Raw genomic sequence first — 144,179 nt, 5'->3', positions numbered from 1 at the left:
TGTCCAGTTTTGGTGAGCCTGTGCCCACTGTAGCCTCAATTCCCTGTTCTTAACTGACAGGAGTGGAATCCAGTGTGGTCTTCTGCTGCTGTCACCCATCCATTTTAAGGTTCGCTGTGCCGGGCATTCGGAAATGTGTGTACACATACCACACATACCACACATGGTTATTTGAGTTACTGTTGCCTTTCAGTCAGCTGGAAGGTTATTTTGCCCCCAGAACCACCAATCACTGAATGTTTTTTGTTTTACGCACCAGTCTTTCTAAACTCTAAAGACTGCTCTGCTTGAAAAGTCCCAGGAGATCAGCAGTTTCTGAGATACTTAAACCACCCGGTTATATATAAAAGTTATGTATTAATACTAACACTGAGTGACGTTGGTGTGCTCACCTACACATGCTGCTTAGGATATAAATATTAATGAACATTGAAACCCCCACCCCATACCCTCCATTATAGAGTTATATTGTGAATGAAGCACCCCCCCCCCCCCTCCGCTTGGAGGCATTTGCTGTCTGTGAAACATCCTCTTCTTGTATGTCACTGTTTTACTTCTGCTTTGTGATACAATGAACAGATGGTTTCCTTCATAAGATTAAGTGAGAGACATAAAGCATGCGAAGTCTGCAAAGATAACATGAAGATTCAGATATAGCCTTTGGTCCATTTCTCGTGTCTGTTGTATAATTCTATCCTACATACACACGCCATACAGAATAGAGGTCTCTGTAAACAGAGAGATACAGCTGTGCTCTAATATTATCAAATAAATCACTAAATATTATCTAGAGCAGAACCATAAGACAGCATTAGGCCCCCACCCCAATAAGCAAGAAGGACTTCTATTTGCCATATGTTATGTAAAACTGTCAGAAAGCCGGTGGCTATAGACTTATGAATAGACAATGAAAATACAGAAGAAAATGTATAAATACACTGAAATAAAGCACAGCTTCAGAGATATTTTTCGTTTTCACTGTTTTGTTCTGTCCAATGTAAACTATTACTTTATTGAGGTTACTTTTTTTGTGTAACTTTTCTTTATTCAAATTTTAACAATATAATTAACAGGGCTAGTGGGTACAAGAAAGAATAAGAGAGTGAATGGATGAGGGTCAGAGGGGGAGGGGGTGGATGGAGTTTTCTGATGATGGAAGTGATTAGGGAGGAATACTACCCGCTGGAGAAGTAGAAGCTGAGATTATCAATGGTCTTATTTTTCCTGCATCCTGGAACATGAACCATAGACACCATGTGGCATAATAATCTGCAAACTTATCAGTTGAAGAAAATATCAACTCATCCATTGATTTGTAGCATTCCATTATCTGGAGGAATTCCTTAGTGGACTGAGGGGTAGGAGACCTCCATTGAGTTGGTACCACTGCTTTGGCGGCTGATATGAGGTATTTCTAAATAGTTGGAAATTGGGGTATTAGTTTTATTTATTAGCCAGAAAGCAGGATTGCTGGGGACTTCATCTTCCATTATAGCAGTAGAGGCCGCTATAACCTGGGTCCAGAAGGGTCGAACACTGAACAGTCCCACCAAATATGAAGGGGAGTACTGGGGGCATCTTGGCATCTCCAGCAAACTTCTGGAACACCCGGGTATGGAATGGAAGAAGCTTTACCGGCCAAATCGGGACATGTAGGTGCGCATCCTTGATGTCTAGGGGCACCAAAAATTTGTCCTTTAACATAGAGTTTATGACGGAACGAATGGACTCCAATCCGAAAACTTGGTACCTTCAAATGTGTATTCAATTAGCTCAGGTTGAGGATCGAACGATATGGCAAATGTGTTTTTTGTACCAGGAAAAGATGTGAATAATATTCCCAGCCCTTTTCCTTTTCCAGAACTGGATAAACACACCTGAAGCCACCAGATCCCTGACAGCTCCTAGGAGAGCTACTCTCTGAGAAGAGGTGTTGACATGAATCTCCTGGGACCCAGACCTTTCAGATCCAAAATGTATCCCCGTGAAATCACCCATTTCAACCAGGTGTCTGTAGTTTAGCAAAGCCACTGATCCCGAAAATTCAACAAGCGGGCTCTCACCACTTGTGAGGGCTTCTCTGCAGGTTTGTTCATGGGACGGCCTCCAAACCAAACCTGTTTGCCTCTTTGGCTACCACCACCTCGAGGAGCGGAAAACTGACCTCGTGGAGGTATCCCCTTGATTCTTCCTATCTGCCTAAAGGACCGAAATTGCCTCCCTTTCAGTTTGGAAGCAGCCACTGGAAGAAAGGAACTCTTCCCTCCTGTGGCCTGAGCAATAAACTTCTCTAGCGGCTGACCAAACAGTGAGAGGCCATCGAAAGGAATGTTTTCCAGAGCTTTTTTGGATTTGGCATCCGCCGCACAATATCTCAGCTAACCTGTACGTCTGGCTGCAATGGCCAAGGAAGACATATGCGACAACGCCTGTCCAGCATCTATAATTGCATCTACCAAAACTTTGCCCGCCTCTTTTACGTGGTCTGCAAAGGGAAACAGGTCATCTCTGGGAAGCCCCACTTAAATACCTTCACTCAGAGTGGAAGTCCATTTTTCAATTGCCTTAATTACCCAGGCAGCTGCCATAATAGGGCACAGTGAGGCTCTGTATGCCAAATAGATGGATTTGAGGAGGCCTTCAGCCATGGTCCCCAGAGCGGCCTGTCACGTCTCCCTGGACAGCGGGTGGGTCCCTAGGCACTATTTGTGGTGCTGGGTGTCCCTTTTCCTGGGGACCACTGCAAGTCATGGCGTACACACCGCTATCAAAAGAAAACTATTCTAATCAAAAATATTAAAATAATAAAAGCTAAACTAAAAACGTGCCCTACTCTGTAGGCACTATTAATAAAAACTGAATATGATAACCAGAGGTGGCATAAAGGGGAGAGGAGAAGACTAGACAGTCCTTTAGTGCCTTACTACACACAGCGCGTTCTATACCTCAAGGTGAGCAGTGTCCTCCAAATGGTAGTGCAAGTGAAATACTCCCAGATGTAATTGCAAGTTTGGGGCAGGGACTAATGTTAATGAGTTCTCTGTACAGCGCTGCGGAATCAGTGGCGCTATATAAATAAATGGTGATAGTGATGATGGTGATGAAGTTTAACTGCTCTCTAATTTATATAAAGTCTATAACTAGAGGCAGAACTAGTGACCTGTGGGGAGGAGGGAACCTGGGCCCACAGCTCACTAGTTCCCGCGTGCAGCGGGCCCCATTATCTTCATGGGTCCCAGTACATTGCACCTGCTGCACAAATGGTAGTTCCGCCACTGTCTGTAACAGCATGTTGTTATCAGCTTGTGGCTCTGCTGTATTTTACAACATCTCATTTTTATTCTCCTATCTCCTCTGAAACATGTACAGTCAAGTTCATAAATATTGGAACATCGACACAATTCTCATACTTTGGGCTATATACACCACCACAATGGATTTGAAATGAAACAAGATGTGCTTTAACTGCAAACTTCCAGCTTTAATTTGAGGGAATTTACATCCAAATCAGGTGAACAGTGTAGGAATTCTGACGGTTTCTATATGTGCCTCACACTTTTTAAGGGACCAAAAGTAATGGGACAAACTAAACAATCGTACATCAAGCTTTCACTTTTTAATACTTTGTTGCAAATCCTTTGCAGTCAATTACAGCCTGAAGCCTGCAACGCATAGACATCACCAGACGCTGGGTTTCATCCCTGGTGATGCTCTGCCGGGCCTCTACTGCAAATGTCTTCAGTTCCTGTTTGTTCTTGGAGCATTTTTTCCTTCAGTTTTGTCTTCATCAAGTGAAATGCATGCTCAATCGGATTCAGGTCAGGTGATTGACTTGGCCATTGCATAACATTCCACTTGTTAGTCTTAAAAAACTCTTTTGCTGCTTTTGCAGTATGCTTCGGGTCATTGTCCATTTGCACTGTGAAGCACCGTCCAATGAGTTCTGAAACATTTAACTGAACATGAGCAGATAATATTGCCCAAAACACTTCAGAATTCATCCTGATGCTTTTGTCAGCAGTCACATCATCAATAATTACAAGGGAACCAGTTCCATTGTAAGCCATACATGCCCACGCCATGACACTACCACCACCATGCTTCACTGATGAGGTGGTATGTTTTGGATCATGAGCAGTTCCTTTCCTTCTCCATACTCTTCTCTTCCCATCACTCTGGTACAAGTTGATCTTTGTCTCATCTGTCCATAGGATGTTGTTCCAGAACTGTAATGGTTTTTTTTAGATGTTGTTTGGCAAAATCTAATCTGGTCTTCCTGTTTTGTGGCTCACAAATGGTTTACATCTTGTGGTGAACCCTCTATATTCACTCTTGTGAAGTCTTCTCTTGATTGTTGACTTTGACACATATACACCTACCTCCTGGAGAGTGTTCTTGATTTGGCCAACTGTTGTGAACGGGTTTTTCTTCACCAGGGAAAAAATTCTTCTGTCATCCACCACAGTTGTTTTCCGTGGTCTTCCGGGTCTTTTGGTGTTGCTGAGCTCTCCGGTGCGTTCTTTCTTTTTAAGAATGTTCCAAACAGTTGATTTGGCCACACCTAATGTTTTTGCTATCTCTGTGATGGGTTTGTTTTGATTTTTCAGGCTAATAATGGCTTGCTTCACTCATAGTGACAGCTCTTTGAATCTCATATTGAGAGTCGACAGCAACAGATTCCAAATGCAAATGTCAGGCCTAGAATCAACTCCAGACCTTTTACCTGCTTAATTGATGATGAAATAACGAGGGAATAGCCCACACATGTCCATGAAAAAGGTTTTGAGTTGATTGTCCCATTACTTTTGGTCCCTTACAAGTGTGAGGCACATATAGAAACCGTTGTAATTCCTACACCGTTCGCCTGATTTGGATGTGAATACCCTCAAATTAAAGCTAAAAGACTGCAGTTAAAGCACATCTTGTTAGTTTAATTTAAAATCCATTGTGGTGGTGTATAGAGCCCAAAATATGAGAATTGTGTCGATGTCCCAATATTTATGGACTTGACTGTATATCTTTAATAATATAAGACACAAGTAGAAATTCTCACATTTTTCTAATGCAATGGCTCAGAGGAGGACAGCATCCACATAATACAATATTTTTGAACCAACAGGTATAAATAGTGTCAACTCAGTGACAACATAAATGCAAAGTTGGTAAAATTTTAAAACCATTTTCGTGGATACATTGCTTGAGGGAAGGTGGCTGTGAGCATGTCACACACCATGTCGTCTAAGCAGACTATCGTGCTTCTCAAATGTACATATTGTAACAATAGATATAATATCAGATTTTTGTATTTTAAATGCTCTTTAGTAAATAACAAATCCTACAAAATCAGAACATCTCGGGCTTCATTTAGTCCAGGACATACATGTAAAAGTTCTGCTACACATACTGTAGTCATTCATTTTCAGTTTCAGTTTCAAAATACATCCAACTCAAAATGCAACAGTATTTGTATGTCCGATGTACAAACGTGTATACTTCCACTCAATGATAGTGCAGAGATGAGGTTTGACAGTGTTAGTTGTAAATGTGAAAGTCACATTACCCTATTCATGCACAATATGACAGAATAAAGAGACATATATGTGTGTCCTAAATCAACTTTGAATTTCAGTTTAAAAATAAAGCTATTAAATATTTGCCTGCTACATGAAACAAAATCCAGTATTTAACTTATGTGCAAAATAATAAACTAATTTCCACCCCTTGCATTGTAACATGGTTTGTCCAAGAGAAAACTTACTAAACTTATATGCTTTACTTTTTTTAATGAATCAGGCCCCTAGTGCTAGGATTGGAACTCAGAACTTCTACTGCTGGGGACTGCTGCTCTGCTGATTGAGCTATTTTAGCTGCTGGAAGTGTTCTTTGCCTTTACTGTGTTCTAGCTCAGTTTCACTGTTCTCCTGATGTTCCACTATGTTCTAGCTCCACCCCCTGACTTCCTATATAAGCCTTGCCTGTTCCTGTCTTCCTTGTCAAATTATTGTGCTCCTACCAGTAATCTTATTCCTATTGCTGCATCCTGCCTCTAATTATCCACTATTCATGTACTGACCACAGACTGGCCTCAAATATGCCTCTGTCTAAACCCCTTTGCCTTATTTGCTTCACTGTGTACCGATCCCGACTGCCATTGACGATTCTTTACTATACCATCCTCTAGAGTCCTTCCTTCCTTCTTCCCACTAGACTCCAATTCAGTTACACCTTGAGAGGCAGAGTTGCACAGAGTGGCTGAGGGACACATTTTACAAGGTACCTGTGCCAGTGAACCTCCAATTGAACTCATTTAATACTTGCTGTTGTGGGCATTTAAAGCTAATCCCTGATAGGGAGAGAGTCTCCTGGTCTGTGTGAATTGCAGGTGAGCGCGAGGAGGTCTGGTTCCTGTTGATTGCTGCTGAATGCTGCCCAGTGTTCTTCATGGTAATAGATACGTGATACATACATACTGCATAGAGACTGAGATAAAAGTATAGTTACCCACTATTCCTGAACCATGTAACTGCATCATTGTCTGTCTGCATCAGCTACAGACACAGATTGTATTCATTTTATGGAAGACTTTTAAGTTAGCCATTATAGACACTGTAGGTTATATACCAGCATTTAGTGACTGAGCTGTGATAGCCATGCAGTCCCTTATGTAGTTCTAGTCAGCTATTACATTCATCCTTAAGGGTTGCGCTGAATGAATCCATTTAATTTAAGTCTATTCTAATATTGACAATTCTATTCTGTTTATTCATTGCTCTTTTGTCTAATTTTATCTTGTAGCAAAGAGTGGTGATTCCTGACAGATAACCAGGTTTAAGTTGGGTGTGACGTGTTGACTGTTGGAATGGTACGACTGTAGGAATATATATTCTGTTTAGTGAGATGTCTAATAGTAGTGAGGTGATTGACAAGTTATATTATATCCATCATTGGGAGTTGTATTGGAGATTAAACTGAATATTGCATTTTGTATGTCAGACCTGTTTAACTGTCCCACCTGCTAGATTCAAATCCAATTTGCAATCACCCTCTCCTTTAATAAACATAGCAAGGATGTTTTTATATATTAGCTGTGTTGTGTTATGCCTGAATGGTCGGTGTGGATTCATGGGGATCACCTAAGTCATCCCCTGGTAAAGCAAGCTACACACATCCTCATAGCGTGCAGAACAGAACACTTGGGTGGAAGCACTGCACCATCAAGAGGTGATGTGAGTAAAGTGAACACAGCATATCTGCAACACTCCACTCAGGATGCATCAAAATCTAATTACATCACATCTATAGTACAGTACATGCCTACATGCACTTATTGAACTCCGCTTTCCATGGATAATAATTTACAAGGACACATCTTTAAAATAAGAGTCTGTTACATAGAAAAATCCCCCAGCACACTGCTGTCAACCAGTAAATGAGCTGCTATTCTACTTGTACATAAAATGCAGAAACCCCAGTTACACACATTTATAAATGTATGATAATCGACCCGTCCCATCAAGGCGCTTCTGCTAGTAGAGTGGTCCTAACTCTAAACAATGAGAGTCCCTATATTGGGTCATACATTCATGTGTTTTTAATTTGAGACCTAACTTACCAAGAGGTACCCCAGGAGCCTCCAAATGGCAATAGAGGACCAGCACTCCCTATCAGCCACTGATAACAAACATACCTCTCAGACAACAATACAGAATGAAAGTTGATCAATCAATTTATAGGTTCACAGTAGGTGCTTGAAAGGGTGGGGTTATCCAGCAAGGAAGAAACACAGATAAAAATCCCCCAGCACACTGCTGTGAACTAGTAAACAAGCTGCTATTCTACATGCACATAAAATGCAGAAATCTCAGTTACACACTTTTGTAAATGTATGATAAGCCCCCCACCACGTCACGGCGCTTCTGCTAATAGGGTGGTCCTAACTCTAAACAGTGACAGTCATTATTTTTTAGTTTTTAAATTGAGAGCTTACTTACCAAGAGGTACCCCAAACTCCTCCAAATGGCAATACAGCAGCAGCACTCCCATGGGACTGTCCCTGGGAATAAAAAATAGTTGGTAACTATGCAGGGCCGTCTCTTCCATTGGGCACGATGGGCAGGTGCCCCGGGGCCCTGCAGGCAAGGGGGGCCCGTCCGAATCCTAAAAAAATAAATAAAAATAAATAAATACTTACCTTGCGGTCACATCAGCGGTGATCCGGCTCCCTCCCTGGTCCCCTCTTCCATGCTGTGCTCACAGTGATTGCTGGGCGTGATGTCACGCATAGCATTCACTGCAACCACAGCACGGAAGAGGGCAGAAGAGACTCAGCGGCGCGGAAAAAAGAAGAGGATCGGACTTAAGGTAAGTTAAGGGGGCCCCTATATATATATATATATATATATATATATATATATATATAGGGGCCCGGTACACTGCATTGCCCAGGGGCCCATATAGTTGTTAAGGTGGCCCTGTAACTATGCATGGATGGCACAAGCAATCCACAAAAAATAATGCCCTCAGACATTGGTGCACTTTACAGATTTTTAGCTTCCTGTCAGTGTGTCCGCTCTTCTTAGTCTGGTCTTGTGAGATAAGGATTACTCAATCCTTCAGGGTTTGTTAACATTTTGCATTTTAACACAATTTTTGCAGATTTTCAAGACCATAATTTTCCAGGAGCCAGCTAGACTGTAACAAAGCTGCAAGAACAAGCAAGAGAGAACAGCAGGTAGTCAAAACCTCAAGAACATGTAATAGGACCACACAATCTATCTAAATATGAATGCTGGCAAATACTTTGGAATATTCCTTTAACTGGAATTGGAATTAATTTAATTCCTTTGGAATATTCCTTTAGCAGTGTAACATGCTAATGAAAAAAATAGTGGGTAGCAAGTTTTTGACCCTCAATTTATATGTATATACTATGTATAGAATTACAAACATACACACTTATGTTTAAATCATTGTCATTGTTTATTTATATGAGGCCATAGATTCTGCAGAGCTGTACAACCAAAAGTACATGAATACAGTAAATAAATTATGAATACAGCTATGGTCATATTAATACAATTGTAATTCCTAAACACAAGATCATGTATAAGCACAATAACGTGTACATAAGTACAAGAATGCGTGTAGCAGTCATAGCAAAAACAGTGATACAATAACATTTTTTGCATATTATTTCTACACAGGAACGTATCAGGTAGACCGACAGACATGAAACAGAGGACGATGCACAGTGGAAAGTACGGCAGGTACTTTACATGTCTTGCATGAAATAGCTTTGTGCATGCCCAGAAAATGGGTGTATGGATATGCGCCTATGCATCATTGCGTGACCCTAGAATTTATGTCCACCTGTGTCTGGAAAGGGGGGACGGAGCAAGGAGGGGGTGTTCTAACGTTCAAGTGTTTACACAAATGCAGCTCATGCAGACCTGCATTCATATACATCTATATAGTTTGCAAATACTTGCTGCTGATGATGAATTGTCATACACCAGACACATATACTGCTAATGCGGAGGTGGATGAATGATGAGATGTGTACAGTTCTGCATATAGGTAGAAGTAATATACCCCCAGTTGTTTTCACACTGATATGTGTGGGCTAAAGAGAACCCCAGCTACAAACAAGCGTTTTATGACTTTCATGATTCGTGAATATTCCTGATGCACAAAAACAAATCTAATTACACAGAAAAGTTTAGAGAGTACATAGCACTGAGAATCACTAAACACATCCAGAGCAAGCCTGCAGTACTAAGAACTGATTAAGATGGAGAGAATACGAGTAGAGAATCTCAAGTATAAGCTTTAGTAGCAAGGTATGGAACATGCAGAGAAAATCAAAGTTGCAGAATGATAGCAACATTTATTTATATAGCGCCATCAAACTCCGTATCACTTTACAATTGGGAACAATTACAGTAATAAAACAATACTGGGTAATACAGGCAGGCAGAAAGGTAAGAGGGCCCGGCTCACAAGCTTACAATGTTAATGGATGCTAAACTTCTAAATAAATTCTGAGAATAAGCCCAAACCACTAGCTTACAAAACTGCCTCCCATAAATAATCATAACAAGTTACACATTATGAGCTGTGGACTGGTAAGACAACCATTGTGAGCAATGTAAAAATAGTGAGATACAAGGCTTATGTGCATATTTCTTGTGAAAAACACTTCTATAATCAGCACAGACGTGAATCACCACATTTGTTTCGTCCCCACAGGCTGTTCGGTCTTCATGATTTTCCCAAGCAGCCAGGAAGGTATTTTTAATAAAGGTCACGTGATAGTTCAGCAGCTGCATCTCAGAAGTAGTGAGCTCATGTGGTGGGGACCATGTGATAACCTGGGAACGTGTGTGATTGACTGCCTGCACCTATTTGCAGATAGTTGCTTCTTGCATTGCACTTTATAGGTGCAATGTTCTGTGAGCCTTTGAGTTTCTGTGACCATCTTTTTTTTGTACCTTTCTTGTGCTCTGGCTGCCATTACCTCTGCTTGGATTAGATCCTGACTGTACCTGCCCTGACCTTTGCCTGAACCTTGGCCACCTAAACTTGAACCATTGTTGACGTTCTTCTTCATCTATGATGAGTAGTCTTCAGCTCTTCAGTCCTTAGTGTGTTGTTTTTCCTGAGTTTTTTCCTGCTAGAACGTTGTGATGAAACAAGGGGTTGATTTCACCTTAACCAGCCTGTACCTCATTTCTCATGGGGTAGAAGGAACTACAAGTAATATAGAGAGATACACCCCAGTCCTCCTCTTGGTGACTTGTGCCTAATCCTGGAGTTTCAATATATCCGGTACCTACCTAAGATGTATCCCAACATTGTGAGAATTTAGGTCTCTTTAAAATAAGGAAATGGTTGCATCTCCTGGAGACTGATGAAAGTGTTTCGGGTACTACCAGCTCTATTGGAAGTAACATGAGGAATACCTTATTATTGCAAGATGTGCATAAATCTATGATCCTGTGGTGCTATCTTCATCGGAAACCCATAGTTCTGATGTCCTGGTGTGCCTACAGGAGTAGGGTGACTGGATGTCAGTTAGTTAACAGGTTGGTAGAGGGCAACGTGGATGATCTTCAAACAGAAGGTGTTTTGATAGTACCAAGTAAAGGTTATGTAATTCTTATTCCTAAAACCTGCAAAGTGACAATAAGCCATGGTGCATATTTTAATCAGTCTTCCTCACCAAAATTTATGACACTACAACCAAGCCTTTGAAGAGACGATGCCATGGCAGGTGGAGCAGAACTAATCAATGAAACAGATCAAAGTGTCAAGTATGTGACTGTAAATCCACAAAACATTCCTCAATAACCAGAAATCATAGAGCAAACTGAACCGTGAAGGTCAAACCAGATCACAAAAAGGATTCTAATTCAGAGACTGTGTAATGCTTGATCACAAGAAATATTATAATCTAACCCTTGGGAAAAGGTCAATCAGCTACCAATGGAGGTAACTAAGAATTGGACAAAGGGAAATAAATTACTTGCATAAAATAAAACATGGACATTGCTTCAATTACCCCATGTGTGCAAAACATTACTTTGTAAATGAATATTTAAAATTAAATACAACATAAATAGATAAGTTGGCCATTACAATGCTAGTTTGTAAAGGAAATATGCACAAATGTGGTCAAGATTATGATGAATCATTTGCTCTAGTGGTAAAGCATACAACCATGAGAACATTACAATGTATCACATCTGAACAAAGGAATGGATTTTACATGGTGAGATTTATAGATGGATATGTCTCCATGATTTATACATTCAGAAAATAAATTCAGCATCAAATACAGTAGTTGTGGAAACTATTGGTAAATGACACAAGAGCACAGATATATATCAAGGGTTTGAACAAGGTACATGAGGGAAACATTCTTCAGAGGAAGAGAAGTACTAGAACACGAGGACAGGCACTGACACTGGAGGGAAGTAGGTTCAGAGGAAATTTGAGAAAAAAGTACTTCACTGAAAGGGTAGAGGATAAGTGGAATAGCCTCCCGTCAGAGGTGGTAGAGGCTCATAGAGTAGAGCAGTTTAAACATGCTTGGGGTAGACATAAGGATATCCTTATAAAGAATAAGGGATTAAATAAGGTTTAAGGTTACCATAGGTTAATAAAACAATGGGCAGACTAGATGGGCCAAGCGGTTCTTATCTGCCGTCAAATTCTATGTTTCTATGTTTCTATTATTGTCAGCACACTAAGAACAAGGCTGTTTAGGATCTACTAAACTACCATAATTGTTCACTTGCTGGACTCACTGAGCTCGACTGTAATTTCTGTTGTCATATTTGTTGGCTTCTGGTCCCACTAATTTCATCTGTAATTGCTGTTGCTATCTCCACTTGGCTGCTGGTTCCACTTAGTTCAACTGTCATTGATGGTTCCATATCTGTTCAACTGCCACTGATCTCAATTGTGATTACTGCTGTTATCACTTTTTGGCTGCTGGGTCCACTGAGCCCCATTATTAGCATTCTCAGCCAAGTGTCAAAGCCGCAGAAACTGCTTACTCTGTAAAACACAGCAAGGGGGAAGCACTTTAGCCTCCACCTCCTCAATTGCCTTGCACAACTTGGATCAATTGTTCCTCCCACTCTCTCACTACTAACCCTCGCTAATTCACATTCTCCACATCTCTCATATTACTACACTATGTGCCCACTCTATTTACCTTCTCTCTTTCTACTACTCACTTTCACCACAGTTCTCTCCAAACCCGTCTTCTCACTCCAGCATCCTATTTCTCCCTCCCTTATTATTATTTCCTTTTCATTACCTCTCTCCTCGATCGTCTGCACCCAATAACTATCTCATTTTCTGCACCACCACACTATCCGACCTACATAAGCAGAAACAAACCTTATACCCACAAATCATCCTTGCATGCCCTTTTTCTCACTCTGCTACTTGTCATGGCTGCTGGCGATATCTCACCCAAGAGATAGGTAATAAAAATTAAAAGTATTATATTGTATTTTAATCACTTTTCATGCTAAAAATTTATTTTATTGAATAGTCTCACAAAAAAATATTTTAAAGCATACCATTAAATGTTAAAATATTTTATATACAGAAGACCCTAGTGCATCACAACAGAATAACTGCTACTTTTTTCCTTTTCCTTGTATAATAACTGCTAATTGAATGGTTATGAATGGTAGTACCCCAAAATAAAATGAAGAAAATGTCTAACTAAATAAAAAAATAAGTGGTAAGGGTTTAAATGATTTATATGACATAAAAGCCAGTGCGAAAATTTACCACCCCACTATTGGCCCAACCTTAGTGATGTGGAATAAGCTCCACTCATGAAGGAGTGTGTGGGCTTTTCCATCTCCTTTGTCCCCATTATGTTTAACCTAGACTTCCCTCCTGGTCACTACGGAACATTGTGTATGGATGGTCTCAAGCAGGAATCATTAACCTTGGCCAGCTGGTGGTTAATGGAAAACTTTTCTCCTTTTCAGGACTCTAATCTGTTTACTCTCTACCCTCCAAGGAGTACTGGAGATACAATCAGGTGATGCATTATGTCAGTTCAATAGGGGGTATTGGGTCACTAGGCCGAAACCCAACTCCTTTTGAGGCCATGGGCTAGATTTACTAAGCTGCGGGTTTAAAAAAAGTGGGGACGTTGCCTATAGCAACCAATCAGATTCTAGCTGTTGTTTTGTAGAAAGTACTAAATAAATGAAAGCTAGAATCTGATTGGTTGCTATAGGGAACATCCCCACTTTTTCAAACCTGCAGCTTAGTAAATCTGGCCCCATATGTTTATTTAAAACCACCCCCACCCATACTACTTCAGGAATTTATAGAATTTTAATAGAAGACCTGTTCCAGTTAGCACCCTCTGACACAGGCCCCTGGGAGCGTGACTTAGCACCATATATCTCACAATCTTCTTTGCCCAAAATCTATCAGAATACTCACAGCTGTTCCTTGAGTGTTTCAGTTATTGAAACACATTCCAAACTGTTGACCAGATGGTATATTTGCCCCTCTATATTACATACAGTTTTTCCACAGAGTTCCTCAACTTGTTGGAGATGTAACAGCGCTACAGGCTCATTGATGCACCTATGGTGGGAATGTTCGCGAATTTCATCGTTCTGGAACAAAGTGATCAGAGTCTTGGTTATAGGTCCCTAGAGACCCGGGCTTTTGGTTGTTATCACTCTCTAGCATTCTTACTTCTAAATACAATAAATCCCTATTGAAGCATTTAAATAATGTGTCCAGAGCGGTTATACCAACACGTTGGAGGTCCCGATCCCCTCCCATGATTAAGGAATGGCTCAATAGAGTGGAGTATTATATGTCTATGGACGATATTATCTTTTCTGCAAATGAGAAATATTCAGATTTCACGGCAACTTAGTCTAGTTGGATGGAGTTCAAGGAGTCAGAAGAATGTAAGCTGCTCTCCTCCCCTCCTTCAAACTGACAAAAGAGATACATGAAAAAAAATAAAAAATCAACATAATTAAAAAAAAAAATCTAACTAGTAACGGGATAACTCTTCTGGATGCCCATTATCTTGTTCGATATTGGGGTTGCCTAGATTCCCCTTCAATGCTGTTGAAGAATCCTAGAGAGCTTCTCCTTCACCCCTTCCCCTCCTCTTCTTCTTCCCCTTTGTCTTTTCCCATTTTCTCTTCTTTCCTTCTACCTTTTATTGTTTCTTCCATATTTGTTGTGATTTTCTTCCTTTATTCATTTACATATCTCTCTCTCTCTCTGTATATATATATATATATATATATATATATATATATATATATATATATATATATATATACGGGAAGTGTTTTATCATTACCATAGTATATTTACCTATAGATAGAATATTGATATATCATCCTCGATTCTCACTTGAAATGTTGTTGATATGATTGTTGTAATTTAATGTACGAATATTCTATTCATGTTTTATTTCTGAATGTTTCCTCTTCTCAAAATACAGAATTTATCACAAATGCCAGTGCGATTGGTATTTGTTTTTGAACTGTATAGAAATGTCGCACAACCCTGGACCCTATGCAATCCCTAATATCGGCTCATGCTCCTCATTCCACCCGGAACCAAATACAAAGTCTCTGCACTTGTCACATCATCTCACTGTACAACCTGTGCCCTTAACCCTATTCCCTTCCATTTTCTCTGCTCCCTCTCCCCCACTGCATGCCCATTTCTAGCTCACCTCTTCAAATTGTCTCTCTCAACTGGCACATTTCCATTCTTCTTTAAACATGTTACCAATCCTAAAGAAACCATCTCTCATTCCACCTCTTTCTCCAAGTACAGCCCTATTTCTCTCCTCCCTTTTGCCTCTTAACAACTTGAGCTACTCGAGTACAACCACCTACCTGAGAATACTCACATTGATGGCGATGTGAGGCGATCTGAAGAAGCCTCACACCACAAGTAGTTTAGGAGAAACGCCATGAATGACAAGATAGCTCAAACTCCATGCTGTTTGAGCTATCTGGTCATTCAGAACATAAGAGAATGCGCAATACACATTAATTATGAGAGCAATCATTCTTTATTGATTAAGGGGGCAAAATTAATTAATAATGATCTTATAGGGGCAACATTATTTTATGAATATATATATGGGGGGGCAACATAGTGTATGATTATATTATGAGGGTAATATTATATTAAGATTATATTAAAGGGACAGTATTATTTTATAATTACATTATGGTTGCAATACTATTTGATTTCTAATGGGGTAATAATAATTTATTTATGACAGGGGCACCATTTATTATTTCATGATGTGGGCACCATTTACTCCCCCAATAGTACCCATACTAATGCACCCTCATAACTGTCCCAATCTCCATTCTAAGCCACTCTCACTTCTTTTTTTGCCCTCTTCCAATTAGAATGCAAACTCTCTAATGAGCAGGGACCTACCTAGCATTTGTTTTCATGGCTGCATTTATTTTGTCTACCTTGTATAGCCCTGCGTTATGTATGTCCTATTTTCACCATTGTGCTATGATGTGGAACACTGAGGCCAGGGGCGGTTGGCATCTGCCCCTGGGCTGGTCATATAGTGGGCTACCTCGCACTGGGTCATTGGGCCACCTGCATTTTATTCCCTTTAAAATGTTCCTAATAGGCTGCTGAGTCGAGTCTTGCCCCCCCGGGCTAAAATTTGCCAGCCCTCCCCTGACTGAGGAGCCTTACAAGTATAATATGATAATAATAATAATAACAATAATAATAATAAAATACAGATCTAGGACCTGATTAGAGCAAGATATAAAAGATGCGGGCAGCACGGTGGCTAAGTGGTTAGCAGTTCTGCCTCACAGAGCTGGGGTCATGAGTTCAATTCCCGACCATGGCCTTATCTGGAGTTTGTATGTTCTCCCCGTGTTTGCGTGGGTTTCCTCCGGGTGCTCCGGTTTCCTCCCACACTCCAAAAACATACTAGTAGGTTAATTGGCTGCTTTCAAAATTGACCATAGTCTCTGTCTGTCTGTCTGTGTGTATGTTAGGAAATTTAGACTGTAAGCTCCAATGGGGCAGGGACTGATGTGCATGAGTTCTCTGTACAGCGCTGCGGAATCAGTGGCGCTATATAAATAAATGATGATGATGATGGCTTGTTTGCCTATGAGAAAAAATACATATGCACCCTTGCATTCCCCATCTTCATTTTGAATTGCATAGATCTTAAGATACATGCAACTTTAAATCTAGCATATACATGCATCTGGATTAAAAAAAGCAACAATTATCATCATCAATTCTAAAAACGAGACTCTACATCAGGACCCTAGCTTCAAGCTTCAAAAGTAGGTTTATGACTGTATAAGCAAGCAGCCAGAGCCTGGAATGAGAATGTGAACTGCTTAGAGAATTTGCCAGGGCCAAAGAGAATCTTTGTAGAAAACAAGAAAACAATGGATGGGCACAAATCTTGACATACTTTGATTATGTGTTAATATGTACCCTCCCTTAGGATGTAAGCTCGTATGAGCAGGGACCTCTTCCCTCCTGTCTCCATACCTGTTCTTCCGCTCCGTCTCTACTGTATTTGCCTGCCGGAGTTTCTGAAGTTCTGGTACTTTGTGTTTATTGCTCTGTACTGTTTTACCCTGTATAGTCTACTGTAAAGTCTACTATTTGTACCGTGTACGGCGCTGCGGAAACCTTGTGGCGCCTAACAAATAAATGATAATAATAATATGTAACAAAAAAAGATGTGTAACTGCAGCATTGTTCAAAACAGAGGTAAAATGTCAAGATCAAGGATTTGGAAATGAGACTTATTAACACAGAATACAAATTGATAGAGATGAATATGGAAGTTTTCTACTTCTGAAAACTAAAATTCAGGAAATATTAATCTGCTCCTTAATGGAAAACCTAAAACTATGGAATTTGAATAATAGAAGGGAAAAAAGAAGAAATATTGTTACCTGATAACCATCAATATGAAAATATTGTAGTCAATCTATCTACATATCTACAAGAAATAGATCGGACATTGCTGCCACTTAGCTCCATCTCAATTCAACTGGAACACTGTAAAGTGTATTGTAACAAATCTGAAAGACACCATCACTGGGCTGTACACTCATAAGACCTGGGGAGGGCTGGCAAACTTTAGCCCAGGGGGCAAGCCTCCACTCAGTAGCCTATTTTAATGCAAAGAAAATGCAGGTGGCCCAGTGATCCAGCCCAAGGTAGCCCACTAAGGGATCGGCCCGGTGGGCAGATGTGCCCCTGCTCCCCAGCCCAGCCTGCCCCTGCATAACACTGTAAGTATATAACCGGGGCTGTGTTGAAATTTGGAAATGGTAATGTACTCTGAACCAGTATAAAGAAAACACAGTAAAGCTGGGTACATACTACAGGTTTTTCATCTAATTGTCATGCCGATCACAAGATAAATGACCACTTGGTTAGATATCAAATTAGTGTGTGTATGCTCCCATGCTCATGTTTTATTTTAGCAAAGCACATCGTATCATTTGATATGATCAACAATGGATCGATGTCGGGTAAATGTGGAAGTTTATATGTACTCACAACCGGCAGCATAGGCAGAACTCTACAGAGTGTGCAGAGTCACAATCTTTTCAGCAGATGGTTATGAGAGATAAAGAGCCCAGATCTAAAGGTAAATCATGTAGGCATGAATTGGCATGCTCACTGGGACTTTCACTCCTTGATAAAATCGTTACAGAAATTGCATCTGCAGTAATTTTCTATAGCGTGTACCCAGCTTAACACTTTCATCTACTGAAGCTGAAAAAATCACTGCAGCTCAAGCTTGCCAAGAAGCAATCTAGTTACATCAACTCTTGATGGACTTGGGGATGAACCTGCATGAACCAACTGATCCTTATCCTGGAAGATAATCAAGGATGTAATATTAGTGTTGAAAACAGATAGAAATAATTCACATACTAAGCACACTGATAGGAATATGCCACCTCTTGTGGTACTTATTGAACTGATATAGTGTCCATTTGAGATTATGGGCTAGATTTACTAAGCTGCGGGTTTGAAAAAGTGGGGATGTTGCCTATAGCAACCAATCAAATTCTAGCTGTCATTTTGTAGAAGGTACTAAATAAATGAAAGCTAGAATCTGATTGGTTGCTATAGGCAACATCCCCACTTTTTCAAACCTGCAGCTTAGTAAATCAAGCCCTATGACTGCAGATGCATTGACCAAGCGTTATTCAAAAAGCATCATTAAGAACTGATAAAGAGCTACATCTTTTCCTCATACTAGTGCAAGGGGGTTACAACATATGGAACTTACACCATGGCAGTTGAAGTGTTAATAGGTACATATTTCTGTCTAATAAAGGAAGGGAAAATGCTTTCTTAACAATGTGAGTTCTTGTGTCTCCTGTCACCCTGTGTTTCTCTGTTTGGATATGTTATATGCAAGTCATATTTGACAATCAAGTGAAACAACTAAATTGATATGTGTATGACCAGCATTAGAGCTGTAATAGACAATTTGGTGCCTGAGAAGATCGAGTTGCAAAGGGCCCCATGCAATCTGATTGGCAGATAACTACGCACAAATATTGATGCTGTCATTGGTCAATCAGATATTTGGACCTTCTTGATCAAGCCATATATTACTGTGTGTGGCCAGTGTCATTGTTTGATTATATAAGTAATCTCACTGTGGTAGAAGTACAGGTCAGCACTGTTAATATGGGAGAAGCATGTATGTGACCTACAGTGCAGCTCTGTATCTGCCTGAAGCCTTGGAGATAATAATGGGTTTTTGCCTTTTTTCTGCCCTTGTGCAGGGAAGAAATTGTACTTTGCTTGGCCTACCTTATATAGCTCACAATCTAACTGCTCAGCAACTGGATACATATTTTATAACCTTCTTCCCTAGTTTTTCTACTGATCTTGAGAGGAGAGCGTAGGGCACTACAGTATGGGAGTCTGCAATGGATCATTACCAACAATCCCACAGCACATCAAGCATTGCCTAGCAACATCTCTGCTGCTCCACTTCTCCGGCTGTCACATAGCCAGGCAGGAGGCCGGGGACACTAACGCTTCATAAGGGCTCCAGTATTCAGATACCAATGCCCCCCCCCCATTTAGAAAACAAATAATAATAATTCATTACATAAAAAAGCATGGATATCTAGTCTACATATTGGTTTCTGCTTTGTGACAGTCTTTAAGAAGATATTTAATTCACCAATAAAACATTTCCCTGTTTTAAGATGTTTGGCAGGATTATTTTTAAAAAAACAATTCTTTTCTCAAACCAGATCTTATATTTTCAAGGCCTCTCAATCTAGTGTTTTATGTTTTGTCTTTTATTTTTTATTTTCCTGATGCTCCACAGCTGGACATTGCCTTTCAAATGATGGTGCCATAAAACTCTCTGCTCATGGTAAATGCCACCCTCATTTAAAAAAACAAAAAAACAAACTGGTTTTCACTCCTATTTTCAAGCTAACCATTATGAGTTTATGTGCTTATTGTTTATTACCTCTTGTGTTTTGCCACTTGCATCTATCACTCTTTTACATACTTCTTTCGTCTTCTCTCCCATACTGGATCCATGTGCTTTGTATTTATGTCTTTTTCTAGCTGAGTGTGTAGTGTACATTGAATTTATGGTGTTCATGGTGATTGAATGTACACGTAATATATGAGAACATAAAAGCATGACATACATGTGCATTGTAAGTTTATTTATAGTTTATACATTTCAGGCACAGAGAGGAGGCTTGTCTCGTTTTTCATTTTCTGCACATAAAGATATGGGCAAATCAATCCAAATTTATGTTTGTGTTGCATATAACAGTATAAACTGGTGGTTTTTGTATGATCATATAATCTAAAAAAAAAGGTACAATGTAGGCCTCTTACCAAAGTGGCATTTTTCAATGTGTTTTACATGTAATTTTAACATTTATAAGATGCATGTAAACCCAATTTGATACTAGATACAGACACTAAGGGGCATATTCAGTTGTCGGCGGGATCGCCGAAAATCCCGCCGCAGAAAAACTAAAATCTTGCGCTCCGCGCACTATTACAGTTATTACGGTAATAGTGCGTGTAAAAACCGTTATTAAGGTAGTTTTCTCGCTGGATTTCAGCTCGCAGCTCCCTGACGCGGCGAGATATTCAAACAATTGAATATGCCCCTAAGATTCTGATCTAGAGCTGAACGCAACTTGGGGTTTATTTCTGGCCTAAAAATGCACGGGCAAAAATTGCATATTTTAGCCTGTATGCTGAGCCGCACGCAATGAATCTGTGTAAACATTTGTTTTCATAGCATAGCATGCATTCGCTATTAGGCTTCATATGGTACAACAGATATAACCTTCCTTCTGGCATGAAAGGCATAAAAATATAATTTTTTTCAATATGCACAAAAAAATCCTATAATATATGCACAAGCACCCAGCAGCTTCACAGGTGAGTTCGCAGTCAGCCAATCGAAAGCGCTTAGCTAGGGCTGGTGTTCTTCCTCATAATAGATGTGTATTTGCACCAGCCCCTAGACTGGTGCAAATAATGTGCGTTCATATCTGCATCGACTTGCAATTCCGCAAACACTTCTGTGCTCGGCATACATTTGTACGCCCCTGTTTCTTTTGTTACTATACCCATTGGTTTTTTTTTATGTTGCATTGCATGGCAGTATTGTTTTTTGGAAGCTATTTGTTTCACTTTATGCTGCATCTAAATGCATTGGAAAGCATATAATAAATGCATATCAAACTCTCTTACATAGTAAGGTCATTCTCAGACTGTACATTTATTTGGGCAGGGTCATATTTTACCATCTGTTTCATGTCATTCTATGCTATTCATTTGTATGATTATCCCCTAAATGTAGAGTGTTGTGTAATATATTGGTGCTTTATATCTAAAACATAATAATAATAAAAATACATAGACACATTTACATTTAGTTTAAGCAATCAATCGATTCAATCTATTCTGTATTCTGTGAACTCATTGAAAGTCAGAGTTTCATGTATCCATAGCTAAACCATTGCTGTTTTTGACAGTAAGAATAGGTTTTTACAAAACTTGGGGGCATATTCAATTGTCCGTAATCGTTATTACGGTAATCCTGAGCGGAAAAAACGTTAATACGGTAATTTAATCGCTGGATTCTAGCGAGAGATTACCGTATTAACGGTATTAGAACCCGCGGACAATTGAATACCCCCCAAAGAATAGGGTTTATAATTAGAGATGTTCACTGAGCCCTGCATTCTGGTTTTGGTTTGGAATCTGGATTAACTTCATGTTTTGGTTTTGTTTTTGGCAAAACCACCTTTGCGTGTTTTGGTTTTGGTTTTGGAGCCCTAGTTTTTTCTAAAATCCCCATTTTTTTTGCTAAAATCACATAATTTTGCTTTTTTTCCCCCCTACATCATTATTAACCTCAATAACACTAATTTCAAGTCATTTGCAGTCAATTTGGACCATCACAGAGGTCACAATATTATTTTCATACACTTTCAAAACAAAGACTGCAGCGACCTGGCTGGATGTTAAGTGACAGAGCAATGACTCAAACACACAGCAGTTCATAGCACATCTAGGAAATATTGCCACACAGCAGTGTCAGTAAAGAAAAGTGATGCAAGATGGAATTGTCCTTGGATCATGAAATCAGTTATGATTCATTTGATCGCTCCACCCATTCCTTGGATAACTGTGGTAATTCTACAGCTAATACATGGTGACGAGCGCTGACAACCCCAATGGGTGCGTGCTTTTATCAGATCCAGACGAATCCAGGGTGCCAGACAATGCACTAAAAAGAGCCATTGTAATTCACGCAGCAAAAAGCAAGTTCATCACTGAGCTTCGAATCAGCCCCAATTTCCCAAAAAATATAATATAGTTAGGTACCTTTGACGTAAAGTGCAGATTACAAACTTTGTGCAATACTGATGAAACAGCACCAAAGTGGAGGGTAATACATATACACGTCTATTTAGACATCCATGCTTACATTACTTCTGCAAGCAATGTTGTTCTTTGTTAATCAAACTGCTGTCTTTATACCGTTCAAAAAAATTAAAAATAATCCTCCATCATTCTTTGGATGTTGATAGTTGATAGCAGAATCAGTTGGGATTACAGCGCAGGGGCAGGCTGGTCTGGTCTGGGGGGCAGGGGGTTATCTGCCAGTCCCATAGTGGTCTACCTTGGGTCACTGGGCCACCAGCATTTTTTTTTTCATTTAAAATAGGCTGCTGAGTCGAGTCTTGCCCTTCGGGTTAAAGCTTGCCAGCCTTCCCCTGAGTAGAGGTATCACTTATTCTGGTCAATTCTTTTACAGTAGACAAGACCAGGGGGTAAATGTATGAAGCTCCGGGTTCTTCAACACCCGCGAGTTCGGCGTCTTCAGCGCTTAAATTTAAAGCGGCGCTGCCTTGTAAAGTTGAAACTCGCAGATGTATGAAGCTGAGATTTCATGCAAAATCGCCAGAGTTCTGCTTCTGTCAAAATCGCTATTTGCAAAATCGCCAGAGATCAAACTCCCAACTGTTTGCCACTGCAGCTATACAAGTCTCCAATGTATGAAGCTGCGAGTTAGCAAACTCAGGAGAGTTTGCTTCAAAACACAGTCAGGAGTTTGATCTCTGGCGATTTTGCAAATAGCGATTTTGACAGAAGCAGAACTCTGGCGATTTTGCATGAAATCTCAGCTTCATACATCTGCGAGTTTCAACTCTCCCGAGAAAATAGCTGGATTTGCAAAATCGCACTTTGATACATTTACCCCCAGATGTCAAAATGTTGTGCTGAGTCATCTCTATCATCAATGGGTGTCCAAGATTATTGCAACGCGCAGAACAGTATACAACACATGTAGGTAACATTGGCACACAGCGGTAGCTGAAAGGAAATGTGGTGCAAGATTGGATTGTCCTTGGGCCCTCCCACCCACCTTTATGTTGGATCTTAAAATGGACATGCCCACTTTAACAAACCAAGCACTTCAGCAACAAGGAGTGCCACATTTGGGGCTGATGTGCTTGGTCTGTTTGGGCCTCCACAAAACAAGCTAACAATGGGCTTAAGGCACATAAGGTAACAGTGCTGTTAATGAACTCTACTGTGGCAAGATGTTGTCATCATCCTCACCCTCAACAGTTTGTACATCTTCCTCACACATTATTAATTCATCCCCGCTGGAATCCACCATTACAGAAGTCTCAGTATTTTGATGTAATCGGCGGGAAAAGCCTTCCTCGTGGAAATTGAAGTTCCTTTTTATAAACATCACTTTTTCCACATTTTGAGGAAGTAGCCTACTACGCCAATCGCTGACAAGGTTCCCAGTTGTGCTGAAAACTCTTTCCGAGTATACACCGGATGTTGGGCAGCTTAGGGAGTCACTTTTTTTCCTCCCAGTGTGTAAAGGGACTGCCTGAAGTGTCTATTTCTATGCTGTCGTGTAAATAATCCTCCACCATCCTTTGAATGTTGATAGTAGGATCAGGTGGAGTTACGGCAGAGGTGTCACGTTTTTTGGTCAATTTTTTTAGACCAGACCAAATGTCAAAATGTTGTGCTGAGTCATCTGCATCATCCCTGGGTCTCTTGAGAAAGCTAAACTTTTTCCTAGCAGCAGTTGAGTGAGAAATTGAAGGAGGAGACGCCATTCTGTCACGAAACACTTGAGCTGTCATCTTCCTCACCAGGATCTACTTGCATCTCTTCAGATCTGGGTCAGTTGGAAACAAAGAGAAGACATAGCTATTAAACCAACGATCAAGCACAGTCGCCAAAATGTAGTGATCCGATTTCAAGATTTTGATATCTCTTGGATCCTGGCGAAGCGAATAAAGTACTTGATCTACAAGTCCTATTTACTTAGCGTAATTGCTTTGCTTAATCTCCTCCTTCAGCTTCTCAAGCTACTTTTCCAAAAGTTTAATTAAGGGTATCACTTCACTCAAGCTAGCAATGTCTGAACTCACTTCACAGGTGACTACTTCGAATGGTTTCAGCACCTTGCACAACAAGGAAGGTATTCTCCACTGTGCTTGAGTAAAATACATCCCCCCTCCTTTCCCACTGTCATGGCTTGTGGAGTAAGCGTGGATGGCTTTTCGCTGTTCTTCCATCCTTAGAAGCATATACAGGGTGGAATTCCATCTTGTCACAAACTCTTGCTTCAGTTGGTGGCAGAGCAAATTAAATTGCTCTTGTAGCTTTTGCAATCTCATACATGCTGTTGCCGAATGCCATATACCATATAAATATAACATACAGTACATACATTGCACATTTCCACAGCACGTTCTCTTTCTGTCATTAAAAATCTTATATAGGACCTCTCACCAGAGTGACCAGTTTTTTAGTTATTTATTAAAATGTATTTATTGGTCATTTGAATATTTTTCCCAAAATATTTTTACATTATGTGCTAAACTGGCAAAAAACAAAATTTTGTTTTGTGCAACAAAATATTCAAATGATCTGTAAGGAGTGACGATGCTTAGAGGTGTAAGATATCCTTAAAATGTCCTGCAAATTAAACTAACATGTGTGGGAAATATGTATTTTTCATGCTGAGAGGAATCCACTGCGTCCTCTGCTCTCTTTCTTGTATGTTCTTTTCTGGAAAACATTTACAGTACATATTGCTGATATGTCACCGACCAGCTGTGAAGGAAGCACACACCACAACTGCACGCTAAAAATAGAACAAGATGAATTCACAGAATACCTATATCTGAGAAAATACCTACTGCCACTAACATGAAAGAGCATACAGAAAAGAATCTTATCTGGACATATATTGATGTCTATATTTTTTCTTATATATATATGTATACTGTGTGTATATATTGTGACAGAATAATAACTGGGGAACTGATAAACGGTAGATATATATGCCCCAGGCTTTCTGCCTTATCTGCTTCAAAACTCCAGGGAGATTGCTGGTGTTTTTCCCAGAGATTGTCTTCAGCTTTAGGAAAAGCTAGTAAGGGTCCTGGGTATGAATGGAGAGAAAAGGGTGGGCTCAATTCATAAGGCCCATCCTGGGCCTTCCAATTTACCACAGTTTGTTGTAGTTCACTCTGCTAGTAATCAGGAGTTGCACCTGTGTGGGTCTGGTAAAAGACTGTAAGGCAACTCAATCAGTCTCTCAGACCTGGGGAGGAGGTTGGATGCCTCCTGAGACACTGTAAATGGTGACCATGAAGTTCTATATTTTGTATGTGTGTGGGACACAAAGTCCTTCACAGTAGAGAGAGTGTTCCTGTGTGTTAAGTTAGAAGCCGGACAGGGTAGGACTTGTGTTTCTATTTGTTTATTTTTTTGCCTGGAGAATAAATCTAGCTGAAGCTAGTTAAACCAAGACACTGGACTGGTGTGATTTTCTGGCTGAAGTGTGTGAGGTGCAGCCCTCTTACCCCAGGAGACGGTATCCCTAACCCTAAATTATTATATATAATTTTCATGTCCAGTGCTCCACTGGACTCTATTGTGCATAAGACCCACTCACCTGACTCAAAGACCATTGACAACAGCTATGCTTGTTTGAATCAGTTGAGCAGATTTGGCAACTAGCACTTCATAGGTAAGTAAGATTTTGGATTTAATCTTGATTTTAATTTCCACCTCATATAGATTTTAAGTTTTAGGTGGAGATTTCCTTAAAGATCAAATGAGAGTGTGATATAAATAATCTAAGGTTAAAAGGAACCTGATAGAATTTTGTTACAACACTTATGTCACTATCCAAGGAAAACTGAAATAGCAGAAAAAGTGTGCTCATGTGCGGCAAGCGATCACTTCTAAAATGTTTCTAACCTATTTACATGTTTCCTGGATATTTTAGATTACATTAATCTGAGTTTGAAGCACTTGAATGACATATACTGAAATCAGGTGTGGTCTCCAATTTAAGCAAATAACCTTCTATCATGCTTAGATTCATGTATATTAATATTATCGTAGATTTCTAAGGCGCCTTAGTGCTCTTCAGTGACGTAAAGTAGAGAAAGCAAGACATTCATAAAACAGGTATATACAAGGTAGACAAAATAAATACAGACAAACTCAAAAGGTAGGAAGGATCGTGCTCATGAGAGAGCTTATATTTTAATTGGGAGGTAGTGTGCAAGGTCGAAATAGGGCAATGTTGATCTAGGAGAGAGAGAGGGAGAGTATTTTGAAATGATATCTGAGATGTATGAAGGGGTGATGTTGTTGAGGGCTTTGTAGGCGTTACAAGCTGCGGAATTGCCCCCAAGCCAATGCAGCTGTTTATATGTGGGCCGCATCCAGGCTGAGGCCATGACTATCAGGATGTCACTTCCTCTTTGTCCTAGTCATCTCCAAGGCAACGGCCTGGATGCTCTGTCAGCGAAACGCCGAGTCCCAGTGTGGTGGTCGATACGGATGGGATTTCCTTACCTTACCTTGTCCTCCAGACACAAGTCAAGTTCTTTTCTGTTCGGATATCCGGTGGTCAGGAGATAAATACTTCAATGAAAGGGACAAGGATTGGTCAAACAACTTGGGTTTATTAAGAATGCGGTAAGGATAATTTTGGTAAGCCACCGCGCCACTGACCCCTTCAGCTTAATGGTAATGACAAAATAATCGTTTGATCAGCATAGAGCACAATAGCATTTAACATATACTATACACCTGGTCAGTATAAGGCACTATAGCGATAACATCTTCCATATCAATAAATCAATTTTTAGGTAAATCACTTAACATTAACATTCATCTAAAACACTTGGTGCACCAATATTATCCCTGGTAACGTTACCATATTTTACACTCAGTCCTGGGTTGAACTGTGCACAGGAATTTTGTAGTGTTTAAATATCCTGAAGAAGTTTCCAGAAGGGTTAATAATCCCGATTAAGTCTCTGTACTTTCTCTCTAAAAGGTAGATGTTAAACTGTAGGCAGTGTTAAAGATTATAACAAAACACAGGACTGTTACTCAATTCAGTCACAAGATGGCGCTGTTCTCTCATCACTCTTCCCTCTGACGCTGGGGTGTGTGCAGTACACTGCAGGCTAGGATTTTACCTTGAAAAGGTTCTGCAGCCGTTCTCCAGCCGTGTGTGCTGCCAATGTCACCAATTCCAGTAGCAGATTAGTCTCTCATGTCACCTTCCCCTTTCTTGTTGCTATATCACACTCCTCCTTCCTGCACATCCTCCTGGGTACGTCCTTTCAGTTCAACTGTCAACTATCATTCCCACTGTGTCTTCCTCAGCCTCTAGTAACCCCTTGTAGCCCTGCATTTTGAAAGCATTTATGCACTTCCTCTGTACTGTTCAACAGGGTTTTGGGGCACCACACGAACATGAGGGGCATGTGCAATCAGTTTCAATTAATCAGCAACACTCTGAGGCTGATAATTTTAGCTGTGCCCCCTGCTTTTTGATTGACCCTCCTATGTATATAAGGGAAGGAGGGCTCAGCCTCTCTGCCAGTTACAGCTTCTGTTCATACACTTGCTAACCTGCTCCATATTCCTGTGGATACTCTGTCTATAATCGAACTGAAACCTGTTGTGTCCTCCGCTTGTTCTGGACCCTGCTGTTTGCTGGTTGCCCCTGGCTTCTAATACAAGGAAAAGAAAGACCGCACTAGGTAGTCCATTTAACTTCCTCTTAGATAAATACGCCAATTCGGCTTGGATAATAGTAACCATCCATATCTGGGAAGGGTGCACCCGATCATTAGTATTTGGAATATGCCCCTGGCCTCTTTATTGAGTTCTCCTTACCTGCCCTGACCTTTGGCCTGTCCCTGGTTATTGTGATTGCTTCTGACCCATGACCCTTCCTGGTTAGTCTCTTGCATTCCAGTTACTCCTCCCATCTCCTGCGCTACGGTTTCAGTACATAAGCTCCCACTAAGCTGAGTTTAAGACCTGGGGCCATCCGAGTACCTGTGAGGGTAACAAGCTCTACAGGAAGGGCGGCTGCTAAAGGAGAAGACCTCAGCCATGTATTCTGGGAGTTCATGTCAGTACCCTCAGCCATAACAGTAGATAAGGGTAAAAAATTTGTGTTGTATTCTGGAGAACACAGGGAGTCAGTGTATGGATTTGCAAAGTGTTGTGGCAGCGGTGAGATAGGATAATCAGCCTTGCTGTGGCATTTAAGATGGATTGAAGTGGACATAGATGGGTGTGGAGAATGCCAGATAACAGGAGGTTACAGTAGTCAAGGTAGGAGATGATCAGACAATGGAATAGACTTTTGGTAGCATCTTGGGTAAGAAAAGGGCATATTTTGGCAATATCTCTAAGGTGGAAGGGACAGGACAGGAAGGCAGACTATGAGGAATATGACAAAATTGTGGTGTTATTGATGGTGCAGGAGATTTGAGGGGAGGTAGTGGCTCTCGGAGGAGGGAATATGATAAGTTCTCTTGTTGAGCTTTAGGTAGCGTTGGGACATTATTGTGGAGATAACAGAGAGACAGTTGATTACACAAGATAGTACAGAGGTGTACAGGTCAGGGGAACAGATGAAGATTTTGGTGTCTTCAGTGTAGAGGTGGCACTGGAAGCCAAATGAGTGAAGGAGCTTTCCTTTTAATTGTTCTTTCTTAATTGTGCTGTCTGAGATATAAATGACAAAGATGGAAAAAAAACCTGGCACTGTCAATAGAAATGATGGATAATTGATTTTCTTGTTTCAGCCAAGAGTGTGTTAATCTGTGATGCTCTGCTCACTTGTCTGTCGTGCTGTGCTGTTAGATGATGGAGAGTACTAGGAGAACTTAGCAAAAAACAGCAACAAAGTCAGATAGTGATAATGTGGAACCTTCTGGAGCTGCACTGATCAAAATTCCAATCATATAAATATATGTTCTGCATCAGAGATTAATTGGAAGCACTTCTGGTTGGCGGTGGACGATGCATGTTAGCCTGGGAGAACTGCACAGGGGCAGAAATGGTGATCCACTGAGAAGCTACTAGCCTTTGTGTGCTGCCACCTTCCAACTGAACTGGCCGTTTCCGGTAATAGCGAAAGTGAACCGTCTACTTAGCTATACCACTGACCTGTCGGATTCCAGCCAGTTTGGACACCCATATGTCTGGTTAAATTAGACAGCGCTCTTATTGATCAGAATTAAAATATGTGATTTTATTCAGCATATAATCAAGCTTGTGGCTTGATTATAGTCTAAAATGCTGCTTAATGTAGATACTGGTTGTTTGTGGTTATGTCTTTATATAACATGCAATTACTACCATATTTCTTTTCATTTTCATTAAACACAGGAAGATCTTATTTATATCGTACACACACACTTCAATCAAAAAGTTTGCCCACATGAGTAATCATATAAGCCTTTAACACAACTCTGTTTTTAGAACATTGCCACCTTATTTTTAATTCAACTACCCCGTCAAATAATCCAACTGTTTTTCCCTTCCCTTAATTAAATGACTATGCAGCTTGTGCATTATTCCAAAACAGCACATTTTGCCAAGCCAGCATGAATAGTATAATGAAATAAACACATGTGTAATAAGCCAAATTGGACAAGATTGGGTTATCGGTAAGTAATTCTACAAATAATTTCATAGCCTTATATTTTGAGGTACTTTTTATTTAAAAAAAATGTTAGACTATTTATATCCAATTAATAACTAAAGCACTTGAAGAAAAAGACCTAACAATTGTTCGGTCACCAACTTTGACTATATGCATATATTTTGAATGATCCATTTTGCCTGTTTTTAACACACATGAGAATAACAACATTTTCTGATTTACTGACTTTTAAATGAAATCTCCTGGCACATGTTTGTTTATCTATATCCCTGCCATTCTCTGCGGAAGATTGGCATTTGGTAATGAAAGGACTGCTGCCTGGATATCCTGTGTAAACAGTGTTTTGATTAAATCATTTGGGGATTAATAAAGATAGATGCCTGCCATCGTCAGGAACTTTACAGAAAAGCATTTATTTCCAGTATGTGTTGTGGGGTATTTTTTTGTGCAGAATTAGGATTGTTTTACTGTAAAAAAAAGAACAATTAAACAGATGGTATCCAATAATTCTAGAGTAAATATGATAATGTTTGTTATTAATTATTTTAATGATGTATATATATATATATTATGACCCCCTAACAGATATTACAGAAATAAAATCATTATGATAACGTCAAAGAAGATTTGAGCACATTATACGCTTTATCAGAACAGGAGAAGTATAAGTGTATCCCAAAATAAGAACACAGCACATGTTCACTAGATGGCAATACAGCATGATAAAATCTATATTTCATTAAAGTTTATTTTGTATAAATTATACTGTGTGTGTGTGGGGGGGGGGAGGGGGGGTTTATCATTATTAAGATTAAGAACTTAAGCTCAGAACACTTTTTGTTTCTTTTATGTTTAGAGGTTAAGCTAGGTTGATAGTTTTTGACTTCATATTGGGCTTGTATTAGTTTCCGAACTGTTAGGTTAATGCCAGATCTAGGGTGGGGTAGGTTTAAAGTATGGGGTACTGCTGTTTCTAGAGTTATGCAAAAGGTTTTTGCTGGATCTTAGCATAGGAGTAAAGAGGGTTTAAATAGTTTGCCACATATTTTTATTGTATATTAAGATTATTTGCAAAATATTGTTATGACATTCATAGATGTGTTCCAATAGGTACAATGACACTCTAGATTGTTAGTAAGTAAACTGTCTACAATCATGCCCAGACAGTAATAGGAATCAGGCGTCCTGGCTTTTCGAAAAAAGAATCCTGCCATAAGACCGCAACTTTTTTGTCCTCTCCACTTCTCTTGCCTCCTGGATGATTATCCCTCCTCTTGTCCTTGGAACTCAGGTGCTATTGGGCTATAGATTGGGACAGGACGGGGGCCTGGAGATTACTTAGCATGTAAGCAATATATGACATATATACAGCAGAAGTCAATAAAATTAACCCCTTTCGGCTGCAAAGATCCACCGTGGCAGGAACTGATGTTAGTGAATTACATTCTCTGTACAGTGCTGCGTAATATGTTTGCACTATAAACACAAAACAATAATAATAATAATAATAGGTAATTACAGGATCAGTATTTGCAAATCATACATCAAACATATACTCTTAACAGAATAGTATCACTGTATGCTGATTACAGTAAACACTATGCTGCTGAGTGGATCTCTAAAGGAAGGATTATGAAAATCACATTTGCTTTAAAAGATCATTCAACAATAAGTAGTTTGAGTGCTTACATGAAGGTGTTTAATGTCTGATACTAGTTACCATTAAATAATCCTCTATAGTAAAAGTGTTTTTCTAATACTTTGTCGTTGATGTTGGAGATCCAATGGCAAACATATATCTGAAGTGTGGCAGCTGTTATAATTAGATGTGTGTATGATGAATAGATAGGAAGCTTGATTCCATACCACCCGGAGTCTGAGTTACCTTATTTATTTATGGCAGAAGCAGTCATAAGAGGATTGCATTGTCAAAATGATTGAACCACTGATTAAAACGCTTTTGCTAAAGAAATTATTTCCTTAAAGGGGAACTGAAGCTTACAATATATTGTTGTATATAATATAGTTCTGATATACTATGCTGTACCTGCAGACTTTCTTGGCTGGTCACACGGTTTCTTATACATGAAATACTAAAATTATTAGTTTTGTCTTTGGGTTCACTAAATCTCCTCCTCTCTCTCTCTCTCTCTCTATATATATATTTATATTAGTGATGCTCGGGCTCGTTTTTCTGAAAATCGAGCCCACCTGAACTTAGGGGATACTTGTAGGCTCGCGAGCCGGCTCAGTACTTTTGCGCATCCTCGGATCTGAATCGAGGAAAACCGTCATCATTGCGTTGTCAGATCGTGCGGGTTTTGGATTCCATAAGTACCTCCCTCCCCAGGAGATCCAGCGCCACTGCTCACTCAGAAACAGGGGTAGCAGTGTTCTTGTCACTCTCCATTCTCCAGTGACATTGCTCACTCAGAAACAGGGGTAGCAGTGTTCTTGTCACTCTCCATTCTCCAGTGACATTGCTCAGTGCCATTGCTCTCACAGAAACATGGGTAGCAGTGTTCTTGTCACTCTCCATTCTCCAGTGACATTGCTCAGTGCCATTGCTCACACAGAAACATGGGTAGTAGTGTTCTTGTCACTCTCCATTCTCTAGTGACATTGTTCAGTTCCATTGCTCACACAGAAACATGGGTAGTAGTGTTCTTGTCACTCTCCATTCTCTAGTGACATTGTTCAGTTCCATTGCTCACACAGAAACATGGGTAGCAGTGTTTTTTCCACTCTCCAGTGATATTGCTCATACAAAAACAGGAAGGATAGCAGTGTTCTTGTCACTTGACAAAAATTGACTGCCAATTACTGGAAATTAAAGTTATTGAGGTTAATAATAATCTAGGAACAACAAAAAAAAGCCAAATTATGCGATTTTAGAAAAAAAATAGTGATATTAGAAAAAAATAGGGATCCAAAACCAAAACCCAAGCCAAAACACACGAGGGCGGTTTTGCCAAACCCAAAACCAAAACACGAACTTAATCCAGATCCAAAACCAAAAACAAAACACGGGGGCCAGTGAACATCTCTAATTTATATTCATATTCAACAATGAATATGGTAAAACTAATGTCACAGACTTGGGTTAAATCTAAAATTTGCCCTAGTATCAGCCTTAGGGCTAGATTTACTAAGCTGCGGGTTTGAAAAAGTGGGGATGTTGCCTATAGCAACCAATCAGATTCTAGCTGTCATTTTGTAGAAAGCACTAAATAAATGAAAGCTAGAATCTGATTGGTTGCTATAGGCAACATCACCACTTTTTTAAACCCGCCTCATAGTAAATCTAGCCCTTAGTGTATTCAACAGCAGTATAGTATATTTTTTACATCTCAGTATAAAACATAGTCAGGATAAATTATTTCCATTGGCATGGATATTTTATATGTTGTCATTAGAGAAAGCTATTGAAAGAGAGTTAAATTTTCACATTTACCTGTTTTGTACTTGTAACATATATCCCCAAATCCAAGTACATCTTACATGTTAAGAGAAGTAAGTAGTTTCAGCCACTTTTTCCATTTCTGCAAAAAATTACAATAAAACAAAGGTAATTTTGCAGGTGCACTGTAGGCGTAAACCTACACCTGCAAAATTGCAGCCTTACTGGTGCATTTTGGATTGCATGTATATTAAGATATGTGCAACTCAAAGTACAGTATAAATATCCAGCCAAGTTACTCCAGATATCATAGCAAAGAAACAACAGTCATTATCATTGTCTATGGGTGGAAAACAGCGCTCCCAAGATGTGTATGTAGAGCTGCCAAAAGGAGAAAGATATAGGTGACCCCAGTCCCTAAAGAAGTCAATCAGGAAACAGTACAAAACACACACATATTTTTATTAAAATAAATACTTACCGAAAGTCCTCTCCTAAATCCATATGGAATCTTCCTTCTTTGGTCCTGTGATAGTCCCATTGGAAGAAAATCCCAAAAACCAATAATGAGACTTGAATGAATGTACTCAATATGCAATCAGCTGATCAGAGCAGATTTATTATTATTATTATTATTATTATTACTATTATTATTATTATCCTTTATTTATAAAGAACTAGCATTTTGGTAAATCACCTTTACTATGTGAATTTCTGATTCTCGTGCTGCTTGTAGTGCATAGCACTACTATGATCCCTCCTTTGTCCAAACAGATATTTAGTATTGTGGTAACTGCAATTGTTTTACTACAATTTTTTACTTACTTTTTGACTTCTTTCCCCTCCTTATCAATTCATTCAATTGACCGCATTACTCGTGAGAGTAATGTGTCCTGCCCACTATTACCGTTTAGTATGGTAATTTCAACGCTGATTTTTGTTTGCAGATCTGAGAGCCGCGAGCAGAAATCCGCAATAAATTTCCGTGCTAACGGTAATAGTGTGTGGGCTGCGTTACTCTCATGAGTTACGCGGTCAATTGAATTCCCCTCATTGTGTTTTCTTTATACAAAACAGATTGGTTAAACAATTGTGTCTCATCAATAGGTTAGACTGTGCAGGTAAATGTAATTTACTGGGCATATCATAACAAACTAATCTTATTATTGGAGTTAGGAGACAGAAAAACATTTGAAAATATCCCCCACCAGCAGACCCTAATGCCTATCACCCCGATTTTAATGCATGTCTTGGATTGTTTGCACAGTTGTACCATGGCTCTGAGCCAAGAGCTGATGTGTGCTATAGAGGTCTTTAAACAATACATGTGTGCTGTGTGAAAACAGTTTGCCACATTAGACATGAAACATATTTTTTAAGCTTTTATGAAATGAAAGCTGAGAAAATTTTCTCTCCACTCTTCTGGGCTCTGTGTACACCACATGTCTCAGCAGCACATGCTATAGACCCCGCTACCATTCTGTGGGTAGAACAGTGAGCCTCAGTGTGTGGGTGTATTATATAATGTGGTCCCTGTAGTATAGTCACTTAAATTGTTGTGTTGACTGTCATATACAAAATAGTCATGTTTGCTTAATATAGCCAACAAAATAGTAGCTGTTTTACCCAGAGCTGAATAACAGATGATTATGATTTAATAATCTGTGTTTGAATAACATCATAGTAGTGTAATTTGTGTATTGTATGAATAGAGTAAAAACAGAAATATGGACATGATATGGACATTGATATCACGTATTAATCGTCACTACAGTAAATCTGTTATTAGCATGTCAGTGAGATTCTGCAGATAGTAACCCCAAACCAAGTGCTCTATGATTGTGTCAAATCCCTCCTTATATGTAATTGTTGGCCTCCAACTTGGATATGACAGATAAACCAGAACCATATCTGAGAGTTTGGCCAATTGAAGACAAGTGGATGACTAAACACATTGGGCCTCAGAGCCGGATTTAGACCTCATGGGGCCCTAGGCAAGATACTGGTTTGGGGCCCCCTCCCTGAAAAAATCCATAGCACTATAGTTTTTTAGCATAACATATACCCCTATTCAGGGGCTGGCTGGCAGACTTTAGCCCGGGGGGGGGCAAGCATATAGCACTGGCCCATAAGTAGTGGCCCATTTTTAAAGGGTGGTCTCACCGCCGGCCCTGGTAGGGCCCTCTGGGGACCGCTGGGCCCTAGGCAATTGCCTAGGTTGCATAGTGGTAAATCCGGCCCGGTTGGGCCTGATTAATTAAGGAAAGTAAATGAGTAAGTTTTCGCCTGGACAAACCATGTTACAAGGGGTTCAAATAAATTTATTATTTTGTACATGTGTTAAATACTATCTGTTTTTTTCATATGGCACACAAATACTTGATAGCTTTATATATACACTGAAATTTAAAGTTGATCTAGGGTATGACCGACCCCAACTATAAATCTGCTCTCACATTATAAAATTACCTCCCCCTCCAATGCAGCATGGCTTTGCCCAGGTGCAAAGTTACTCAATTTTTTTTGCTTTGCTCTTCTTAATGAATCAGGTGCATTGTCTGTTGCCAAGTGCAGGGAGTAGCTCTAAAGTGGGCATTTGCCCCAATTGCTACCCCTGGACTGGCCACTGATCGATGGACTCATATCCTGATCATCCCATCACTATGAAACAGCCCAAAAAGAGACTCGTCAAACTAGTTTTTAATTTCTTCAGTGCCCAGTGTTTTGTCCCTTAGCCACGGCTTTGTCATTTTCCACTGACAGTAATAGTACTGGTGGGGATGTCAGCTTCTCTGCCTCACCGTGTACATGCGGGTGTTTATTCTGGCACTACTGTTGTACTCTGTAAAGTGAATGATTGCAGTCACTCTGTTACTCTGCACATGTCATGCTGGCCCTTTTCATCAATAATCAGTTTGTAGTAATTAGGTGGTTTATATTTGGGTGGTGGCTTGAAACACTTGTGACACTGCTGTTCCTGATGCACGCATACTCTCCTGTCTGACATCCATGCCATGGTCTCTTAAATCTTTTGTCTTGCCTGTTCTCACTTTAAATTACAGACGCAAATACAGACACAATCTGCTTATACCTGTCTACTTGCTTAAAACAAGCATTGTCTGCACAGATGAGACTGTCAGCGATTAAGCAGTCAATTGCATGAGAAGGACAGGTGCACCTAACAAACTAACAACTCAGTGTTGGCACTACAACATATGTTAAAATTAAATAATCACATTACAGTAATGCCCTTTACATGCACTTAAGCCAGTCTGCATCGTTCACTTGCAACCATTTCCAGGTGCTTCCTTTTCCAGCTTGTCTCCCGACAGACTTTTGCCTATATAAGCCTCAAAGACTTTGACCTTGGTGGCTCATTGTGACATTGACCCTATGCCATTCTGTTCTGCTTTGTGCTCCTTGTCATTTAGGATTCTGTCCTGATTTTGTTCCTCCCTGTGACTTTGTCTATATATCTCCCTTGTTATTGTACGCCCCTGTCATTCTTGTCATCTTCTTGTGTCCTCACACCCTGGGTGCATCCAAGTAGTGGCTACCTCAGAGTGTCGTAGGTTTTAGACTGAATAAGAAATAGGCAGCTTTAGGATTGGGCAGTATGGTGTCTGTTTTCTCAGCGTTGTTTCCCACTGTTGCCTTTGACAATCCTGTGCTTTGTTAGACTGTTAACCCTGTCTGTGCCAGATCCTCTGTTTGCTTGGCTCTTCCTGCTGCACACTATGGGTCTGATTCTTCAAGGCACGCATACTGAGCGTGACCTGCGTTTGGTATTAAATGCACATATTTTGACTTTGCGAACTCCCAAACTCATCAAGGCACTGTTGAATTTGGGTGTATGTCTACTGTGCTCTACTACACAAGACACTGCAGGATACGTCCAATACCTATGTGGAATATACACTCGCCAAAGAACGCACAGAATAAAAATATATAATTAATGCTACCTGTCAATAATAAAGGCTTTAATAATCAAACATTGAAAAAAAAGTTTTGTTTTTTTTTATTCATGAAAAATATATGTTAAGATGTCCTTAATGTCTACTGTACATAAAATGCATTTTTACACTTGTTCCTGATTGCAAACACATGTTATAGCATGCATACGATACTGTCATCACTACTGATCAAGACAAAATCAAGCCCTGTAGCTTGATTTGGACGTGGTTGCGTGCGCTTAAATTTCGCACACCGCTACTGTATATTGACTACGGCAAAATATATCTTCCAGCCCCGTTCACTGCCCAAAAACATAGGCATAAGTAAGTGTCGTTTGCGTTTGAAGACGGAGCAGATAGGGCTGCATTCACAGAGGTAGCTCCCGGTACTGGGTGATTTTGCGTATGATACACTCAAAATTGGCAGATACGTTCCTTAATGAATCAGGCCCTATGGCTTTAGACTTCTGACTTACTTAACCATTTGCTCCAGTTTTTAACCTTTGACTTGTATTATTGTCTGTTATGGCTTTGACCCTTTGACCACCTTTGACTAATTGATCTCAATTAGGGGTCTATTTATTATTAACCCTCCAATACATAAATTCTATTCCTGTGTATTGCAGTAATAGAAAATATTTAATGGGCAATAAATTAAGAAAATGTCACTGGTGGTAAGAGGAGTCTTACTGCTTGCCAAGAGTCCGCACGGGCTTGAGTCCGCATACAAGTTCAGGCATTAGAACTGGAGCTGGACACCCGGATTTGGGCGATCAGTTCCAGATTCTACAGGGAAAAACATTATTACAGATAAAGGAAAAAAAGGCCATCATGAGGAGGTATTAGAGGACAACGGCGGTTCTTGTACAGCTGCTGTCCTTGGTAAATAGGTTTCACCAGGTTATAGCCTTCACAGGGGGATTTGGTAAGAAGACGCCTTAAATCCCCCTTTTTTGCAGGATTTAGGGCTTATCTACCTTTAATAAATAGATCCCTTAATACCTGTCTCTGCTGACTTGTGTCTTTTCATTGTGTATTCCTTTCTATATCTGTTTTTCTTCATGACAATCAACTAACCTGTACCTTGATTTTCCATCATCAACACTACAACATCACCATTCCATATCTGTCTTTACACTAGGATTTAAAATTCTCATACAATACTGCTCAATTCCCTGGTGACTAGGAGCAGGGGCGCTGAGAGGAAGGGGGGGGGGTCAAATTACCGGGGCCCAGGCTGCTTGGGGGCTTGGAGGTGTCTAATGTTAAGGGAGAGGGAGGGAGCGAGCTTACAGCTGTCAGCAGCTCCCAGTCCCCGGACAGTGTGTGTGACATCACACACTGTCCCAGCAGCAAGGAGGAGGAGTTCCTGCTCAACTTAGCTAAGTAAACTGGGCTGGGGTTGTGGGGGGCTTAGAATGTGTCTGGGAGGGGGGTTAGGATGTTTCTTGGGGGATTAGGTTGTGTCTGGGGGCTGGCGTGATGTGGCTGTGGGGGTGGCATGTTAAATGTTAAGTTTTATTATAATGAATGTATTATATATTGCATGCTAAAAATTAAGATGTGTGTGTGTGTGTGTGTGTGTGTGTTTGAGTGTTTTTGAGCGCCTCTTAATTTTTATATAAATCATACATTATACTAAAACATAATTTTATATATATAGGAAAGTCCACAGGACACATTTCGCAGAGATTCCAACTGAAATTGCCAGCAATGTGCGCAGCGCAATGTCCACGTGCCACATCGCCGGCAATTGAATTTTCCCCATATTGATACTTTATGAATAAATTAGTTTGCAGTTATGTCATTTTCTCTCATTATTGAATTTATATTTAGAGATGGTCACTGACCCCCGTGTTTTGGTTTTGTTTTTGGTTTTGGATCTGGATTACCTTCGTGTTTTGGTTTTGGTTTTGCAAAACCGCCCTTGCGTGTTTTGGCTTTGTTTGGTTTTGTTTTGCTATTTTTGAAAAAAGTACAATTTTTTTGGTCTAAAATATCCTAATTTAGTGCTCCACCAGTTTCTTAGGAAAGCGAGGTAATTCTAAAGCTAATAAATTATGAAAAAAACAGTTTAATCCCTGGTAGGCCGTCCTTAATGCGAACACTTGTCTGCAAATTATACAGTCAAATCTGGTTGTCTACCTCCTCCATCTTTGATTATTGGCAATGTAGCCATCGTATTTGGGTGTATATTACACCCAACACTTGTAGTTGAATATTAAAAAAGCAGCCTGCACAGACTGTGGAGCTAGAAAGTAAAATTAAATGGACCACTGTACTTTGGTGGCTATCTATGCCCCCCCCCCCCCGCCCTCCACTTGTAGTTGAATATAAAAAAAGCAGCCTGCACAGACTGTGGAGCCAGAAAGTAAAATTAAATGGACCACGGTACTTTGGTGGCTATCTCTAAACCCCCCCCCCCCCACCCTCCACTTATAGTTGAATAGAAAAAAAGCAGCCTGCACAGACTGTGGAGCTAGAAAGTAAAATTAAATGGACCACTGTACTTTGGTGGCTATCTATTTTCCCCCCGCCCTCCACTTGTAGTTGAATATAAAAAAAGCAGCCTGCATAGACTGTAGAACTAGAAATTCGAATATACAAAGAAATGGACAAAGGCAGTTTGGTATCTGTGCATCAGATCCACTCTCCACTAGGAGTAAAATAGAAAACTATTCAGCCGTTATATAGTCTGAAATAGAAATAGAAATTGAGAAAGGCAATTTGGTATCTGTCTGCATCATAATCATCAACATCCTCATTAGCGCCCTCCTCACCTCCATAAATCTCCCCCTCATTCTCTTCTATTTCCAAAGTGCCATCCTCATTTTGTGTATCACCGGCTAAACTCAGGCTGTTCAGGTACACATCAGCAGAACTGCTGAAAGGGCCCTTCTTTATGGGTACACTAACAGAATGCTCACGATTAGACATACCACTGTTGGATGGACTCTCCACAGGGATTGGTGTCATTTGTGAATCATAGCAAACATTATCCTCTAATGCCTTACTGTTATCTTGCAGCTCGGCTTTGACGCGTAACAGTAGTTGTGCACCAACTGTAGGCTCGGTAACTTTTTGGGATCTGCCACTAATAGCCAAAGGTGAAGGCCTCATTCTCTCTTTGCCACTGCGTGTGTAGAATGGCATGTTGGCAATTTTATTTTTATCGGCACTTAACTTTTCCTCAGTAACACTTCTTTTTCGCTTCAACATGGTAAAAAAAAAAATTGTTTTTGTTTTTTGGACTGATTTTGAAACACTCTGTAGTTTGACATTCGCCTTGCCCAGATGACGTACTGGGAACACTAACATCAGGACTGGTGACAGAACCTGGTTTATCATTCTGATCATATGTGGATTGTTTTGAATCCATTCTGAGCGCAAAGCACTTGTAGTGGTAAAAATGATTTGGTAGATACTGCTGACAGATATGACTTTTGACAGCCAGAAATATTTATGCACAATTATGGGGGACACCCCAAAAGCACTGAGGAGTGCTAAAAATTATTTGGTAGATACTGCTGACAGATATGACTTTTGACAGCCAGAAATATTCATGCACAATTATGGGGCACACCCCAAAAGCACTGAGGAGTGCTAAAAATTATTTGGTAGATACTGCTGACAGATATGACTTTTGACAGCCAGAAATATTTATGCACAATTATGGGGGACACCCCAAAAGCACTAAGGAGTGCTAAAAATTATTTGGTAGATACTGCTGACAGATATGACTTTTGACAGCCAGAAATATTTATGCACAATTATGGGGGACACCCCAAAAGCACTGAGGAGTGCCAAATATTACAAAAATAAAATAAACCTCTATCCTCCTCTTCTCTAGCGATTTTTGTTACAGCAATTGGAATAAGAATATTGTATTCTCTGTCCCTGCTCTAATCAGCCTGTGACTACACCCTGCTCTCTCCCTCTGTCAAATGGCGATGGATTGCTGTGGAGGCAGGTATTTATGATCTTGAAGTATCGCGAGAACCGAGCCACGAGATCCGATGACGTCACGATGAAGTTCGGCCTCGATTTGGATTCGGAGCTGGCGGGAGAGTATCGAGCTACTCAGCTCGGTACTCGGATACCCAAAGTTCGGGTGTGTTCGGTTCTCTGGGAACCGGACTCGCCCATCTCTATTTATATTTAAGGGTTTTGAGCACCTCTTAATTTTTTTGTGTGTTTATCTTTGTATGGGGTTGCAGAGTCCCTAGAGGCAGCCATTTCTCTTACACACTTACAATTGTGTTTCATTATCTGACCATTTCCAAACATATAGATATCTGTGATTATTTTTATCACACATATTTTGTTTGTTATATGATTATATACTGTGCGATCTCTGCTGTGTACTGTGGTCACTAATTATGTCCAGGTCCCAACATTCCAGGATCCATACAAGAATCCAGTACCAGGCTGTGAAAGCTGCAATAAAAGGTAGGTGAGAGCAACACCATTTTAATAATGGGGGAATTCAATTGCCGGTGATGTGGCACAGGGACATTTCTGACAAAATCTCAGCCGCAAAGTGTCTCACAGACGTTCCAGAGACACTTTGTGGCTGAATTCCCCCCATAAAGTCATGTGCAAAGAGGCAAAGCCACTTCCATGATGCCCACGCCCCTATCACTATGTGATCACGCCCCTTTCCATGGCAAACATCCCTTCTCTTGCTATGTGTGGAGGGGGGCATAGAAAGTTGCTGTACTGGGCCCCAAATTCCTCTTGGCAACCCTGACTAGGAGTGCATTGCAACTACAATAGATTATGACAAAGTTTTTTCCACAAGGAAGAGAGGGGGAAAATATTTTGTACTTTCAAATATGTCAGTATTGGCGCATTGTTAGAAACATGGTTAGTATTAATGCAGAAAAATTTAATAAATAGACAGACATATCAACTTTGTCTACTTTTGGCAAGGGTATAAAAACTTTATACTTTTGGTACCTTGTGTCTGAAAAATTGAGAAAACACATCAGTGGACAGTTTCAGAGGATGTAATGCATCATATCTGTAAACCTAATGTATTTGGAATATAGGGGCATATTTAACAATAGTCGTTTTTTTAGCATTTTGATTTCTTATCGTAATGATAAGAAATGAAAGATCGTGAGCATTTATTAGATGTGTTCTGCTGGAACAGAAGTCATGATAAGCGTCTGTCCCAGAGAACACACAGTTTACCTGTCTCCTGTCTCCTCTATGGTCAATATGGCAAAGTGGAAACCTTTGCGATAGTCTCCCTAGGAGAGAGTAGGAAGATGCGGTGAGGCCTCTACCGCAATGCTCTCCTCATAGGCTTCAATGGAAACGCCATCTTCAAATCTTTAAATTTCAGAACTTGTTAAATAACGAAAAATAGCAGTCCCCGATAGAAACCTATGGGCACAGCTATTGCTTGCTATAACAGCGGGACCACAGCAGATATCTCAGGTATATGCTGCGATCCTCTAGTAATGAATCAATAGGATACTTAAAAATGTTGTTATCCTCTGAAAAGGCTGTTTTCGGGGAATTTTAAGCAAAAAAAAAGCATAATAGATAAACACCATTGTTGGGTATTTAAAACCTGTTTTCACAACAAATCTTAACACTTTATTAGTCCCATCACCTATCTCCTGGGCAAAACTAGTAAGAGCATCAATATATATCTATATAACAGTGTACCCGTTGTTGGGAGCGGTTCATGATTACCACCATTCCGACACCGAGGAGTACTACCCTTAAATTCCGAATGTGGGAAGAACGATTATAATATAAGTAGACTTACCTCCAAACCGACGCTGTAGATCTACGATCACAGCAGGATGGTGACCCGAAGTTATTCCGACTAGTCAGGTGTCCGTCAGCAGATTTTCACGTCATCGCGACCTGTATGACTTTTAATTTAAAGCGGTAATGTTGGGTTAAGTGTTTAAACACTTAACCTGCGGGTTCCTGACATTGCCACTTTAAATTAAAAGTGATACAGGTCGCCATGACGTGAAAATCTACTGACGGACACCTGACTAGTCGGAATAACTTCGAGTCACCATCCTGCTGCGATCGGAGATCTACAGCGTCGGTTTGGAGGTAAGTCTACTTATATTACAATCATTTTTTAGCACATTCAGAATTTAAGTGTAGTACTCCTCGTGTCGGAATATCCGCACCGTTAAACAGTACCCAACCCGTTGGGAGTACCATGGGACATTTCCTTTCATAGGAGGAGAGAGATGTACTTTAGAGAGATTGTACTCTGCAGAGATGTACTTTATGAATTGTTGCAGTGTACATTCTTTATCTCTGAGAACACCATATTTTAGAAATTCCAAATCGATAAGGCATAACACAAACCTATAAATTACTAACAATATAAGTACTGAAGAACAAAGAATACAGTGAAGCTACTAAAAATATTAACAAGACCAAACAATACAATGGTAGAGTGATCTAATATTGCGATTAACGATAGACACGTTTTGAATTGTTAGCAGTATTATAGTGAAAATCATAAAGATCAGGTGCTTTGGAATCATATTTGAGTTGTAACGAAAAGAGAACAGGATAAATGTAAAAAGGTATAGAGCCTATGTACCGCTCAGGGCCAGCGACCTCCATTGCTTTTAGTATAAGTGATGTCTGACGTAAGGATTTCATGTATTCTGTAAAGAACATGAAGCTATTTGTTAATGTGTTTATATGTGTATTATTAATAAAGGTGTTCCATGGACAGCATGTGTTATCATACCAGGTTACTTAATCAATATCTGGATTGTGGGGTGTTCAGAATGTTTTCTTTTCACTGAAGAGAGTCTAAGCTATTTGCAACTGTAAAATGTGTTCATAACATTAACTTATTAACATTAACTTAACTTAGTAATCCTTAACTGAAAAGTGGTATAATATACCAGAGAATCATGGTATGGTAGTTTGTGTACCTTACTAATTTTACACTCTTCTTTTATAATACTTAACCCCATTATTTAGCCTAACTAGTGCAATCCTGGAGTGTTAACCCAAAAATCAATGTTAGTAATTAGGAATACAGGTCTGACACACGTGTGTGTTGTTTATGGGCTCGGGTTTCCCTACACTCTGGGAAAACCCTGATGACATCATTATGGTGATGTGATATGATTTCCTTTATCATTGTATAAGCCCAGGCTCCATCATTGAGCTGTACAGTATTTTGATGACCAGGAGCCAAAGTAAATGATTCCAGACTACTTCACTGGGACCGGAAGTTGTTATTGGAAGCCTGGCTACAGGTGTGGAAACATGCACTGTAGTGTACAACAGCAATATTGAGCTAAAAATGGAAGTGTGGAAGTTTAAATGACACTGATCAGCTCATTCTCCTTCTAAAATAAGAAGTCCTCTGAATCAATTTATAAAGTGCACACTAGTGTATTGGTTTAATTTATATTCAGTGCTTTCAAGGAATCCAGAGATACAAGATATACCACGGCTATACCATGGATCAACCCCATTGTCGAAGAGTGGCAAAGGCAATAGCTTTTGTTAGAAAATAGGACAACTCTTACAAGAAAATGTCCATTGATTTCTATAGCATAAGGTAAGGTAGTGAAAATCGTTCAATTCTCAGCTGAATGCTTTTGTACATGTGCAAGGTGGAGGCAGCCATATTTTAGGTCGAATCAATATTCATCAGTATGGAGTAGAAAAATTTACTAGGAAACTGTGACATCATTGAGACACTTTATGCGTATGTCATGAGCCGCTAGATCATAGTGAATTAGTAGGCTGTATTTGTGTGAATATTGGCTGAGCACACAAATTTGCTGCCTCTGTTGCCTACAGGCGATAGTTGCTCTTTAAGTCTAAATTCTTCATTTTGTCTTTAACTCTCCTTTTTCAATCTTCTAATCACCCATATAAGCTTTAATTTGTAAGTAGAACTCAATAGGAACTATATTAGAAGTGGTTAGTTAGCTGGTAACCGCAGTTAACACTGAATTTGTGCTTTCAAGATGCCTAAAGTTTGCTCAGGCCATACGGCACCCATTGCTTCCATCTCAGAACCAAATGTAATAAAACAATCAAATGAACCTAGTTCTACCTGAGTTCTTTATTTTGGATCAACATGAGCCTGAAATCTGGGGAAATAAACTATGTAAGTTCAATTTTAGGCTCTGTTATGAAAAAATAGGAACACATGGAAGCTCTAGAGAAAATATATTTCCTGAGGGGCATGGACCTGAAATTGGGATCATCCTGTAAAAGGCAGGTAGGAGACAGTTCTGTTGCGGAGCAGAGAAAAAATCCTGGAACATCACAGGAGATACATTGCAAGGGGTGGGGGGGGGGGGGGGAGGTAGGGAACTTTAACTGAGTCAAAGGAAGTAGTTCCGTTTTATACAGAGATACAAAAGAACTTTATGTTTGTTCATAATCACAATATGTCACAAATACAACCACTTTACTAGCTAAGGGTCAATAACATTCTATCAATCTGGTGAGATAAATGCTAAGGTAAAATAAAACTATAGCTGTACAGTACTGTGGCATTTTAGCATAGCAGATTGATAATAGATTATTATTATTATTATTATTATTATTATTGATGATAATAATAATAATAATGTTTTAGTCTGTACATTTTTAACGTTACATATATATGAAATGCCTGAACTGCATTTAATATGTATTATGTATTATTTCATATGTATAACATTATTTTTATAACTGATTAGTTAAAATATGTTTTGTTTTAGTAAAGTAGTTTAAATACATATTTTATGGAGTGATCTCTTATGAAAGATAAATCAATTATGCTGTTATAACTATTTTAACCACTAGATGGCACACATGTATGGTGTTGGTGACAGGGAAATAGGCCAAATGCTTTGAAACAATGGCACAATTTTGTCATTTTTTTTTGTACTTAAAGTTTGAGTCCATGGAATATTTTGAACAGATCTACCAATTATATCACATTTTAGCATAATAAACAAGGAACAGCCGATTGACACACACAACTGTCAACTGCTTCACTAGAAAGATAACAGTTAATTTGTAAGTACAGTTGGCAGTGTGCACTTCTCTTATGTGACCTTCTCACAGATAGACACAAGGCAGTATGCAGAGGTGGGCTATGCTATAACATAGGGCGATGCAGAGGTGGGCTATGCTATAACATAGGGTGATGCAGAGGTGGGCTATACTATAACATAGGGCAATGCAAGGGGCTAAGCGTGCTGCTTGTTCACATTTTTATTCTTTAAGATTCTATCTTTTTTTGTGAGCCTTTGATATTCTTTTATCTTGGAGGATCACTGCCTAATGTTGCACGCACAACATGGAGGACACTAAGCGGAGAAAAGGAGCTGAGCCCCCAACGTGCTGTAACAGAAGCAGAGTCCCTGCCACACTGGAGAAGACGGCATCATGGGAGAAACAAAGTGTGTGTGTGTGTGTGTGTGTGTGTTATATGTGCATGATGCTTATGTGTGGTGGCTGTGGGGTTTGGGTATACAGCCAGAGAGGAAGGGATGGTGGGTGGGAGCTTTGCCTGACTCCAAACAGTACGCCCCCCTTCTTTCCTGAATGATCTCTCCACCTCAGTCACAGTCATGGGGGACAATCAGACTGATTATCCCTGATGGTTGTAGTTGGAAGCATCACGGGACTTGGAGGCATTACCCTGGGGATAGTCAGGGCTGCCAAGAGGAATTCAGGGCCCCGGTACAACAAATTTGTGGGGCCCCCCCTTATAGTTGAGCATGCAAAAAAATTTTGCGCCGCCTCACGGCGGCGCAAATTTTTTCGAAGTTGTAGTTAGGCATTTGGGGGCGTGGCTAACATCAAAATCACTAGGCACTCAATTCGCCGGAGCGTCACATATGTCCAAGCACTCCTGACTTTCAGGACATCTACCACCACAGTGTAGTATACAAAGAATGCAGTGTGTACACAAACAGTTCAGTCTTGGCCTGCACCTAACATTGGGCACAACACTCACCAAAAATTGGTATTGTCCCTACTAGAATCACAACATTTCACACACTCTGCTGCTCTCTCCTACCTGTTCTTCTCACTTTCTCCACCTGTGGCTGCTGGTTTCTTTAGTTGTGGCTTGTCTGGATCCTGGAATGTTGAAGGACCTATTTGGAAAAAAAAATGGCTACACTTAGAAAATTACAGCCAGCCCCGGCGTTAAATCAATAGCACCCACAATTAATAATTAGGCATTCCTCCAGCCCCAACATTAAAATAATAGTATTCACATTTAATAAATAAACCTATTCCCTTCCTGCAAACAGCAATACCTATTTCCCGCAACCATCACTGCCATTAAATAACTCATAGTCACATTTAATAAATAGACCTCATTCTCCCCAAACTCATCCCCACATTCAATAGCCCCCAAACCACCCCATCTTAAATTAAGTCCCCACTATTAAATTGCCTCCCCATCACCCTACAAACAAAATAGCACCCATTAATTTGCCACCATCTACCTCACACTCACTACATTGCAACAAGCCCCCTGTGCACATTACTGTGCCCCTTCATCACTACACTGTGCCCCCTTATGTTCACACTGCGCCCTCCATGCTGCTTCCCCTCCTTTTTATTCACTCTGTACATTTCTCCCACTTTTTTTTCATTCTGTACATCTCTCCCCACTTTTTTTTCATTCTGTACATCTCTCCCTGCTTTTTTTTCATTCTGTACATCTCTCCCCACTTTTTCTTTCATTCTGTACATCTCTCCCCACTTTTTTTTCATTCTGTACATCTCTCCCCACTTTTTTTTTCATTCTGTACATCTTTCCCCACTTTTTTTTTCATTCTGTACATCTTTCCCCACTTTTTTTTTCATTCTGTACATCTTTCCCCACTTTTTTTTTCATTCTGTACATCTTTCCCCACTTTTTTTTTCATTCTGTACATCTTTCCCCACTTTTTTTTTCATTCTGTACATCTCTCCCCCTTCTTTGTCACACTCTCCCTTTCTACTTTCCTTCCCTTGACTCTCTGTTCTTTACTTACTTGTTAGTTTATTTCTTTTCTTCTGTGTTCTCTTCTTTCTTCTTGCTTGGTCCCCTCTGCGACGTTCCTCACTGACTGTCGGGCGTGACTTGATGACGTCACGCCCGACAGTCAGTGTGAAACGAGCAGAGAGGAGGGAGGGCGGCGCGATCAGGTGAATATGTAAATTTTTTTTTTTTTTAACTATCTAGCTCCCCCCACCAACGGACGGGTCGGACACCCCAAGCCCCCCCCCCCCCCCCCCCCCCCCTCCCCGGGAAAAAAAAAAAAAAAAAAGAAGACAAAAATAAAAAAAAATTGCAATAAAGAAAAGTGTAAAAAATAAAATAAAATTCAGCGGTGGGGGCCCGGTCCGGGCCCCCTGGCATGGCCGGGCCCGGGTAAATAGTACCCGCTCCCCCCCCCTCTCGGCGGCCCTGGGGATAGTAGAGCTGGTCCTTGGGGCTGTATAGGATGCAGGACATGAGGGTTGTATTATATTAACAAACCTCCCTCAGCTTGGTTCCTTTTGGTATTTGCCAAGACAAATATATATTCTAACTATAGCAAATTGATTTGTGAATATATTATGCCAGAAAAAGGTTGCTTGAAAAATATTTTTTTTATCTAAAAAGTAATTTAATACATTTATGATTAATTTGATGTTCTTTTGATTTTTTTTTTGTAAGATTTTTGTTTTGTTTGAAAATACATAATAAATCACAGTTTTTAGCCATTCTAACTCTCAAATAATACATTTGGGCAAATTTCCAGTTATTGAATTTGGAAATTGAATTAAACTAGTATTCAAAATTCCTTTTCAATTGATACCACAATTTTATTTTATGTCTTCTGTATACATATGTGACACTTCAGTCTGCATTATATGCTATACAATACAGGGCTGTGTACTACTGTGAACATCAGTACAGGGTTTTATTTTGGACAACTAGAGACTGTATTCTGTGCTATTCAATTGATATGTATTATATTTTTAATTAGTTATATTCTAATTAACTATGGAATACCAAACATGTTGGGCTTTGAATCCTCAACTAATCACTATTGTAAATACAAAGTCAACTTACAGAAACATTAACAAAATGATTCCTTATTATTTTTTTGTTTTAAAAAGCGCTGATATATTACGCAGCACTTGTTATGATAGAAATAAAGAACATACAATGAAAATAGACCCCTTTTGTCAGTAAAGCATTGTGCCATGGTTCAATAAAATCTATGTGTTTTCACTCCTTTTTTTTACCTATTCATACTAAAAGCACAACCACCTTAAATACAGTCACAACAAATCATACAAATCAAACATTAAGAGACCACAAATGTGTAAATTTCTCTACATAAATTTCATTAAAGGACTTGTTGAGCTTCTCCTTGGTGCCTTGTACGAAAAGAAGATTGGATAAAGACTAGTGCGGTCGAAACGCGTTGCTAGCAAGAACCCAGTGGTACAGGTTGGACCTACATGAAGTACACCTTGATACAGAACATCAGCAGCAAGGGGAGGGTCCGGGGAATTTAAGAAACAACTTTCATGCTGATATACTAAAGACATCTGGTTGGAGAAATTGCCTTACCCTGGGAGGGAGCATTACGTGTGTTTTATGTGAAATTTTATAGCTTTTAAGATGTGAGTAGCCTTTTTGAAACAATAAATGGATAAGGTTTCTTAAGGGTAATACACCAGATGCCTTTTCTTCTTCTTTTCCTTCAATGATGGTCTTCTGATTTGCTCAGTGTATGAGAGGGGTACTAGTTAATATAGAGGGAGATTCGTAAAGTTACATGCAAAAACTGTGTCTTAATTGGAAATTGGAAATTGTAGTACAGGAGGGTCATAGTCAAACATAGCACATGGTACGAGCTGGATAAAGATTTGCTAGTTGGAAGCATCAAATATTGGAACATAATTATTTAAAATCCATGCTTGGTGGTGGAACAATATTGTATTTGGACATACTATGCTATTTTATTATTTTCAAGATGTTTGTTTATTGATTTATTTATTTATTGTTTACAAGGCACAAAGGGGAATTTCAATAAGTGATTTAAATTACTTTATAAAGAGAAAATTATACATGTTAATTTGTAATATCTTGCTTGATTTGATTTGTAGGTTTGTTGTTATAGTATTTAAGGTGCTTGTGTGCTTAGTATTACTGGGTAGGAAGGAGTGCCCATTTTATTGATTTTATATGTTTAAAAAGTGAAGTGGTACTTTGTATATGTGAGAGATGGGACACAGCCTAAACAGTGAGTCATGTTGATGTAGCTCTAAAAATGTGAATGTTTATCATACTAAAGATGTAAATATATAAAATATTACACGCAAAAAAAAACATTTAAAAGTCATAGAAAGCAACTGACCTATCTTTGACCTTATAATTGGAATTACATTTTCCTTTTACATTCTAAAATCCGAGACAGCGTGCTTTCTGGGACAGTCGCCTTTTTATGTTCTATTAAAATAAAAGTGCAATTAGACATAACCTCTGGGGTCATTAGACATAAAACTGCCACGTTATACTCTAATGGCAGAGCCACTTCTGATAAGCTGGTGGTAATGAGACAAGAGTACCAGATGTATTCCCAAGCACCTGTAGAAAGGTATTTCAGAAGCCAGAGTGTCCTAGGAGATACGTTTTATAAGTATAGGACAAAATAAGTCATCTCCATATGAAAAGAAAATTCACTTTTAGTTACTTGTCTTCTAGAGCACTCTTAGGCAACCTGTGGATCTACAACTAGATCAGGACATGGGACTTGTAGTTCCACAACAACTAACACGTCACAGTTTTCCTACGTCTGACCTAAATCAGACTTCATCATTATGTATTTCCTTATTACACTTTAGGTTTGTTTTGTCAGTAATACAATAGTGTCTTATCCATCTGCCAACATGTACTGAGTAAAAATGCCGGGTTAGATAATGTAATGCTTAATAAACGCAGTAGAACTGAAGGCCTCATATAAACCAAAGTTTGTAATATAACTATTATATATATTTTTTTATATAACACCATTTATTTACATTATCTGGACTGGATTACACTATTTTGAAATTTGCCATTTTTGGATTTTCTCATAGGATTCAAACATTGTGCAGTGTCATGCACAATTATTCATGGAGACTAATTTAACATAAATTGAGTAAAATGATGATATATTTGTTTTCCAAGAGGGTCATACAATGATTTTAAGCCACTCTTAATTTGTTTGCTATATTTTGTGTTTTCTGAACTACTGTACTCTAAGGGACAGATTTACTAAAAATCGTATTTGCAATTGGTTTGAAACCGTTACACATCCCCACAAATTTCTGGCGGGTTAGTGCTCCAAACCACCCTATTTACTATAGAGTGTTTTGAGACTAGGGGGTAAATATATCAAGCTGAGAGTTTTCCGGCGGGTTTGAAAAACCAATCAGATTCTAGCTATCATTTATTCAGTACATTCTACAAAATGACAGCTAGAATCGGATTGGTTGCTATAGGCAACATCTCCACTTTTCAAACCCGCTGGAAAACTCTCAGCTTGATACATTTACCCCTAGATGGTAAAACCGCCAGTGATGTATTACAGTTTCAAAACACCTAAACCGCCGACAGTTTAGTTTAAAACCGCCAGTAAAAAGACAGCTTTTTAAATACCTGCTTCTGATAGGCTAGTTAGCTCAATAATTTATACATCTACATCTACAATTCATAACATAAGAGGAAGCACCATTGACATAAATTTTTGTGGCAATCATTATTTATTGATTAAGGCCACAAAATTAATTTATAATTAATGTAAGGGGGGGCAATTTTTCTTTTTCATTATATTAAAGGGGCAATATTATTGTTTTTCATCTAATGGGGACAATATAAATATATAATTACATTAAGGGAAATAATATTTGATTGTTGCCAGAGACAATAATTATTTATGATGGGGACACCACTTATTATTTCATGATGGGGGGTGCACACATGTGGCACTATAAGTGCCAGCATGCACATGAGCGCCATTAAATAATTGTGCCCCATATGTTAATATAACTTAATTTTATGGCCATAATCAAAAAAATACTGATTGCCACAGTAAATTCATGTCAACAGAGGCTCCTCTTATGTTATGAATGGAAGAATAACAATTTGAGCAATCTTGCCTTTCACTACCAACTCTTTTAGTTTTCCGGCAGTTTGTCAAACCGCTACTTAGTAATATCTGATAGTAAGTAGGTAAGTTAAAATAAAGTCACCTTTCCTACAGCAAAGGAAAACATTGTCAGTATTATAAATATTACTAATGATACCAGTCTGGACATTACAGAGGCTACAGTTTGATGAAGAAGATCTCGGACTGATAAATCGTCAATTCAAAACCCATAATCTTTTATTTTGCTCAACAATTTTATTCAATTCAGTATAATCGCCAACATTTGGGGAAAATGTATAGTGACAAAATGATTCCCAACAGCAGAGGTCACAGGTAAAGCCTGTAAATCATTTTATTTTCCAGGGGGTAAAAATATGAACCTGTGATTTTTTTTCAGCAATTTTAAATGGTCGCAATTTGCGAGAGATCACCGGCCGTTTGAGCCACCAACTCACCATATGTTCTAACTAGCGATTTGTAGTCTCAAATAAGAAATCGTTTTCAAACTCTTGCGATTGGCAGCGATTTTTAATCACCCGTGTTTAGCTGTAAAATCGCCATTTTCAAACCAATATTCATTTCTGATTGGTTGAAAATTTTACATGCAAAACTCACGCGATTTTGACCTTACCAACATGATATAAAGCAAGGTACTTCCTTATTGGAGTTGATAGGGGTTTCAAGAGCATAAAGAGAGCAGGTGACAGTGCAGAAGGGAGGTGAATTTGTGTAAAGGAGTGTGGAAAGTGAGTTTTTTGTTTGATTTTTGACTTAATTTAGCCACAGTCTTATTGTCTGTGTGTTTATTAATATTTGTTTTTTGGTGAGTGTTTATTTTCGGTGTTTCTTGTATTTCCCCTGTGTTTTCTTTGTCAGACTATTTGTTTTTTTTATTGTCTTTGTGTTTGTCAGAATGGTGAGAGGAAGGAGAGGTGAGGAGGCAAGGGACAGTGGGGAGGAGGAGAGAGGAGCTAGGAGGTGAGGGGGACCAAGAGGAAGAGGCAGGTTCTATTGGCAAAACTAAGTCAGGGTGCAATGTGCGCTTCAGTTTTGCTGAAAATTGGGCGCTCATTCACAATTTAGCGCCAGTGTAGGAGCGCATTTTGGGGAGCCTTGCTGCAAAGACCACCTGTGCACATAAGAAGCAGCTGTGGTCACAATCGTGTGATGCTGTGAATGCGGTGGCCTCATTAAGCGATCAATAGAAAACTGTTGCAAAAAGGATTAGTGACATCAAGCAGAGAGTGAAAGAAAAGATGGCAGAAGAGGGACTATCAGCTGCAGGGACTGGTGGTGGGTCCACTCTGGTGATGAGCTACACATCATACAAGGAGGAGTTTAAACAGCTCATCCCTATTGAGCTCCTCAAGGGCATAAATGTTCGGGACACTGACAGACCTGTGTCATTCCCTAAGGCTGGTGAGTACTGTATAATGGTGCAAATGTTTATCCTTTATGTTCAAACAGTAATCCTGCAGCATGTAAATGTTTGATTTATCTGCACACTGCAAACGGAAGCCATAACATTTGTAAAAAAAAAATTGTGAATGTTTTTTTGCACAGGAAAAATGTATTAATATCAAACATTTTAAATTTTTCTACATACAGTCTCCACCCAAAAGCAGATGCCACCATCTCCAGCAGTTGCAACCCAGTAGGATGATGACTACCAATTTTGTAATGGGGGAGAAAAAATTGCTATAAAACATTTGACTGTAGTGAAATACATCTGTAACTGCTTTAGTCCCGATAATGGTTATTAATTTTGTTCCCCCCATGTTCCAAAGAACATCACAAGGTGTAATGGAGGCCAATGTGGAGGCACCAGAAGTGGAATGTTAGACCATGCCAACATTCCTTGAAGCTGAGGAGTTTGTGCGGGCTGCACCAACACTCAGTCCACCAACTTCAACACCTGCCCAACCTCGAGCTGCACCACTTCCAAATTTGGCTGAATCCATTCAGTATTTTAGAAGGATTCAAGAGAATTTGGCGGCATTCCACCAGGACTCCCTGAGAGGAACAACGGATGTCTACTTCCTTGGAAAGCATTGATGCTAGCTTTATTCAATTGAACATGGTAAGTATTACCCCTAGCCCGTCATTGCCTGCTACTCCAGTGCATAGCAATGGGAGGATCAGGGGTGGCAGACGAGCATTCACAAGTCTCCTGAACCCACAGCCAAGAAAAGTTTTTTTTATTGTATTCGTTTTTTATGCTGATTTTTTTTGTAGGTCTGAAGCTTGTCTGAATTGTTGTCATCGTTAAACCATACCCAACCCAAGTCTAGATGTGCGGAGGAGGGCATTCCACATGGTATGTGCATGTCAGGCGCTGTCCCACGATCTTCCCAGGACGGCCGCCTGTGCTGTCTAACAGCGCGTCTAGTTGCTTAGCAACCAGACGCGTCACTTCCGGCCGCCCGGTCACTGCACACACTAGCTCGCCCCCCTTGCTAGGCAATGAGGCGCTATGCTCTGATCCCCCAGCGCTAGCTATGACAGCGCTGCAGCGCTGCTCCCCATTGGGCCACAGCAGTATTTAAACACCTCCTGGCCCTCCTACCAGTGCCAGAGTATCAGGTCCCTACCTGCCTCCAGCATTCCCAAGTGTTCTTGTATCCTTATATCCTTTGCCTGTTTCTGATATTGCCTGCCTGCCTGTGACCCTTGTGACCCGGACCGCCTTTTGACTACCCCTTTTGGATCTCCCTTTGTACCGCACTTCCAGAACGCTACTGACCCGGCTTGTCTCACCTTCCCTTCGGATACTCCTTGTGTACCTTCATTGCCAGCACAGTTACCGACCCGGCTTGTCTGACAACTCTTCTCTCGTGCTTTGCTATCTGACTCGTGGAAGGACCGCAACCTGCGTGTCTCTTGCTGTTGAGTCCATACCTCCTTGGTGACCAGGGGCAAGTTAGACTGCGCACCGTCCCTCGAGCAGTGCCAACGATAGCAGGTACTCAACACTTAGTCGTGACAGTGCAGCTGTAACCGAAAATGTTAGCAGGTAATAAGTGTGGATGAGAGACACAGGTCTTGCGCAGAGAGGAGGGGACAAATTTGGAGATATTTTGAAACAAGTGACGAAATATGCAGTTTTGTATATGGCCTTGTACGTTAGTAGGGTTATTTTACCTTGGATTCGGTAAAATGCCGGCAATCAATGTAGGGATTGAAAGAACAGAGCAGCAATAGAACATTTTACAAGGAAAATTAATTTAGCTGCTGCATTCAAAATAGATTTTAGGGGTGTGAGTCTGGTTAGGGGAAGACTATTAAGAAGGGAATTGCAATAGTTAATGTGGGAGATTACAAGTATATAAATTAAAGTTTTTGCAGTGTCTTGTGTGAGATACGTGCATATTCTGGAAATGTTTCTTAGATGTATGTAACAGGACTCAGATATATATAGATTGTATGTAGAATACAAAGGCAGTGACCTTGAGGTGTAGGTTTTATTGTTGTGTTGTCAACAGAAATAGAAATGTTGGGTTGGTAGTTTCTGTTGGTGGGTGGGATTATTATTAGCTCAGCTTTTGAAAGATTGAGGAAGAGAGTAGATACTTCATCTTCATTTGTGGGTTCAAATGAAGATAAGATGCTAGAGGGTGCAGGGATAAAATTGAGCAGGTTGTTGGTTCAAGAAGAGGACACATTTCATGCTGGATCTCATTAATCGTGTCCTTTATCATTTATTTATTAACTTTTGATTATATAGTGTCAGCACAATACACAGCATTTTATTATTGGGAACAAACACAACAATAATACAAGTCTGGATATTAACAAAGAGATAAAAAGGTAAGAGAGCCCTGCTCACAAGCTTGCAGTCTATAGAAATATAGAAGTTTGATGCAGATTGCATGTTGGTCCATCCACATTTCAATGGGAAAAAGGGCTTAGTGGGGCCCCATGATCCCATCACACAGCTATCTTGGTTTGGAGGTCAGTAGGTTGTTTCAGTATAGGGATACAATCACATGAATGTACGGGTCACGGCTTCTCATAAGATCATGATCCTGAAATATTCTGTCTTGCTGTTAATATTATGATGATCTGCCCACTTGACAAATGGGGACATCAGCAGATAAATAATAAATACAAAATCCTGCTCTATTAACCTATAAACCAGCAATCAGTGCGCACAATGACATCCCTTTGTTTTCTTACTGAAACCTTTGGTCTTTTCTGAAATTCCTTGGCTGCTGTAAACACCATCTACCCCAGGTGATGGCACCGAACCCCATATATATATATATATATATATATATATATATATATATATATATATATAAAATATAATATATAGTGGTCTAAGTGGACATTTAGAAGTGGCCATATGCAATTAAGATCTGACAGTATGAAAAATGTAATGGGAATGTAAGTGAGTGGAATTTTGTAGTTTTACAATGAATGCTATAGTGGAGAAGTGGCGGTACGGCATACCACCGTATACACCCCCACTTCCACCACCGTATACACCCCCACTTCGACCACCATATACACCCCCACTTCGACCACCGTATACACCCCCACTTCGACCACTGTCACCACCACTTCGACCATAGATTTTATATATTACTTTAATTCAAAGCTTACATATGTTTTTACATTTTTGGGTCTATTGAGATAGATTCTTGATTCCTATTTGGTTTACAGAGTTTACCACTAAAAAGGACATTTGTGAAATGAAGAAAGTGTGTGTGTAATAAGTGTGCTAGTTTTATACATCTACACATCAGAAAAATAGGTGAAATATGCCTGGAATCAAACACTAATTCAGTGACTTTGTCACAATATATTTATTATTTGAGTTACTGTCATCTTTCTGTCAGCTTGAAAACAGTCTGGCCATTCTCCTCTGACCTCTTGCATTAACAAGGCATTTTTGCACACGGGAACACTGCTCCCTGGATGTTTTTGGTTTTGCACACCCTTCTGTCACTGAGTTAGGGTCAGAGGACTGTCCATACAGCCGCCTCACGTGATATTACCCCCTAAGAGGCGAGGAGTCTAATGGTGAGGGAGGTGTTCACCAGGGACTCCCGCAAGGGAGTTTGGAGTTAGCTGCTCCCAGATCGCAGGTCACGGCCCTCTTAGGGGGTGATGAGTGAGGCTGTATTGAGAACAAAGATAATAACTGAAGATGCCACGGATGAGAATTAGCTCAATGACTGAGAGACTAAGAGACAGTTTCCCAGGGCAATGGTAGAGCCAATGTACTGAGAGTAACGAACAGCAGGAGAGTATGCAGGTTATACTAGAGATTGGTACCGGTGATCTGCAGGTAGATGTGCTGGAGACTCAGAGAACTGGTAGCAATAATCTGCAGAGCGTTACCACAGGGTAGTGGAGTAGTCACAGAGGCTGTGATGATCTGCGGATAGATGGGCTGGAGACTTCAGGGAACAGGCAGCAAACAGGAGCCAGGGAACAGGTCATTTGAACAGGAGAGTAGACCTGAAGATCTGGCAACTTGGTAGAGAAGTCACTTAGATCACAATTCCTCCCCAATCTGGTGTTTGGTGTGAACAACAACTGAACCTCTAGACCATGTCTACATTATTTTATGCATTGAGCCACTGCCGCATGAGTCGATGAGATATTTGTATTAACGAGCAGGTGTATAGGTATTACACATGTGTTATTGAGATGTAATATCATATAACAAGAACATCATTCTTCAAAAGCACACATTAAACATAATATATATATATATATATATATATATATATAGATATATATATATATATATATATATATATATATATATATATATTTATATTTATATTTATATATATATATTACACACACATGCAGATTGTTAGTCTCTCCGCTGTATTTTAAGGTTAAAAATCACGCTTCCACCTGTAAACATGCCAGCTTTTGTACCATGCTGACAAGCAATTCCCTGTAAAGACAGCAATGTCTCCAGGCCATATTTCTTAATCAGGACACTATTAATGACTCAATATGTTAGATAATAATGTGCTATGTCTAATGAGATGGTAAGGTAGCACAAAATATCACGATGAACAACAATCTTGGTAATTACACTGTACTGTCCTTAGCTACAGTTAATAATAAATGCTGCAGAATAAGTTTAACTCTGCATGTTCCTAGGCAGTGGCACCATCAATAACAATTAAGTTTCAAAGATTTAAACCTGTTTTATCTTTTATAAGCAAAAAATACTGATTTAATGTAATTAATATTAGGGATGAGCGCACTCGGATTTATGAAATCCGAGCCCACCCGAACGTTGCCGATCCGAGTCGGATCCGAGACAGATCCGGGTATTGGCGCCAAATTCAAATCTGAAACTGAGGCTCTGACTCATAATCCCGTTGTCGGATCTCGCGATACTCGGATCCTATAAATTCCCCGCTAGTCGCCGCCATCTTCACTCGGGCATTGATCAGGGTAGAGGGAGGGTGTGTTAGGTGGTCCTCTGTCCTGGTAGATCTCGTGCTGTGCTGTTTAGTTCTGTGCTGTGCTGTTTAGTTCTGTGCTGTGCTGTGCTGTGCTGTGTTCTGCAGTATCAGTCCAGTGGTGCTGTGTGCTGTGCTCTGTCCTTCTGAGGTCAGTGGTGCTGCTGGGTCCTGTGCTGTGTTCTGTTCAGTCCAGTGGTGCTGTGTCCTGTGCTCTGTGCTTCTAAGGGCATAGTTATTTCCCCATTATTCCCAAGTTTTTAAAAAATAAAAAAAAAGTAAAAAAAAATAAAAAATAAAATTTTTTAAAAAAAATATATAATTATAACCAAATTTGCAAAACCAATCCTGCAGTATAAGCCCATTGGTACTGCAATATTACCAAGTTCACACATTCAGCAGTAAAAGTCCAGTGGTACTGCAATATTACAAAGTTCACACATTCTGCAGTATCAGTTCATTGGTGCTGTGTCCTGTGCTCTATCCTGCTGAGTTCCGTAGTGCTGCTGGGTCCTGTGCCGTGTCCTGTTCAGTCCAGTGGTGCTGTGTCCTGTGCTCTGTGCTTCTAAGGGCATAGTTATTTCCCCATTATTCCCAAGTTTTTAAAAAATAAAAAAAAAGTAAAAAAAAATAAAAAATAAAAATTTTTAAAAAAAATATATAATTATAACCAAATTTGCAAAACCAATCCAGCAGTATAAGTCCATTGGTACTGCAATATTACCAAGTTCACACATTCTGCAGTATCTTGTGCTACATATAATGGAGACCAAAAATTTGGAGGATAAAGTAGGGAAAGATCAAGACCCACTTCCTCCTAATGCTGAAGCTGCTGCCACTAGTCATGACATAGACGATGAAATGCCATCAACGTCGTCTGGCAAGCACGATGCCCAATCTCCTAGTACAGGGCAGGTAAAATCCAAAAAGCCCAAGTTCTCAAAAAACAGCAAAAAAAGAAACTTAAAATCATCTGAGGAGAAACGTAAAGTTGGCAATATGCCAATTACGACAAGTAGTGGCAAGGAACGGCTTAGGCCCTGTCCCGTGTTCATGACTAGTGGTCCAGCTTCACCCAAGGATCTAAGCCCTCCTCCCCCCCCCTACAAAAAATTTAAGAGAGTTATGCTGTCAGCAACAACAACAAAACAGCAAAGAACTCTGCCTTCTAAACAGATGACATCACAAATCCCCAAGGCGAGTCCAAGGGTGTTGTTGGTTGTGAACCCTGACCTTCCCATCACTGTACGGGAAGAGGTGACTCCATCCAGCATTTGCAGCACGCCCTCTGCATATGCTGGAAGGATCACCCACAGTCCAGTTACAGATTTGGCTAATGAAGGTGTGAATGTTGTACACTGGGAGGAGGATATTGATGTAGCTGGCGCTGAGGAGGATGTTGATGATTATGATGCAGACAGATACCAAATTGCATTTCTCAATTTCTATTTATATTCTAGATTATATAACGGCTGAAAAGTTTTCTGTTTTACTCCTAGTGGAGAGGGGATCTGATGCAGACAGATACCAAACTGCCTTTGTCCATTTCTTTGTATATTTGAATTGCTAGTTCTACAGTCTATGCAGGCTGCTTTATTTATATTCAACTACAAGTGTAGGGCGGGGGGGGGGGGGGGGGGGGGCATAGATAGCCACCAAAGTAACGTGGTCCATTTAATTTCACTTTCTAGCTCCACAGTCTGTGCAGCCTGCTTTTTTTTATCTTCAAAGTATTTATATTTACAAGCCTTGCAATCTAAATTAACTAGAGGTAGTGACGTGGTAGAACTCCAAAAGGCAGTTTGGAAGCCCCTGTACAAACTGGCTCTATTTTTTAACTGAGTTGTCCCCCCTCCAGTGTGTACTCGGAAAGAGTTTTTAGTGCAGCGGGGAACCTGGTCAGTGAGCGGCGAAGGAGGTTGCTTCCTCACAACGTTGAAAAAATGATGTTTATAAAAATGAATAATCAATTCCTCAATAAAGTACAGCACTGCCCTCCAGACAGTACAGAGGGACTGTGGTTGTGGAGTCCAGCGGGGACGAATTGATAATGTGTGAGGAGGAGGAAGTACACACTGTAGGGGGAGAGGAATCAGAGGTTGAGGATAAGGACGACATCTTTCCTCAGTAGAGCCTGTTTAGTTTGTACAGGGAGAGATGAATTGTTTTATTGGTGTGGGGGCCCAAACAAACCAATCATTTCAGCCACAGTTGTTTGGTAGGCCCTGTCGCTGAAATGATTGGTTTGTTAAAGTGTGCATGTCCTATTTCAACAACATAAGGGTGGGTGGGAGGGCCCAAGGACAATTCCATCTTGCAACTTTTTTTTTGGCATTATGTGACCATTCAACAGTCGTTTGCCATGTTCAAAAAGTAAAAGAAAATGCCAACAAATTCAATAAATTAAATCAAAAGTTAAATGCCCTGTCATTATTTAAAACAAGAGGTTAGAATTAGTGTAGTGTTAAGATGTTATAAACACTACACTTGGAAATTGGAGGAGGTAATGTGGCCCCGGTATCAAATTGGGTACCGGGGCCACCCCACTACGCAGTCCAGATACTTGTTTGGTGGAATTCAGACCAGTTGAGGGTGTATTTATTTTATTGTGGCCCCGGTATCAAATTGGGTACCGGGGCCACCCCACTACGCAGTCCAGATACTTGTTTGGTGGAATTCTGACACGTGGAGGGTGTATTTATTTTATTGTGGCCCCGGTATCAAATTGGGTACCGGGGCCACCCCACTACGCAGTACAGATACTTGTTTGGTGGAATTCTGACACGTGGAGGGTTTTTTAATTATATTGTGGCCTCGGTACCAAATTGTGTACCGGGACCACCACACTACGCAGTCAAGATAGATAGATGCGTATCATAGATAAAGTACATTCAGTGGTGTGGGGCAAATTGAAAAATATTCAAAATGCACTGACATTATCAAAAACAAGAGGTTGTCACACGCTAAAACTCCAACATGTATATGATGGAGAGGATGGAGGAGCAGCCGTATGTGTAGTGTAATGCAGACCTGTTGAAGGTTTTTTATATATTTTATTGTGGTGCCCAGTGCCCACTCCTCTACGCAGTCCAGGTACATTTATTGGTGCGAATCATAAAAGTTCAGGGTTTTTAATATATTGTGGTGACCCACTCCTCTACGCAGTCCAGGTACATTTATTGGTGCGATTCATAAAAGTTCAGGGTTTTTAATATATTGTGGTGACCCACTCCTCTACGCAGTCCAGGTACATTTATTGGTGCGATTCATAAAAGTTCAGGGTTTTTAATATATTGTGGTGACCCACTCCTCTACGCAGTCCAGGTACATTTATTGGTGCGATTCATAAAAGTTCAGGGTTTTTAATATATATTGTGGTGACCCACTCCTCTACGCAGTCCAGGTACATTTATTGGTGCGAATCATACAAGTTGATGGTTTTCTTATTATATATATTGTGGTGACCCACTCCTCTAGGCAGTCCAGGTACATTTATTGGTGCGAATCATAAAAGTTCAGGGTTTTTAATATATATTGTGGTGACCCACTCCTCTACGCAGTCCAGGTACATTTATTGGTGCGAATCATACAAGTTGATGGTTTTCTTATTATATATATTGTGGTGACCCACTCCTCTAGGCAGTCCAGGTACATTTATTGGTGCGAATCATAAAAGTTCAGGGTTTTTAATATATATTGTGGTGACCCACTCCTCTACGCAGTCCAGGTACATTTATTGGTGCGATTCATAAAAGTTCAGGGTTTTTAATATATATTGTGGTGACCCACTCCTCTACGCAGTCCAGGTACATTTATTGGTGCGAATCATACAAGTTGATGGTTTTCTTATTATATATATTGTGGTGACCCACTCCTCTAGGCAGTCCAGGTACATTTATTGGTGCGAATCATAAAAGTTCAGGGTTTTTAATATATATTGTGGTGACCCACTCCTCTACGCAGTCCAGGTACATTTATTGGTGCGATTCATAAAAGTTCAGGGTTTTTAATATATATTGTGGTGACCCACTCCTCTACGCAGTCCAGGTACATTTATTGGTGCGAATCATAAAAGTTCAGGGTTTTTAATATATATTGTGGTGACCCACTCCTCTACGCAGTCCAGAAAGATACCTTGTTGCAACGTTTTGGACTAATAACTATATTGTGAGGTGTTCAGAATACACTGTAAATTAGTGGAAATGCTTGTTATTGAATGTTATTGAGGTTAATAATAGCGTAGGAGTGAAAATAAGCCCAAAAACTTGATTTTTAAACTTTTTATGTTTTTTTCAAAAAAAATCTGAATCCAAAACCTTAAATCCGAACCGAGACCTTTCGTCAAGTGTTTTGCGAGACAAATCCGAACCCCAAAAATAACGAAAATCCGGATCCAAAACACAAAACACGAGACCTCAAAAGTCGCAGGTGCACATCCCTAATTAATATATTAATTCATTTTATGTATTTAATATAAAGAATTACCTTGGGAACAATGGGCAATGTGGGAGCTCTACATATGTGTTAGGATTATTGTATATATTTGTTTTTGACTATTGAATTTTTACTGTGACAGTAGTGAAGAAATTCTATCATTGTATAAATTAGGATAATTGCTGTCAAGTTATATTTGACACATAGGGCCTACAGACTTGCCTAGTCTCCCGGAATGTGTTGGAAACTCCAAAATATTGGGAGACCGTCCGGGCTCCCGGGAGAGTAGGCTCCCGGATCCCACTTCTCTTTCTTATGAAGTGGATGAGCGGTGATAACGCGATTCAGGGAATGGAACCTGATTTTGCAAATTGCGTCATTCTAGCCTCACGTTATTGTTTAGCTGGGGGTGGGTGACTATGATGCAAAGTACATTGTCATGTCCCCGCACTTGAACCTTGGAGATCCCGTAGGGAAAGTCCAAAAAGTAGGCAAGTAAGCCATAACAGATGGAGCATAACTTGATTGATGTCTTTTCATCAACATTTACATTGTCCTTCCTCTAGGTCATGCTCCAAGGAAAGCATATTTGCCCATTTACTCTGATTTATTTGTGCAAATAAAACTTTTTGTGGTCTATTACTTATGCTGCAATAACCTTACTCCAATTCATGACCTCTTCCTCTCCCATTCCTTTGGTCTCCTGGCCCTCACTGTAACATGGATCTCCCCCTCTGATACTACTTTCCCCACTGTACTCTCCCACAGGGGTATCTCATTCTCCTACACTCCCCGTCCTGGAGACCGACAAGGAGGTGGTGTAGGTGTCCTACTGTCTCTTGGCTGCACCTTCAGTGTTATCCCACCTCAACCCTCCCTCTCCTTCTCCTCAGTTGAAGTTCACTCCATCTGCCTCTTCTCCCCTCTCCACCTTTGTGTGGCTGTTATCTATCATCCAACTGGCCTTTCCTCTTAGTTTCTTGATAATTTTACCACCTGGCTTTGCTACTTCCTCTCTTCTGATCTTCCCACTTTTATTGGGGATTTTAATATCCCATCCCTCTCCTATTGCTGCAGTTACCTCTAAACTTCTAACTTTTACTTCCTCCTATGGCCTCTCCCAATGGACAACTTAGATGACCCACCGTGATGGTCACTCCTTGGATCTAGTGTTCTCCCATCTCTGTGACATCTCCAATTCTGTCTTTCTCTTCTCTGATCACAATCTCCTTTCCTTTACCCTCTCTTTATTCCTTGCCACCCGCCCTCTCCCACCCAAAGTAGCTCGCACGCATCAACAGTAATGAGCCTATCCTCTTTGCTCCCTCGAACCCCTCATCGCTCCCATTTTTTCCCTATCATGCATGAACACTTCTGTCTCTTTTTACAACTCTACACTATCTGTTTCCCTTGAAACTGGCCAAACCACCGAACTCCGTCTCTCGCCAATATAAACCCCAATCCTGGCACTCCCCTCTTACTCATATTCTCCAAAAATGCTTCCCCTCCTCTGAACACCAGTGGAGGAAATCCTCCTCAATTACTGACTTCATCCACTATAAATTCATCCTTTCCTCGTAGTATTCTGCCCTCTTTCTAGCCCAAAAAACCTATTTCACATCCCTTATCTCCTTCCTGTCCAATGAACCAGACACCTCTTTGCTTCCATTAATTCTCTACTGTGTCCTCCCCCTCCTCCTCCCTCCTTTGTCCATCACCGCTCTCAACTTTGCACCTACAAAGTCAAAAGTGACTCTATCCACAATGATATCTATTCTCACCAGATTTGCTTCCCCCAACTGTCGCCTCTATCACTCATTCTTCTACCCTTGGTTCCTACCCTCCTGTAACTGGGTCTGAGATCCTCACTCTTCTCTCCTCCTCTTCTTCTACAACCCATCCTCTTGACCCTGTTCCCTCCAAGTTCCTCTGCTCCCTGTCTCCCAATGACTATCGTTACCTTGCTCATCTCTTTAACCTCTCTCTCTCCACTGGTATTTTTCACATGGCCTTCAACCATGCTCTCATCTCTCCTATTCTTAAGAATCCCTCCTTTGATCCATCCTCTTTCTCCAACTATTGCCCTATATCTTTGCTTCCCTTTCTAAAATTCTCAAACCACTTGTCTTCAATCGTCCGACCCACTTTCTCTCTTACCACTCTCTTCTTGACCCTCTTCAGTCTGGCTTCCATCCAATTTACTCCACTAAAACTGCCCTTGCTAAAGTAATAAACGACTTATGCTCAGCTAAATCTAACTATCACTTCTCCCTTCTTGTAGTCCTCGACCTCTCTGCTACTTTTGACAGCATCAATCATTCTCCTTTCCTCACCACCCTTCACTTTGCGAAACAGTTCTCTCCTGGTTTGCCTCCTACCCCTTTGGATGCTCTTTTAGCGTCTCTGCTTCTGACTCTTATTCCCCTTCCTCTTTCTATTGGAGTCGCCACAGGGCTCTGTCCATGGCCCTCTGCTCTTCACCTCTCTCTCTGTGAACTTATTCAACCATTTGGCCTTCAATACCACCTGTATGCTGATGACACACAAATCACTGCTGTAACTACCTGGATATCACAGCTCCTCCTTAAACTCAACTTCTCCAAATCCGGACTCATTGTCTTTCCTAACACCATTGTTGCTATCCCTCCCTACATCTCCCATATCCAGTCAGTTAGGCAGGTGCCTAGGGCCCAGCAGTTGGCAGTGGTTTGAAACCTCCGCACAATGCAACAAATTTCTGCAGATTTAGTGCTCCAAACCGCCACATTTACAATAGGGCTGTTTGAAGCTGGAATGGTAATACTCTAGCGATGTGTGCTGATTTAAAAAAACCTAATGTTTAGTCAAAACTGTCAGTGGTTTAATCAAAACCAACAGAAAAAGGTCTTTTATTTATTTTTTAGAACTGCTTCTGATATCCTAGATAACTCAAAGATGCCGTTTGATCTATGTTATCATTCAGAACATAAAAAGAAGCAACATTGACTTATGAATTATGGGGACAATCAATATTAATTATGGGGACAAAATTAGTTTATAGTTAACTTATGGGGGCAAATTGTATTTTCGTTATATTAAGGGGGCAATATTATTGTATTATTATATTATGGGACAATAAGAACAGGGGCGGATTGGTGATTGGCCTTACCAGGAGATCCACACCTAGAAAGCCATTTATTATAAAAATTACTTTAAATGCATTTTTGAAACACACAGTACACATACAAATATATTATATAGAGAGAGATTTGACTGTTAGATTTGACTGGAATTTTGGAAGGATGTGTTAGTAGGCAACTAAACAAGTTGGAGCACAGAAGCATAAACCAGTCGCAGATAATGCAAAAGGATTAATGTAATTTTATAACACAGAACTGGCTGCTTTTTCCCTGCATTGCTTTAGAAATTACCCACTGTGTATTAAGTCATCACATCTAGGTTTTCCTAAGTCTTACTACAACCAAATTCCAGGGCCACTTTAAGATCCCAATCCGCCACTAAATATGAATATATAATTATGTTAAGGGTACAGTAATATTAGTTTGCTAACAGGAGCAATAATTATTTATGAAGGGGGTAACCCTTATTATTTTATTACATTTACACTGCAAACATATGGCACTACAAGTGCCACTGTACATTTGCTCCCATTTTGTTCCCATAATCAATAAATGATAGCCCCAATATTCACAAGTTAATGGTGCCTCCTCTTATGTTCTGAATGGCAAGATAGCGCCAACAGCCGAAAGCGCTTACAATGGGTACATGAGTGCAAGGACTAGGCCATTGAGCAATAGAAGAAGGTGGCCTGGTCTGATGAATCATGTTTTCTTTTACATCATGTGGACGGCCAGGTGCATGTGCATTGTTTATTTGGGGAAGAGATAGCACCAGGATGTATTATGGGAAGAAGGCAAGCCGGTGGAGACATTGTGATGCTCTGGACATTGTGTAATTCCCGGGTCTTACCATTCATACTGTAAAAAAAAAAATTGTTAAGTAAAAAAAAAGTAAAAAATAAAGATTTTAATTAATAAAAAATACATAAGAAATGTGTACTTAACTTATTTTCAGCCAGCGGTGTCTCCGGTGCGTTGCCGGCTGTCAGGGGGACCTCTGGGTACTAAAATGACGTCATTTCTAATGGACTTTTTATTAATTAAAATCTTTTTTTTTTACTTTTTTTTTTCTAAAACCGGGTCGGGCAGGTGCAGTATGAACCCGCCCGACCCGGGATTCTTGTTATCTTTACTGCCCTGTGCCCCGGCAATATCCCGGGTTAACAACCCGGGATATTGCCGGGGCGGCAGTATGAAAGTGGTATTACTTTATTTTAAACAACAGATTTATTTTCTACTAGAGTGCTCGGGCTCAGTTTTCTGAAAACCGAGCCCACTCGAACTTAGCGGATCCAGGTAAGCTTGCTACTTTCGCGCGTCCTCGGATCTGAATCGAGACAAAATGTCATTGTAGGATTTTCGGATCTCGCAGGTTTTGGATACCATTAGTACCTCCCTCCCCAGGAGATCCAGCGCCATTGCTCACACAAAAACAGGGGTAGAGTGTTCTTGTCACTCTCCAGTCTCCAGTGACATTGCTCAGTGCCATTGCTTACACAGAAACAGGGATAGCAGTGTTTTTGTCACTCTCCAGTCTCCAGTGCCATTGCTCAAACAGAAACAGGGGTAGCAGTGTTCTTGTCACTCTCCATTCTCCAGTGACATTGCTCAGTGACATTGCTCACTTGACAAAAATTGACTGGAAATTAATATTATTGAGGTTAATAATAATGTAGGTACAAAAATAGAGTAAAATTATGTAATTTTAGAAAACAAATAGGGATCCAAAACCAAAACACACGAGGGCAGTTTTGCCAAAATCAAAGCCAAAACACAAAGTTAATCCAGATCCAAAACCAAAATCAAAACACGGGGGTCAGTGAACATCTCTATTTTCTACAGTGTTTGGATGTGGGATTTGTTTACAGTATATTTCTGTGTATTACTCTAGGTCCCAGCAGGCATTGGATGGGTACGCTAGCTCTTGTAATTGTACAGGGCCAGCATACCCAAGCAGTTTATGGCTGCCAGGGCTTGCTGGGACCAGTAGTGCCACAAATGAAAGGCTTTTTGCAAAAACTTTAACAAATTATTAACCCAATACTCACTGGACAGTGGAGCTTCCCGAACAGCCTGTCATAGCCTGATGGTGTTTTTTTTTGCGGGAGGCCCTATGCTGTTTGTTCCCTTGATTAGCGTTAATGTGCCTAGCCTATGGAGGAATTTGACTCAGCAGACTTCCTTACTCTGTTGAACGTAGGTCAGGTGTGCATTCCACTCAGCCCGGTTCCCTACATTCTAACACTAATGAAAGCAGTGATTATTAATTTCACAGTATATGTTATGTGAATGCAATATACTGTTGCTATTTCATTATACTGTTACTAATTAAAATCAATATGCAATATGTAGTCTGCCCTTGATATGGGTAGCCATCATTTAAAATAGCTACACCTGTATGACAATAGGATAATTGTCTAGGGTGTGTCTATTTAGGGTACATAGAGTATATATATATCAGGGCATTTAAGGTTTTCAATTTGTTGGAAGTGTGTCATGGCCAGTGCCCTGGAGGAAGGGCTTGTGCCCTGGGACGGCTGTCCCCAGCTCTGCTATAATGTAAATTTATATTTTTTGTTTCAACACAATACAGTTCTTTGAACTGTAATTTGATTGTGTGCTGCCTCTTGTTTCTTTTCTTGCATTCATATAGTTCTTGCTGTCGATTTAAGACACCCTCAGACCCATCTTATTTAGCACCAATTCACTATGTGATTGTAAGTGGTATTCTTATGTATAAATCTGTGTTGGACTACAATCTTTAAAAGACTGAGCCGGTCTATTTGTCAAGCTATGATTAGCCACAAATCCAGAGAAAACAGAAAATGGCTATCGCAGCTCTTCCCTCAATTGGGGTTAAAGCATGAGAAATAAGAGATTTCTCCTGCCTTAACTTATTTTACAATGGTTTCTCATCATCATCATCATCATCATCAGTTATTTATATAGCACCACTAATTCTGCAGCGCTGTGCAGAGAACTCATTCACATCACCAATGAGCCCTGGATTGGTAAATAGCACAGAGCTACATTTTGTATTGCTGTGATATGCAGCAATACAAAATGATAGCTTCTGCTGTACACTAGCCACCACTGGTAAATAGACCCCTAACAGTATCTCCTCGAATGGTGTGAGGGGCTGATAAAAGCCCACCATGATTTGCCATTGACTAGCCAATCAGTAGTCCCCATTCAGCAGTCTGGAGTGCTCTATAGCCAGTTTGGTTGATGGTTTTATGTTTATCACAAAGCTGCACAAACATAATGAAAGGGCTATTAAATCTGCAGTACATGTACAGCCAGTTTCCATTGGCCATAGGGCATTTCACCCCTTAATAAATAGACCCACTTAGATTAGGATCTCCTCAAAGGCATGAGCATCTGGCATAAGTCACCCAGGAGTTTCCATAGCTAGGGTGTCAGTAGGCCCCATCCAGCAATCTGTAAGCTCCATGACACAGGTGTTGATAGCTTTTGGTTGTTCTTAAAGCCGGGCAACCAAGCACAGTGAATGTGTTATTTATCTTTACGAACTATTAAACTTGTGCAATGGCAAATTCTTTATAACCTAAAGTGTATGTAACATCTTCCAGGCTGTATAGTGCAGATTTTGTTAGTGGCTAGCAAAATATTTGCCCATTAGAAGTCACTGGTAGGCTGGGCTGGGGGGCATCTGCCCCCTCGGGCTGGTCCCATAGTGGGCTACCTTGGACTGGGTCACTGGGCAATCTGCATTTTTTTTTTCCTTTAAAATAGGCTGCTGAGTCGAGTCTTGCCCCCCAGGCTAAAATTTGCCAGCCCTCCCCTGTCAGAGGTACTGTATGCTGGGGGAACGCAGGAGGATAGGTATCATCCTTGGGGATGACGACTGAAGTTAAAACTACAGATGAACCTGATGCATTATCATATTATTCCCAAATTGTAATTGGTTAAGAAAAACCTTTACTTTTTTTGGTGCTGGTTTGTTTTTAATGTACATTCAGAATGTTGCCTTATTCAGTGGTAAGAATTCACAACTAAATACAATTATATTCCTTGATGTTACAAATTAAAATGCAAATTGAATTCCAAAGGGGTGAATGCTTTTTAAGGGAGATGTATATAAAAAATAAAGTGATAATTTACCCTTGCCATAAATAGGTATAGCAACAGCCTTACAAATGAATTGTTAGACAAGCACTACTATTAAATGCACAAAGCATATATACATTTGGAAATTTGAACCAATCATTGTGTGCAAATATATTAAATCAGACAATTCCATTGATAATTCTAAATACAACTTGTCCACGGCACTGACACGAGGTGACTCAGTTCTTAGTATGTACTATTATACATATCACGTTGCTATTGATTTGGGTATGAAACACGTTCTTGTTTTTGCATTCTTTCTTAAAGACTGCCCAGATACAGGTTGTTTCAAGGACATTATTTGCTGCTACAGCAGAACTTTGTCTCTGCTGGTCTCATCCCATCCTGCCTATCTCTATCAACCAAGAGGTCATCAATCATCACTGTCTCATCACTAATTCTTGGCTCGACTGGCTCTGAATTATTGTCATCAAAAATACAAATATCAATTTAAATGTTAGCGGATTCATCATTGTCATCATCACTGGTGGCACAGGCAGGAATTGCAACGACAGTAACAATGTCACCATCATCACCATGCCATGTAGAACTGTATTGGGAGGAAGATGATGAGAGAGCAGAGCATTATGTCAGCTTTAAGGTTAATGACTGGGGAGAAAATGGAAAACTGATCTTTTATTATTATTTTATTATTATTATTAATTTTTATGTATAGGGCGCCACAAGGTGTCCGTAGCGCCGTACAGGGACAGACGAATTACAATACAAAGGTGAGACAGCACAGTACAGTAAACATTAAGCACAGTAACTCAGTAAGCTCAATGCACAGCCAGAGAGGGCAGGGAAAGGGGAGGGAGGATCTGCAAAGGACGGGGCCCAAGAAGGAGGGCGCGGAAGACAGGGAGACCCCCAGAGGAGGGAGGAGGGAACGAGAGGGGACGGGGGGGTGGAGGGCCCTCGAGGAGGAGGGCTAAGTAGCTGGAGAGCAGAGTTAGATGTGGTGGAAACAGGAGGAGAGAAGGCCCTGCTCAGAGGAGCGTACAATCTACGCTCATCATGATCATCATCATCACCTCCACTTTAATCATCTTGTTCCATGATCCTAAAGTGCCCCTTCTTGCTCTCCCTCCATCTTACCATCATCATTATAGTTATGTTCGGAATCAGAACCTTGCATTAGTTCTTCAGATTTGGGTAATTGGACACTTCCAGCTGCCAATGCTGTTACCATTTTTTTTTAATCATTGACAAGTGTATTTTGTCTACATTAGCAACTTAAGTAAATGAATGTATTTTTTTTTGACCAAATGCAGTAGTTGTTGCTGTCTTTGAGTTTGTCTTACCATCAACAGGAATACTGCATGAGGTCATGGCAGCCTGCTGATTTGGAGGTGCTGCTCATGGTAAAGGAGGAGGAGAGTAGCTTTTCAATCTTTTACCACATTTGATGCGTAAGTCAGCTGATTCCACAACACTTATGTGCTGATCGGCATTTTTCCTTCTCATTAACCTCATCGAGGCTAAATGAACGTCTGCTACAACTTCTCAAAGTACCAGTTCGGCAGCTGCATCCCTTTGAGTATGATTACTTAAATTTTAGTCAATCACTTGCACTAACGACATGTTTAATTAACAATATTATAAATAGAACAAACAAAAGAATATATCTGAAGAGAATGCTGAAACAGTGAACAATGACTGTCCAATATCACACAATAATTACATAACAGTGTGATAATTCTGAAATGCGGCAGAACAAGGACAGAGTAATTCTCAAAGTGATCAGTAGGTGTGTTAACCAGTGGGCAAAATGTATAACCAGTATAGTAATTCCTTTGGTATTTCAAAACAAGATATGAATTATATGAATTTCAACTACTGTAGCAGCACCTATGTTGTCCTGAACTGGTATTATTAATAAATTGCATTATGCTGTGCACACATAATCTCAAACTGAGACAGTGATAATGAGTCTGATTAGCAACTTGCAAGTCTGACGGAGCATAGACAATTTATAGACACCTTTTTTATAATCTTGTTAAAGACAATTACTAAATGCAAAAAGGCAGGGCAATTTTCACAGTGATCAATCGATGTGTTAGTCACTGCTAACCAGTGGGCCAAAAAAATTACCACTAGTGATATTAATTGTGGTACACTGAAACATGATCAAATACATTGAATGAATTTTAGCAGCCATACTCCACAGCTCTGCTGCAGCTTTACCGATGGTGTACTGAACTTAGACAGTAATAAATTACAATATGTTGTGCATACAGTCTGAGGCAGAGAGTCTGATCACCAAATACTTTGAAGTGTGACGGACAGCTAGCATCATTTTGTACTGTTAGTTTAACAGACAATTACTTAACTATCTTGACAGAGAATTTTCACAGTGAATAATAGTTGTGTTGTCCACTAGGCTGTGGGCAAACAAAATGACTAACAAGCGCTAGTAATATTATTTCTGGTACACAAATTAAGATCCAGGAATACTGCAGCAACTGAGCTACTCTATTTATTGCTTTTGCATTACCTTGCTAAGCTAGTCCTATCCCTACTCTTACATTATCCATACCACAGAGCAAAATTATTGATCATCTCATTTGATAGATCATAAATTTTACAAAATGTAAATTTTAGAAATACAGAGTGGAATTATATCCCGTGGGAAGATAGAGCAAGATTGCTGTAGTCCGAGGATGGTCAGCATAAGCCTGGTGCCTCTATTTCGATGGAAGTTTCACCCTCCCATCCCTATGCTGAAAAGAGCTAGGGCACTTTTGACCCCCTGGTTTGTTGAGGCCAGGGTATGTTACAATATTGGGACCACTGTTGCAAATTACACTACTTCCCATTATACCTAAATAGGTTAAATAAATAGAAACATGCACAATTTTTAAATAAAGTTTAATTGAATAATAGACCCCCCCAAACCCTTTATTAAAATAATGATACTATGTCCTTGATTATCATTTTCCCCCATAGTGCAGCTGGACTCTTCTTGGCCCATCTACTTCACCCATTTCTAACACTAAAAAAATTGTTTTTATCGGTAATAGCAATTATATCAATAAACATATTCTTTAAGATAATATTAAATATTTTCTTGATCCACAAATGGGGAAAAAAGATTTTCTTTTCCTTTTTCTTGAACAATCGTAGTCCAAATTGGATAAAAACCTCACTTGAAAAAAACACACTATAAAAATGTTCCACTCGCACGCTATAAACAACCAACGCACATTTATTTACTCAATAATTAATGCTCACAGATATTCGTATCTTCATATCTTCAACTGTAAACCTACTATATTATTTAATATCATTGTTCAACGGTGTTAATCTTCACTAAACTCACAGCAACATATCAGCAATCAGCTTTTGCCTGTCAAAATGCAAGGTAGACAATGAAAGCCAATGCTCCACTGGTTGTTTTGGGTTTAGTGAAGATTTGCACCACTGAGAAATGTTTGCAAATAACCATTAATGTATGTGTTTTATCACCATACACAACAGTAGTTCAGATTTTTGTATCTGAAAAGCGTTGGGACTTGGCCATTTAGAAGTGGGATGCCATTATTTATAATATATAATTATATTATTAGTCGATATTTATTTGACTATTTTACATTTTATCATTTGGATATGATAATCGCCATTTGTGGTTTTTATGTATTATTTTATTAAAGTGAATTTTGGATTATTGCCTTGGATATCTATTTATGATTTATAGATATCAATTGATATACACTTCTGTGAGTCTCCTTCCAGCGCTGTATGCTCTTCATACCCATTATTTATTATGTTTGTTGTTAAGATCAGGACATTATCTCTAAGGATTGGTGATGTGGCCTAGTGTGTCCTGGTTTACAAACTAGACATGTTGGGAGATGTGTAGCACTGACCCTGGGCCAGATTAAGGGAATGGAGGCCCCTGGGTTAAGGGGGCCTCCATTCCCCCGTGTGGACCCCCCCCGTGATCCGAGGTGCCCCCCTCGGTGAGCCGAGCCGCCCCCAAGGCACTTACCTTCTTCTCCTGGCATTGCAGTCCTACCCCAGCGCGCTGTACTCTCTTTACTGAGGAGATCTCGTGAGAGTTAGACTCACGAGATCTCCTCAGTAAGGAGACTACAGCGCGCCGGGGAAGGACTGCAGTGAGAGTGCTAAGTAGCATTGATCGTGCCGGGGCCCCCGATCGATCAATACTGCTGCTGAGCACTTTCAAGGGCCCCCTGGATGCCCGAGGCCCCTGGGCTGTAGCCCAGTTAACCCTATGGTTAATCCGGCCTTGCACTGACCTATTGCAAAATACCACCTTATTTAATGCAATTCTCAGTATGTGTTCATATTCTACAGCCTGTAACTTAATATTTATATAGGGGAGTATTAAAAATGCATTACAAATGTATTATGATCAGCTGTCAAGTCATATTGGGGTTGTCAGTTTACTATGCCCATGTAGCCCTGTGTACCAATGTATGTGCTCAACAATAAAGTGTCCCTTTAAATCATATTAAAAAAGCTAAATGACATTTGATGTTTGTTTCCTGCTTTGGACCACCTTATTTTTAAACTTGGCCCTTTTTTAAAGGCTTACTTTACAATGTATGCCATTGTTATAGATGGAAGATTGGTGGTTAGCACTTCTGCCTCACAGCGCTGGGGTCATGAGTTCAATTCCTGATCATGGCCTTATCTGTGTGGAGTTTGTATGTTCTGCCCGTGTTTGCGTGGGTTTCCTCCGGGTGCTCCGGTTTCCTCCCACACTCCAAAAACATACTGCCTGGTTAATTGGCTGCTATCAAAGTTGACCCTAGTCTCTCCCTCTCTGTCTGTCTGTCTGTCTGTGTGTGTGTGTGTGTGTGTGTGTATGTTAGGGAATTTAGACTGTAAGCTCCAAAGGGGCCGGGACTGATATGAATAAGTTATCTGTACAGCGCTGCGGAATCAGTGGCGCTATATAAATAAATAGTGATGATGATGATGATGATTTCATAAATGGGTTACTGAAGCCAAAGTAATTTGTCCTGTACTGTGCAGCTGGTGCTGGCAAAGAGCAGCATACTGTCTGGTTATGCCCAATGGCAAAATGTGCCATTGCAGTAATATAAAATTATCTTGGACAGATCCTAATAATAATAATTATAATAATAATAATAATAATAATAATAATAATAATAAAAATGATGTCAAATATATAATTATTAATTTATTTTTTTCAGTGGAACAGAAAATTCCTACCAGTCATGAAATAATGACAAATAAATTGCTTGTAGAGTAGAGCTGCTAATAGCCTGCTTTAAGGAAAAAGCCATACAGATTTTGTATTCATAGACACGTTCGAGATACCTGACACATAGACACACAGGAAAGAAGTTGACCTGTCCTTTGCTTCTGCTTCTGTTTGTTTGTCTCTCTCCAAGCTGCTCAGCATTCACTTTCCACCCCTGACATGCAAGTCACATCCACCTCATTCCATTTCTCTCACGAGCTGCTTGGCTGCAACTAATAAATCACATTGTCTTATCCTCATCCACAGTGAGCAGAGAGCCACAGGAACCCAAAATAGCCTGTCAAGGGTGGTGGTGTATGCCGAGCTGCTGGGACAACCCCGCTGAGAGGCTAGAATACCGGATGTTTGGTAAAGCATCGGGATGTCTGCACGCCCATGTCAAAATTCAATAGTCACTCAAAAAAAAAGAGGCAACTGAAAAATCATATATAATCTATTATGCAACAAACATTAAAGCGGCATTCCCCCATAGAAGGTTTTCTTTGCTTTTTTTCAATAGCAAGTTAACTACCATTTAAGCATGAATCTTACAGTCAATTTTCTTAGCTGTCCATCTACAAACCTCCATTTCAAAATCTTTCTGGAGAATGCAAAATATGGCTGCCAGTTACACAGTGTCAGGTGCCGTCTCCGCACCTCTCCTGGGTGCCGGAGACGGACACCTTCTGCTAGGCAACGGGACGCGACCACGTGATCGCGGCGCTCGCGCATGTGCGATGCGCCGCTCGGTTGCCAGGCAACCCAGACGCTTCCTGGCGATCAGCTGAGGCTCTCCCGTGTACTTCACTGCCCGCACTGGTATTGACCCTTGGACCGTTCCTGACTACTCTTACCTACTCTCCGTGGTACCTCGCTTCCTTGGTTTCGACTCGGCCTGTCTGACTACCCTCTATTCGCTGCACTGGTGACTTCCTGGGAGAACCACGACCTGCACATCGCACGCAGCAAAGCCCAAACCTCCTTGCGGGGGTCCCTGGTGAACACCGGTGGTGTGTTAGACTCCGCGCCTCTCAGGTTAGTAGCGCTAATACCAGTCAGTGATATTCCCTGTGTAAAGTGTGACACACGGACACAGGCTCATAACTTTTAGCATGTTATGTGAAGGCATTTACCAGAGCAGACAGAGTTTAGAGGGGCTTTTCAAAGCCTCTCTGCTCAATACATCATGTGCCATGTGGCTGTGGTTGCCATGGAAGTCCATGACTTATAGCCTGTCAGTCATTTATATTTTTAAAAACACACCTATTTTTCATGGGTTTGCTGCTTTAAACCACAGCTTATCAATAGGCGCAAATATTTTACAAAATGCAATAGCCAAATAACTATAACTATGGATGTATCATCTGGTAGGCATGTGAAAATAACACAGCATTATATGCCACAATATCCAAACACATTCCTTTAAAGTGATTATGGCAAAGCTATGTTATTACAGTAGTGGTAAATTCACTCTGAGGCAGAAAAAAACCCATTATTAGCATTTGTGATTTCATGGCTTTTTCCCAAATGTTGAGTGCCAATATGATGTCTATGGGCATCAAAATCATGATTTTATGGACGCATAAATAATTTGAACAGTAGGTGGATTGGGATAATCCAGTGCCACTCTTACATCTGAATTCGCAAATACTGGAATTGACTATAAGGTGTAGTGCGCACTTCACATCGTGTTTGGGCATCCAGGTTCATGCATTGTGACTCGCTTGTACACTTGATCACTAAAATCATTTTAAGTAAAGGTGTCACATGAGTCATTAACAAAATGAGGGTGAGACAATTAAGAATCAGTTCTAAGGTAATATCCATTTAGGAAGAAAGTTCCCAAAGTCCTGTCGGACACCAGTGCTGAATGTTGTATTTTGGGAGTTTGGGAGAGAATTATGCACATAAAACTCCTGCTTCATCATATTATAGTGGCTTGCACCCAATGCAAAATGCAAAGTTTAAAGCAACTCTGCCTTAAACTGGTAAGTAAAATTTTAGGTGTATGATCTTCCCTTTAATATAATATATATTATACAATACATTATAATTGTATTATATAAATAAAAAAAACATTAAAATGTCAATTTAAATAGATAAAGGGGGTTAGTTATATTTGGGGAATCACAGTAAAGTGAACTAATGGCTGATGAAGGAGTTGATGATGGAGTTGTGGAATGCCATTAATAATGTAAGATGGGTCAATGATGAGGGATTAAATTTATATATTATTATGTCTAAAGCATTGGGCATGAATTTAGAAATGGAGCTGAGCTTTAAGCTTCACATTTTTGCTATGAGGCCCAGTCGTTCCTACTTATTCCTCTGTCCTTCAATGCCATGTCTGCACAGGAGGGAGGCAGGTGAAGCAAAATCCATCCAATGTGAGCAGTCAGTTGTCATGAAGGTGGGAAGGAAAAGTTGTGTTTACTACTGCCCAGAATTACCTTAAGGGGTCTATTTATCAAATAAGGAAAACACCTAAATCTGGTGAAAACTGGTGTTTTCTATGGATTTAGGGCTTTTCCATATTACACAAGCCCTCCATGCCAGTGATAGCTGCCGCGTGTCCAGGCTTTCAGTTCCGGTGTGCGAGTCGGCAAGCTCTCTACACGATAAGCGATAAGAGTACTCTTGCCCCTGCCAGCCAGTATCGCTCAGCCGTTTCGGTGATTTTTCTTGGTAAATCGGGGTGAAACCAGATTTTCTGTGATAAGCAGCAATACAACATCTACATTATCACATTGGTTCAAAGATAGGCTCCGTAGTGTAGTTTTGATAACGTCTAAAGTCAGAAAGTTCACAAACATAGGTTATATTTATTACCCCATTTTCTGTTTTCATTTTCCTTTTAAATACTATTAAAAGCTAAAAATAAAAACAATTCTTCAATTACATGAAAACAGCAGTTGTTTCCATCTCTGCCAGAGACATACATTTGTATTTGTGGAGAAGAGCTATTACAAGCCAATTCTCATAATCTTCTTCTCAGTGTACAATTAAAAGTGGAAATATAAAACAGTTGTATCATTTTCTGCTTTATAAAACATTACATTACTTTGTGCATTTAATCATTTATAATGTGTGATGTCAAGGAAGTGTAAGATTTGCATTTCTTAAAAAAAGAAAGAAAACCAAGTCCCCAATGTGACATGAGGTTTGTTCACTTTATAATTGCAATAAATAATGAGTGATATACAGACCTCCTACGTTTTAGGACATGTCCCACACAATCTATCCAAAAGTCGCCTCCAATTGGTGGAGCCCAAGTCATTTGACCAAAGAAATAGGACGTTTCCTGCCTGATAAATCACCCTCATTGTTATAAAAATTCACTTACTTACACGTTAACATACGGCCCTTATCTTTCCTCTTTTTAATAGTGATTAAGTAGCGCAAACAACAGCGAAAAAAACGATCCAAAATATGTTAAAGGGTGATATATGAAATGCGTCAGGAGCAGAATTCACTATACGACCACTATAAAAGTGTCACGGTTCAGAAGCTTGCATGGTTATATGGACAGGATCCTGCCGTAGTCTAGATTAACAATACTCAAGGCGTGGAGTCTAACGAGGAAACGGTATTCACCAGGTACCAGCCGCAAGGCGGTTTGGTCTTAGCTGCATCTGCCTCGCAGGTCGCGTCCCTAACTAGGAGTTTCTGGGCAGAACTTCTTAGAGGAACAAGCTAGGAGGGTCAGCAATGGCAGACAATTGTTGAGGAGAGCAGGAGGGATAGATGGGCACCTCTTGAATGGCGGAGCAGAACAGAGTGAGGTGTAAACCCTGCAGATGACAGGTTACCACTGGAATGGTGGCAGAAACACTTAGGAAGTGTTGGTTCAGTAGTCAGCAGGATCCACTGGACCCCGTACTAAAATTTGAGGTCAATGCCTCTCTGCTTATACACCGTTCAGAAGAAGGGTATTATTATTATTATTATCATTTATTTGTTAGGCGCCACAAGGTATCCGCAGCACCGCACACAGTACTAACAGTAGACTATACAGGGTGAAACCATACAGGAAAATGAACAAAAAGTACCAATACTTCAGAAACTCCGGCCAGTCATATGCAGTAAGACGGAGCGGAAGAACAGGTATGGAGACAGGAGGGGAGGAGGCCCTGCTCATACGAGCTTACATCCTAAGGGAGGGTAAACAGACCAGGCACAAGAGGAGCCAGTTGAGGCAAGAGGAGAGAAGGGAGGACGAGCAAAAGGGAGGAGATGGGGGTTAAGTAGATGGTCAGTAGGCTTTGAGGAAGAGGTGAGTTTTGAGTGCACGTTTGAAAGAGCACAGAGTAGGAGAGAGACGGATGGAACGAGGGAGGTCGTTCCAGAGAAGGGGGGCAGCACGGGAAAAGTCTTAGATTCTGGAGTGGGAAGAGGTGATAAGAGTGGAGGAGAGGCGGCGGTCGTTGGCCGAGCGCAGGGAGCGGGCAGGAGTGTGAATGGAGAGTAGGTTAGAGATATAAGGGGCAGTAGAGTTGGAAAAGGGTAGGGCCCCCTCACTTCCCGATCCCATAGGGGCCGCACTCCCTGGTGTGGTGGTAGTTATGTCACTGCCAGATATCCTGTTCTAATGAGATTTCAAAAAATTTAGCAACTTGAGTATTGAATCACTTGTAAGAAGACCAGTCATCTCCAGCAATTTACACCAGATAGACACTAGCAGAGATGGATTGTAATTTTTTTATAGATGCGTTGTAAGAATCTTCAACAATTTAAGAAACATTACGGGTCAATACAGAGAACTTTCATGGGAACTTTTTACCCCAAGGACTATACACAGGACACGCGGTCACCCTCTAAGGTTAGAGGAGAGGAAATTTCACAATCAGCAAAGGAATGGGTTCTGTACAGTAAGAGCAGTCAAGATATGGAATTCATTGCCAGGGAAGGTTGTGATGGCAGATTCAATAAATATGTTTAAGAAAGGGTTAGACAAATTTTTAGCGGAAAAGTGTATCCAGGGATACAAGCGTTAATTAAAATCAAGGATAGTAGTGGATATAGGGTAAAAATAGGACTGCAATATTGAGTCTGGGGGGATTTTCACAATTGAAACAGATTGGCAGTTGCTTACTCTGGATCAATTTCAATTTTAAGTGCAGGATCGCAGGAGATTCAAAATAGGTTGAACTTGATGGACTGGTGTCTTTTTGCAACCTCATCAACTATGTTACTATGTTACTATGTAAACATGATTAGAAGAGTATAAATGAAAAAGAATAGTGCTGTAAAGTCAACTAGTCGGAAGCCTTAAAAGAAATATAGATACAAATTATGGCAGTGTGGCTAGTACAAGGAATTGGCCATTTCAAATTTAATATATTTCCTCTAATACACAAGAATGATCTACAAATAGACAGATAAATCAATAAAATAATCTATGTATAAATAATAATAAAACAGTGATTGAACACCAATATACGTGTGAGCGGGTTAAAGCAATATATTTAATTCATGGAACAGAAGAAATCTGTTTTGTTTTTGGTTCAAAAAGAACACTTGTCATTGAGTTGCTAATATACATTTGCTTTAAAAACGAACTTTCCCTAAAATATACAGTTTTCATAGATCTCTATTGTAAAGCTATGGTTGGACTTTTAAAACCAGTGCCTGAAGCCGACACTTATCTGTGCGTAACGGGGGGAGGGGGCTCAGTGGGAAACCCCCCCTATTTGCTGTACCCTGATGGTTCTGTATATTTAAATAGCATCCAGGGAGTGTCCTTTAATGTACACAAACCATTCTAGTACACGCACAAAAGTTACAATTCCATATTCTACATTTCTAAATAGATATGATTGTATCCTGGTATAATTTACTTGCTGTATTGGCATCTTTAGTAGCTAATGTCTGACATCTGCCATATGTAGTATTTGTAACTATTGGGGTGGCAGCAGGCTCGGACTGACCTGCAGGGCAGCAGGACTATCCACCGGTAGGCCCCGCCACATTATAGCCACGCCCCCTCCATTGTTAGGGAGGAGCTAAGAAAACAGCTGACTCCCGACTTGCATACAATTCATCTTTTGGACATACGCGAGAACAGGAAGGGACAGATGCGTTCCACAGTGGAACGCAGACACCTTCATCTCCAACAGTAACAAGCACGGACCACGAGAAACATCCTCTGATTTCAGCACACTGGGTACCCGGCCACCATCTCTATATACATCGAAACTGCAAGTTAACAAAGTTAAATCTGAAAGCATCGCAGCAATAACCATGTGATATATGTGGACAGTGATCTGAATATTTATATTGCACTAGCAGAGATTTAAAGAAATACCAATTCCCATCTACTGGACTTGTATGCTATGAACATTATTTTATTGAGATATCAGTGACTGTGTTATATCTGGATCAATGCAGCATTTATACCCACTGCCATTTGCCTCCCAGTAGCTAGACTAGTCCAGGTCTATATACCTAGGTTTGTCTGATTTTTTTATGTATGTTCAATTGATGCCATACCATATGTATATATATAGAAATCAATGCCTCATAATATAAATACTGTGGTTTAATTGGAGTATTTTATTTGTCTATATTAATGTATTTTTATGTATTTTAACCAGGATTCAATAAATTGTGATAAAAACTAACATTAAATGTTATCCCACTAATTGAACCGAGCCTCTTGCTCACAGCCTAATACAAGATATAGAAAAATACGAATTGTATTCAAGATAAAAGAATACAAATTTTATTATTAGCATTATACTTGGAATAATACATAAGTCAATGAGCGCTTAACTTTCAGTATATTATTAGTTCGTAGAGAGGGATAACCAGTGTTAATGCTGCTCTTGCAACAGTAGTGGTAGAGCGCAACTCCTCCCCCCCCTCTCCGTTTTTGCCAAACACTCCCGTTAAACACACCACCACACAGGTGCAGAGAGCCGCTTCTGGGCTCTCTGAACCTGCGCGGTAGTGTGTTTTTCACTTTGAGCAGGGCAGATGAGAGTAGGAGTTCCGGATATCCAACCGCCCAGAGGAGCATGAGCAGGTTAGTAACTAAGTGCGCAGTCAGCCTGTCATTTTAAAAGAGAAGGATGAGCACACTACATTCTTTATATACTACACTATGGTGCTAGCTGTCCTTCGTGGGCTGACCACTCTCCCTTTAGTGTCTGGTCTCGCCTCTATGATGGCTAGCCACACCCCCTCTGGTGGGCCCCTAGCTTTGCAGTCCCCCGGTGGGCCCTTCATGCCCCAGTCCGACACTGGGTGGCAGCACAGTGGTTAACATGGCTTAACATTGCTTCCTCACAACTCTGGGATCATGGCTTTGATTCTGACTAGGGTGCTATGCATGTGGAACCTGTATGTTCTCCCTTTGTTTATGTGCATTTCCTCCAGGGGTTCCGCTTTCAGTCCAAAAACCTACTGGTAGATTTATTGGCTTTTGATTAAATGGACCCTAGTATGTTTTATTGGTTATACCTTTGGGTGTTATTAATGGTGTCAGCGGTGTTAGGTGGATGTAAAGCCACAAACGGTTTTATTTTTTGAATAAACTATTTTTATAAAGTTTTATATAGGGAAATGCAAGATAACAGAACAAATCAAGGAACCTGGCATATATAACGAAACAAAACAATTATAAGAGTATTAAAAAGCAATCACATAAAATTATCAGACTCCAAGCATAGGCATGGTCAATGCTGCAGTGGGGAATAGAGAGGGTAGGAGGGAAAGGAAGACAGCGAAACAGAGGAAAGAGTGGGGGATAGGGAGAGATCACTGATCACTATGATATATAGAGATGTGAGGATGTGATATGAGGAAGATATTGACTCATATAGGGGGCACGAAGATCAGAAGACCAGGGGTGGTGGAGAGCAACGATACTACTCGGACCAGCCACAAACTTTTAAACTTTTACAGGTTGCTGTTTTTTTGAACAGAGTTGATGGAGGTACTCACAGTTAGTAGTCCCTTGTAATACAGTTGCAGTCAGGCAATACAGTTTATGTAGTATATATAGTTGCAGGCTTGATGGTAATATGGACTGTGTCTCTATACCTCTGCACGTCCCAGCAGGAACATATTTGTGGTGGTACAAACTCCTATAATAGTTAGGGAGCCGGTCATTATGTCCAACACTTTGAGGAGCTTTTGTTATATACTACAGTCATGGCCAAAAGTTTTGAGAATGACACAAGTATTGGTTTTCACCACGTTTGCTGCTTCAGTGTTTTTAGACCTTTTTGTCAGATGTTGCTATGGTATAGTGAAGTAAAATACCGCAAGAGCTGGACTTCCGGATCTCGGCACCTGCACATTCTCCTTCTGCCTCACTTCCTCCTAGACCACCGAGGAATACTGTGGTAGGAGACGGAGTGTAGCGCTCCTGTATACTAACATGTTTGTGTGTGTGTGTGTGTGTGTGTGTGTGTTATAAAATTTAGACTGTAAGCTCTCTTGCGGCAGGAACTGCGAATGATTGAATGATTACATATTATCTTTACTGAATTGTGTAATATGATCTATAAATAATTAATAATAATAATAATAATAATAATAAGTATTATAAACCTCTATTTCTGAGCTTTGTGTACTGAATTCCCAAACACAGGATATATCCATATATCCTATTTGCCTACTCTTCCAGAATGTCTGGGAGACTCCTGAATTCTGGGTAGGTCTCCTGGACTCCCGGGAGAACAGGCAATCCTCCCCCATCCTGCCCACTTTGCGCCTCAATGAAGCTATTCATGGGGAATTGCGTCACTCTGGTCCTGCCCCTGCAACAAAATATCCTTTGTGCTGCAAGGGGAAGTGGTGGTGGCAAAGAGATGCGATTGGCCCACCCCACCCCTCCCCTTCCCACCCTCCCTCCATGCCCCGTCCTCCGGTAGGAAAAAAATTAAAAGTAGGCAAGTATGCCATATATACTGTAACTTTTTGTTAAGGCTCACGCCCCAGGCATCAACACCTAGAACCGCTTCAGAGATTTTCGCCTATAGCTTTCCCGTAGAGCTAGATGCGCTCACAGGTACTCTGATGCCCCCAGGTCTTGTACTCTAGTAGTAGGAGCTGATACCTGACAACGTAGCGCAGGTGTTCACACAGAGGTGGAGTGAAGATCCCGGCAAATGTATTGAGGGTCGCCGGCAAACAGTAGCATCTAGGTCCAGGCCAGAGGTCAAAAGGTCACAGGCAATACGGCAGTGTCGAAGTCCAAGCAAAGGGGTCAGGGTCACAGAAAAATCAGCAGCGTCTAATTTAAGAAGGGGGTCAAGGTCACAGGCAATCAATCAGTGTCAAACTCCAGGCAAAGGTTGGCAACAGAAGAGAGGGAATATCAGGAACAGCAACACAACAGGAAAGTTTGCTAAGTAGCAGGGAATATAACCGGCAGGGAGGCTTTGCCCCTTCCTGCCTAATATACTGGTGTGAACCAATGAAAAACGTTTGGCCAAAAGGAGGAATAATTAGCCACCTGGCTATTTCTTAATTTGCGCACACGCCCGGCTATCCTGGATGCCGGGGCGCGGCACTACAAACTGAGTGCGTCCCGACTGTTGCCTTGGCAATGGCCGGGACAAACCGGAAGTGATGTCCCGGTCGTCATGACAACGGCCGGGACGCTGGGGCAGAGAGCCGTCGCAGCTTGTGACACTTTTCACTATGTTCACAATGGATTTCTCTTTCTACAGCTGGTAGCTATGCTTTGCTTTTCAGATGGTAATTACAGTTCACTAGTACTTTTTAGGATTGACATACGTAGTATAATAAACCTCGACACTTGCACATATACATTAGAAAATGACCGCAGTCCTGCTCTTTAACACATGTCGCACAGAGACGCAAGACTGTTTAGCATTAATCTTTGATTTGCTGAACAGATTGACCATAGTAAGGAATGCCTTTCTGGCAGGAGAAATACAAATCAATAAGATTATGAGTCCTGTTAGTGAAAGGTTACAGAAGCCATGACAGGAGAGGATGTGGACAAATTCAGTCTTTGTTTACCTCGAGATTGTCAGGATGAACGGCTGTGTTAAGCAGCACTGCAGTAGGACGCAGCAAAAAACATACCTAAAGCAAATAATTGGAACAGATAATGATCAGAGCTATTTACACTGTTGTACACATGCAGGGAATGTGGAAAAATATTATAAGTATTTAGTGAACCTGTAATAAAAGAAAACGTCAGACATGTCATGACTTTATGCAATACAACACCATAGGAATGTCATAACTTGTGATTGATACATGCATAAGTCATTACAATGTTCATTCAGTACATACTGCACTAGTACATGTTAGGACAAGACTTACGAAAAGCATTCTGCTAAGTATGAGAGTCATGGACAGGTCTTTTCAAACAGGTCAAAATATAAATTCATCTTCTGATTTTTTTTTCCCATACAAATGTTCTTCAGTCATCTTAGTCTTTCCCGTCTGTCTCTCATGCATCCACAAATTATATCCCTCACTATATGCAAACATTTCCATACCCTGACAGAGCCAAAGATATTGCATTTGCTCTAGAATATGTGGAAAGCAATTATTTTTGCAAGCCTCACTTCCTCAGCATGAATGCACTGCTGTTTGCCAGGTGTCCTTTATTCAACCAGACAGCCCATTTTTGTGTGATGCCTGGTATAACACAATAAAATAAATGTATAGTGAAAATGCTATACAATCATATGAGCTGTACTGTCTGCAGGAAGAGAGCTGAAATGACTTCTTTTCTATAGGAAGAACTGGTGAACAAAATACAGATATAAAGGCTGAGATTAGGATATCAAAGTGTCTATTTATTATGCAGTAATCAGCCAAAAATCTGGTGTTGAGAATGGTTATCGCAGGACATTATGCAAGTTAGGAAAGGCTGAACACTGGAGAAATCGCTGATTTCTCTGGTGGTAGGCTATAATTCGCCAATTACCGCAAATTTCCCCATAGACCTCTAGAATGATGATTCAACAAGCTCTGAAGAAAAAAAGCGACACTCGCCCATTCGGCACTCGCCCTTCAAATCTGACCTGAACCATGGTGGTAGCTCCTGACGTGAAGATATCGTTATGTGCGGACACCAGCATTTAGCTTTGCATGCCCAATAGCAAGATAAGGAAGTGGCTTGGCACTTCATGGTTTCGCCTCTGTAGGATTGCCTGGCAGCCTATGTATAGTAAATTGCAGTGATACATTCTGCATATATAATGTTAGTTACCGGCATTCACTTGAACACCAATGATAAATAGAACAACAAGGATCTCTAAACAAATGGTCTTTTACCGAATCTGAAGGTCATCCCTAAACTACAGGTAATTAAAAAAAATGCGAAACATGCAAGTGGTCAAAGCTTTTCTATTGATACAAATTAACCTATCAGCCCACTAGCACCAACGTCCTGGTTTTGGAAATGGCCAGGGATAGTCAGTCTGCTTCTACTTTTGCAGGATTAGAGATCTGACTGGGAATGCAGCAGATGGAAAGAATGTAAACGTCACCATAACGTCAATCCACCGCCACTGTAGGATCGCCCTCTTTATTTATTCTATTTCTCCTTACGTACTGCTCAGTTTAGCCTATTTTATTACTATTTATTATTTATTATTATTATTCTCATGAATAATTTAAGGACTTTCCACATAGTATGGGGGAGATTCAATTAGCCGCGAGGTGTCTCCGAAACATCTACAGTGGAAATTTGACGGAAATCTCTGCTTATTTTTCCTCTTATCCCATAGAGCTGTGAGGGAAAATGAGCAAAGATTTGTACCGTAATTGACAGCAATGTGCGATGTCTGCGCGCCACATCGCTGGCAATTGAATCTCTCCCTATGGGTCACTTTAAGTGCTTACCCACATAAAAAGCGCGTGGGAAGTTATCCTAAGCAAAGTATAGGCCAACAATTACCTGCAGTAAACGTTGGCATTTCCATAAATCGGACTATTCCATCCTTCTTAAATCTCATTTGCATAATCTCATCCCAGAAAATGAAATCTAAATTTTGCATGTAAGAACGTAAGTGCGCACATTCATGTGCCCAGTCTGCACTCCGTATCTATTTTGAACCCCCACGGACACCTTCATCCTGACTTGAATATCCATGAGCTTCCTCATAAAACACGGTGCAGTCACAAACATAGAAGCTCAAATAGCATGAGCACTGCGTGAGATGTCAAAAATTTGTCAGTCGTGACAGTACCGAAGGAGAGCCAGAGTCACTGGTTTAGCTGGGCTAATTTGAAAACTGTTCACAGATTTTCTTTGTGAAATCAACCCAATTATTTCTTTTGATGTTGAGCAGGAGACATCCAGAATCACGTAACTGATTATCCTCTGTTCCATCAGCTAGTGTCCTGCCCCACGCACTGTACGTACTACAAAACAACAGGTGGACGATATACCTATTGTACATCTTTCAGGAAAACATGAAAATAAATATGACCTACTTGTATTTTGGGCTTTTATAATTAGGAGGTATGTAACCGCATAACCTTCATTTTGGATCACTCTGTGGTGAATCTTGGAATGTCCCACAATAATTTATGGACTACAAAAATAAATTTACAGTGTTTATGAGGCGTGCATCAGGTGATACACCGCCACCTATTGTATGACTGTACATACACATGTTATAAATATATCAATACGCTGTTTTTACAAACAAAACTATTTTCCTATGTAAAACTTAAGCATGTCATGTGTTGTGTATATTGTCTTTCATTATCCCCCTTTACATGCTCACCATTAGTTTTCTTGGTACCTTATAAATCTCATGCTTCCCTTGTTTTTAGCTTTTCACCTGCATTGTTGATTGAGGGAAGACAAAGTATTTGTGATTCTCTGTCTGACTTCACTGCATTGAATACATTATGTAAAATTAAATAATATATCTAAATATAATTCAACCTTTAAACTAATTTATTTATACAGTAATCCATCATTTTGATTATGCTTATTGCTATGCTCTTACACAGGATGTTGTAATAAGGTGCAGTACATTCCTGTAGTCTGAAGATGTCACTATTGCAAAAGCATTTGGCTGATGGTTGGATCTCTCTGTGAACAATAGTGACACCTACTTTACTTTGATACATCACACAGCATTTCCAGTACTCTTGATTTCATCACTTAGGATAGGAATACATCATGTATATTTCTTCTAAAGAGCTTTGTTTGCTCCCCTGACTTTGCACCGAATTACAATTTTTTTTCACTGAAAACATACTATGGAAACGTAATTGACAGGTACTGTTGTTGTTTGCAGGTAACATAGGAAGTGGATTGAAGTAATAGAAAAAGAAAATTGATGTTTTACAATGAAAACAGCTTCCCGTGATCTAACATGTTGGAATGGCTGATGGTATTTGTCTTTAAAGTGTCTATGTAGTAAATATGAGCATTGCGTGACACTTTTTTAATCAGTTCTATAAAGTATAAATAGTTTATCATCTTCCCTCCTCCAAGAGTCACAATTTCCCTTGAAATCTCCCTCACCACAAACCAAAGTTGCCTAATTTCCCAGAATCTCCGGGAGACTTCCGAATTTTTGGGAATTCTCCCAGAATCTCGGGAGAGTCAGGCAACCTCCTGCATCCTGCCCGCTTCATTGGTGAGGTGGGTGGAGGTGGGTCTAAACACATCATCCTGGCCTCACCCCCTGTTGTGAGGTCGTTCTTGGTAAAGTTTGATGCAGCGGGGCCTAACAAAGCCATTTGCATGGACATGCCCCCGTGACGGAGCCCCCTTCTAGAGATCATGAAGCCAAAGTTGGCAATTATGCCATATAGACATGGCTTTACTCTTCACATTTTCTCCTGCAGTCCTGTCATCTCCATCTTGTAAATACTAATAGAATACCATTTCTTACCCAAGATGCAACTAACACACTTATCCATGCTTTCATCATCTCTTCTTCAAATGCTGCCCCTTATCTGAAATTAGTCCCGCCTCTATTTCCCCAGTTCAATACATCTTTAATGCGTCAGGACTGATCTTCCTCTCTCGCTGTTCCACATGTACCGGATAATCTTCAAATCCCTACACTGGCTCTCCATATGCCCCAGAATCCAATTCAAATTACTCACCCTCACTTGCAAAGCCCTCAACAATACTAAACATTCATACATCTTGAGCCTATTTTCAAGATAAAAGAAAAAGATCAAATTGGCGCACCGTAGGTCTAATTGAATAATAAAATATATAAAAGTATAGTTATAAAATATCAATGTTTAAAATTGATCAGTAGCACAACTGTAATAAGGGGTGTGTAAGGCCCCACTAAATAAGGCAAACTATAAACAAAGGAAAAAAAAATGACAGCGCTGCAACTGGTCAAAATATAATCATGCTATACACAATGCTGAAAGGTATATTAGAAAAAATGTATTTATATATAAACAGTATAGCATCTAAATTGATGAAAGAGTATCTTAAAAATACACATATAACACATATAAAAAAATGACTGAATGTGAGCTCAAGATGATAAAAACAAACACAAGTGTAAGTTGTGATAAAAACACTGTTCAAATAACTGAAAAATTATAAAACTCATTTAATTTTGTAATCTTCAAGATCACTAATGAGAGTTCAACTAAGAAAATTACATGTAGAGACTCTTAGGGAAAGTTGTGGCATGCTGATGTAAATAGATAAAATAAAGTATTTTGATATTATCCAAAGGTGCACCTTTTGGGATGATTGATCCAAATAGGATATATTAATCCAGTTCCAATCACATGTTGCACATCAATGGAGAATTTGAATTATCTGACATGCAGTTAATTTGTCTGGCCGCTTGCTGCGGCAGATAAGATGTTCTGTTTCCTTCAAATATGTGTACAATACAAAGGATATTTAATCATCATCATCAACAATTATTTATATAGTGCCAGCAAATTCCGTAGCGCTTTACAATTGGGACACTCCACGCAACTGATGTCTGAAATTCTGTAATAAGAACTCCCGGTAAGCTGTCTGTAAAGTGATTTTTTTCTAAGGGTCCCAGTCAGTCATTAAAATGAATAAAAATAAAATGAATTTCCAATTTAGTGGAGCAGCTTGTAAATCTTTAAACTGACGCGTTTCATTGCCTAGATTGTAATTTCTTCATAGGAAAATACACTTTGTGTAAAGTCCAGCTCACAATGAGAAGATGAGAAGGAAAAAATACAACAGCACTATGTAGAGTCCAGCTCACAAAGAAAAGTCACCTCTCAAGGGCGTTCCTCTTATATGCATTGTCCTAATTGAAACCCTTTACCAGCTAGATGAAAAACACACCCATAGCCTAAATGTATTTCGACATATATCAGTAATAATCCCTATTAAAAACAATTTTCATTGTGTTGGCAAAAAAAAACAATATACCACAATAACAACAATAAGAGAATTTTTTACCTGATTTCTATAAACCCTTTCTTGTTTTATATTAAATCTGTATTACATTCTAATTAGTTAATTAAAACCTCCAAAAATATATGACCAAAGAAACAGGTTTGAGCATTTATATAAACTTGTAAAGACAAATGTCAAACATTATCACTTGCATATCAAGTATTAAATATATCTTTACTAGTAACAATTGTTTTATAGTTATATAAATAACTACCCAACTATTATCTCATTCACAAAAAAGATAAAAAATAAACATTCACGCTAAAATCAACCTAGATGGAACTCCCAACACCAAAATCAATGCTGTTCCCATAGCATTGTGTATGGTATTGGCCACCAGAAATATGGTGCTTCTCTACAATTGGTCAACATTTATCCCATTAACCATCAAAAAATAGAACCAAACTAAAAACAGCCTCAACAGGACTTGAACTCTCAACAGCACAGATAGTACAGTTTGTATGATAGTGTTTGTGCCACCTAAGAACTGATGCTGTGGTCTGAAAATCTTGTTAATAACATTAAGATACACTACCTTAATACAAAATAATAAATAAATAAATAAATAAATAAATAAATAACAGGGAAAGGGCATTATTAATAGTCAGCTACATAAGACCATTCTATTCAATATTATCATTTAGTCCATATGGACTTAATGGGGCATATTCAATTCTTGGCGTTAAAGCCAAAAATCCCGCGGCGCGCACTATTACCGTAATCACAATAATGGTGGGCGTAAATACCGTTATTACGGTAGTTTTCTCGCTGAAATCCAGCTTACTATTACCATAATAACGGTAATAGTTTTAACGCCGCGGAAAACGGCGAGAATTGAATATGCCCCAATGTATTTAGTAGATGTATGCAGTATGTTTCCTGTTTACAAAGTTTCTTAAATCGGTCACCACCACGTAATGTGGCTTTTATATGCTCTAATCCTACACCTTCTAGAGCATTTGGATCTGAATTATGTTTATACAAAAAATGTCGCGACACACTGTGAGAAATTGTTCCCTTCATTATATCACCTCTGTGTTCTAAAAAACGAACTTTAAGGGATCTGATGGTCCGTCCCACATATAAAATGTTGCATTTACATCTAAGTATGTAAATGACATAATTAGTGTTACAATTTATGAAACCTTTTATTGTATATTTATTGTCATTATGTAGAAAAGCAGCCTGTTGATTCATTATGTGACTACAAGTAAGGCACCTAGTTCCTCCACAAGGCTTTTTTGGAAACCAGCTTTCAGCCCCTTTGTTTTTTTCTGACTCAATGCACTTGGTGCTATCATATTTTAAATGTTACTATTCTTTTTAAATATAATTTTGGGTTGAGATGGAAGAATATGTTTAAGAGTGGAATCCTGTTTCCATATTATAAAGTTCTTCTTAATAATTTTGGCTGTATCCCCCGATTTAGTATTGTATTTTGAAAAAAAGGCATGATTGAAGTCATCACTATTATAGCATTTCTTCAATGACTGCCCTGATGACGTAGAGGCCTCATCTTTTTTCTTAACTTAAAGAAGTGAATCCCTTTTCATTTGGCTAACTTCTTGGAGAACGTTTTCTAAAATAGAATTAGGATAGCCTCTGCTTTTAAAAGTTTGAATTAACTCGCTGGCCTGGGATTGAAAAGATGTTTCTTTGGAGCAATTTCTTTTTAGCCTGAGTAGCTGACCCTTCGGAATATTGTCCCCCCAAGGTTTGTAAAGGGAACTTTTCTAATGAAGGTAATTTGTGACATCAATCGTTTTTTTGAAGGTTTTAGAGATAATGGAACAATCCTCAATTGTGAGAGACAAATCCAAAAAATCAAGTTTTATTTTTGAGAGGTCAATAATGAACATCAGTCCAAGACAGTATCCATAACAATCAAGTCAAACAAGTTCAAGGACCAATACATTCAGTGTATATCATAAAGAAAAGAGTCAGGATATTGACCAAATTTTTACTGTAAGAATAGGAGAGGAAACAGAGAAAAGAGAAGCTGGTCAGAGATAAGTAAGCCAGATAGACTAGGGGGGCGGTGTGGCAAAGTCGCCAATAGAAGAAAAAGAAAGGCAAAGCAGGAGATAGGAAAGAAAGGAGGGGAAGGCAAGGGAGGGGAGGCAGTAACGGATTGAGGAGGGATATCAAGTGGAGTGTTGTGGGGGAGTCATAGGGCAAAAGGAGTTTGAACTTGAAAAAATGACATCCACAGTGGCCAAACTTTTAAAATGATTTAGAAGTATTACGCAGTATGCATGTCATAAACTCCATTTTGTATGAGTGCCAAATTTTATTGATAATTGCCTGAAAAGTAGGCATGGTGGGTTGTTTCCAATTAGTGGTAATTTGACACAGTACTGCAGAAACTATATGGCGGAACATTTTTGTTTGATGTGTAGGAGCAGATGGAATTCCAAGTGGGAGAAGGAAAAATCTGGGAGAGATTGGGATGTCAACCTGCAGAATCTGAGATGCGAAGTCCCGTAGTTCCAATCAGAATGGGGCAAGCTTGGGGCACTGCCACCAAATGTGGAGGAAGGACCCTTCTGACGAACATCCTCTCCAACATGACCTGGATGAGTCCGGAAAGATTTTTTGTAATTTGGTTGGGACCAAGTACCATCGATAAAGAAGCTTATAAGCGTTTTCTTTCAGTTTCACACAGATTGAGCTAGAGGCCGTGTTAGACTTTATTTCATCCCAATCCTCTCTATCCAAGGGGCCTCCCAAATACTCCTCCCAGGCTCGCTCATGGGAATCTTGGATGTCTGAGTCAGGGACTCTCAGTTCCCAGTATAGCCGAGATATAAGGCCTTTCTTAGAGAGGATCGCCGGAGGAAAAGTGACTCGAATGAGGTCAACGGCCTGATTCTTAAAGATAATTTAGTGGTGGAATAAAATTTCTTAGTTGTAGGTATTGGAAAAAGAAGGTGTTGGGAATATTAAATTTGTTTTTTATGTCTTCGAATGAGGGAAAATAAGTGTCTGTAGTGATATCATTAAGATAATAAACATCATTCCTTTTCCAAAATTCAAAGGACGAAGCTATACGACCCGGTGAAAAATCTGGGTTGTCAAAGAGAGAAACAATTGGACTAGGAGCCGGAGCGAGATTAAACTTCATGTTTGCGCGGTCCCAAATTGAAAGCGAATGCAATACAATTAGGTGATAAATAGCGGACCGAGGGCGTTTAGTGCGAGGGAGCCACAGGAGAGAGGAAGCAGAAGAAATACCCAGGCAATCGAGACCCAAACTCTGGAGGACCCTGAGGAATTTCACAAAATACATTGGGCAAGTTGCGCTGCCAAAAAATAGTTTCTGAAGTTGGGGACCCCCAAACCACCATCCTGTGTCGATCTTTGTAGGACAAGGAGCCGGACTCTTGGGTGTTTTCTACCCCATATAATTGTGAATGCAAAAATTTGAATACATACGGAGGGATGCGTATGGGAAGGGCTTGAAAAAGATATAGTAACCTGGGCAAAATATTAATTTTGACTGAATTGATACGTCCTATCCAGGAAATTAGATTTTCACTCCAGGTTTCTAAGTCAGATTTAATTTGGGATAGTAATTTTGGGTAATACAAATTACTATTTTTAAGATACTCTCCCTCATGGTCTTTCAGATGTGCTTGACCTGTGCCTCACCTGCTCTCTAATAACCACCTCCCACTCCCACCTACAACATATCTCCTGTACATCTACCTACCCATAGCATTCCCTTTCATGCTTGCTAATACTCTATAAAAACCTAATTTTAGTAGAGCCTACCCTACCCCCAACTACTCCCACTGGTACACCCTCGCTTCTGTATCTCCACTCTGAGCCATACTTGCTCCTTTTGTCTCAGCTCCAGTATTGGCAGGGCCCTCCTAGTCCTTTTTGCCAGATCTGCATTTATTTTGTCTACCTTGTATGTCCTGGCTTGTATTTCCTCACTGTCTGGCACAGTGGAGCACTGTGGCTCTTAACAAATCAACAATAACAATATAGCAGCTGTATACTGTAAAAAAAAATGACGTTCTAAGACAAAATATGCTATGGACAGTATATTATTGTAAAAGGTATGAACTCTTAAAGGATAACTCCCAATGGAAACCATTTGTAAAGTGAGATGCAAGGGGAGCCATTAGCACTGTAAGAGTGCATATTTATAGGCAGTTTTACATCAGCCATGGTAGTACACTACAGTGTCCAATGAGAGATGAATGCAGCTTATGTGCACCCAGAATACTGATACATTGAGGAATGCTAAAAAATGCAACAAACTTCATTCAGAGTTTGACTGCTGCCGTGTTGAATATAGACAATGCATATTTCATATTGAAAAATAGATTGCTATTCTGAGCATTGCTTGAACTATGCTAATGAACTCAGTACAAGATAACATAAACATATTATTTATTAGTATTAATTTTATTTGTAAAATGCCCTAAGCCTTTAACATTATTTTGAGCATTAGACCTTAATCAACTCATGACCCAGGGCCTGAGGAGCAGCAGAGGAACAGTTATCTGAACCATTAGTTGCTACTTCCAATGTGACTATCCACAAGGTACATGCATGCAAAAAGTCATCGTACTCTCTGCACATACTAAATTATTCCTATATGTGCCACTACTTAATTATTAAAATTAGGCCTCACTTATAAACTGAGTACAACAGAAGTAATGCTTACACTGAGTGAACTAAGTCCTACAAGTCCCTACAGTGCAAAAATCTAAAGCAGTGGGGCTGAAGCATAAAGTGAAACTAAATTCCCTAGGGAATTTCCTACGGTGCTTACGGTGCTAACAGTAATCCAATGAAGCAATCAAAGTATGGATATGGACCACTATAAAGGACCCACATATATAAATAAACACAGAATGAGGCCCTGCAGCTCTATTAACGGTTCATCAACCCGTACTAATAAACAAAACAAACAAAAAATATATAGAGCACTGTGAAACTGCCTATTATCACCAATAGCCCAATCTCGTTCAAGACATGTACTCAAAAAACCAAACAGAAATGCATGGTAATATTTAATCCAATAAATAAAAAAATCAACTATAATTAACTACAAATAAAATAAAATTTAAACCTGTATGGGATAAAACAAATAAAATAATTGAATTCCAATTAAATCTTTAAAAAGTGTGCATGAAAAATATGTACATATGCGCGTATACAACAATAATGAAAATGCCCCGGCATATATAACAAAAAAGGCCTGTAAAGAATAAAAACGTTTTTTTATCAAAAAATAAGAATGAAAAAAGTAATAAACCATCTATAATCCACAGATCTTGTTGTTGCAGGTGATCCAACAATAAATATGTACTCCTCTAAAAATCATTCGGAAGTCCAATCTTAGGAAAAAGAACCCCAATATAGCATAAACTGGGACCCCAAGTGTCAATGTGCCAGTACTCTCAGGGGCGCACGCAGGGGGGGCTTCTGGGTCTCCAGAAACCCCTCCCCTCCGCTAAAGAAGTGCCCCTACATAGCGGCACTGTACTATATAGCAGCCGCGGCGCTGTCAAAGAAGCATCTGCGGCGGTGCTGTATTGTATACAGCACTGCCGCGGACGCTTCTTTGACAGCGCCGCGGCTACTGGATAGTACAGTGCTGCCGAAACGGAGCTGCTGCTCATGCGCGGGCGCATGCGCAGCAGCTCTCTGCGCCCCTGACTCTGGGACCCTAAAAGAGATAGTTCCCAATAGAATGTGTTGAATATCTGACTATCAGATTCTGGGACCAGCTAAGCAAAGGTACTGTAAAAGCTGAGCACCTGATGTCTATGAAAGGTCGGCTGAACATGGCTGTGGATGTGTCATTTGACATGATTGGCATTAACAGTAGAAAAAAATCCAGCACTGACACAGTTAAATGCAGTTAATAAAAAGGAACCCACTTGGTGCAGCTTCTGATTATGTACACAATCAAAGCTTTGTAGCTATTTAGCTGTAGATCTTTTTTAAATAGACCACATAATATAAAGTTGTGCCTCCAGCTGTTAGACCATGGCATTATAATTACTGTAGGAAGAGGCAGGTTCGAGGGGGTTGCATTTTCTCAAACCCTGCTGTGCGTCAGCCTTCCTGTCCCCTCATACACACACACACACACACACACACACACATACATACACACACACACACACACACACACACACACACACACACACACTCACACACACACACACGCTGCCACTCCCCTATTGTTTTCACTCTAACTGATTTTGGCATTAGCTCTTTAGCACATTGGGTGATCATTAGCACTGGGACCAAATCCAAACTAAATGCAGAAAAATGAACACATGGCCTCACTTGTTCTCACGCTAAATGACAGCTTTGGTTAAAAAAAAACAAAAAACAACAAAAGAGACAACAAGGAATCAAAACAAAATAATAAAAAAAATGGAGCAAAAATAATAGTGTGGAATTGACTAGGGAGAGAGAATTAGAAGATGAGTGATCAGCCAGCGATGTGTCGTGCTGCAGGGGGATGGGGGAGCTCTAGTTTTACCTGTTATGTAGGGTCATTCTGCTCAATGAACACAGAAAAGAAATTGCATTTGTGATGAGTAGCAGGCTGAGTGACCTTCAAATCTAAGACACTTTTCAAGGGTCTAACCTGATGCAGAGTGTGAAAAAAACACCGGGACACATTTATACAGGATCTGCAATCAATAATATTTTATTGTTATGATGTAAGCAGGGCTGAGAGTCACCCCAGAACATTTTAGGTCATCTTGAGCCACGGACAAATACAAATTAATTATCATTTAATAAACCATGTACATCACTTGTTTGCATGTATGTACATTGACTGTACTTTATTGCATATAAAATTGCACATATATTATATTTTACTAGTCAGAGAGATATTACACTACTAAAGCTATCTCAACCGGATATGTGTCGTAGTTTTCCCAATTCGAGATAAGGTCCCTGGTGTTACAAACGAAAGGAATATATTTCCTTTTATTTACAAGCAAGCCAGGTTTCAAGCATAGGCGTGTACAGTCTCTAATCAACAGCCTCTCGTATATACTGACACTGTCTCCAGTGTAGGTGATCCTTATGCATACTTACCAACTTTCTGTTGGTGAAATCCGGGAGCCTGCAGAGGAGGTGGGCGTGACGGGGGGCGGGGCTCCAAGTGACGTCATTTTGGACCTGCCCGCATGATGTGATGACGCAAAATGCGTCATTTGACAGCGGGGGGCGGGGCCAAACGCCGCGATTCACCGCGATCCAGATGCGGGGGATTGCCACACTCGCCCGGGAGCCCGGGAGACTCTCGCAAAATGCGGGAGTCTCCCGCAAAATGCGGGAGAGTTGGCAAGTCTGTCCTTATGATTCTATTCCCGTACATGATTCTGCCATCAACAGACTATATTATTTTATTTTATTTAACTAAATTGGTGACACACAGTTTGGTGGTTTGAAATTCTCTGTATTGGTTTTAAAGAAGAGAAAATAACAGCAATAAGGATATTGAACATATAAACAACTTCATAAATTAAGGTATCACAATACAAATGATAACATCAGCTTAACTTATCAGAATAACAATTGGTTAGATAAAAATTGGTTAGATATATTAGTCAAAACAGGCATCCTATATGCATAACGATTAACAATAACTATATTATAATGAAATGTACAGGAATAATGAGCATCCATACACGAGAAAAAAAATTAAAAAAATCCAATGGGGTAATAGGGGATAAGGGGGTATTAACAGGGGATATTGAAGGAATGTTGGTTGTTTATGCCTGGGTAGCATCAGTCTATGTGAATCAAAATTTCATGTATATTGGTATAAAACATTGAAAAAGGGTGGAGAGATAATCTGCTCTTTCCACTTAAGGAGTGAAGAAGAAAAGTTTTAAGGATAAGTGGGTAAGTACCGGATGACTAACAGAAAATGAAATGTGATGGGTAGAAATATTATAGAAATATTGGTTACATAAAATAAGAAACACTAAGTAAGTTAGAAAACTATAAGTACTATTATATAGAACAAAGTAATGTAATATCATGAAGTACCAATTGTGTTAGTAGCTATAGAAGCCTTGTATGTCAAGGTGGCCTCCAGTCTGATAGAGGTATCATGAATATATAAATATAAGAAGTAAATATGTTTACTATAACATCAATAAAATAAAACATTGTCAGAAATGTTATAACTACGTGTATTAGGGTCCAGGTGGGGCATCATATCAACGGAGGACCAAACAAAGCCCCAGCCATGACATATCAGGAATACATTTAGTTTTGTTGACCTGTAGTTTCCAATTCCACATTTGGGACTTAATTCTGCCCACTTCACTAGGAAGTGGGCAGAATTATCCAGATGCGGGGGATTGCCACACTCGCCCGGGAGCCCGGGAGACTCTCGCAAAATGCGGGAGTCTCCCGCAAAATGCGGGAGAGTTGGCAAGTCTGTCCTTATGATTCTATTCCCGTACATGATTCTGCCATCAACAGACTATATTATTTTATTTTATTTAACTAAATTGGTGACACACAGTTTGGTGGTTTGAAATTCTCTGTATTGGTTTTAAAGAAGAGAAAATAACAGCAATAAGGATATTGAACATATAAACAACTTCATAAATTAAGGTATCACAATACAAATGATAACATCAGCTTAACTTATCAGAATAACAATTGGTTAGATAAAAATTGGTTAGATATATTAGTCAAAACAGGCATCCTATATGCATAACGATTAACAATAACTATATTATAATGAAATGTACAGGAATAATGAGCATCCATACACGAGAAAAAAAATTAAAAAAATCCAATGGGGTAATAGGGGATAAGGGGGTATTAACAGGGGATATTGAAGGAATGTTGGTTGTTTATGCCTGGGTAGCATCAGTCTATGTGAATCAAAATTTCATGTATATTGGTATAAAACATTGAAAAAGGGTGGAGAGATAATCTGCTCTTTCCACTTAAGGAGTGAAGAAGAAAAGTTTTAAGGATAAGTGGGTAAGTACCGGATGACTAACAGAAAATGAAATGTGATGGGTAGAAATATTATAGAAATATTGGTTACATAAAATAAGAAACACTAAGTAAGTTAGAAAACTATAAGTACTATTATATAGAACAAAGTAATGTAATATCATGAAGTACCAATTGTGTTAGTAGCTATAGAAGCCTTGTATGTCAAGGTGGCCTCCAGTCTGATAGAGGTATCATGAATATATAAATATAAGAAGTAAATATGTTTACTATAACATCAATAAAATAAAACATTGTCAGAAATGTTATAACTACGTGTATTAGGGTCCAGGTGGGGCATCATATCAACGGAGGACCAAACAAAGCCCCAGCCATGACATATCAGGAATACATTTAGTTTTGTTGACCTGTAGTTTCCAATTCCACATTCATATCTGAGAGAAAGACTTGGACGTCAGCTGCCGTCATAAAGTCTTTTGGTTCTCTGCCCTCGAAGATTCTCAAGCGAGCTGGGTCTAAAAGCGCAAATTTCTTCCCTCCTTTTATCAAAGTAGAGCAGCTTGGTGAGAATATCTTCCTCTAGTGACTCCAGCAGAATAATCCGGGAAAAGTAAAAGGCGATGATCTTCCTAAATGATAGAACCTAGGTTTTTAGATGCAGTCCAGTCCAGAGGGCTGTTTTATGCATATAATTTAGACACTTAAAGATGATTGTCTGGGGGTGGGCTTTCAAATTTTTCTTCGGTGAACCCAATCTGTGTGATCGTTCAATATCAATTGTGGTTATCTCTTTGGTGACTCCTAGAATTCATAGTAGATCTTTAGAAGGAAAGGATACCCAGGCTGGTCCTTTAACAGTTTTAGGTAGGCCTACTAGGCGGAGGTTATTTCTCCTTGATCTATTTTCCAACTCGTCTGTTATGTTTAAAATTTGTTTCTGGGTTTTAGCTTTAGAGGCAGTGAGAGTCTTTTGACATTCAATTTAATGCCCATTTTATATAGACATCATTCTGAACCAGTATTCCTATTAAGTGAGACATTATTTTGAACTAATATGTTTTTCTATTTCTATTTAGTGGAGAAAAACAGGGTGCTGTTGCTGTATGACTCTGATTAACACACCCCCCCCCCCCAAAAAAAAAAATTAATTATTTCATTTAAAATCCTACTGAAATAAGTAATCTTGTGAGGGTCAGTTGTAGTGACATCTTAATGAATCAGGCAAAAAACAGGGATTGACTGTGAGCAACATCCACCCAAAAACAATTATTTCTTTGAAAAAAAAAATTCTAGTCAAAGTAATGTTAAATTTGGTGAGGGACAGTCTCAGTGATCTCAGGACTGATTCATTAAGGAAAGTTAAGGAAAAGTAAGAAAGACAAAACAATCTTGCATTGGAGGAGGAGGTAAATTTAAAATGTGATGACATATTTATATTTGGGGTAGGGCATGTCCTTGACCTAGATCAACTTTAAATTTCAGTGTACAAATAAGCTATCAAGTATTTCTGTGCTACATGAAAACACAGACAGTATTTTCCTTATGTGCAAATAAAAAACTGATTTGCACCCCTTGCATTGCAACATGGTTTTGTCCAGAAAACTTGAGCAAGCAAACTCACTCAATTTTTTGCTTAACTTTCCGTTAATGATTCAGGGCCCCTGTTACTAATTTTAGCGAGTCAGCTTGCTGCAGTCTTTGGCCAAAAATGGTGAAAATTTGGAAAATTTGGGAAAAGATCATCAGAAAATAGACAGGAAATGACTGAAAATGAATGTTAATGCTATCAATAGTAATATAATTTTACATATTTTTCACAATTATGAATTAAATCTAAATCCAAAATCCAAAACCTTTCAGGATTTTTGGGCAAAAATAGTAACAAAACCAAAACACAAAGACGTTTTAGAACCAAAACCATCCGAAACCAAAATACCGTGATCAGCGCAAATCTCTACTCTTTAATAGATTGTACCTTCAGGGAGTGCCCTGTTTTTTTTCAATATTATTAGCTGTTTAGTTGTAACCTTTCACCGAAGCTCCTTGGCCTCTCTCATTTGCCAACAATAATGTATGAAGATGTAATAGTGTGCTCTTTGCTTCCCAGGTGACTGGTTTGCCTGAAAGCAATCTTGACCTCCATGGTAACTTCTGAGTGGATAAGAAGTCATCAAGGCAATTAGTAGTTTAAGCAAAATATTTTATTGTCAGAACACAGCACACAGCATTATATAAATTTATAGGAATAAGTACCAGTGGCTCATCACACCAAGCCTAATACTCCACCGTTCTTAGAAAGAGCCATAGTTACCGCTTATTTATGGCACTGTCCCAGCTCAGTAGGAACCCAATCTAATGTCACACACTTTTGGCAGACCTACAAAGAGACTTCCAAGGTTACTGACAAATAATATAATATTTCACATTTTCCATTTCACACAAAATAATTTACAAGAAAGTTGGTTTCCCTGCTCCCCCCACTCTGCATGGCAAGATACAGACATTTGTATCTGTGAGGCCAAACACATTTACATATTAAAACACTTGGCTTCCAATCAGGTACATCAGCCACTCCAACAGAAGATCCTGTATTTAACTTTAATGAAGAGATATTTGTCTTGCTAACTGGAAACACAAGGAGAAACATCTTTATCCTTTATCTGAAGATCATGCAAGGATTTGACATGGGCCCTAACGGGCGGAGGTAATATCTGAATATGAGGGAATAGATATGGCTAAATATATTTCCATAGTGTTTTAATGGCAAATCTACTATAGGAGCTACAATAAAAAGATTTGACATATATGTCTTTACATTGTTTGTGACTATAGTTAAGTGATATTATTAGAAGTTAGCGAAGAGGTTATTGTGGGAGAGAATATCTTTGTTATAAGCTTTGTTATAAAGTCACAGACCATGTGGTATAGCTTATTAAAGTAATTTTATTGTTTTCAAATAAGCATTGTCTAAGCGATTGTGTTGTGTTTCCAAAGCACAAAGTAATTTATTTTAGCAGATGTAAAATTTATCAGTTCAATACATAATTATAATACAGTATAGCCAATACCAAAAAGATACATACATACCGCGCCTGCATACGCTTGCTAAGCTGCGCTCCCACTGGTACCGGCATACAGTACTTCACTCCAGAATACTGTAGTCAGAGAAGACTGACTTGATACCAACTAGAGCAGTATTATATACACTCAGTGTTACAGTGAAAACAATGCAGATGGTGTGGCTTGCTTCTATTGGTCCAGGTATCAGGAAGGTCCAGTGTGCTGCAGGTCATAGGCCAGTTCAAACCAAAATATCCAAAGGTGGGGATCATCTCTCCAGGGGTTGTGCTCCAACTTTCCCGCCAAGACTCCAGTTTCAACTAGTCTATTAGCATTTTATAGTCAGTATCACTTTAAGTATTTATTCCCTAACATCACTAACTAGAGTTGCAATGTGCGATCTCTTCGGCGAATGAACCGGACAACTGCTGATGAATAGGGGATTAAAATGATACTAAACATGACACTGTTCCTGTAACCTGAACCTCAAATAACACTAAAGTGTACATATAATCATAATATATAAACTAATAATAAACTGAATACTATCTGCTCATAAATCACTGTAGAACGAAACCAATATCAATTATATAAATAACTAAATGTTATAGTGCGAGTGTGTGCGTGCATATTTTACCGTGGCATACTGATCGCAATCGCACGGCAAAACAATATTAACCAATATACTTTCGTTCATCCAATTATACGACTTTGACAAGCTTTTAAGCAGTGTATGTTTGTAAGTGATTGAATATTAATAGATATTTTTAGATTTTGTTATTTAGGACATTCTCTGGTTACAGTTTGTGAGAAATGTAGCTGTGATATGATGGTAATAGATATTGTTAGATTTTGTTATTTAGGGAGATATAAGTTAAATAAGATTGCCTGGGAAATTATTACTTAGGAAAGTTTGTATACATTGAAATACATTGTATTTAGTTTGCCTTGCTGGTGTGTGCTCCCTCCTCCCTCCAGACTGTGGGACATGTGCTAGAGATTAGGAATGTGTGATGACTGATGAATAGAGAGATATTTGTGGTGGACTTGCTAATACTGGTTGAAATAAGTTAAGGGCCTTTTGCTAAAGGTTGAATTGTAAGGAAAATGGCCACCTTCCTGCTGCTTCCATGTGCTTGTAACAAACCATGGTATGAGGTCGGCCATTTTGGATGGTGACTTTGCACTGTAAGATGAAGTTTCATTATGAGTACTAGAGTATATGTACTGGAATAGTGATATATACATACAATACTGTGCAAATGTTTAGGCAGGTGTGTAAAAAATGCTGCAAAGTAAGAATGCTTTAAAAAATAAAAATGTTAATAGTTTAATTTTATCAATTAACAAAAAGTGAATAAACAGAAGAGAAATCTAAATCAAATCAATGTTTGGTGTGACCACCCTTTGCCTTGAAAACCGCACCAACGTTCAACGTTTTGAAGCAATTCCTTCAAAAAAATCAGGTGCCTTTCTTTTAACATAAACCACTGTGGCAGGCTGTAAGAAGAGTGTTGGTATTTACCATTTACCCTTGTTTCTTTAAGCTGCTATTTAGGATTTATGTTTCTGGAGTACCATGTCACATGACAAATGCTGTGATTAGCAGAAAGGCTTTGGAGCGCCGTCTGAGCTCTGTCTGCACTGTAAAATCCTCCTCCTTCTCTCCTATGCCATCACATGATATGCTCGAAGCTGAGAAAATGTGTGTGTAACTGGCAGCCATACTTGTCTACCCTCCAAATAGATTTTGAAAATGAGATAATGATTTGCAGGAGTACAGCTAAGAATATGATGTTCAGATGCATGTTTACAATTTACTTAACTTTCTATTTAAAGGGGAAAAAAAATCTATTTGGGATTGTTGCTTTCATTTGTAGCTTCTCATTAAAGAAGAAGAAACATATTTTGATTTGTCATATTAATAGTTTCCAGGTTCTTCATTGGATGCTGTCATATTGTTTTTGCAAACGTGTAAATAATATTTCCTGTTACATTAAACTTTTTTTTATAGCTGCCATAACATTTTACTTCAGTTATTTAAAATGAAATAGACTCAGCCATGTTTTGTTATGATCTTTGAATTTCACTTTATCTCAACAAACAGAGTACAATTCTGCCCAATATAAACACTGATACAGCAAATATTGAGATTGTAGAATAGGTGTAAGTATATTGCCAATTCAATGCATACAAAGGCATGGATAGGTGGCTCTTGTATTCCGCTCAAATAAAATTGTATTATTTTTGGTGTTTAATTTTATATAGCTCTTTGAGAACTTACAATGTGCCTGGTGTTGACTTTGGTGGAATCAAGTCAAGCATACAATATGTTACAAAGCTGAATGATGTTACTGAGACAGTCATAGGGCTACATTTACTAATGTGGTTTGGAGGGTGTAATACAAACCGCATACGATGTGTGGTGGTTTCAAAACCCTTAAACTGCATGCAGTTTAGGCCACACCACATGGCAAAACTGGGTGTAAAACATTTTGTCTTACCCATACTTGCCAACTCTCCCTGAATGTCAGGGAGACTCCCTGAAATAGGGGTGATCTCACTCACTCCCTGAAGAGTCTGGCATTCTCCCTGATGCTGAGCCAGAACAAGAGGTGGTTGGCTTCGCCATCTGTGGCATGATGACACAGTTCAGGATTTGTGTCCTATGTCCATGTATTGATGGTGGCCATTTTCATGGAGGCCAAGTTTTAATCAAAAACTGACAGGTAAGACAACATGACTTTAATAATGGAGACAGAAATGTAAAAGACACTTCAGTCTCTAGAGATCCATTAGCTGCTTTTCTTTAACGCATAGTTGCCTACTCTCCCGGAATGTCCGGGAGACCCCCCGCATTTCTGGGAGACCTCTTGGTCTACCGGGAGAGCAGGGCAACCTCCCAGTTCTGGTCCCCGCAATAGATAAGTGGCATGGGCGGGGCTTAATGACACCCTGATCCCCACACGCCTACCTCCCCCAGGATCTCCCTGAAGCCAATGCGGAAAAGTTGGCAAGTATGGTCTTACCCCTTATTCTTTAACATAGTGCAAGCACTGTGGCACTACCAGTGCTTGCATGCACTGACAGGCTATGAGTGTTCGTGCATTATGACATTGTTGAACTACAAGCACCAGCATGCACACGGCCAACAGCACATGCTTGCCCTTGTAGTGCCACAAGTGTGCACTACAAATATTGCTTCCCTATTAAATAAAAAAACAATTACCCCCAACAACAATAAATAAATAATCTCACTGATCTTAATAAATACATCATGCCCCATATATTAATAAATAATGCCCCGGCTTATAGTCAATATTGAATGCCCCCACGAATAGTAAATAATTAATGCCCATTCTGATAATCAATATTAATTGCCCCCGCTGATAACAATTAATTCCCTTGTGTATAATCAATATTGAATGCTCTATGACAATAACAAATATTATTTCTTACCATAAATTTTTATTTAATTTTTTGTTAAAAAAATGCGCCCATTATAAATACTTAACGGAAATCTTCATCCTCTGTTGGTCCGACGTAAACCGATGGGAAAAAACCCAGAATGAATTGACGCACTGCATTGGCTGTTTCTTTGGAACAGCGAGTCCGTACAATCTGTTATTTTACTTAATTTCCCATTGGATTATGTCATACCAAGACAGAATAAAAATATTAGTCAAGTATTTATTATGGCTGCATTTTTAGAAAAATTATGATGGCAAAAAAAATGTGGTAATTTTTAAACTAATACCCTGGTACCCATGGTCAGGGATAGCCAGGAGCGGCCCAGTGCTACATAGCTATGGGGAAGGCATCTCTAGGTGCGGTCACCTGATCCTTTTTTTGGGGCCCCCCCTTGAGGACAGGACCCAAATCTGAGCAGCAGTTTGCAATGGACAAGGGGGAGAGGGATTTTTTTTTATTATTATTATTTATTTATTTTTTAACATACTGACAGGCAAGATAATTCAAGCAACAAGCTGTCTGAGCTATCTCGCATGTCAGAACCACCTTTAAAAGATCTGCCTGTTTTCTGATGGTTTTATATACAGTTTGTATACTTGTCATTTAAAAAATGGGATAGCGGTTTCAAACTGTGCCGTTTACAAACACTTAATTTTATGCGCGGTTTAGTCTTTTAGTAAGTCTCATGTTTTCCAAGCCAAACATAAAGTTTTGTAAAACTTCTCCTTAGTAAAAAATGTACCCTGTAGTGTTGATACCAGGAATTATCCAAGACAATCTCTTCAAGGCAAGATTTTTGTCTTTAACTGTCATGTAACCAATTAATACAAATAATACTCACATGGCAACATTCTTACAAAAACATAACAAAAAGTAAATCCTTTTCCTAAAGATAGAATTATTTTCCTCATTAGTCCACATGTGCAGAATATTTAGCAAGCCCAGCAACTGCACTTCAGGCATTCTTATCTAGAGGCTCATACACAGGCATTTACTATCATGTACTTATGACCCTGTTCTATGTCCTATAGATTTTATTATGTGCAATATTGTAGATATTGCCTCTTTTACAGGTGTTTTACTGTGTTTCCCCCTCACTATGTACCTTTCTTCCCTTTGTCATCTGTCTCTTCCACCCCCCCCCCAGCCTTTTTTTTGCTTTCAGTATCTCCATAATTAAAAAACTTTAATACAAATTTTATTGATGTGAAAATCAAGTACTCAAAAGCCCATTTAACACTTGTTACCAAACCTAGTAATAATGTAAAAAGGTTTAAATCAGCTCTGTGTCCTATCTCCCTCAATATCATCTTCTCACAAATATAAAACTGCTAGTAATTGTGAAAACAGTGGGAAATTACAGCATAGTACTGAGGAGTGTCCTCACACCAAAGATGGGGTTGTTTTGAAGATCTAATGGTTACCATCTCAGTTCTGCTGTTGGACCCAATGAGTTTAGCTGTCATTGCTGTTACTACCTCTGTTCATCCTTTGGTGATCACTGTGGACTCCTTGGCGGCACCAGCTGCAACCACAACTTCTGCAAACATGGGGAACAAGTGTTCAGGTTCTGTGTACAGCAGTGAGAGTTATTGTAAACAAATATACCAAGCACACAGCTACTTGGCCGCAGAGCCGTTGAGAGCGACCATGGGCCCAGAGGCTAGAGGATTTTCTGGTACCCCCTTCCTTTAATCACTACAATCTTGTGATTCCAGGGTGGGAAAGCTGCTGCGGCTGTGCCTAAGATTGTCAACCCCTATGCATTTTATTATTCCTTTTCGTTTGGTTTCTTAATTCAGTCTGTAATTAGTTTTGCTTTATTATTTATCATTGCATCTCCATACTTAAAAAAAATCTTAACATATGTTTTATAAATACAAAAAGAAAATAGAAATTAGAAATAACTTTTTTTTCTGTTGGGCCTGGGCCCTGGGGCTTAAGCCCTGGTTACCCCTCTTACCAGGTCTGCTTGGCAGATAATCATTAGAGTGCCCAATGACGAACAAAAGCAAAAGGACTGTCCTGTTAGCAGCTGACTGTGCTAAGATTTCTAGAAAGACTAGTACATCTTTCAGGTCTCCACCTTCCACTGTCTCTTCTCATTCCACCTGGACCACACCACCAGAAGCTGCACAAACTGCCAGTCACCAATGGCTGCATTAATGTTAGTGGCTGATAATGCTTCTGCCTTACAGTAGCCAGACAGACTTTGCCCACCGCCAGCTACGGTTGTTATATCACTACCATATGTATCATTTGTTTCCCACACTTCTCAGGGTGTAAACTCATTTGGGAAGGGTCATCGTTACCTTCTGTTTCATGTCATTGTATGTAATTTGTGTTGTATCATACTCCCCTCAATGCACAGCACTAAGTGACATGTCACATGCTTACTGACAGGAATTCGCTTCGGATTGCATCAATTCTGGATATTACCTGCAGTGTTCCCAATCCGTAAAACATAATGGAGTTCTATGGGAATGCTCATTTAGCACCTGTGAAAGCACAAGGTCCACTGTGCTGCAGTGAGGCTGAGACGTTAATGAGCACATCTCAAAGCACCCCTGAAGCAAGGTCAAATTACCTATGCTTCCACAAGCATTGTTTTTCAATGTGTACGTAATATGGTGATATAATGATAAGTTTAATCATTTTTAGGTGTATTGAACACATTTCACAACAATTTAAAGCAGGAAGCCTCATTAACTTAAGCACTACAAGTTTGTTTCATTTTTATTTAATAATGTACTTATTTTTTATTTCTTTGTCCATTTCACTGGTCTCAATACTTAGCCAACAAGTACACTGTGAGGCAAATTGTATATTCACAATATGCCATTAAAGGTTCAAATCAATCTCATGCTATCTCTTAGGTCCCTTTGATCCAATACACACTGCTTCATACCACCTTGACACTGCAATTAGTATTAAGGTGGTGAGAAGATGATGGGATTCAGAGACGGAGATTGGAATTACAAAGGAAATAAAAGTTATTGTCTGGTAACATAGCTAGGAAATGTCTGATCTACAGATATTTCTTTATCTAGAGCTGTATTCTTCAGAGTTGACCATGTGTCTCCCAGTCTCCAATCAGAATGTTGGATAACCCGGAGGGAAGGTAGTGTTGCTTTGAATTGGGTGCAGCATATTTGTCTATTTCAAAATAGTTTGGGAAAGAGTATGTGTGGATTGTATTAGGGAAGTAATTTTAGGTGTCCAGTATATGATTCAGATAACCATGATAGGACATAAATATTTAGTTTGGAGAAGAATATCTCTATTTGGACCCAATATTTTTGTGTTGAATTCCTAAATAATACTATTATTTGACTTAAGAGAGATGATTTATTGTACACTAATGTACAGGACTCCTTGTCCTTCCCATCCACTATATGTGATCATCAACCCTTTATTTAAGCATGGATTCATATAAATTTAATGATGCATTTTTGGATTTGTAAATAAATGTATTAGGTACAGTTCATCTGGAAGAGGTAGAGGGGTAATGGCAGCACATTCATTTATTTATATTATATGACACCAGCCATAAATGTGGGCATGTCCCATTGTCTCAGGTCTCTTTTTATGACTTGGAAATTGGGTGAAAAAATAATGATTTTATGAGGAATAGATCTATGCTTAAAATTTTAATTTGGCTCTGGAACCACCTAAATGGAAAGGGGTCAGTCACCTGTTACTTGTCTGAGGTTGCTTAGTGCATTACATTTTTTTTCCAATGATTTTGAAATGAAAATTGCCTTGCAACCTAATAAAACTGCGAAATTAAGTTGGGCAAGGAAGTTGTGGTGAGGAAAAAGAGCAAGTCATCCATGGATGCCGCCACTTTGTGATGTCATTTACCTGCTTGTAGGCCATAAATGTTTTGTTGTAACGTAAGGACAAAAATTAGCAGGAACATACTTGTTGTATCGTATTTTTGAGAGTGACTGGCCTGGAAAGTAGGCCATAATCACCAGTAGAAAGACCCACCAAGGGCAAGGATCCACCAAAAGCTTCCCAGACACCAATGGTAAGACCCACCAAAGGCAAGGATCCACCAAACGGTTCCCAGACACCAATGGTAAGACCCACCATGGGCAAGGATCCTCCAAAAGGTTTCCAGACACCAATGGTAAGACCCACCATGGGCAAGGATCCACCAAAAGGTTTCCAGACACCAATGGTAAGGACCCAACAAAAAATAAGGTTCCCAGACACACATATTTATTTAAATTAATTATGTTACTGTAGATTGTCAGAGCAGAGTCAGGAATAGGGTTATTGTCAGATGTAGAATGAAATGTGATGGCAAGGAGTCAAAGATGAGCTTGTAATAAATTAAGCAAACTCACCATGACCAGGTATTTTGCCTGAAGGTATCTGAGAAATCAGACTGAACAATTTCCACACCGTGGGTGATTCCTTTAGCTGTCTGAAGATAGGAATTAATTTTGCCCTGCTTAGTTATCGCATTGGCTAAGGACATGCAGAGAGGAATAATATACACTGAATATTAATGTGATCAGATGAGATTTATGAACCTTATAGCCATGTCCACCTGAGATAGTCAGCAACAAGGTATGCCTGAGGACATAAGCAAGTATTTGTACCAACAATCCCTTCAGCCCCATGTCGATTCTCCAGGGTAAACAACAGGTAATACTAATGAGAGCAACATCATTGCATAGTCAGAAATTGTCATATTATGCCAGATAATGGACATACAAAGGTGATAGTGGAGGGGATTAATGTTAGATTTATCTATATCTGTGATTTACAGCAGTTTTTCCATGAATCACATAGGGGGAAGCAGGCTATGGACATAAACATCATTAACTTGAAGCACTGCCTCTACAAAAGAGTAACAGGTTATTAAGGAGTATACTCCGCAGCATCTTCTATTTGTAGCAAAGTGGATATTAATCTAGTAGGTGACATTAGAAAGCACAAATGAAAGACAGATCACGTTATCCTTAAGGAAATATAGTATAGTAACTAGGTATAGATCCAACACAATGATAAGGTTCTTATGATTTCAACAACAAATGTCAGATCTAATATATTATCGCAAAACAATTTAACATTTGTTAAGAATTACTGGGGGTGTGGTAGTTCAGGGTGCTTCCATCAGCTGTAAGCCCCTAGTGGAGAAAGAGGGCGTTAGTCTTGTCCTCTGTTATTGAGCTTAATGGAAGTGATCTACCGAGCCGTCTTGGAGAGGATAAGATGAATTCACAGCTACAAATGCTCTGATGGGGAGAAGGATAACTAAGGTTGGTCATGGGGTGAAAGGGGGGGATACAGACCACAAATTACTCAATAGGAAGACAAGGGTGAGGTGAAGTGGGATTTGTCAGTTCACTTCTCATTTAAAGAACATTAACAGAGGTCATTTACAGTGTCAACTATCTTAAAACCTATCATGAATTAGGAATATTGCTAACTATACAATTGTATAAAGATATCTTTTCTAATTGTGTCAACTTATACACATCTTATTAAATGGCATCACTGTCTCTAGGTGTGACTATATGCACATGGAAATTCCAAATTATGTTCTACAGTGAAAGGTTTAATGCAAATGTGACACAGGCGTCGCTGTGCAACTGTGCATGCGGCAGGATAGGTGAAAAACTACATGTCCCAGCAAGCTCCACTGCTGCTGTGGAGAGACCAGAGGAGCATAGTTGCCAATTCTGCTTATAACAAGCGGAATTGGGCTTGGGTTTTTTTCAGAGTTGCAAGGTTTTTTTGGTGGTCGCGGGTTGCGGGTTTTTGGGCTTCACAACATTTTTTTTTTTTTTCAAAAAACTTTATTGCCTTGTGTATAATAACGCTTTAGTCAGTGTAAAGAGGCTGCTGGTCTCTTACGTGGTCGTGACCTCAGGTGTTGGTAGGTAAACTTCAGCATTGGCTCCTCTTGAGGGAGCCTGTCTGTGTTGTATGCAGTAAATATGGAGAGTATATATGTGACCAGATGGAACATGATGTGTGTAATTATAGTGTAAAGCTAGGGATGTATTGTAGTGTACAGAGAAAACAAACCCCCTAAAGTGCAGCTATAACTCCTGAATCTTCATCTTTAGTTGTCGTAACTGCAGAAACTGCTGCAGATCCCATTACTATTAATATTATCTTGATATTTGTATCATAAATAAAAAAAATAATTTTTGGCTTTTTTGGGCTCTTATTAGGATTGTTTGGGCTTGTTTTGGGCTTGTTTTTCACTTAGCGGTTGCTTGTTTTTCATTTCAGAGTTGGCAACCCTGCAGAGGAGGAGATAAGCCAGCCCCAGTGTACAGGGGGACAGGGTCATTGTGTGAGGAGAGATTTGAGTGAAAAGTGAGTGAAGAAGGAGGTGAGGACGGAAAATACAGAGTTTGTGAGAGGAGAGAAAACAGAGCTGAAGCAGAGAGAGACAGCCACAAAGCAGTGATAGAGAGATACTGTGAGAAGGAAATAAACTGGAGCATGAAGCTGCCATTTGGGATACAGTGGAAGACAGAAGCCATTGAAGGAGAGTACAAGCAAGGAGACACTTTGTGTGAATACAATTCAGCCCATGAGGAGCAGTCATTCTGAGATTACAGAGAAAGTTGTGCTGTTTGCTATGAAAATCTGTAGCTGCATTTATTTAAGAATCAATTGCTTTATTCAGTTACCTCCTGTGTGTGATTACACATAATTTGTTCAAGTGATTGTATTTGAATTCAAGTTGCTCATCTGCATACACTGAGAATCTTCAACTGTGCTATTGTTTTTAGGGAAGAGTGATAAGTGGATCACCAGGGATCTCTATTCAAAGGCATCAGTCTAAAGTACTGTGTCCAAGGATTATACTGTGAATGACCACAGACCACCAGTACGCGCCAACAAGAGAGCGAAAAGTATTACTAGTATTATTGTGCTTTCACGTGTTTAAAGGGTTTGGGTGTGAGTGTGTTGTGAACTGTGTAAATTACTATGAAATTATTGCATAACCTGTGTAAAAAGTTGCACTGCTAAGGAGAGTACTGCTGCAGGCTGCTGTCCAATCAGACCAGCTAGAGTAATTAGAGTGTCAGCGGTACCTCATCTATAGGCACTAAGTGAGAGGTAAAGGGAGTAGTGCAATGGAAATGATCAGAGTTGCTATGCAAACTGCTTTTTAATATTTAAGAAATTGTTGCCTTTATTTTTGTATCTTGAATTGTTTTAAGCAACAAAGATAATAATACCCCTGCACTTGAAAGGCTGGTACGATTACTACACCAATGTGTCTGTGGTCTGCTGGCCCCACAAAAATGAAATAAATAAACATACACAGGTGCAAATTGTACCAATATTAGAAGAGTAAACTGCGGTATGACAATAAAATATTTATTGTAAAATAGAACGCTATTAAAAACATGTGAAACAATGTATCATAACATAATGGTATTTATTTTCAATGCTGATTTTTGTTTGTGGCTAAACAGAGAATATTTAACCAGTCACATCTGCCTCATTTTAACTACAGTCTAAATTCTCTAACACACAAACATAGCGAAGGAGGAACCCAGGCAAAGACACAAACTACACAAATAGTTTCTTGGTCGGAATCAAACCCAGTGCTGTAAGGCAGCACCGCTAACCACTGTGCCATCATGCGGGTTATAGATCTTTATCATTGGAATAAAGCAAATGTCATTCATTTTAGAAGGAACTGGTCAGAATGCAGTTGCTAACACAATTTCTTATTTTGCTATATTATATGTTCTTATGTAGGTGTCAAATACTTTTGGAACAAATATAAAATACCAATACTCACAGGTGCACTTTAAGTTTCTAATTTGCCTAAGGGATAATGGCTTTCTTATGTCACTACTATGCCATTTCCTCTACTAAAGGTCCTGGAAGAAGAGGCTGACTGCTCATTTTTTCCAGTTTATATAAATCCAGATATATCCATAAATCCAGACTGTCCATTAAAGTAAGATTGGTGTCTGTGTTAAAACGATTGAAAAAACTTTCCATTTTGCCCTAAACCAGGACACTCAAAGTTATGTATAAGCCCAAAATGCATTCTTGGCTTTAGGAAAAAAAATGATGTGGGCAAAATCTACTAAAGTTATTTTGATGAAATCATACTCCTTGGATCGTAAAATTGCTGTCTAAGGGCCTGAGTCATTAAGGCAAAAAAAAGGTGTAAATGTTCTCTGGGACAAACCATGCTACAATGCAAGTAGTGCAAAATAGTTTATTATTTTGAACATAAGTGAAATACTGGCTGTTTTTTTTACCTAACACACAAATACTTAATAACTTTATTATAACATTGAAATTTAATGTTGATCTAGGACATGTCCTACTCCAACTATAAATCTGTCCCCACATTTTAAACTTACTTCCTCCTCCAATGCAACATGGTTTTTGCCCAGGTGCAAATGATACTCCTTATACCGCTTTCATACTGCCACCCCGGCAATAACCCGGGTTTTTCAAGCCGGGTTTTTGCCGGGGCTCGGAGCGTCCCAGCTCAGAAACACCATTCATACTGCACCTCGGACCCGGGAATTTCCCGGGTTGACCCCATTCATACTGCACAAGTCTGTGCCCTGGCAATTTGTGGGAGTCATCACCAGAGCAGTTTTCATTGGCTGAAAAATGAAGACTGGATGCTGCTCCAGTGTTTAAATCCTGGCAGAAAAACCGAAACTTTGCTTCCTTTCACACAAATAGTATTTCCCAGGGATATCAGCTACACCAGACACCCAAATAAATACACAGCACTGCAATTTAATCAGGACAAGTAACCTTTAAAGGGAAATATAATCTATCTATTAGCATGATTTATATATATATAGAAAAGTACAATAGTGATGGTATGCCTTCTCTATATATCTCCAATCATGTATACCCAATGGTATATTTATGTATGTAATAGCCATTAATAAAATTTCTGTAAACTGCCCTTCTTTTCATATACATTCTTTGTATTCTCCTGCTTTAAATCCTCCAGAGACAGGCAGACAGCCAATCATCTTGTTTTCTGTGCAACCCGGGTTGAAAAACCCGTGTTGCACCGTTCATAGTGCAGGTAACCCGGGTCCGACCCGGGAATTACCCCTCGATAAATCCCGGGTTTTTAGACCCGGGATTTTTGACTTGTACCATTCATACTGCACCAATACCCGGGTCGTTTGAGCTCACACCGGGAAAAACCCGGGATTTTGGTGCAGTATGAATGAGGTATCCTTTATGCTTTGCTCTGCTTAATGACTCAGGCCCTAAGTGTTTATTCACAAATTCCTTAATTGTTATGTAATTTGCATTGATTCTATGTTGCTCGGAAGGTAAGTCTATATATATGTATAACACTTAGTGAAACTTGGGTGATCATCTTTCAAACCATCACTAATGGAAATTATGACCATTATATTATTTTACTGTATATTAAATATTCACTTTCAGTATGCAGAATAAAGACAGGTACTGAGAAAACAAATCAACCTATAGCACATATACTTTGCTATTGGCCAGTAAAAAGGGCGCTACCTGAAAATAACATTGGAAAGAGATCAAAAACAATATTTGTAAAAGTCATAGGCAATAGACAATTATTTACATGTCAGTAACTGAAGAATAGTTAGAGATAGAAGTAGCGGCAACAACAACTGGAACCAGCTGTCACCCCTATTGGTAATGTAGACTCAGGGTTCTTGTTCCTCCTCCCTAAAAATGTCAGCCACAGAAGCAGCACAATAATATATTCAGGAGAGCAGACGTCTGAGGCCAAGGTAGGTGTCACATTCGCGAGAAAGGTCGGAATAGTAAGGCTCAAAACTGGTGGTGGATATGTTGAAGGAGACAGATAAAATCCAGATGACCTAAGTAACTATTTTGGCTCTGTATTACTGTATTTACTGAGAAATCAAACTGGCCATCTACACTAGAGAGGTAAGATATAACATACTCTAGTGTAGGCACAAATATATTTACTACAGAAGAGGTGTTACATGAACTCTCAAAATACAAAGTAGATAAGTCAGTGGTTCCAGATGGTATAGATCCAAGTGTATGACAGAACTAAGAGCAGTGCTTATAGCGCCATAAACCAAACCTTGTAACCACTTGCCGCTAACCAGTATAATTCCAGGTGATTGAAGAATGACAAATGTAGTTTGACTACACAAAAAGGGCAATATGGAAGAATGTGACAATTCTAGACCTGTGAGTCTCACATCCATAGTATGGAAATTAATGGATTCACTTAGTAAAAGAAAGAGTTGCTTACTTGAGTCAAACAAACTGCAAGTTCCAAGGTAGTATGGATTTGATGTTGGTCAATCATTTCAAATAAATCTAGTGGATTTGTTGACTACAGTAATAGATCAGGGTGGATCAATGTATGCAGCTTATTTAGATTTTTTTTTAGCAAGGCATTGATAATTTGTTCTCTATAAATTAATTCAGAAACGAAATAGCTTTGCATTTGACTCAAAGACAATGTAATGGATTAGGGCTTGGCTAAAGGGTGTATTGTAGTCAATGGTGTAAGTTCAGAGGAAAGGCTGTTAACCAGTGGAGTACCTCAGGAATCAGTTCTTAGTCTGGACTTATTTTATATATTCATTATTGATATTTCTGGTCTACAAGGAATAGTATGCAGTATTTTGCAGATGATACAAAGGTTTGAAACAAGGTTGCTACCCCAAAAGGAGGGAACACATGGATAGTGATTAAGCAAAAATAAAAGAATTGACTAATACCGCTTTCATACTGCCTTCCCAGCAATATCCCGGGTTTTTCAAGCCGGGTTTTTGCCGGGGCTCGGAGCGTCCCAGCTCAGAAACACCATTCATACTGCACCTCGGACCCGGGAATTTCCCGGGTTGACCCCATTCATACTGCACAAGTCTGTGCCCTGGCAATTTGTGGGAGTCATCACCAGAGCAGTTTTCATTGGCTGAAAAATGGTGATGTCATTGAAAGGTGACTGGTTTTTTGACGCATAAAGATGATGCAAAAGTGGGTGATGATTGTTTACCACATTACTTTTCATCATGGCCGACGACTCACTTTTGTGTAGCCCAGAGTTCATGTTTACTAGTGTGTTTTTGCTGTTTTATGCAGCAAATGAGAGTTTGCTGCAGCTGCTGACACTGTGCACTCTTGCACAGTCCCAGTTCAGGAGGAGGAAGGCGAAGTTTATGGCACAACAGAAGAAAACTGGGTGTCTGTATATGCGCAGGAGGAGAGCGTTTCTCAGGGCCAGCATTGCCTCAATTTTGAGATTCAGTGCTGCCAGTAACCGAACCATGCGTGCCAGAGAGCGTAGCCACGGAGAAGCTTTCTGGTCTACTGTGGAAGCGTTTGAGGAACAGCAGTGGATGCAACACTTCAGAATGTCACGTGGGACATTTAACTATGTGCTGGACCTTATTACCCCAGCACTTTCCAGGAAGGCCACTAACTATTCCACCATGTAGGCGCCTTTCTATTGTGTTGTGGTGGTATGCTACCCCTGGAGAATACCGAACAATCTCCTGCTTGTTTGGAGTGGGGATATCCACGGTGTGCACTCTAGTGCATGAAGTCACCACGGCATTGCTGGAAGCCCTGTATCATCGCTTCATCTCCTTACCGCAAGGTCAGCGCCTGGATGATACAATTGCAGGATTCCTGAAGCGTGGGTTTCCACAGTGTGCTGGAGCCATAGACGGGACACACATCCCCATCATTGCCCCCACAGACAACCATGTGGATTACTACAACCGCAAAGGCTGGCATTCCATCATTCTGCAGGCTGTGGTTGACCACAACTATTGGTAAGCATTTGTTATGGTTTTTTTATGTGACTGTGCCATGTGTAATGCGTATTGTAAAACATTGCTATATGTATTTTTTTATGTCAGTTTCACAGATTGGTTCATCGGCTGGCCTGGACGTTCCCATGACGCCAGAGTTCTAGCAAATTCAGACCTTTACCAAATTGCTGAGGAAAGACAAGATGGCTGGCTGTTCCCTAGAGAGGTAAATATAGGTGTAATGTTGTATGATGTTTTTGTAATTGAAGCTTATATACTATTGTTTGCTATCAATATTGTATGTATTTACTGCCCCTTTTTATATATAGATGTACCACTTGCAAAATGCATATTCACCATATAGTACCAAGTGTACTGCGTTATGTGACCAATATTTTTAACATGGTGACGTGAAACTGCATGTTTTTATTTACAGAAATCTACGTTTGTTGATGGTGTTGAGATACCGGTACACATCATTGGGGATGCTGCTTACCCTTTGAGGCGCTGGCTGATGAAGGGGTTCACTCAGCAACATCACCTGTCTCAGGAACAGATCCGGTTTACACATACCCTCAGCTCGGCTCGGATGGTGGTGGAAAATGCTTTTGGGCGCTTGAAAGGACGTTGGCGCTGTCTATTGAAGCGCAATGACATTGACACCAAGCTTGTGCCCCACGTGGTTGCTGCTTGCTGTATTTTACATAACATTTGCAAAATACAAAAAGAGCACTTTCTACCTGAGTGGAATGTGCAGGAATCTGAAATGCCAGGGCTGAACTTATTAGGACCACCCTCACTGCCAATTTGACCTCACTTGTTTGAATGTAGCACACAAATGTAAAAGTAAAAAAAAAAATGTTTATTTCACATATTGTATTTTGTTTTGTACATATTTCCTCATATGTCTCTTCACAAAAATATAAATTGACACAATACAAAAGTGCTTACTTGCATGTAGAAAAAAAAAAAAAATATACACAAGTAGTAAACAGAAGACACAAATGTGCCCAAACAGTAAGTGCAGAGACAGGCAGACAGCCAATCAGCTTGTTTTCTGAAAAACCCGGGTTGCCCGGGTTTTTAGACCCGGGATTTTTGACTTGTACCATTCATACTGCACCAAGACCCGGGTCGTTTGAGCTCGCCCCGGCAAAAACCCGGGATTTTGGTGCAGTATGAATAAGGTATTAAGTGTGGAATCTTATATTTAACATATCAAAATGTAAAATAATACATGTGAAACAAAAGCCGAAAACAGAATAAATGGTGATGATAGTGATAGTTTCACATGATATGAAGGTAAGCATGCAGAGTAGTCAAGCAATGTATAAACCAGTACAACATATCATTGTATAGGAAGATATATTAGTAGCAAGAAGAGAAAGGTTATATTGTCACTTTATAGGTCACTGGTGAGACATCACCTTAAGAACTGTGTACAATTCTGTAAGCCCTATCTCAAATATAGACATTATTAAAATAGAAAAGACAGAGAGCTATACATAACAAAATATCAGGAAAGACTTCAAGACTTGAACATGTATGGTTTAGAGGAGAGATGATATATGAAAGAAATATATCATAGCTATAATAGAATTCAGGAAGGAAATATTTAAAAAAACAATCTAATTGGAAAGAGGCAGACTGAAAGGCATCAGAAGGAAGACCATGTTATAGAAAGTATGATAGAGCCATCAAATAGTCTCCCAACAATTACTGTGTGGTCTCAAACACTAAAATAACTCTAGACTGTACAAACATATTATTATTGTTAAAACGTAAATCCAAAAAATTAAGAAGTAAAAAAAATCTACCCCCCAACCAAAAGCTGACAGAAATATAGAAAGTGCAGACTAAATGGACTTGTAGGTTATATTCTTCCATCATATTCTATTTTTATGGGATGTTTGTGATGTTATCGATGGTGGGGAGATGTCAGGGGCCCTGGTTCTGCAGTTATGCCTGGACCTAGAAACCTTTATCTACTCAATAGCTGAACAATATTTTGGCTCTTTCTAAATAGATTACAATAAAAATGATATGTCCCTATATCATCTGCCAACAGGAGAAACTAGTCACTAAAGTGGTAGGTCATAGAGAATAATTGGCTAAAAACTTACAATGCTAACTTACAAACTGCTAAGATACTGAAGTCACTTCATATAATGCAAGACATTTCTTGTTTGATTAGACACTCATAACGCATGTAGATGGGACACTAGAGTTATTGTATCATGGAGCTCTTTCAAAGTAAGTCATGTGACAGAAGTAGGCGTGGCTTTTCTTAAGTACAAACAGACTGAATATTAGATACCGTATATACTCGAGTATAAGTCGACCCGAATATAAGCCGAGGCACCTAATTTTACTACATAAAACTGGGAAAACTTATTGACTCGAGTATAAGCCTAGGGTGGAAAAGAGCGCTAAATTAAAAACCTAAATGAAAATGATAGGTTCAATCTATGAAATCATTTCTAGCTAGAGGACAAGGAACATTCATAAATGATTATGAAATCATTGGGTACAAACTAACTTAAATAGAGAGAGAGAGAGAGAGAGAGAGAGAGAGAGAGAGAGAGAGAGAGAGAGAGACTTTCAATGCATACTGTGCATATGATAGCAATATCTAGTGTCTCCAAACCTATGTAGCCGAACTGCATTATCTGCTTACCTGTCAGCCGCCGGGAGGGAACATCAGTATAGTGAGCTGCCGCTGCTGAGATCAGGACAGATGAATGGAGAAGGCAGTGTCCCAAAAGATGGCGCTATGCCGTTATTCCTGACTACAGGTGGAAGCGGACGTAGGGTGAGATTTTTTGTTACCTACCCGGCAGTGGAACGCATATGCGTTCCAACAACAGGAAGTTCGGCATTTGGAACGCAAGTTTGCGTTCCAAATGCCGAACTTCCTGTTGTTGGAACGCATATGCAGAAGTTGACAGCCAGGGACCGGACACCAGGTAAGTTCACCCGTGTATAAGCCGAGTGCCCTTTTTCAGCATACAAAAGTATGCTGAAAAACTCGGCTTATACACGAGTATATACGGTATGTACAAAGGATGCTTCATACTTATGCAAAACATGCAAAAAAAACTGAGAGAAGAATAGCAAGTGTGGAGGGCTGAGATTGAGACAGAGGGGAGATTGAAACAGCAGAGAATGTGTACCAGTGTGAGTAGTAATGGTGGGAGTAGAGTAAGCCCTAGTAAAGTGCTCAGTTTTTATAGAGTATTTGAAGATTTGAATGCTGGGGGAGAGTCTGGTCATGGTAGTAAATTCCATATGTGAGAGGTTGCTATCAGAGAGGAGATGAAGTGTATGTCAGATGCAGATCTTAGAGAACATGAGGGAGATGAGAATTGAGATTTATAAAGGGGTGGTATAAAGGGCTTTGTAGGTAAGGGTGTAAAATTAGAATTGGATTCTGGAATCTTATGGGAAGCCAGTATGTGGATGTGGAGCTGGGAGGGAGGAGGATTGGGTGGGGTACTAATTAACACCGACAACGACTTTATGGACACGTGACTTTAACGACAGTAAAAAAATCCAGACTTACCTTTTTAATGACAACAGAAGCATCCGACTGTCTTCTGAAACATCGTGATCACAAGTAATGACGACACTGCATTTTGACGTCATTGAAAATGGCAACCGCCATATCAGAAGTTTTTAAAGCGGTAATTTCGGAGGAGAGGAGAGGTGGTGACTTTGGAAGGAGGAATAATTATAAGCATTGATTTGGAGATAGCTATGCGTTAGGTTGGGGCATCCAAGCGGAGAGAGCAGAGAGGCTGCTGGTCACACAATTTGGAGAATGGGAGAGGTCAGGGGTGGAGAGATCACCATAGAGGTGGTACTGGAGGCCAACCAAATTGGTTCACCAAGAAAAGTACAGTGAGAGAAGCAGAGGACTGAGAAAAGAGCCTGTGCTTGAATGTGACTGACAAAGTCGTTGGACAGGTAGGATGTGAGCCGGGCAAAATCATGGGGTATGTGGCAGGAAGAGGGAGGTGGTGCAGGTGGGAAGATAAGCACAATGAAGGGGGCACATAGAGATTTACAAGACTGGGTGGATATTAAAGAAGTGAGGAAGATTTGCTTGCAAAGTGGAAGAGCATTGTTGTATGATGAGCGGATGAATTTATAGTGAATGAAGTTGGCGTTAAAGCAGGATTTCCTCCAGTGGTGCTCAGCAGGGCAGGACCTCCTTTGCGGGTCTGTTTGATGTGCCATGGTTGAGATTATTTTATTGCCAGAGATTATATATGGTGAATGGAACTGCTTTAGATAAGTGCAATACAGTATAGATAAAGGTGAGAGGAGTAGTTTTAATAAATCTAAGAAGTGGATTGAATCAAGAGCAATTAGGTTTTGCTATGGATTTGGGTACAGCGGAGAAGCCTCAGGTAATGTGAGGTTGGAGGAAAGGAAGTTGTGATCATAGAGCAAAAAGGCCAAGTTGGAGAAAGCCATTAGAAGGAGTTAGGCGAGAAAGAGTACATGGAAGGTACATTTGTGGCTGTGAGGTTTGTTTATGCAGGGAACAGGACACACAGTTCATGGGTACAAACAAGCAAGGAGGGAAGTAATGAAGGGGAAAGGATGATGTGAAAGGGTTAAAAAGGGTGCTGGAGAGAGAAGAGGAGTTTAAGGAATAAGTGAGTAAGAGGAGTAGAGAAGGTAAATTGAGCTGGTGCATGAAGGAGTGGTGGGAGAAATGTGGATTAATGTAGATTAGTTGTGGTAGTTATACTGGGAATTGGGAAGTGTAGTTGCTTCAGATAGTGCAGGGCAGTGGAGGAGGTTCCTTTGCCACCCCCCAGTTTGGCATAATGGCATAGGCAACCTCAGCTACTTGGATATGTGGTCCGAGACATTAAAAGTTGGGCTCACTGAATTCAGTAGCTGAACAAGGGAACTGGAATGACCGTTGACATCAATGGTTACAGTAGCTGCACACCAACATCATCAAGGGATCCCTGAAACAACCATGTGTATGTATTATTGCACTCCTCAGTGGTACTGTGTCTTTTATTATGACTTTCCACAAATTGTTAAGGCTTTATATATGTCATAGTAAGATTCCTCATTAAGTATTTACTTTCCATTAAGGTACCATATATCCACTTTCAGTCAGTCATTCATTTAATACATCCTACTGATAATAGCTTAATTATCTATCACCATCTAATTTTGCTATTTACTGTACATGTAGTAACTATTTGATATTAAAAGGCTATCATTACTTTAGTGTACTTGAATATATACTGTTGCAACAGCCACATGCAAATGTAAGTATTAATAAATTAGTGATTCAGTTGTCTGTTCTCATTTGAATCCAAGTGTATACAGCAACACAGTCTATTAAATAAGCACAAAATGCAGCATACATTCTTTATATGCCAGTTCTTGCCAGTGATAAGAAGAAGGCCATTGTCATGCCTGGGCATAAGACCAAAAAATCCACTTCTTATGTGTGGAATTATTTTTACCCAAATCCTCACAACAGTTATCTAGCCATTTGTAGCGTTTATAAAGCCACAATCAGTAGAGGTAGTGTAACGATCTGCGCACAGCTTGCTGCTTGTATTAGCAGCTCCTGTCTCCTGGAGTTTTGGACTGTATTATTGTGTTTCATTTTATGTGTTAGCAGCAGTACCTCTGATAACCATTTACCTGCAACTGCTGTACATCTGGTAATTTCTGCAATTTCATTATTTGATCACCTGTTCATACTCTCCAGCAATAAACATTGTTGTTTTTTTCACCTCATCCATGGCTCCTTAGCTGTATTTCTACATTGATCCGTGACAGTACTGTAACGATCTGCTTACAGCTTGCTGCTTGTATTGGCAGCTCCTGTCTCCTGGAGTTTTGGACTGTATTATTGTGTTTCATTTTATGTGTTAGCAGCTGTACCTCTGATAACCAGAGGTGCTGCAATTGTGCCTGCTTTTGTGTTTTAGGAGTTAACCTTTCTGTTCACTCATTATCCCATGCACTTGGGTGTGTTCCATTTAAACCTGTCTCTACCAGCAGTCATTGCTGGTTATTGTTGTCATTTCCTGATGGTATACTCTGTGGTCACTTCCTCCTGGATTCATGCTGCCTGGAATCTTTCCTCACCTCCCATTTACCTGCAACTGCTGTACATCTGGTAATTTCCGCAATTTCATTATTTGATCACCTGTTCATACTCTCCAGCAATAAACATTGTTGTTTTTTCACCTTGTCCATGGCTCCTTAGCTGTATTTCTACATTGATCCGTGACAGGGAGGGTCCTTAACCATCTACCTCATCCATGTTACACCATTTGAAGAAAGTTCATGGGATTCTTTTAGGAAAATCAGAAGCTTATGCTTAAAATAACAACAAGCAGCCCAGCATCAGCTAGCTCTCTTCTCTCACCTAGATTCCAGCACCTGCAATCTACACCCACAACACCGTCCTCATCAATATCCTCACTAGCGACTGGAATTAGTCCTGCATCCAAGTTGTTAAGGCTAGATTACACTTCCAGTATTGCTCAGAAGAGTTCTTTAGCGTTAGTCCCCCATGCTGCTGCTGCTGCTGCTGGGGGTGGATTTTCATCCCAGAAGCAGACCAAGAAAAATACTACCAGTAGTTTACAACGATTGACTGCTAAGCAATCCTTTGCAAGAGGTAGCAAGTATGAAAGCTGTCACCCAGTTGCAAAGCAGATCACAGACGCCATGGCCATTATGCTAGTATTAAAACTGCGTGCAATATCCACAATTAATGTAGCTGGTTTTAGACAGTTAATTGAGGCCTTCTGTCCCCATTACCATGTTCCATCACAACACCATTTTACTAGAAAAGCTATTCCTCACTTCTACCAGAAGGTTCATAAAAATATAATTATTTTGCTACAAAATGTCATTCTACTAACTGTACACTTAACCGCAGATATGTGGACAAGCGGAACTGGGCAAACTAAAGATTATATAACTTTGACAGCCCACTGGGTTGGTGATTCGCCTTCACAAGCAGGAACATTAGCAGCATGTAGCCAACTACTTCAGATTTTTCAGAGGTTTCACTAAGAGGCATACAGTTGACAATCTGTTACAAAAAAAGGGATGTGATTGATACATGGCTTATCCCATTTGGACTCTCAGGATATGTCATTTCTGATAATGCCACCAATATTGTGAGAGCATTACAGCTCATACAAACAACTTGGTGGCACAAAGTTTTTGGAAAAATGACAGGGACGTGCAGGAGATACTGTCTGTGGCCCATACAATTTCGGGACATTTTCGGCATTCTACAACAAAATGTAAGAGATTGCAGCAGCTACAAGAACAATTTAATTTGCCCTGGCATCAGCAAAAGCAGGAGATGGTAACAAGTGGAATTCCACCCTTTATTTGCTTCTGAGAATGGAAGAACAGCGAAAACCCATCCACAATTACTCCACAAGCCAGGACATTGGGAAAGGAGGGGGAATGTATTTTAGCCCAGCCCAGTGGAGATTTTTTTCTGTGTTGTGCAAGGTGCTGAAACCATTCAAAGTAGTCACCTGTGAAGAGAGTTCAGACACTGCAAGCTTGAGCTGAGTGATTAATCTAATTATACTTTTGGAAAATCAGCTTGTGAAACTAAAGGAGGAGATATAACAAAGCAATTACGCTAAGAATGTCGGACTTGTAGATCAAGTACTTAATTCGCTATGCCAGGTTCCAAGAGTTATCAAAATTTTAAAATCGAATCACTACATTTTGGTGACTGTGTTTGATCCTACGTTTAAGAGCTATGTCTTCTTTTTTGTTTCCAACTGACTCTGATCTCAAGAGATGCAAGGAGCCCCTGGTGAGCAAGTTTACAGCTCAAGTGGTACGTGACACGACGGCATCTCATGCTTTAGTTTCTCAGGCAACTCTGCTAGGAAAAAACTTTCCCAAGTGACCCAGGGATGATGCAGATGACTCAGCACAACATTTTGACATGTGGTCTGGTCTAAAAGAATTGACCAAAAAATGTGTCACCTCTGCCGTAACTCCAGCTGATCCTGCAAGATTATTTTAATGACGGCATACAAATAGACACATCAGACAGTCCCTTTACATACTGAGAGGAAAAATGGGTAATTTGAAAACTCATGTAAAAACTCGCTTTGCAATACCTAAGCTGCCCACCCTCCAGTGTGGACTCAGAAAGAGTTGTTAGCACAGCCAGGAACCTTGTCAGTGATTGGCATAAGAGGCTACTTCCTAAAACTGTGGAAAAGATGATGTTCATCAAAATGAACTACAAATTTCACGAGAAAGGCCTTTATCACTAATTACATCAAAGTACAGAGACTTTTATAATGGTGGATTCCAGTGGGATGAATAAATATTGTGTGAGGATGATGTACACACTGATGAGGGCAAGGGTGAGGCTGAGGATGATGACAACAACATTTTGCCACTGTAGAGTTCATTAACAGCACTGTTAGCTTAGGTGCTCATTGGTAGCTTGTTTAGTGGGGGCCCAAACAAACCAAGCACATCAGCCACAAAAGTGCACTCCTTGTCGCTGAAGTGCTTGGTTTGTTAAAGTGTGCATGTCCTTTTTAAGATCCAACATAAGGGTGGGTTGGAGGGCCTAAGGACAATTCCATCTTGCACCACTTTTAATTTCTGCCACTGCTGTGTGGCATTGTTTCCTAGATGTGCTATGTACTGCCGTGTGTTTGTGCTGTTGCTCTGGCAATTAGTATCCAGCCAGCTCGCTGCAATCTTTAGCCGAAAGTGGATGAAAATAATATTGTGACCTGTAAGGTGTTCAAAATTGACTGAAAATTACTGAAAATTAGTATTATTGAGGTTAATGATAATGTAGGGCCAAAAAAGAGCAAAATTATGTGATTTTAGCATATTTTAGAAATTTTTACGAAAAATACAGATCCAATACCTAAACCAAAGCACACGAGGGCGGTTTTACCAAAGCCAAAACCAAAACACGAAGGTTATACAGATCCAAAACCAAAACACGGGGGTCAGTGAACATCTCTAATCTTTTCACAAAAACTCAGACATAACTTCAGCTGCTGACCTGTGAATGAATTTGTCAGAGTCTACCTCTCTGTAAGTAGCTACTATGCATTAACTAGGACTCCTTCAGGAGGGTCATCTTCCTCTAACCGCCTTATTGCTGCAGCACATCGATGTTTTCTTGATTGGTGACTCTATCAAATATATATAAAAAGGAACAGTTATCTTTGATTGACTGAAATAACTAAGCAAAATGCACTTGCAAGTAATTTATATGAGATTGTGACCGTCGCTCCATATTTATAAACCAGGGCTATTATTCCAAATAAAAGTTAAATGAAATCTGACATTGAATTAATATTTGAAGCTGAAAGTACAGTATGTTTTCTTTTTTTATCTATGGACTGTAAATCCCCATTGGAACAATTCCCCAGAGCCAGTATGTTGATTTTGGCAGACAAACACACAGTCCCTCAGTTGTAAAGATGAGCTGACACGTGCAGATTCCCAGATTAGCTGTTTCAAAAGGCTAATTAAATATTACCGCTGTTTTCCCAGCTAATAATGTGAGTTCCATTCTTTCACTGTCAGCATAGTGACTGGTTTTAGTGATTATCATTAAAGAACTGAGAAGTAAATGCATGCTCTTAATGCTTCCTTCCTCACAAACATGAAATGATTATATAGAATTTACAGCACCAAATGAATGTACTATTCAGATTTCCTGTAACTATTCTTATCCAGACCAGGAACAATTTATAAATGAAACTTTCCATCTGATACTAATTGATATTTCACTACATTCACTATTTTAGACTAGGGACATCATGGATCCTTATAGAATTGTGGACATCTGAGCAATCCTGCTTTCAACTGCTTTCCCTAGATGTAGAGTGCACACAAGCATGTATGAAACAGCCCCGCAGAAATCTGATATTTCTTTGACAAGCTCAGAGGAACAGTACAATATAAATTAAAGGGGCTGATCTCTAAGCAATCCTACTGAACAACCCCTCTTGTTACCTGAATTGGAGAGCTGGCTCTCGGCACTGGAGGAGGTACATGGCACTTCAATGCAGCTCTATTAAATCTTTATGTATAGTGTGCAGTGTGCTCGAGTTAATACTAGCAGGAAGTAGACAGTCAGATCTCCAATACAGTTAACAGCAAGGTGGCTGAGGGACTCTCTAAAGTAGACAAGCCTTTGAAATAGAAATAAATTAAAATCACAAAGTCTTTAATCTCTGTTAAAATATCTAAATCTAATAAAATAACAGTACAGGTGAAGGCGCCCTTTACATCCTACCACCCCCTTTAAAACATTGTATATTTTGATATTGTCTGAATCCTCTTTCACCTGTTGAAAAATAAAACTTGGATTATATTTTGCAGCTTCCACCCCAGATGGGTGCATGGCTGCATTATCGGTCCAGAGGCTCCTTCCTGCTGCTCTTTCTCTATTCACTCAGTTGTGTGAAGTTGAGCATCAGGGTTCAGAGGAGCTTGTGTTGAGTACTGATAGGAGGAGCTCAACACATGCTCCTCTGAGCCCTGGCGTTCAGCCTCACGTGATTGAGGTTGAGTCAGTGCAAATAGGAGAAATCACAGGGTCTATCTTTGACTGCCTGTAAATTGCCACTAGCCAGCCATCCACTGGAGTCAGGGGAGGGCTGGCAAATTTTAGCCCGGGAGGCAAGACTCGACTCAGCAACCTATTGGCAACATTTTAAAGGGAAAAAAATGCAAGTGGCCCAGTGACCCCGGCTAAGGTAGCCCACTATGGAGCCGGCCTAGGGGCAGATGACCTCCTGCCCCTCAGCCCAGCCTGCCCCTGATTGGAGTGCTGCACTGCACTGAAAGGTCCACTGAAGCCTGAGACAAGCTGTGCCCCCCTAGAGGACAGGACTACTGAAAGTAAAATTATATTTAATGTTAATATTTAATTAAGCAGCTTGCCCCTCCATTCCCAGCACTGAGGGACCTCTTAAGTAAAATAGTATTTAAGATTAAGATTTATTTAAGTCATGCTCCACCCAAACCCCCCAGGACTGCAGGATCTCTATAAGTAAAACTATATTTAATATTAATATTAATTTAAGAAACCCCACCAGCAGTGATGGACTTGATTAATTATATTTTATATTAAAATGTAGGACTGCTACAAAAATAGTTATGTTTAATATTAATATTTATATAAGGAAGCTGCCCGCACTCCAGCACTGCAGGACTGCTGTAAGTACAATTATATTTCATATTAATATTTATTTAATATTTAAAATATTTAATAAAACATGATGAGGGAGCACTGTATGCAATTAGATCTTGAAGGAGATCAGTATTATGCAACATGTTGCCTTCGAGCTGTTGTGGATGTACAAGCCTCAGCGTGCTTTGTATGCTGGGGCTTGTAGTTCCACAGCAACTGAAGGGCAAGTTTGCATAATATAGCTGTGCTTCAGCTTGGTATCTGAGTGTTTGTCAATCAATGTTTATTGTGAAAATACATTAATAGATGTAATGTAAGAAAGAAAAAATACCTATTAAATCCTCCCACTCTAAGGGGCTGGTTAATTATACGGGGGCTGCCAGACACAGAGAAGAGGAGGATGAGCGGTGCAGTGATGAGCTGTCGGACTGCTGAAATCCAGGGTCAATAGTGCCTGATGCCACCGAGATTGGACAGCTGCCAAGACCCTGCCTCCACTTGCACGCTGCTCACACTTTCCACCATATCCTTAAACAGATGATGGGCAGCAGAGCAGTCGGGCTCTCTGGTGTTATGCACGTTTTGTCGCTATCCAATAACGATTGTCGATTATTGATGTGTGGTTCCAAAGCACATAGTAATTTAATAGCCAAAAGTAGCAGATGTTACACTCACCTGTCCTCGCTCCAGCGCCGCGATCCTCTCTCCCTTCCGGGACGCGGCGGCGCTGTCACATGACAGTCGGGGCGGGGAATTCAAACTTGCAAACTACTAAAGTCCTGCTCTGACGCCTGGACAGCGTCAGAGCAACTTCCTATGTACCCTGACTAGGTGCTACTCGTGTGTCTCCCGTGTACCAGTTCCTTGCAGGCTTTTCCAGACATTAACCCCTCGTGTACCAGAACCAGGCTTGTTGACTAAGTATTATCTCCACTCCTCCTGTACCAGACCCAGGCTTGCTGACTAAGTATTATCTCCACTCCTCGTGTACCAGACCCAGGCTTGCTGACTACGTATTATCTCCACTCCTCGTGTACCAGACCCAGGCTTGCTGACTATGTAGTATCTCCACTCCTCATGTACCAGACCAGGCTTGCTGACTACGTATTCATCTCCATTCCAAGTGTACCAGACCCCGGCTTGTTGACTACGTATTCTCTCCAATCCAAGTGTACCAGACCTCGACTATCCTGATACTACCTTCCAGTTCCAGTGTTATCATGGGCTACCTCCGACATCCTTACCTCTAGAGGCAGACCAGTGGACCGCGACCTGCGATCCTCCGCAGCAAAGCCCATCCCGCCTTGCGGCGGTTCTTGGTGAACACCAGGGGGTTCGTTAGACTCCGCACCACCGGCCGGCTAGCGCTAATCTAGAGTAAGGCAAGTACTCCATATTCATTACTTACATTGCTACATTATTGTTACAACAGAATAACAATGCGAAATAAAACAAGTACAGCCGTTACTTATCGCAGGCGCTCTGGATCCAGTGAACAGTCATTCGGGTCTGAAGGCTGTGGTCAAAGAAGACTGGTCACTAAGCCCAGAGCCCCGCTTATATGCAGTCAGTGAATACAGTAAAACAATGCAGATGATGTGGCTTGCTTCTATTGGTCCAGGCTTCAGGAAGGTCCAGTGTACTGAAGGTCATAGGCCAGTTCAAACCAAAATATCCAAAGGTGGGGGTCAACTCTTCAGGGGATGTGCTCCGACTTTCCCGCCAAGAATCCAGTTTCAACTAGTCTATTTGCATTTTACAGTCTGTATCACTTTAAACATTTATTCCCTAACATCGCTAACTAGAGTATGCAATGTGCGATCTCTTCGGTGAATGAACCGGACAGCTGCTGATGAATAGGGAATTAAAATGATACTAAACATGACATAGTTCCTGCAACCTGAACCTTTGATTTCACTAAAATGTAAATAACTTATAATACTGAACATAAATACTGCTATATTTCGACATAAATAACTATGTGTTGCAACTACAATTAATGTGTACTAATTACAAATGTGTATGTTTGTGTGAATGTGTGTAAAAGTGTAAAACTTGTTATTGCCACGTGTTGAGGCTGGATACGCCCTTTCATGCCGTAGCGTGCTCTACGCATAATTTCAGACAAAGACAACCAAATCTGCTTGATATTAATTGAAATGACTTTATCCAATTTGCTGACTCCGACACTGGTTTGGAAGGAAGGTAGGACACCTTGGTCAGCAGCATGAAAACAACGGTTCACGCTAAGTGGGAGATTTGAAACCGGAATCAACGTTGTTTAATTGTTACATTGTTGTCTATATAATTAGCAAATAATTATACTAACACTAATAAATTTACCTCCAGTCATCAAACATTTGCACGTTTGTGGATCTGAGGACTCGGACCACAGGTCTGTGAGAAGCAGCTGTGCAGAAGATCACTGGATTGGGCAGAGCCAAGCAGTGGTATTTGTAAAAAGTATTTTATATGTATAATTTTGTTATAGAATACAGTGGATATAAAAAGTCCACACACCCTTTATCAGAATTGCAGGTATTTTCGATGTAAAGCCTGAAATCAAGATAAATCATGTCAGATCTTTCTCCACGTTTTATGAATTCAACAAAGTTCAAGTAAAAATCAGTATAAATACATATCGATCAATTTAGGTTTAAAAATATTTTTATTTGAGTCGTCAAAAGTACAAAAAGACATGATATTAGTATAAAAAGACTTCGATCAATCGCTATTCTACATTCCAGCAAATAAATATTTTCTACTTTACTAGACATAGGTTTTCCCATGAGACCGATGGTGTATGTTAGGATGAGGCGATTGTGAGTCTGATATAGGAGGACTACACTTTGCTGCTAATGCTACTTTCTGGTACTCTACACATTTTTAACTACAAAATAAGACTTTTTAATAATGCTTGTCAATAAAAGTGTTTACTTTTATCACATGACTGCCCTAGTATATTTTTGCATTTATCTATAGGGATGTCAACTCTTCTCTTATACTGACTTCTTGGGAATTCTAATAGGATCACAATTAACCCCTTCCCAAACAATGAGATATCCTTCATCACAGATCAGTAAGATTCAGTTGCAATTATAAATAAAAAGTAAAAGATAATGGGCCTGATTCATTGAGGAAAGTAAATCAAGAAAAATTAGTAAGTTTGCTCTTAGACAAACCATGTTACAATGCAAGGGGTGCAAATTAGTTTATGATTTTGCATGTAAGAAAAATACTGGCTGATTTTTCATGTAGCACACAAATATTTGATAGCTTTATATTTTATACTGAAATGTAAAGTTGCTCTAGAACATATCCTGCCCCAACTATAAATCTGCCATCACATTTTAAATTACCTCCCCCTCCAATGCACGGAGGAGGGGGTAAAATTTTTCATGGTTTTGCCAAGTTGCAAAGTTGCTAATTTTTCATGCTTTCCTTTCCTTAATGAATCAGGCCCAATAGGTCTGGCAAAAAAACTTGTTCTACCCTTGCTGTACTTTGTCTCCCAGACATGGAGAGGTGGCTATTCTGTATGTTCAATAAAGGTTAATCCTGTCTATGACCTGCTCTCTTACTAGCAGCCAGATGCATCTTTTTCCCAGTATAAATGTACTGTTATTACTACTGCAATCTGTGTATGTGTTATGGATAAATTGTGTTACGGCTAAATTGTACCCTTAAAGTGTTTATGCCCCTGCGGTATCAGGACAATAGGGAATAGTAGGTATTTTGTGGATGAGTTCGGACTTCCAGTACCTGAAGGTCAGAGATACAAAGTAGAATAATTATACTCGTTAGCCAAGAGGTAAGAGCTTAGATTAAACAGGAGCAACAGAAATACTGCTTCTGTGACCAAACCAATCATGAGTTGGTCATGGGTTGTTCACAGGAAGGCTTGGATCTGTGGTACCAGGCTTCAGGTGCTGTCAGTTCATTACAAGCAGCACTGCCCAGACAGCACCATGACTCCTTCATAGAATGTTCTGCAAACATATTTTCACTGCAGTCTAGAATTTCATGGACAAGCTTTTCATGAAACCAAGTATTTTAAGGGTTCTAACAAAACACATTGCAGTGAGTTGTTGAGGAGATTTTATGCAGTATTTATTTTGAGCAAAATAAAAAAGATTAATACTACACAAAACATAGACTCAGAATTAAACTATAGAACAATTCTGAAATTAAAAGCATAAATAATGTTGAGATTTGTCTGTGGAAGCAATGGAAGCATTTATTATGAAAAATGATGTGCTCCCTAATAAAATTTACAAGGATGCGAGAAGTCACTTTGGATTGTTCTTTTAACTGTCTCCCTGCCATTGCTGTAAGGTCTTGTGTATAAGTCAGATGCATATATAACTAAGGCTGTGGGTGTTCCACATGTAGGAGGCCATGATTATAAGTCCTACAGCAGTGTGCATGAAAAGGTTCTTAGTTACAGCCAATGATCCGGGACAGAGGCCTAATGCAGGAAGAGATTAGACAGGCTTTGCAAATTGCTACAAATCGCCAGCGTTTTTCATAGTAAATCCTGTAGTTAGGATGGAAAAAACTCAAATTTCTGGCAATGTATGGTGGTTTGAAAACCCCTTAATCGCCTACGGTTTAGGCTAAACTGCATGTGATTTAGGCCACACCATAAGAAAAACATCCGGTTTTACCACCTACATTATATTTCAGCCCAGACTACATCATACCCGGATTTTTTAGATAGTGGCTCAAAAGAATTATCGAGTTCCTGCACCAAAAGATGCCCAATGCTGAATAGCACTGTTTATTTACTGTCTATTTACTGGCTGGGCAACCAATCAGGAGCGTCCACTTATCTATGATTGCCTGAGCAGTGTAAGACTAACATGAGCTCTGTTTAACACCATTTTAAAACAAATCATGTTTATATGCTTTAACATTGGATGAGATTCCAAAGCTGGGTACACAATACAGAAAATTTCTCCCAATGTGATAACATTAATGATTCATGTGTACACACTAAACACGTTTTACACAATTTACCTTCAGATCTGTGCTCTTTATCTGTGATAACCATCTGTAAAAAAGCCAGAGACTCTGCACACTCCATAGAGATCTATGGACACTGCCGGTTGTGAGTGCATACACACTACAGAACGAGATTTTTTGTTTGGTTTGAAAATCAAATGAAACAATACAATGTGCTTTGGAGCGATAATCGTTCATTGTTGCAGCGTACACAGGGCCGGATTAACACGAGGTCTAACTGGGCTACAGCCCAGGGGCCTCGGGCATCTGGTGGACCCTTGAAACTGCTTGTTTTTTGAGTTTTTTTGCGATGCTCAGCTGTAGCGCGGCCGGCGGCTTTGACTGTCAGGCAGCTAACAGCAAATGTTATGCTGTTAGCTGCCTGCTGAGCCTTTCACCGCCCTCCCCAAGTGCTTACCTCATAGTCTCACTCTCACAAGATCCCCTCAGTAAGGAGATTACTGCATGCCGCGGAAGGACTACAGCAGGGGGTGAGTGACGGAAGAACAGTGATGAAAAGACAAAGGTAAGCGCTCGGGGGACCTCACAGGGGGCAGCCTGCATTAGCCCGGGGGCCTCCATTCCTCTAATCCTGCCCTAAGTGTACACACTAACAATATCGGGCCGATATATAGTGTGTGATTGGCCAGATAATCGTCAGAAAACCCTGTAATGCGTACCGGGCCTAGGTTAGTGCCATTGGCATGTAAAAAACGTGCTGCAAAATAATAATAATAATAATAATAATAATAATAAAAATAATTTCTCTCCTGTTTGGGATGAAAAGAAAAACAATGAAAATGTAAAGTACAAAAAGACAAACATATACTGTATATATTAACTTTATTATGTAACACATAACTATGTCGAGCATCCAATAAAGTACACGTATTTAGTATTCCTAAACTTGTTACAATTAGTAGAATAAATGAAGGCAGACATTTATGGAGTTGCTCCATGACAAATAGCTATAGTAATTAGCGGTTAGAAATGATATTTACACTCGTTTATCCCTATATAGTCCTAATAGAATAAGTAGATAAGCATTTTCATAAAATAAAAAATAAAGCCAACATCAGAATGAATATAAACTACTTCCTCCAAAACTGACTCATTGCATAATTGTGAGAAAAGCTGACACTTTAGAAGCAGAGTGCTTGCAGGAAAAGGGTTAATGTACAGAAGAAAGTACAGAGTCTTATACTGTATATTATTTAATGCAACAAACAAACTACAAATACAAATAAAATATAGTACAACAATTAAATCAATGCATTTCCCAATATGGATTGAAATAATAGATCTACAGTGACCTTTAAACATTTAATTCTAATTTATTTAATCAGTGTTTATATGAACATGACTATAGCATTAACAATTTGTAACATTATTTGATATTTTGTGAGTCTCCTCCACACATATAACACTGATTATTTCCAAAATAAAACCCATTGTCCGAGATACACACACTCGGCAAATCCCTGTACTTTGTTATCTTAAATTGGTTGCAGCATCTGGAGCATGATTAATAGTATATGATGTTGACATGGCTTAATGGTTGTGTAGTCAACTGGTGCCATTAGGGGGTACACTTCAACCAAGCAAAGATGTATGACCACAGGAGGAAAATTATTTAAATGTGTTTGGAAAATAGCAAAAGGTGAGTATTAATGGATTGTCAGACGTGATAAGAGATGAAGCATAAACTACTATGCCTAAATACTGAGAATACCTAGAAATAAAAATACTTGTAAACAGTAAAGGTAAAAAAATCACAAATATACATGTCACTTTATTTGATAAAATTTTTAAATCACTCCATATAGGACACATATCTTCGTGATGCAGATCCTGTTATTTAAAAAAAACTAAATAAAAGAAAAAAATATAATTAGTAAGTGTTTTTGGTAACGACCTTTTTTGATCTTGTAGCAGCTATGAAAATTATTTGAGTTGAATGCTCATGGGCACAAAATCGTGTGCTTCTTAATGTCTGTAGTACTGAGTGAACCCGTGTGGATAGGTGCATTCAGATCTTCTTCTTCATCATCATCTATTTATATAGCGCCACTAATTCCACAGCGCTGTACAGAAAACTCATTCACATCAGTCCCTGCCCCATTGGGCTTACAGTCTAAATTCCCTAACACACACACAGACACAGACTAGGGTCAATTTGTTAGCAGCCAATTGACCTACCAGTATATTCTTGGAGTGTGGGAGGAAACTGGAGCACCCGGAGGAAACTCACGCAAACACGGGGAGAACATACAAACTCCTCACAGATAAGGCCATGGTCTAACTCATGATCCCAGTGTTGTAAGGCAGAAGTGCTAACCACTTAGCCACCGTGCTGCCCTTCAATAAGTAAATACTGGCGCAACTGAACACCCATATGGAGATGCATTGCATCAGCATGTGACTATACTAGTTATATACATGCAATCTCTTTAGGATCAATTGTGCCCGTATAAATCACGCCGGTGTATTGCCTGGTAAAGGTGAAGCTTTATGTAACTTGGGTGTGATTTGTGGATTTATTACCTATTAATAGTTTTGCCTAAATTAGAAAATGATTCTCACTGCCTGCCTTGTGATGATACTTTATTCTCACTATGATATGTATTTAGTATGCTGCTACTGTATTGCCACCTGTAATTTTTCAGTCTGTTTGATCATGCTTTAATTATTATCTAATTGGTTAGTAATTTTGAAAAAGTTTAGCACAGGAACATGGGGCAACTGAGTAATGGTGAGAGTTTGCTTTGGTAGAAATAGAGGTTGCCCCAGGTGAAGGCACCATCAGCTAATGTACAACCTGGTCGAAAATAACAGCAGACATGCAACATTGTAAAAGTTTAGAATTTAAACAAGACCGCCCATTTATATCTCCCTGCCCCCACACAGGTATGCCTTCTACTCCATAGCAGAATGGTGACGATTCCCACCTTTACCTCATCAGACTTGGAGTTGGACATCACCATCAATACACCATAACAATGAACAATTTATGAAGGAATACAAAGCAAAACACTCAGAAAACACTGTGGGCCTGAGTCATTAAGGAACGTAAGGCAAAAAAAGGTGTAAATGTTCTCTGGGACAAACCATGTTACAATACAAAGGGGTGCAAATTAGTTTATTGTTTTGCACATAAGTTAAATACTGGCTGTTTTTCATCAACCACACAAATACTTTATAGCTTTATTTTTACACTGAAAGTAATAGTTGATCTAGGACATGCCCTACCCCAACTATAAATCTGTCCCCACATTTTTAAATTTACCTCCCCCTCCAATGCAACATGGTTTTGCCCAGGTGTAAAGTTACTCCTTTTATATGCTTTACTCTCCTTAATGACTCAGGCCCTATGAGAGTATTTTACAAAGCTGACCCACAAAACATCAGACACAAAAAATTCCATTGTGATTTCATATCAAAATGGCTGCCATTATGGAAGGTGTAAATCTGATGAGGGCTACTACTTCTGTTCTGCTTCTGGCTAAGTCAACAATGCATATTAAAATTAACTAAAAAGGGTATTTATTGTGCATATTTGGAGGCCTGACTATGGAAGGGTGTGCATGTCCTTATTTTTATTTTAAAAAATAAAAAAAATGTTGAGACCATCTAAGACCATACGAGCATAAAGGCATATGCTTTCATGAGGAAAACTATAGCAAAAACAGGATGAAATGAGTAGTATATTTGGAGTAACCCTGGCAAAGTTAATTCCATTAAATAAGGAGACAGGAGAGTCTACAATGATAGATTTACTGGGAATTGACACTTTTATTGTTGCAGATAATACATATAAAAATGTCCACGCCCTGTGCCGTGTGTGTCCTTAAGTTCTCCAGCATGCAGAAAATGACAGAGCAGATGATTTGTAAATGTACAAACCTACATTTGAAGCTTTGCTTTACAGTGGGCAACATGAGTCAAGAAATGGACTTCCCTACATTTGCATAATTTTATGTAGTGTTGAAATGTCAATGCACCCGAAGGCACACTCCTAACAATACCAGGGGCGCACGGAGGATTTTTCAGGAGGGGTTTCCTTCACCCCCGAAAAAAAAATATCCTAGAGACCTGCCGTATACAATACAGCACCGCCGCGGACGCTTCTTAGACAACGCCGCAGCTGCTGTATACTACAGTGCTGCGTGCGCCACTGAATAAGGTCTCTCAGCCCCTTTATCTTGTTTCAATGACCTTAATCCACAAATTAAAATGCATTGCTTGTCTGGATCTTGGAATGCTGGGGGCCCTATTTGGAAAAAAAATGGGTACATTTAGAAAATTCCAACCAACCCTGGTATTAAATCAATAGGACCCACGATTAATACTTAGGCCTTCCTCCAGCTCCAACATTAAAGTAATACTATTCCCATTTAATAAATAAACCAATTTCCCTCCCTCAAAACAGGCCAAGCAATAGATTACTAGCATTGACGTATAATAGATATACCTATTTCCCGCAACCGTCACTGCCATTAAATAATTTATATTCACATTTAATAAATAGACCTCATGCTCGTCAAACTCAGCCCCACATTCAATTAATAGCCCCCAAACCACCCCATCTTAAATTAATAGTCCCCACTATAAAATTAAATTGCCCCACCATCACCCCACAAACAAAATAGCACCCATTAGTTAGCCACCACTTGCCACACACTAACATTACATTTCCACAATCCCACTGTGCCATCACACACACATTACTGTGCCCATCATCACCATGCTGTGCCTCCTTATGATCACACTGCGCCCTCCATGCTGCTTTTGCTGCACGGAGGGCGTGATGGCGTGATGACGTCATGCCCGACATTCAGTGCGGACGAAGCAGAGAGGAGGAAGGAGGGGTGCCAGAGCCGCGATCACGTGAGTGTGGATTTTTTTTTTGTTTTTTAAAGTGTCTGCTCCCCCCACCAACGAAGAGGGGAGCAATAAGGGTTGGGGCCTACCGGTGGATAGCCCGGCTCCCAGGCGGGCCGGTCCGACCCTGATTAGATCAGTGCCAGTTCCATCTGCTGTGACCAAAATGAAAGGTGTCAATTTTCCTGTCCTGTCTTTTTACGCAGCCAAGAGGGAGAATAAGATCCCCAAATTCCTTCATGCAGTAAATCAAAATAGAAAAGATAACTCGGGGCACCAGAAACAATAGAAAGGAGCTAATAGTGTTCTAAGTCTCTAACAGGTGTCAAACTAACTCACAATGACCATTCATATGAGAAAGTTATTTTACCTATTCTTAACCCAAGTTTATTCGTAGCATAATCGTAATTCATTAATTAAATACTTAAATTAATATATTCTTAGCACTAATTAATTGACTGCAGATCGAGCCTGGATTAAGAATAGGAAGAAACCATTTGAATGATGATATTGATGTTTCTTGATTTTATGATGTTTATTCCTTTTAATCCTCCTTATGTCTGAAGTTCTAAATAAAGCACATTTTGGTGTATAAGGTCAGTTATGACCAAGTACTTTAAACCTCCCACGGGGATCACTACTACCACTTGTCTGATAACGTGAGCAGTGTCTCACGAAATGCATTACAAGTGTCTTCAGAGCCCTAACTTAGAATTCTAGCGCCTGGGGCGAGAAAGACAAATGCCGCCCCCCTAGCACTCAATTTGAACCAAATTAACCTAAAATATTGCTAAATTGCACCCCCCTTCCGCGTTGCGCCCTGGTCGGTCGCCCCTGTCGCACAGCCCTAGTTACTGCCCTGTGTGTCTTAAATGTTTTGAGGGTACTCTGAGAGACAGGAGAGACATTGTTCAGTGATTATTTCTGATGGTGCAGACTGAAATAGGATTATACACATTATGAACGTATTACCCCTGGTAATCGTATGAAATAAAGTTAGGCATATTAGAGGAACATCGCAGGAGATTTTATTTTAATGTACGCACTAAACAAAGGTGATCTTCAGCAAACTCTGCCATCCAGGCACTCTTGTGTAAATGGCCTGCATGGCGTTAAGCTTTAGTTGATCCCCATCACACTATTCAATAGACCACAAGACTTTTTTTTTCGCGACGCGTTAAAAAAATAAACTCCCGCGGGTTTTTAACACATAAAAAAAAAAGGATTGGCATACATTTTCATACATTTTATTGCATTACACACCCATTCTAGTTGATAACATCTATATTACAGTACTTTCTTTAGCACATTTTTTATTTAACTATTTTTTAATTTAGAGTCATCTATACCATGTCAAAACACATTACTACAAACACATTTGTACCATAAACATACGTAAATATATTTAATTATTGTTTTTTTTTATTTTCTTTTAAGTTTTTTATATTTCATTATTTTTTCACAAGAAAATCAACTTTTACATGTTAGGCATTAGTGATAAACATATTTTATATATTTTTTTCTCATTATTACATAATTTCAAATAGTTTTCAGAAGTTTTTTATTTTTATCACACCCCAAAGAGGTGCGCGATAAAACAGCATATTGGTTAGTTTAACGCACCGCATTAAAAAACAATTAAATTGCTTTTAACGCGGCTGCCTCTCGCACATCCTATACTTTCAATAGACCTTCTACTGGAGCGCGAGAGTATCGTCTGATGAAAAAAAATGGAGCGTTAAAAATGGAATCGAATTGCGGGTAAAGTTAACCCGCTCGAAAATGATAAAAAACAGCGGTCACAAAAAAAATCTTGCTGTCAATTGAATACCCCCCTACATTTAATTTTTTATTATATTTTGTACAATAACTAATTTAATCCATTTAAGATTTCTCCATCCTCGCCGTTAGTGCTTTCAAATATTCCATATGTATTTATGCTGTATTTAGTGTTTTTCTTATTGATCTTTAATAAGTTTGAATTATTTGTATAGTTTGTAATCTATTCAATATGGTTCCATTTTTAACATTGTATTTTGGTTTTAACATGTGCAAACAATGGTAGCACCCAATCCTACATTTGCTTTTATTTTCTGGCTTGCACTAATCACAGAAAAGCTAATTGGTGAATAATTGCTATGTTTCTCTATGCGGTATTTCTAAAATTGACCATGGTGATACCAGAACATGGAAAAGTGCAACAGTTCATTGTGAATGTGAGGTCACATGCCTAGCTTTACGCAAATGCACCCATTTTTTTTTTTTTATAGGTAATCAGGCAGATTTGCTGGCCAAGATGGTGAAGGTGCAGAAGTGTGTATTGTCTGATGAGAAGAGTCAGATGGATCAGGGGGGTCATCGCTAAGTGGGAATGCACCTAGCTTTGCACTGAAGTGAAGAAATTAGATATTAATTTGTGGGATGGTGATTACTTCAGCTCGTGGTAGTGCAGAAGGCACATTTATGAATGAGATCCCCATTTTATGGACCATAGGCTTTTCCTTATTGCACAAGGATTTGAATAGTCCATCTGGCAAGAGATGCTGAACAGCCAACCTCTAATAGGATGCATTATACCCCTTCTTCCGTTTTGCCTTTCTGCCCTTAGGCCAATGTAATGAAAACCTTCAAACACACAATGTCACATCTATTAAAGGCAGTCCAGATGTCCAACCTCAGTGAATGTGGGACCTAACTGGACGGGCAACTACCTTTTTAAAGTGGCATAAGAAACAACTAGAGGGGGAGCTCTGCTGGACTTGATACTATGTTATATCTAATGTACAGGTGAGGGGGCATTCAGGGAGTAGTGATCACAACATGGTAACATTTGACTTCAGTTCCATTAAAACACCAAATTGGAAACTCTTAAATAATATTTTGAATAAATACTAAGCATATAGTATATACTGTATAGAAACAACTTTTGTTTAGGAATAAAAGGCAACCAATGTGGTTAAATAAGGGAGTACTGAGGGGAATGAGGGGAAAAAAATACTATTTATATTGTTAAAACTAGAAGGTATTGAAGATTATTATTAGAGATGCTCACTGACACCCATGAACTGGTTTTGGTTTTGGATCTGGATTAGCTTTGTGTTTTGGTTTTGGTAAAACTGCCCTCGTGTGTTTTGGTTTTGGATTTTTTAGAAAAAATCCTAAAATATGCTAAAATCACATAATTTTGCTCTTTTTTTGTTCCTACATTATTATTAAGCTGGATAACACTAATTTCAAGTCATTTGCAGTCAATTTTGACCACCCCACAGATCACAATATTATTTTCATACACTTTCGGACAAAGACTGCAGCGACCTGGCTGGATGGTAAGCGAAAGAGCAATGACACAAACACATGGCAGTTCCTAGCACATCTAGGACACATTGGCACACAGCAGTGGCAGAAAAGAAAAATGGTGCAAGATAGAATTGTCCTTGGGCTCGCCCTCCCTCCCACCTACCGTTATGTTGGACCTTATAAAGGAATCCAAAAATCGCGAGATCCGACGACGCAATGATGACGTTTTGCCAGTACTCGGATCTGCTAAGTTCGTATATATTCAGTTCTCGGGAAACCGAGCCTGAGCATCTCTAATTATTATGCAAATACAAGGAATGTAGCAAAACATATAAAAAGGAAATCAGGTTAGCAACTATTGCAGCTAAAATATATTGCAAAAGAAAGTGCGTCTAATTACAAAACTTTGTAAACAGTGAGAAAACGAAAACGTTTTGTCTGTATTCACGAAGGAGAAATAGAATACTAGGAAATAGGTTGTGTAGCAAAAGCCTATGCACAACATTTAATGTTACTTCTCTAACATGAAGGTGCAGGGATGCCTAAACAAAATCAAGTAAATAAAACACATTGTCATGATGGCACTCACCCATGTGTGCTCAAGGAATTAAGTTCAGTAATTGCAATAGATAGATAGATAGATAGATAGATAGATAGATAGATAGATAGATACAGAGGTCGAAGTTTCGAGCTTCACACAGCCCTTGATTAAGGATTGTGTGAAGCCCGAAATGTCATTCTCTTTTTTTTTCTTAAATAAAGCCTTTAAGATGTGGAAAAGCCCTCTGTGAGCCTCCAAATCAAATTATTTTATACATCCATAGTTTTGGAAGTTCCTGCACTTGGGCTCGAGAGATACTTACAAACGTGAGTGTCTTTCTTGTGATGAGATATATATATATTCCCTCATATGTTGTATAGTACCAATCTTTAAAAAGAAAACAAAAATTCAACCAGGAAATGTAGACCCTTGAGTCTGAGGGGTACAATTCTGAAATATAGCATTAACCCCTTTGGCTAACAAAGAGCATAGTGTGTGCCAATGTGTACATTTGTGTAACAGAATTATAGGGTCCTAGTGCCCTCATACAATAGGTGGTAGCAGAGATTAAGCTGTGTTAGTGAGATAACTGCTTTGGAGTGTGATTCTGCTACATTTC

The sequence above is a fragment of the Mixophyes fleayi genome, chromosome 5 (assembly GCF_038048845.1).
Source record: "Mixophyes fleayi isolate aMixFle1 chromosome 5, aMixFle1.hap1, whole genome shotgun sequence".
NCBI lineage: Eukaryota > Metazoa > Chordata > Amphibia > Anura > Limnodynastidae > Mixophyes > Mixophyes fleayi.
The sequence above is the reverse complement of the archived record's forward strand: the minus strand, read 5'-3'. Positions refer to the sequence as shown.